At 44.2% G+C, this 144,179-nt stretch overlaps 4 protein-coding genes and 1 pseudogene across 8 annotated transcripts in view; 3 read left to right on the top strand and 2 right to left on the bottom strand.

The window, feature by feature from the left end:
• Positions 1-18,280, top strand: part of LOC130114569 (C-Jun-amino-terminal kinase-interacting protein 1-like) — a 33,357-nt gene extending 15,077 nt beyond the window's left edge. Inside the window, exons 6-12 of the mRNA XM_056282431.1 lie at positions 10,838-10,913; positions 11,187-11,353; positions 11,501-11,604; positions 12,739-12,849; positions 13,402-13,472; positions 17,511-17,609; positions 18,208-18,280. Of these exons, the coding sequence (XP_056138406.1) occupies positions 10,838-10,913; positions 11,187-11,353; positions 11,501-11,604; positions 12,739-12,849; positions 13,402-13,472; positions 17,511-17,609; positions 18,208-18,280 (701 nt within the window). The remainder of the gene's footprint in view (positions 1-10,837; positions 10,914-11,186; positions 11,354-11,500; positions 11,605-12,738; positions 12,850-13,401; positions 13,473-17,510; positions 17,610-18,207) is intronic.
• Positions 18,281-22,674: 4,394 nt separating this feature from the next.
• On the bottom strand, positions 22,675-31,723 carry cstpp1 (centriolar satellite-associated tubulin polyglutamylase complex regulator 1). Of its 2 annotated transcripts, none has more exons than XM_056282165.1 (9): positions 31,550-31,723; positions 31,083-31,185; positions 29,085-29,215; positions 28,658-28,742; positions 27,814-27,899; positions 25,861-26,065; positions 24,186-24,295; positions 23,924-23,987; positions 22,675-23,769 (listed from the first exon to the last, which is right to left on the bottom strand). In XM_056282165.1, exons 1-9 carry the CDS (start codon positions 31,602-31,604, stop codon positions 23,601-23,603), a joined length of 1,008 nt encoding a protein of 335 aa, XP_056138140.1. In that variant the 5' UTR covers positions 31,605-31,723; the 3' UTR covers positions 22,675-23,600. The 2 variants fall into 2 exon arrangements, with proteins under 2 accessions (XP_056138140.1, XP_056138141.1); XM_056282166.1 differs by having other exon boundaries at positions 31,083-31,182.
• Positions 31,724-33,348: 1,625 nt separating this feature from the next.
• On the top strand, positions 33,349-37,409 carry LOC130114568 (G2/M phase-specific E3 ubiquitin-protein ligase-like; annotated as a pseudogene).
• Positions 37,410-50,555: 13,146 nt separating this feature from the next.
• Positions 50,556-116,593, top strand: ckap5 (cytoskeleton associated protein 5). Of its 4 annotated transcripts, XM_056281729.1 has the most exons (44): positions 50,556-50,653; positions 60,773-60,870; positions 63,827-64,020; positions 65,176-65,382; positions 66,624-66,795; positions 66,903-67,035; positions 69,323-69,423; positions 69,601-69,714; positions 72,973-73,077; positions 73,707-73,796; positions 74,421-74,585; positions 74,794-74,922; positions 75,174-75,332; positions 77,267-77,368; positions 77,937-78,047; positions 79,100-79,192; positions 85,674-85,859; positions 86,063-86,157; positions 86,556-86,739; positions 87,095-87,237; positions 88,008-88,182; positions 88,541-88,654; positions 88,929-89,057; positions 89,232-89,426; positions 90,036-90,156; positions 90,772-90,860; positions 91,291-91,407; positions 92,896-93,018; positions 93,179-93,328; positions 93,440-93,643; positions 94,003-94,138; positions 94,444-94,637; positions 95,347-95,522; positions 101,957-102,130; positions 103,495-103,615; positions 105,142-105,321; positions 105,723-105,910; positions 106,466-106,541; positions 107,561-107,749; positions 107,917-108,054; positions 110,777-110,860; positions 111,471-111,630; positions 111,800-111,927; positions 113,716-116,593. In XM_056281729.1, exons 2-44 carry the CDS (start codon positions 60,814-60,816, stop codon positions 113,980-113,982), a joined length of 6,168 nt encoding a protein of 2,055 aa, XP_056137704.1. In that variant the 5' UTR covers positions 50,556-50,653; positions 60,773-60,813; the 3' UTR covers positions 113,983-116,593. The 4 variants fall into 4 exon arrangements, with proteins under 4 accessions (XP_056137704.1, XP_056137705.1, XP_056137707.1 ...); XM_056281730.1 differs by lacking the exon at positions 91,291-91,407; XM_056281732.1 differs by lacking the exon at positions 107,917-108,054.
• Positions 116,594-133,392: 16,799 nt separating this feature from the next.
• On the bottom strand, positions 133,393-138,488 carry LOC130114567 (uncharacterized). Its single transcript, XM_056282430.1, is given in 4 exon segments — positions 133,393-134,313; positions 134,491-134,789; positions 134,792-137,313; positions 137,779-138,488. Coding segments are annotated over 4 exon segments (4,452 nt in total).
• Between the last annotated feature and the right edge of the window lie 5,691 nt (positions 138,489-144,179).

Below are 144,179 nucleotides of genomic sequence, written 5' to 3'. Positions count from 1 at the left end.
GGAAGCGGTGGCTCAAGCTACCATTTGGAGTATCGGTGGCGCCCGAGGTATATCAGCGCAAGCAGCACGAGCTCCTCGCCGGTCTGAAGGGCGTTGAGCCCATTGCAGACGATATCCTGGTCGTCGGCTGCGGGGACACAGACAAGGAGGCTGGGGACGACCACGACGTCAAGCTTGCGGCGTTGATGGAACGCTGCCGCGAGGTCAAGCTTCGCCTCGGCCTGAAGAAGTTGCAGTTCAAGGTGGCTGAGGTGCAGTTTCATGGCCACATTCTCTCATCTGCTGGACTGAAGCCCGATCCAGAGAAGGTGAGAGCCATTATTGACATGCCGAACCCAACAGATGCCAAGGGCGTGCAGCGTCTCATTGGCTTCGCTAACTATTTAGCCAAGTTCATGCCTCATCTATCTACTGTCTGCGAGCCGTTGCGACGCCTGTTGGACAAGGACACACCCTGGCACTGGCTGCCTAAGCACGAGGCGGCGGTTCATGAGCTTAAGGCGCTGGCGACAGCCATGCCCGTCCTGCGCTACTATGATGTAACTAAGCCAATCGCAATCCAGAGCGACGCCAGCCAGAGCGGTCTCGGTTGTTGTCTCATGCAGGAAGGTCAGCCCATCGCATTTGCCTCGAGGGCTCTTACCCCCACCGAAAAAAACTATGCACAAATTGAGAAGGAGTGTCTCAGTATCGTCTTCGCCTGCCAGAGGTTTCACCATTACCTATATGGCCGCGACCCAATCACAGCAGAGACGGACCATAAGCCTCTGATCTCTATTTTCAGCAAGCCACTTCTCAATGCGCCCAAGAGACTCCAGAGCATGCTCATAACTCTGCAGAACTACGACCTGAGGGTAATCTACAAACCAGGCCCAGAGATGTTCGTAAGCGACACGCTCAGCAGAGCTACGGCTGGATGCTCCGGCAGAGGGACTGCATATCAGCGACACGCTATCTGCTCTCTGCAACAAGAGCAGGAAGACATACAGCACGTGAACCAGGCAGAGTACCTGAATGTGACTAACCAGCGGCTGGAACAGATCAGACGACACACCGACAGAGATGAATGCTTACAGGCACTGAAGAACACTGTTCTCGTGGGCTGGCCAGATGTAAAGGAGGAAGCGCCCCTCATCGCTAGGGAGTACTGGCCCTTCAGGGATGAAATCAGTGTGCAGAACGGAGTTCTGTTCCGGGGGCAAAAAGTCATCATCCCAAAGTCACTCCGCCCAGAAATGTTGACGCGCATACATTCAAGTCACATAGGGGGTGATGCATGCTACCGACACGCTCAAGAGACATTGTACTGGCCCAACATGCAGTCAGAGATAAAGGACTTTGTAAGCAGCTGCTCGACCTGCAATGTGTACGCCCACAATCAGCAAAAGGAGACCATGCTCTCTCACGAAGTACCAGCCAGGCCATGGCAGGTCTTGAGCATGGACCTATTCAGCTTCAGACAGAAAGACTATCTCCTAATAGTCGACCACTATTCCGATTTTTGGGAGATTGAGCTTCTACCCGACATGTCTGCAGAGACAGTCATCAAGCGATGTAAGGCACAGTTCGCCCGACATGGTCAGCCAGAGAAGGTTATTACAGACAACGGCCCTCAGTTCACAGCTCAGTTCACACGGTTCGCTTCTGAGTGGGAATTTGAGCACGTGACCTCCTCTCCCAGACACCCGAAAGCGAATGGCAAGGCCGAGTCGGCCGTGAAGATTGTAAAAAATCTTCTGCGTAAGGCCGCGCATGATGGTGAAGACCCCTGGAAAGCCGTGCTTCACTGGAGGAATACACCTACGGAAAACATGGGCAGCAGCCCAGCACAACGCCTCATGTCCCGCCGGTTGAAGACGTCCATCCCGGCGGCAAGCAAGCTCCTGGAACCAGCTGTTGTCGTGGGCGTCACTGAAAAGCTGCGCCACAGGAAGCAACTCGCCAAATCCTTCTATGACAGATCTGCCCGTGAATTGCCGGCACTTGAAATTGGGGAAGTCGTACGGATGAAGCCCCTGCCAGGTGATAACACTGGCCGCTGGAGAGTCGGAACTTGTCTCCGCAGGGTTGCGCCGAGGTCTTATCTTGTGGACATTGATGGCTCCCTGTACCGTCGTAACAGGATCGATCTCAGAGTGGCTGAGCCAGCTGCACGAGCCGCGCACGATCCTGTTGAACCCGCTGCGGCACACACACCGGACGGGGATCCAGCTACAGAAACTGTCATTGAGACCCCTCAGGCTGTGTTCGAGCCGAGCCCCATCAGGTCCATGCCCAAGGCGCCATCTACTCCTGTTGGCGCTCCGCGTTCGGATGGACACACTTACACAAGGGTTGGACGGCTGTCTAAACCTCCACTGAAACTCACTATGTAATCTGAATAATGTTGATGGTTGCTATGTGGGAGAGAGGGGGGAAAGAGGAGAAATGTTATCATACGCTACTGTGGTTATTACACTGGTATGGGATATGAAGAGATTTACTGCTGTTGCACTGTTATTGGTTGTTCGTATATGAAAGTAATTTTATTTTGCACTAACTTCATGTGTATGTGTTTATACTTGGAAAAGGAGGATGTTACGGGTCTAGATAGATCGATGCCATCGGCTATCCACTAGTTTACCTTAGATACACATGACCCGCGCTCAGGAACATGTTACATCACTTTGAAGATACTTGGCTGCACTGAGCAACTCGTGTGTGTGTCATTCTTTATAAGATAGCCTACTGAAACAGTTCGCGCTTTAAATCTCTACTTCGTACCCCAAATCAAATTAGCGTCTATGCCAGACAGGCGTTTCACAAGCTGTCCCAAAAGCCAGGTGAGACTGTACAATTGTCCACTCGTTTGCGGCAGGCAGACAGAGACTGGGGTTTTTTTTGGGGGGGGGGGTTCTGATAATCAGATAACAGACGCTGTCCTGTGTAGATGTACATAAACATATGTACGGAGGAAACTGCTAGAAGAAGGGCTAGGCCTAACGCTCACCCGCACGTTACAAATAGCCTCACTGAAAATGTCGAGGAGTAGATGTCAGCCATGTCATGCACGGAGAAGGCGGAGACAGATTCGTCGCATTACACAAAATGGAGGGAAATGGGTGAAAAGCGCGGCAAGGAAACCAAAGGGAAATGGAGATAACGAACAAAGGAAACGTTACAGATGTGGACACACAGACCACGCGGGCAAGGATCCGAAATGTCCAGCGCGAGGACAAACGTGTCATAAGTGCGGTGGGAAGGTTCATTTCTCAAAAGTGCCACACAAAGGGTGGGCCTATAAAGAAACACAGTATGAACAATGCAGAGGGAAAACAATGATTTTGCATTTGTGATTAATGGGAATTACATGACTGGGAGACTTACTTACATTTAGTGTAGGAGGAGTAAATCTGAAACCGCTGATTGACTCCTGCAACCAGTAATGTTATTGATGAAAACACATGGGAGTGGTTAAAGTTAAGTGTCATTCATATATCCCTAAGACAGCGAGAAAGTTATTTTCTTATTCGTCTGGCCAACCTCTGTCAGCCTTTACATGTAAGATTACAATAGGTAGCAAAACTGAGCAGACAAGAGTTCATTGTGTTTAAGGGCAATGGGGAGCCACTACTTGGAAGGGAGACAGCCATGAAACTTGGAGTTTTAAAAATAGGCGCAGATGTCTCAGCTGTGGTAGACACAAGACGATCTCTCGAAACAGCAGTATCCAAAGGTATTCCATGGAATAGGACGGCTGAACACAAAACAGATAAACCTGTACACGTGTGAAAACTGCAACACGTTCCAAAAAGACCAACCAGGTGAGCGACGAGGAGAAAAGGAACAGAAGGAATAGCACAGTCATCCCGTATGTTTCTGGGGTCTCTGAGAAACTCAGGAGAATTTTAAACAAACACCACATCCCGGTATACTTCAAACCCAGCAACACACTCCTACAAAGACTGGTTCATCACAAATACCGTGTACCACACACCCGAAAAAGCAATCTGATGTATGCTGTACACTGCAATGAGGATTGCACTGACCTATACATAGGAGAAACCAAACAACCACTACACAAACGGATGGCCCAACACAGAAGGCCAAACTCCTCAGGACAAGACTCAGCAGTCTATCTACACCTAAAGGAGAAGACACACTCCTTCGAGGACAGCAACATACACATTTTGGACAGAGAAGATAGATGGTTTGAAAGAGGGGTGAAGGAAGCCATCTATGCGAAGCTGGAAAAACCATCCCTCAACAGAGGAGGAGGTCTGCGACACCACCGATCTCCCACTTACAATGCCGTCCTTTCATCTTTACCCAGGAGACTCAAGAAGCCTAGCCTCCAAGAACAACAGTCGGTCACTAACAGCTCCAACGACTCTCATGACCACTGAATAATGAAGCCGAAACTAACACCCCCAACGACCGTCGCTGCTAAACAAATGCAAATCAATAGCTCTGATGGCGACGGGCGCGGCTGGACATCGGAGCACAGGAGAACCACGCATATCAATAGCTCCGATAACGACGGGCGCGGCCAAACATCGGTACACAAAAGAGCCACTCATATCTATGACTTTGTTAGCGACGGGCGTTGGTAAACATCGGATCACAAAGAGCCACGCATATCAATAGCTCTGACAACGACTCCTAGAGGATAAATTCTGAGTCTCATCAACAGCCAGTCAGACTAGCTTGGTCTAGTCAGAAAGGCACAAACTGAGGAAGCCTCTTGGATGAGAGGCGAAACGTCTTCACGGATGTATACCAAGTCCAGTTGCACTTGATTTAACTCCTTTGGATAACCATGACCTGGATGAATGAGAACATTCACAGACCTGTACATAGACCCGAAGGTAAAACCTGTGGCCCAGCCGCTGAGGCGTATGTCATTCAACCTAAGGGGGGCAGTAGAGGCCAGAATAAAACAATTATTGGACATGGACATTATTGAACCGGTAACTGGCCTCACCCCATGGGTAAACCCTGTGGTTATTGTACCAAAATCAGACCATGATGTAAGGTTATGTCTTTACATGAGACTTGCAAACCAGGCCGTAGTGAGAGAGCGATATCCAATCCCCACTGTGGACAAGATACTTCCAAGGGATGTATGGCTCGACAGTGTTTAGTAAGCTAGACCTGAAATGGGGCTATCACTAGCTTGAACTGACCCCTGAGTCAAGAGAATTCCCCACCTTTGCAGTGCATAACGGTGTGTACAGATACAAAAGACTAATATTTGGGGTATCTTCAGCTAGCGAACAGTACCAACACGTAATAGCTAATGCCTTGGCTGGAATTGAAGGTGTTGAAAACATCTCAGATGACATCATCGTGCACGCAGCCGACTGGGAAACACACAACAGATGCCTGCACACTGTCATGGCCAGACTGATGGAAAGGGGACTGACGCTGAACCCGCAAAAGTGTCAATTCAACATTGACAGGTTAATATTCATGGGAATTTTGTTGTCTGAAAAGGGCATCGGACCAACGGCAGAGAGGGTGTGAGTGCTGGCAGATGCTCAAGAACCAGAGAATGCCACACAGATGAGGAGTTTCTTAGGACTTGTGAGGTATAGTAGCAGATTTATCCCACAATTTGCAACATTATCAGAGCCACTGCGTCGCTTAACAAGAAAGGACACACCGTTCGTATTTGGATCACAACAAAGAAGGTCATTCAAGGCACTTAAGGAGGAGCTGGCTAGAGCTGGCACCTTAGCATATTTTGACACGGATGCACCAACCAAAATGATACCGGACGCCAGTCCGGCAGGTTTAGGTGCATTACTGGTTCAGAACCAACAGAGACAGGAAGTGCCAATATGCTATGTGAGTCGTAGTTTAACTGACTGTGAGAGGAAATACTCTCAGACAGAGAGAGAGGCCCTAGCTCTTGTATGGGCTTGCGAGAGACTACATCCCTATGTGTATGGCCGAAGGTTTGAGTTGGTAATTGACCATATGCCATTAGAAATAGTATACGGGCCCCAATCCAAACCCTGTGCCCGCATAGAGAGGTGGGTACTTAGGCTACAGCCATACAATTTAAAGTGGTACACATCCCGGGCAAACAAAACATTGCTGACCCATTGTCATGACTGCTGAGAGAGAGAGCAAAGCAAGAGAGACACGCCCATGGCTCAGATAGTTATGTGAGATTTGTAGCCATAAACACCACCCCCAACGCACTCACAACTAAAGAGGTGGAAGAGGCCTCTGTAACCGATCCAGAACTAATTGAAGTACAGAAGGCAATCACAACTGGACATTTTGGAAACTGTGAAACCTATGCAGCAATTTTTTTTTTTATGATATATTTTTGATTTTTCCCTTTTTTTCTCCCAATTTAGTGGCCAATCGATCCCTATTTTTTAGTTCAACCACCCACCCTTGTACTGGATGCGTTCGCCAATTGCATCTCTCTGGCCGGCAGTCTCAAAGGAGACGCCTCGCCACTTTGGTGACAAGGCGAATCTAGGCGGAACCACTGCTTTTTCTGACACACACACAGATGCATTCATGTGACGAACACAAGCTGACTCTGCCCCCCTCCCGAAGACAGCGTTGCCAATTACTGCTGCTTCATTGAGTCCGGCCATAGTCGGATCTGACGAGACCAAGGTGCGAACCCCGGTTCCCAGTGGGCAACTGCATCGACACAAAGCCGATGCTTAGACCGCTACACCACCGCGGACCCCCCTATGCAGTAATTGTGAATGAGCTGTGCGTAGTGGGGTGCCTAGTTCTTCATGGAACACGTATTGTGCTACCCACAACTTTGCATGCAAGAGCCCTGGTGTTGGCACATAAGGGACATCTGAGGATTGTTGGGACTAAGCAACATCTCAGCACCAAGTTGTGGTGGCCTGGCATGGATAGGGCAGGTGAAAAATACTGTAAAATTTGCCATGGCTGTCAGATAGTGGCCAGACCCAACCCACCTGAACCATTACAACAGACACCATTACTGGATGGCCCTTGGCAGGACCTGGCCATAGACTTACTTGGGCCCCTGCCATCCAATCACTACATTTTTTTAGTAGTTGATCATTACATTTGCTACTATGAGTATGACGTCATGACTTCCATGACAACAAAGAAGGTTATTGATAGCTCAGAGTCTGTCTTTAGCAGCCAAGGTCTGCCTATCTCCTGTAAAAGCAACAACGGCACCCAGTTCAAGTCAGAGTTATTCAGACTTCTGTTTGAACAACAACGGGAACAACAGCAAAATGGGCTCAGGCTAACAGAGAAGTGGAGCGACAAAACGCATCCTTGATGAAGAGGATCAGGATTGCTCAGTCAGAAGGACTCGATTGGAAATGTGAGCTTAGAACGTATGTGACCGGGTTCAGGAGCGTTGACCACGCCACAACAGGGAAGAGCCCAGCCGAGTTGCTCTTTAAACGCAAAATGAGAGGAAAGCTGCCAGAGATCACGAAGTCACACGCAGACATTGAAGTGCGTGACCGGGACGCGGAACAGAAGGGCAAGTCCAAACTGTACACAGATGAACGGCGAAGAGCACAGTATTCAGAAGTGGACATAGGCAATACAGTTCTAGTATGTCAGGGAAAGGTGGACAAATTCACTACCCCTTTCAATGCGACACCCCACAAAGTCATAAATAAGACAGGGAATTAAGTAGTTGTAGACTCTCCAGAGGGAGCACGCTACTCTAGAAACACTACATTTGTTAAAAGATACTGAACCAATGGACCAAAAGAGTCACTCTGTGAGCAGGAGGAGACAAAGGGAAGAGAGGACAGTACAGTGGACTGATACACTTACCACTGTGACACAGACAGCACCCACTGACACTAACACGCCAGACATGACCAAGACAACCAGACCTCAAAGGGTTAAAAGACCACCCGATAGAATGTCTGATTACGTCAAAACCTAATATGTGCATAGACTGTATGGGTGATGTTGATGGGTAGACAATAAATAGTTGATAAAACATGTTTAAGCACTAGTTAGTTGGAAAGACAGGTTTGTAAGATGTGTGAGCAGGAAAAAAGATCAATGCAAAATTGAGTGGCAAAATTGCAATGCCACTGTTGACAACTGTTTTGTAAATTGTAAGTTTGTTTCCAAGGAAGAGTGGGATGTCATGTATTGATTAGTTGTTTGAAACCTGTTAGTATCCGTAGTGAGGACGTCATGAGAAGACACATTGTATGCCTGGAGTTCTTCTGAGAAAGAGAGAAAAAGAGTTGAATACGTCTGTGTCACGAGTATGACTTAATTCGCTATGTCTATTGGTCTAATTGAATATATTAAGACAGACACAACACTATCCTCTTCCTATTTTGGTTGCGCAATGGTTGATGCACCATCTACCTCCTTTTTGCTGTGAATTGAGCCTTCATTCTCATACCCACATCATACCCAGTGGCAGACAGAATTTGGTTCCCAATAAGCCTGAAAGCGAGGCTTATAGGGATCCAATCTAAATGCTGATGGTGTCCTTATTCTATAGCCACTATGGAATTAACATTTACTTCATAATGATAAGTGAAAGCAAAATAGTTGTCTACTGCTGCTTTAACGCTGATAGTGGGTGAGAATCAGTGAGCTATTATCCATGAGAATCTACAAGTAGCATCTTTTTATAGGGAGTGTTTTTTCCCAGAGGCAATAATAATAATAATAATAATAAATCAATCTTATATAGCGCTTTTCTAACACTCAACGTCGCTTTACAATAAACGGGGTGAAACAAGACAACAGATAAACAGCACAAACATACAGGGGTGGATGGGAAGGGGTGGCTACGAGAGTGAGAAGCAGCAGCCACACACGACACCAACAGTACTCTCTGACTTAAACAGATACAAAAGGGCAAGAAAACCAAAAAACAACAGCACTGTAGACGTTGATTCTCTGTAGGGGATTCCTCCCGTAGCCTATTCATCTCCCGAGGTATCCACTAGGCAGTGGCACTATTTAACCCATAGCTGGGGGCTGGCTCGTGAGCGTCAGGGAATATCCACACACCGGTGGGCCTGCGTACCGCACGTCTAGGGGCCAGACCTCCTCCCAGTCCCTTGTAGTTCAGCCAGGGTCCAAGGTGTACCCAGTTACCGCGTGTCACCACGAGGAGGCACTACATTGGGCTTGGTGTTGGAGAGGCTGTGTACTGGCAGGGAGAGACGTACGTGCTCAGCTCTCCTGTTCGCATTTCTGCTGGGCAGCGGTGAAGGTTGAGAGTGAGACGTGACAGGCACAGTCACTACACTACACCAACACACTAGACGCTTCATAACAACCCCACTTCTTACAGAAGAATGTCAGACACACATTAGACACATTAAGACACATCAGACGCATTAAGTATAAGAACGACAGATATCTGTATTAAGAAAACAGAAACCCATGTTATTGCTCCAGCACTAATATCTGGTAACTGATTAAATGAATAAAAACACACCTCAGGCGCTGATGACAATTTAATAACAGGGAAAACGAGTTATTGGCACTGTACGGTCAGGTGGTGTTGCACGCTGTTGTAACAAAACAAAAGTTTAAAAAAAATCAATGTAGCCCCGGGTGTTCACCTGAGCAGAGGTGTTACTAAACTTTGTGGACCAATTTACTGCCTGACAGTGGAAAGTTTGTAACACACCAATATCCCCCTCTAGTGGCATAACGCGATAATACCAGTGATCAGCTGCACTGAGGGGTTGCAAACAAGGGTATTGAAAGTATTTTAAGGGGGGCGGAGACAATTCTAAAACTGATGACGTAGAGTCGTACTAAGGATTGACAATACGAAACATCCGATGACAATTCACTTACTTTTTATTTTCAACCCCCCAAAAGAAAGCAGTGATTTAGTGCCTGAAATTATGACATTCACTCATTTGTGGAGTTAATGCCTTTAATTATTGCCTTCTACCTCGAATGTCTCTCAGATATTAGCTAATACCTCAAAAGAATGTGTTTTAGTGTTTCTCACCCCTTTATAATGGAACATTATGACAGGACTAATAAACAGGAGGAGTGCAAACTGCAATTATGTTTTTCCAAAGGTGGACATAAAAGATAGAAATATGGTTAAACAAGAAAGCAAGCGGACAGAAGATAAGTAGTCAGAAGGTTGGGAGTGGGCTACAGACTCTGGTAAGAGGTGAAGGGCAGGGTTTTTTCAAACAAAGCAATGCAGTGGAACAATCATGTTAAGATAAACATATTGCAATGTTGGACATTGAGATAGGCCCTAAGAGGTGATTTAAAAGCAATGTGATTGTGCCAAACTGAGCTTCTCAGAAAGGTTGTTCCAAAGAGTAGGTTATATGACCACTGTTAGCCTTAAGTCTAAATTTAGGGATAATGACGGTAGATAAATTGACTGCTGACCTATGGATCTAAGGTTGGACTCATACTCAGTAGGGTGCAAAATGTCAGATACATAACAGGGTCAAATGTAGCCATGCTTTAAAAGTGATGAGCAATATCCAACACATTAATAGGGTTGATTTCCTTTGATAGCACAACTTCAAGAATGCAACATGCTGTATATGCCAGAGGTGTTGGAGAGTCTCCTGATTTTTGATTTAGGCCGGCATCAATACAGTTGTGCAGGTATATAGTACAAGGAGAAAAAAAACAAGGATGACTTGCCATCACTTGGCAAAAGCATTGTCTATAGTTTACTCAAAGAGAGGTTGTCACAAAACACTTGAGGCTAACTATTGCTAACAAATCTAAAGGACACAAGGTAAAATGCAAGATGAAAAAAAATGCTTTTAAAAAAGTGAAATAAAAAAAGCAACTGTTATAATTGTCAGCTAAGACTAACCATGAGTCCACATCCTCCTGTGATGTTCAGGTGCAGATTTATTTGGTCTGTTCTCCTGTGTTCTGGATGGAGTGGAGAGACAGCAGAGCCACAGAGCTGTGTACAGGTTAATATACACACACACACACACACACACACACACACACACACACACACACACACACACACACACACACACACACACACACACACACACACACACACACACACACACACACATTCATGCATGCACACAAACAAGCATGCACACATAAAAACGTGTGTGTGTGTGTGTGTGCGTGCGCACATTTCCATATGTGTGTGTGTGTGTGTGTGTGTATGTGTGTGTGTGTGTGTGTGTGTGTGTGTGTGTGTGTGTGTGTGTGTGTGTATGTGTCAGGTTTGTCCCTCGTCATGCTGATGAGCTGTACCTAGAGACAGATGACCCAGTGTTGATGCTCGCCCAGTCTGAAGACCTGTGGTGTCAAGGTTACAACATGAGGACGGGAGCTACCGGAATTTTCCCTGCTTTCTATGCCGTCAGAGTTACCAAGGAAACCAGCAAAGGTAACCTCTCAAAATGACTGGAATGGATGGCAAGGGCACCATTTCTAAATTTTTATTTTGGTATTGACTCTAACATGTCACTTTGATCGTCTCTCCTCTCATCTGTCCTGTGTTCCTTCCTAATGTCCTTCTCTGTTCTCCTCCCAGCTCAGAAAGATGGCTGGATAGATCGGTTCTTGGTGCGTTTCATGGGTTCGGTGCAGGTTCCGTCACATAAGGGAAATGATGTGCTTTGTGCTGCTATGCAAAAGGTACACCGCCATAGACAATGACTTACTAAACAAAAATAAGGAAACCAGGGACATTTATTGAGTAAAATGAATAATGATCTATTTTTTTTCTGTTCAGTTCTTCTGTAACAGCTAGGGTTAGGGTAACAACTCACCTTCAAATTATTGAGCATTTCACCGCGGTGCTGTTATATAGAGGGTACTGTTACATATTAACAATCAGCAATTCTTACATCTAGAGAAAGGGCAGTCACGTGATCAAATTCCCTCTCTGTGGTCCGTTCTGTTCTCCTGCTATCTTAGTGCAATGCACAAAGTTTATAGATATCATGGAGTCCATAGCACAATCTGACAAAACTGTCATAGGCTCAGCTTAAACCAAGGCATGATTATATCTTGAAACCTTATAAACCTAAACATTTTCCAACACTGATTGGATTTAGGTTCTTAGGACAGAAAGATAGAGTTAATACTTTTATACTGAACATGTAAATAGAATTGTAGTTCCTCTCAGGGTGAACAACTTCATTTTCAAACCCTTTTTTTTTCTCCATCTGCCACTATGATAGACAGCCACAATACTACAAGTCATGGCAGTTGAGCTGGCTCTTAACGGGAAATTTCACTGATTGTTTTGTGTATGTGCACAAAATCACCACAAAGCCAACCGCCAAAACATTTGCTCAATAAATTGATGGTAATCAAATCACTATCATAAGTATCAGAGTTCTCATGTTTTCTTGGTAATGAAAATCAGAAGCTGACAGTCTTCCAAGAAAGTTATATTGTTAATTAGTGAACCATTTTCTGCTGTATCATTGGCACTGACTCACATTATAGAAATATTTTTTGCCGAAGAACTTTTACTTCACTATGTAATTGTATCATCAGTACCTTCAGATGTACATGAAAATTAAGTTTCTCAACTACATTGTACGAACACCAAAAGTTTTTGATGACAATGTGATTGGTTCTTGAGGTTGAAAACTGAAGCAAGGCCAAACTTTAATATCCCAATTTTGCTGATGTGCTGTTTATTTGCTGAACTCACCTTCCATTCAATGTGGAGACTTCATTAATATTACTGGGACCACACTGGTCTTTTCTGCATCCTGATTGATTGATTGACTGATTGATTGATTGATGTGTTAATAGGTAGCGTGTAACAGACGATTAGCTATGCAGCCTCCCTCAGCCTGTGTCCTAGAGGTCAGTGTGAAAGGATTGAAGATCAGTGTCCATGACCAGTGCAATTCTGCTGCCAGGGTAGGTACCACCTCCCTTTTTACTCTCAACTCTCTTCTCTCACCTCATACCGCTTCTCCTAGTCAGTCATCTCCACTCCCTCCTCCTTCTTCCACCCCTTTCCTTGTCCTGAATATTACTCTCGAGAGAATGAAGATCAATTTTCAGGAAACCAGTCCTGGACAAGAAACAAGAACAGAAAATATGAAAAACATTCAGTGCGGCACCTGCTGATTTTACAAATTAGTCCTCCTTTAATAAGATGGGGGAGTATTAATTTGAGAAAGCAGCTGCTGTAGATTTGGTATGGGATGTAAACCTGTATACAGATGGCTGTCCGTGGTGCATAGCTGACCACCACTGGCTTAATCACTCCCAATTTGCAAACAAGTGTGTTAGGGTGTGATTTATGATGCAATCTTACCTTCACTCTCAATGCTCTGCCTCATTTTTCTCTATGATCCCTTTCTTATTTTTCCATCTCTCTCAATTGCTCTTTCTACTCCCTTTCTCCCCCTCTCTCTTTCGCTCTGTCTGTCTGTCTCTCCTTCCGCCTGTATTTCTCCTGCTCAGGGTGATCAGTGTTTTAATTTCTTCCAACTGAAGAACATCTCCTTCTGTGGCTGTCATCCTAAATATAACAAGTAAGTGAACCACCTTTAGTGTCAATTACTACTACTTTCAGCTGCTCCTGTTAGGGGTCGCCACAGTGGATCATCCATTTCCATCTCTTCCTGTCCTCTGTCATGCCAGCCACCTGCATGTCCTCCCTCACCATGCCCATAAACCTCCTCTTTGGACTTCCTCTTGCCTTCATCCCTGGCAGCTCCATCTTCATCTCAAAGTAAACATCGCATCTGTAGTGCTCTTTCGTGGCATGAAACCATACTGCTTCTCGCTAATCGTCACCTCTCCTCTTAACCTAGCTTCTATTGCTCTTTCCCATATCTTCATGCTGTGGCTGATCAACTTTATACCTCTGTAGTTGCTACAGTTCTGCACATCGCCCTTATTCTTGAAAATCAGCACCAGTATGCTTCTTCTCCACTCCTCAGGCATCCTCTCACTTTCCAAGATTGTCTTAAACAATCTAGTCAAAAACTCCACTGCCATCTCTCCTAAACACCTCCATGCCTCCACAGGTATGTCATCTGGACCAACTGCCTTTCTACATTTCATTCTCTTCATAGCTGCTCTTACTTCCTCCTTGCTAATCTACTACACTTCCTGATTCACTATACCCACATCATCCAACCTTCTCTCTCTCTCTTTCTCCCTCTCTCTCATTTTCTCATTTTCTTCATTCATCAGCCCCTCAAAGTACTCCTTCCACCTTCTTGACACACTCTCCTCTTTTGTCAGTACATTTCCATCTCTATCGTTCATCACCCTAACACACTGCACATCTTTCCCAGCTCGCTCCCTCTGTCTAGCCAATTGGTACAAGTCCCTTTCTCCTTCCTTAGTGTCCAACCTCTCATACAACTCACCATACCCCTTTTCCTTCACCTTCACCACTTCTCTCTTCACCTTACGCCGGATGTCCTTGACTCCTGTCTACTTTCTTCATCTTTCTATCCCACTTCTTCTCTGCCAACCTCTACCTCTGTTTACTTACCTGTGCTTACTCATTCCACCACAAATTCTCCTTGTCTTGTCCAGATGACACATCATCAAGTATTTTCCTAGCTGTCTCCTTCACTATTGCAGTGCTTGCCCAGCCATCCAGCAACTCTTCACTACCGCCCAGTGCTTGGCCTAACTCCTCCCTGAACTCCACACAACAGTCTTACTTCTTCAACTTCCACAATTTGATCCTTGGCTCTGCCTTCACTCTCTTCCTCTTCTTGATCTCCAAAGTCATCCTACAGACCACCATCCAATGCTACCTAGCTACGTTCTCCCCTGTCACCACCTTGCAGTCTCCAATCCCTTTCATATTGTGCCTCCCGCATAAGATATAGTCCACTTGTGTGCATCATCATCCTCCCTTACACCTCACCCCGTGTTACTCCATCTTCTTGAAATGTGTATTCACCACTGCCAATTCCATTCTTTTTGTAAAATCCACCACCATCTGTCCTTCCACATTCCTCTTCTTGACCCCATACCTACCCATCACTTCCTCATCACCTCTGTTCTCTTCACCAACATGCCCATTGAAGTCCGCTCCACTCACTACTCTCTCCTCCTTGGGCACACCCCACCACTTCATCCAACTCACTCCAGAATTCTTCTTTCTCTTCCATCTCACACCCAACTTTTGGGGCATATGTGCTGATAACATTCATTGTCACATCTTCGATTTCCAGCTTCATACTCAACACTCTGTCTGACACTCTCTTCACCTCTAACACACTCCTGATATACTCTTCCTTCAGGATTACCCCTACCCTATTTCTCCTCCCATCCATACCATGGTAGAAGAGTTTGAACCCACCTCCGATGCTCCTGGCCTTACTTCCTTTCCACCTGGTCTCTTGAACACACAGTATATCTACCATCCTTCTCTCCATCATATCAGCCAGCTCTCTCCCTCTACCAGTCATAGTGCCAACATTCAAAGTTCTGACTATCACCTTCACACTCCTACCCTTCCTCCTCTCCCGCTGCCTCTGGACATGCCTTCCCCCTCTCCTTCGCCCAACAGTAGCATAGTTTCTACCGGCACCCTGCTGGCCAACAGTACCAGTGGCAGTCGTTGGTAACCCGGGCCTCGACCGATCCAGTATGGAAATCCGATTTATGAGCTGCATATTTGATTTGGCATGGGTTTTACGCTGGATGCCCTTCCTGACACAACCCTCCCCATTTATTCGGGCTTGGGACCAGCACTAAGAATGCACTGGCTTATGCATCCTCAGTGGCTGGGTTAACATTAAGAAATAAACAATTTTAAAAAAAAGCAAAGCATTTTTTTAGAGCTGGTAGAGGACAGGAAAAGAGGGAAACAGACGATCCAATGTGGCGACCCCTAACGGGAGCAGCCAAAAGTAGTGGTAGTAATAGTAGTAGTAGTATAAAATACATAACTTATGAACTTATTTATTTTGAAATAAATGTCATGTTTTTTTTTTATAGGCTGTCAATTAATTTTCTGAATTAAAGTTTAGTAATATTCTATAATATTCACACATTAGTCAATTTATTTTATATATATATATATATATACTATATATATATATATATATATATATATATATATACACACACACACACACACACACACACACACACACACACACACACACACACACACACACACACAAACACACATAGTGACAGGCATGGCCGTCCATGAATACTGGGATGGCATCCAGAACTTTACCTGTGCCCCTGTCCATAGAGTTAGTGGTTGTGTCAGGAGGGGCATCCGACGTAAAAATTTGCCAAATCAGTATGCGGGTTGACAAGACCATACCGAATTGGTCAAGGCCCGGGTTAACAACGACCGCCATTGGTGCTGTGCCCTCACATGGTACCAATGGAAACTATAAAATCTGCTGTGGCGACCCCTGAGAAACAGGGAACAAGCTGAAAGAAGAAGAAAAAGAGATAGATAGATAGATGTGTGTGTGTGTGTGTGTGTGTGTGTGTGTGTGTGTGTGTGTGTCCACATTTTGCATCTACATGATCTTAATTTTTCCTAAGTGATAAGTGTTTCCCAATTTTAAATTGGGAAACACTGGGATACCTGGACTGGGAAACACTCTTTTTTTTATTTCAGTTTACTTTATTAAAAACATAATTAGCACCATCAATAAATGTGGGAGTGTGTGCACAAAAACAATAACTTGCCTAAATAGATACACCATGTTTCTCAAACAGTAGTTATGTTCAGTGAGAAAATCAGTGTGGAAAATGCAATGAAAGTTTACTTATAATAACAGTTGGTTTATCTACAACAAAAGGTTGAACAACCAATCACTCTTGATCAACAAATAAGGGTTTGATTCCAAAATGAAAAGAGCAACAACAGTTACATGATTTTCATGTTTGGATATTTAAGCAATATAGGTGATGGCGTCCTCTGAAATGTTACAATTTTTGCACATGCAGAGGTCTTGAAATATTTGATAACTAAATGATTATACTTGGATGCCAATTATTTTTGTAAAGGAATTTCATTTTTCGTACCATAGATGCACCATTTTGAAATAAAACTCATTAGTACTTTGCACTAAAAAGCTTATCAGTAAAAAAATCTCACGTCTAGTTTCCAAATCACAACAGTGCAGGACTGGTACTCTGTCAGGGGATGCATGCATTCAGATTTACATCCAAAACAAACAGAAAAAGAACTACAAAAATAGACCCTTCTGCAATTTACAGTGTCTCCTCTGAGTCATCTCCTGTATTCAAAGAAAAAAAAAGGGGAAACACTCTTAAAAAGCGACTTATCAAAGATATACTTACGTAAAGCAAAACTACCAGCAATATATTTGCATGGAACCATGTCAACATAAGGCAAAAATGGTTAAAGATTTTCAGTCAGTAAACTACAATAGGATTTAACTGTGTGAAGCTGACATGTGTCTGACGTTGTCCTGTGTGGCCCACATTGTGTGTTAAGGCATATTTGTATATCCTAAGCCTTGATATAGAGTTTTACAGTAAGTTGCCTGTGTAATGGTAGCTTCAGGTGCTGATGTTTTCCTGTGGCTTCTGTTATTTGTCTTCAGATATTTTGGTTTTATCACTAAGCACCCTGACCAGCAGCGCTTCGCTTGTCATGTGATGATGTCAGATGCTACATTATTGCCTTTGGCTGAGTCTGTAGGGTAAGACTTTTCTATTTCTACCCTCTCTTCCTCTCTGTTACTATCTTCTCTTGTTACCTTCCTACTCCTGTCCTACTCCTGCTCTTCTCTGTTCTCTCTCTCTTTTTCCCTGTCTCTCTTTAACACACACACACACACACACACACACACACACACACACACACACACACACACACACACACACACACACACACAACATACTGCTGATGTTCCCATCCAAAGTTATTTTCAGATCACGTGCAACCAGCCTCACTAGATGGTGAATAAGTTAGTTAGTTAAAAAAAACAAAAACAGGCGACAATGCTGTTCTTCACATAAAATTTCAAATTCCTGTGCTGTTCTGGCATTGTTTTAACCATCAGGATAAGAGTAACTCCACCTAATGGGACGTGGGTGAACACTCTGATCCAACTGATCAAGATAAATTGTTCCCTTTTTGTTTTTTTATATATATCGGATCTTTTCACTTGTGACTTACAGTCCCTAAGAAAAGCTGTTGTGGCCAATATGCTTTGGAGTGACTTTTAACGTGTTTATTGCAACCATGTCAGATAAATAAAAGCATCTGTTTTATTCTGCTGACCTTCTCTCCAATAGGAGGGCATTCCAGCAGTACTACAAGGAACATGTCGGCTACTCCTGCCCCACAGAAGACATCTTCATTGAATAGACCCCCTTTTTCCACACGGTGTCCTGAATAGTCACTATGTGCATGTAAGCCTGGCCTTACAACAACACAAACTGGATATTGGCTGTATCCTCTCTTCAAATGACTTGCATGGTGGACTCCTTTCTTTGCTGCATCAAATAGTACAGTGATGTTTTTCCTTTAGGCTCGATAACACATAAATACCTCTCTGGATGGACAGCATCACGGTGGCAACGTTCTGTGCAGTGAAAATTAATAAGTTGGAACAAGTTTCAATTCAGTCAAATAACTCAGAGCCCTTCCCGTGATAGGTGAAACCCGTTTGACTCTACCTTTAATTTAATTACACGCCGCAATATTCTCACATTTTCAGCAATCAAGTTTGTCGAGGCACTTCAGTTTCCCTATGCAGTTTTGCAAGTTTTGAGCACCTTAACTCATAGCAAGACCCCCTCACTCTGTGTGTTGTTTTACAGACCCCATAAATAAATGAACATTTTGTGGAGGAGTGCTTGCAACTCCTGTTTCCAATTCTGTCCTTTAATGATAGAGAGCGGATTTAATGTCCATCTCTGCTGCCCGCTACAACTCTGGCACTGGAACTTCTAAATCTTATTATAATTTTAAGCCGTGTCCAGTCTGTACAAGGACCCACATTTTCCAAAGGCTGTACTTCTGACAAATAGTTAAAGTCTTGTCTCAGCTCCAATAATATGAAAACAATAACACTCCTGTATGTCTGAGGACAAAGCAGTTGTGTCTGAAATGGTTAGGCCGTTCCAGCTCCAAGCCCGCTGATCCAGTCTTAAATCCACCTCTGATGCTTTCACCCTTGCCATTAACCAGAATTTGTCTGTGATTTTGGCTCATGATTAACCCTTTTGGCTGAGATTATGCTTTACTGACATTTTGGCTGAGATTATGCATAGAGTCTTGGGACCGCAAGATGGCCTGATTATTTTCCCACTTTAGTATTTCTGACTGAGGAAATTATCCCCTACCTTCTGTAGGGTCTCCACAGATCCTGAGATCCTGAGGCTAAAAGAGATTTCCTCACTTTGATGAATATCAAACTACATCAGAACCTTTCAGTCATGCTGACAACTTGACAATGATTTTAATGGGCTAATTTTCCACTTTTGGTCCAGTTGAAGATAAAGTGAAAACTAAACTTCTGCCTTGAGTCAATCACAGCACTGGCACTGAAATAGAGAATGTAGCTGAATTTAAGTGGAAAGCACACAGATTTGAAATCTTCCATGATTATTTTTTTAAACAAAGAATATTGAAATTTCAGAGGGTGTAGAAGATGTGTGAGTAGCTTTTTAATCACTAAACCTTGATATTAACCATTGGTCATAACTCCAGGCCCCTTTTGAAGGAGTTTACAGGGTTTCTGTGGGCCATATCACCCATAGACTCAATGAGCGAAAGGCCGGAACAACCTGGCGACTTCCTTGTCATGCACAAAGTCATGTTTCATTCCGCTGAGAACCATCTCCAAAGTCAGTGTCATTCAGTATCCTGGATTAAGTCATTCAAATCATTTATAGCTTCTTATCTGGAATGTTGAAACTCTCTTAAACCTGCCAACATCAAAAATCTCTTCAGTTTGCACAGAATGCTGTAGCGAGGATTTAAACTGATGAGAACAAACAAACAGCCAAACTCTGATATCACTTCACTTGGTGCGTCTTAGTTTTAGGGCTCAGTTCGGGATTTTGCTGATCATTCTCAAAGTCCCAGATTGTTTTCAACTTGGGTTGAATTGCTGACCTTTCAGCTGCTTAAGAGCCTGAGTATGACGTTGGATCACTGGACAGGCGCCCTTTATTCACTCCTAAACCTGCCCTTCACACGAAGTAATACTGGACATCTGTCATGTGGGCACTTAATCTTTGAAATAACCTTGCTAGGCTGGCAGAATTGGTGTCATCTTTCAAATCCTCATTAGACTTTTTCCCCACAAATATGATTTCATGTAAAAAAATCTCTCACTTCCTGCTGTTGTCCCAGTGCTGTTATGATGATGTGTCATGCTGCATAGCATGTTTGGTATGTATTTGCTGCTGGTCATCTTGTTTGTTAGTTTGCTGACATATTGGTTTGTGAACACAACCCCTTTCCCAAGTGTTTACCCTTTACCCTAACCAGCATCTGTTGCAACGCTGCACATCAGCAAACACTTGCCCGTGTTCATGTCTTGTACAAACTAAGTTTTTTTTGGGGAGGGGGTTTCCCCCCTTTTTCTCCACAATTGTACTTGGCCAATTACCCGACTCTTCCGAGCCTTCCCGGTCGCTGCTCCTCCCCCTCTGCTGATCCGGGGAGGGCTGCAGACTACCACACGCCTCCTCCAATACATGGGGAGTTGCCAGCCACTTCTTTTCACCTGACAGTGAGGAGTTTTGCCAGGGGGACGTAGCACGTGGGAGGATCACGCTATCCCCCCCCCCCCCAACAGGCGCCCCGACCGACCAGAGGAGGCGCTTGTGCATGCAGTGACAAGGACACTTACCCACACCTGGCTTCCTACCCGCAGACACGTCCAATTGTGTCTGCAAGAATGCCCAGCCAAGCCAGAGGCAACACGGGGATTCTAACCGGGATCCCCGTGTTGGTAGGCTCCACAAACTAAGTTTTGTTCTCCCACCCTCGCCCTCATGGCTGTGTCTTCATTCTGCCTGCTGTCCTTTCCACGTGTCTCAATGTCTTTTGGTCTCGATTGTGAAGCATTTTGAAAGTGTCTGTCATAGAAAAGTACTAGAGTCATTCATTTATGCTTTCATGGCATATGCCATCCAAACAATATTTGTATTTGGCAGTAGTCAAAAAAAGAATATGAAATATTGCTAATTTTCCAGGTTTAGTGATTACATGCCACTGCCACTGATAACATTTAGCACCACACTTTTAAGTAGTGAACTCACTCGACATGATTTGTAACTAAACACATAGATATTGGATGTAGTAGCTCATGCACATGCGGTATGTTGAAGCCCTACTAATACGAAACAGTTAAGAGGGGCTTCTTAAATAAGCTTATTATTCTAAGTCTTATTTTCCGGGAGCCTGACTCATTACTGTGCACACATTTCTATCTCCCTCTCCGTCCATGGCTTTCTCATTACGGACTCCTACAACGTCTGCTCAGATCTGGGACCATGGGTGATAAACAATGCTGAGGCGAAATGATTTAACATCCCCCTCCTTTCAAAATGGTAATGAAATCTTGTAACGACAAAGCTATCCTTTTTTTTTTCCTTTGATGTGTTGGATATTACAATCCTCTCATGCCAAAAAGTTTGACTTTGGAAGAAAATCTGCTACCTTGATTGCACTTTACGTGATCATGGATAACCTCTCAGTTCACATAATCACATCCACGTCACAACAAGCAAGAAACACGTCTGAGGGAAGTAGTGTGTTCAGGCCGGAGAGACAGACGGACCTGTACGACAGTGCAACTTGCTGAAAAATATCCATGTTTTTTGTTCCTCTGTATATAGCCAATGGGAAGACACGCGGCTTGTCTGGCAGAATAACCAGGTCAAATTCGAGGAGGCACTGTGAGTGGAATTGAATATTGCACAACTGTGTTCTGTATCATAAAACCAGTGCCTGTATTTCATTGTGTAGTGATAATGACTGTGTTTGGGATCAGCTGTTGACTTCAGAAGGCTTTGGTCACAAGAATTTCAAGAGACATAACAGCCATTCCCATTCACCTCATCATTCTTGCACTGACTATGTATGGCTGGTACACCTAAGATGGCTACTATAGAGTGTTTCATAGTGCTGATAAGACTCAGTAATCTGGTGTTAACATGGTTACCTATCATTATGTCATTGAATAATCCAGCGGCAGGTGTGCCGAGCATTTAAAACCCTCTGAGTCTTATGTGTTGTCCATACATGCTTATCGCCATCATGCACAAAAAAATCCTATACCAGCAATCTTAAGTGTATCAAAGGGGGTTGTTTTGATCCAGCTGAAAGTGTCCTTTCTTTCTATTGTACTTCTAGTTGTTTGATTCAATCTACATTGGTATGTATGTATATACATGATCAATACAAATCTCTATGTAAGATGTACGATATGTATGATGTTTGTATAGGAGTTATTATTGTATGCTGTTGACTTGGTCAAAATCTGGGTGTATCAGCGCATGATATCAATGTTTTCAAACTGTGTGGAGAAGACATGCAGGATTATGAGAATTGAGGACGATGGTGGCAGTCAAAGAGATTATTGTTAATAAATTCAATTTATATCACCTCTCTGACAGTCATACAATATGCAAATCAAATACAAGTTACATGGTTGAATTTTTATTATTTTCACCCAAAATACCTGACTTACAATGGGCTAATAAATGTTAAGTGTTTGATAGGTAAGATACAGTATGGGAAAATGGAAGAGCTGGAACTGTGGAGTGCTGCCAGCAGATTGTAGCTAGCTTTTCAGCACCAGCAACGTTTTCTGTGCAATTGAGCAGAAAATAGAAGAATCAAGCCTGATCCAGAGGAATTACCCTGATGTGTTGAAAGTAATGGTTTATTACAAATCACACTGCTGGGGTTGGTGCTGAAAAGAATGTGGTGTCTATCCTGGTTAGGGCCAATGCAACCAATCACATAATCAGTCAGATTATGCAATAATTAAATGAACCCCTCACACAATTAATAAATGTAGAAATATATGAATAAATATTTCCATACACATTGTCACAGTAACTTCTGGTTTATTCATATGGCCATCATACATACATACTGCAACGAATCAGGGGGGCAGTCCGGGAACCGCCACAGCCGTGTCTCCTGCACCGCGGGCGACAACGTTAACCAGTCGACTAAAGGGTCCAACCCGTTAGCCAAGGGCTAACGTGTCTACTTATTCGTGTACGTTACAATACATACGGTGTTAGATTGACATGTTGGGATTACTTCCAGCAAGAAATACATTAAAAATTAACTAGTCCACTTCCCCACATGGGTCAATAAAGCTCACCTAATATAGTTTGAGTAGATGCATGAATTGCAAGCTCTTCAAGTTTATAGTGCAATAGTGCACAGGCAGATTAAAAGTTTCTCTTAAATCCCCTGCTACTGTGGTCAGTGCCCTGTTGACAAACTCATCTTAAAATTAAGCTCACAAAAACTGTTTCAGAATATTCTGCCCTAGGCAAAAAGACTATCTGCTACAGCAATGGATTAAACTTGCCGAAAGTATTTTCACCTCTGCATAACTAATGGATGATGAGCTCGCTGTAGGTTTAAGTTAATGGGCTGTTGACAGATTACAGAAAGGTTATAGGTCCAGGGTTAAGTTTTAAAAAGGTCAATTTTCTGAGGAGTCCGTTTCCTCTGTAGAGCCGTCACTCTCCACCTCCATCTTCCTCCGGTGGTGGATGTTCCTCCTAGGGGAGGCCTTCCTTGGGACCTCCTTCAATGCCCCCACTGCACTGCCACTACTATTACTGCCTGGACTGACTGAGATCTGGGATATACTAAAAAAAGGGAAAAGGAGATGAAAAGAAAGGTTGGTTTAAGTATTGTGAGCACCATATTAAGAAGTTATTTTGAATAATATTAATATCTTTTGTGTGTGTGCAAGAGACCGAGAGTATGTGAGCCAGTGTGTGTGAATTCCTGAAATCTCACAGTTTATCCAGCTCCTGATCCATTTCTGGGTCAACCAGCAACTCTGATTTGTTGGGCAATGCTCCTAAGGTGAGAAAGAAAGTGGAACAGGGACAAGAATGGATTCATAAAACATCTTGTAACTTCAAAAATGCATATTCTAGGAGGGTCTGGATGAGTTCTTAATCCTAAGAAAATACAGAAGCACTAATTGCATGTGTGGACACAGCAGTCATCATTGTAATTCTTATTGTAGTAGTATTGCTTAAACCATTTACCATACCTATGCCACTGTTGATGGTATCGTGTTTAGCCAGGCTCATTAAGAAGCTGTAGTAAGAGACTTTGTCGCTCTGCTCCAGTACTTCTCTCAGACAGGACCTGGGGGGATGACTGAAGAAAGACAACCAGATAACCAATTAACACAAGAGCTGAAAATCATTACTACTGTTAAGTCCCTGTCCATTTCGGAATGACAAAGCTGTTATAGATCCCTGCCTCAAGGATGAAGCTGTACACTCTCTATCCAATTCCAAAGCTGCTGTCACTTTGTCTTTGATTAAAGCCCATTCTTTTCTTTTAGGAAGTTATCAGGTTCTTTGTTGACTTCCTAATGGGGAAAACCCATAGACAAACAATTAAAATTGCAGTACACTAATTCATTAGCCTTCACGGGCAGAAAATCACGGAATCAAATGTGTTTCACTTTTGCATGATGTGAGTATTTGCTTCATGTGGATGAAATACTTAACAAGAAAAATACTGTCTTAGGTAGTGTCTACTACTACTACTACTACTTTCGACTGCTCCTGTCAGGGGTCACCGCAGCGGCTCATCCGTTTCCATTTCTTCTTGTCCTCTGCATCTTCCTCTGTCACACCAGCCAAGGTACTGTATAACTACCAATCTCAGCCATGGCTTTAAGAGGAAGCAAGCACTAATTTTTAGCCTGTCTCCATCCTTTCATCCCAAACATGGGTGTAGATGAAGAGGACGGTGATGATGGTGGTGTGTGTGTGTGTGTGTGTGTGTGTGTGTGTGTGTGTGTGTGTGTGTGTGTGTGTGTGTGTGTGTGTGTGTGTTGTAGTATGACACCACACTCACAAGTCTACACAGAGAGTTTAGTTGGCTAATGCCGGTGTAATGTTATGAGATGGGGTTTCTTTTTTGTTGACTGTATCACTGGGCAATCACTTCTACCACCCTAGGGTCATACCAACATGTTTACAGCTCAATTTGTGTAAAAAAAAAAAAAAAAACTTTACTACTTCTTTAAACTTAAGGTAAATAAATTTAACTGACATGACAAGCCAAAGGTGGTGTGGATATAATGCTCTTGAATTTTTGGAGGAACATTTCTTGAAACTAAAAGGTCATGTATCTATTTCTAGCCTATTAGTTGTTTTCACATTCACAATATTGTTTGCCTTACTTCCCTATTAATCAACTGCACTGTGCCCAAAGGCAGACCAACTTTACCCTGCTTGTCTCAGATACTATATCCTTTGGTTAACAACACATGAGAATGACTTACATGATTTGAGACAGCTTTAACCTCTGAATAATTACAAACCAATTAATGGTTCAAAGGCAATATGACGAGAATTGTCAATTAGCCTATTGCATTACATGCATAGTTACTTGTTACGGCACACTGACTAAGCTTAACCAACTAATACAGCACAATGACACATTTTATATTTAAATACTCATTTAAGTATAACAATTTCCTAGAGCACCTTCTAATAACTGAGCAAGAACCAGTCTCCACACCAAAATACTAGTCCCACAAAATGATGTTCTTGTGCACTCAATTTCTTATGAATGTCTTTAAAATATGTTTTGCTGCTGGATGGTCCTTTGAATTAAGCTTTTGCAAGTTATGGTGTGTGGTCTGGTTACATATTTGAGGCTGTCAACAGATTACCATTAGTGAGCGACACAAGTGTTTGTTTTACCTATATTTAAACCTGTCACAGAGGCAGTCAATGTACTCTGCTAGTGTCGATGGGTCCACCCTCCCCTCCTGCTCCTGACTTTCGTTTTCCTCTGTGGTCACAGGAGGCAGTTGTTCAATAGAGGTGGAGGTAGGGACGATCACAGTATTAGGACTCTTCCCTGATAGCAGATCCTGGTATATGGCCTGAACACTGACCAAGAACTCTAAAGAGAGGCAAGGGTTGTTGGGAAGAATGGGTAGATAGTGAAATAGAGTGGGGAAAGAGAATAAAAAGAAACAGAGGGAAATTCGTGTTAAAGAGTTTTTGAATCTATCCCTATTTCATACCTACTGCTCATACAGTACATATGTAATTCTAATCTTAAAGTCATCCTTCCTTTTCTTCATGCTGGAGATGAATTTTTACTTTGCCATCTACAGTTCAATGCAATAAATGGGGCACAATTCCACAATCCTCTGCAAAAAAAGCACTCCACTGTTTAGCCAAAATCTTACATGATGCGACAGCATTCTATCATAGCAATTCATCTGGTCAGTTTAAGACTTTTGGCATTTTCTTATGGTGGATTACATTCATTTCCTACTGTGCTACTTCCTGCAACACAGCCTACAAACGATTACCAGCAGGAGCCACTCTGCTGCAGCACAGCAAACACTAAAGGAATTAAATAATAAAAACGACTGTACATTTTTAGAATGACCTCTTGAATTTGTTACGATAGACTGTTATAGCATCGTGCATTGGATGAGGATTGTGGATTTGTCCCCCATTAATTGCAATAAACTCTAGATGGCAAGCTGGAGCTGCATGTCTAGTTTGAAGAAAAGGATAGATGACTGTGAAAATGAAACCTACCTATGTACTGCATGAACAGTAAGTATGAAATAGGGATAGACTTCAAAAATTCTGAAATATTAATCTAAATTCATGGGGAACCACAGTCTCAGGCTGTTTCAATTTTCTGTTTAATCAACTGAGGAAGTCAGTGGGCCTAAGAAATTAAAAAAATGAATGTCTTTATGCATGCTTTATAATCCAGGGAAGAAAATCACAGAAGTTGAATCAGCTCATCTGGACACATTTATTGAGAGAGAAACGTTTCATCACTCATCTATGTGACCTCTTCAGTTTCAGTAAGTATTCCCACCTTTATAAACAATAGTGATATAACGACCGAAAACGGTCGGTTTCATATGCAAATTGCCGGGAGCATTAATAATAATTATTTTACTTATACAGCAGTTTTCTAAAACAATGTTACAAAGTGCTTCACATAAATAAATGAATAAATAAAACCAGACAAGGTTTAACTAGAATTTCAATGGTAATGCGTACTATTCACAGAGGATTTGGGGACGGTTGCAATCTCAGCATTGTAAAATGGCGACAGATGTACTCCCCCCCTCCCTCCAGGGAGGAACGATGGTTTGAACGGGGAGTCAAAGAGGCCATCTGTATGAAAAGGGAACGACCATCCCTGAACCAAGGGGGGGGCCTAAGAGTACATCTGTCGCCATCTTACAATGCTGTGATTGCAACCACTCCCAAATCCTCTATGAGTAGTACACATTGTCATTGTAACTCTAGTTAGTCCTCATGGCAATTTGCATATTAAACCGATTGTTTTCGGTTGTTATGCCACTGTATTGTTTATAAGGATGGGGATACCTGCAGTCAGTTGAGACTGAAGAGGTTACTTAGATGAGTGATGAAATGTTTATCTCTCAATAAACAATGTGTCCAGATGGACTGATTCAACTTTCTGTGATAAAAATAAATGTTCTATTATTTAGAAATGAATGGTGAATAATCAGTTTGTTAGGGTGAAGGTCACTATAACCTAATTTTCAAGGAAAGAATGGATGAGGAAACAGGTTTCTCATTAATTCCTACAGCATGTAGTGTTACTGCAGTTGTGGAGAAAAAGAAAAGAAAAGAGTTCCCATATACCTTGATAGTAAAACTGCAATTGGAAAGCATAGACGAAGTCAGAGAAAGACATCAGACAATCAATGGCGTCGTCCATCAGAATAATTCTACAGGGAGACAAAAAGTCCACAGTTCAGTCTTATAGTCCATTGTCAATAGTGATGCACCAATATCATATTTTTACTGCCGATACAGATTCCAAATACAAATCTTTAAGTATTGGGCGATACAGAGTATTGATCCGATCCATTACTTTCACTGAACAGCGCAGATTAATAATTGAGATAGAATCAGCCTTTTTCCACCATTAAAGAAATACAGGCTTCCATGTGCCAAAAATGTATTAAATCCAGCCGTTTCGCTTTTATTAATTACATGTTACTTGTGGTTTTAGTATCTGATTTTTGTGTTGGGTAAAATTTCTGATATCGACACTCCATTTTAGCCTGGTATTGGTCTGATATCAGTATCTGTGCATCCTTTATGTCATATTACCAATGGCTTTCCAACTTTGATGTCCCCACAGAGACAGGTGCAATCCTAATTAACTAAGCTTTGTTTTTTTTTAGGAAAGACATTCCCACAATCTAGGCAGTTAGGGTATAATCCATGATAGGAATAAATGTATCCATACCTTGTTTTAAAAAGGGCTAGCATGGTACAATAAAAGTGTAGCATAGTGATAATATGCAGTTTTGTAACGTGTGGAAAGGTAAAGTTATGATAAATAAACAAACTTGCGATCTATTGGGGACTCATCCATAGTTTTAGATATCCTCAATACAATTATTTTATAAAGCAAAATATAATGATATAAAAGAATAATTGGTGAATGTGGTGCTGGTTGAGCACTGAAATTACTGACCTGGCTGTGTTCTGCACCAGGTCTACTGGGAAGTCAGGGCACAGTAACTGGAGTAGAGAGGTGTATTCTAACATGGATAGTAAGTCTGAAATACAAGAAGAAATAACACTAATGTAAGGAGCATCATACATAACAACATCCAAGGCACAAAAAACGAACAACTTGCATTAGTTGTATATAGGCTCAAATGTAGGAGGTGGATACTAAATATTTTCTGAATTTCCTTTTGTTGTTACTTCAAAGTGGGCTACAAAATCAGATTAATAGGTTTTATTTTATTTTAGTTACCATGGCAATCCTATCCATTTTCAAAACAGTTTTACCTGTTTTTTTATTCAAGTTGAAAAAACCTTATTAGGCAATGTATATGTGTATATTTCTATATTTTTCTCTTTCATTAGATCTGTTTTATTACTTTCTTACTGACCTCCACTCTTCCCAATTTGTCTGTAACACCTCCAGAAGACTCTGATGAAGGAGGCTCTATTATGAGGTGTGGCCTTTATGTAGTTATACTCTCTGAAAAGAACATGGTTGCTGTTCTTTACACTGCTGAAGCTGGAAAAGCATACATAACACACACACATCCACACACACAAATGACAATAGAGGAGCTAGGGTAAGCAGAGCAAACAAGAATAAAAATACATACTGAAAATAATGCATCAGCTGTTAACGTAAACAAACAACTGAGGATAATACAACCAACATTCGTTTTGATTATAAAGATACAGGGTCTTCCTGATACAATGGAGAATTAATTTTGCCCTTGGAAAATCATCACTTTACCACATTTTAAGTTTACAGCTCTTTGAGTTCTAAAGTACACTACCGTTCAAAAGTTTGGGATCACCCAAACAATTTCGTGTTTTCCATGAAAAGTCACACTTATTCACCACCATATGTTGTGAAATGAATAGAAAATAGAGTCAAGACATTGACAAGGTTAGAAATAATGATTTTTATTTGAAATAAGATTTTTTTTTACATCAAACTTTGCTTTCGTCAAAGAATCCTCCATTTGCAGCAATTACAGCATGTAAAATTGGTGTGTACTACTCCCTTCAGAGGACAGCACAAACAGGCTCTAACAGGTACTATTTAATGAAGATGCCAGTTGGGGACCTGTGAGGCGTCTGTTTCTCAAACTAGAGACTCTAATGTACTTATCTTCTTGCTCAGTTGTGCAACGCGGCCTCCCACTTCTTTTTCTACTCTGGTTAGAGCCTGTTTGTGCTGTCCTCTGAAGGGAGTAGTACACACCGGTGTAGGAAATCTTCAATTTCTTAGCAATTTCTCGCATGGAATAGCCTTCATTTCTAAGAACAAGAATAGACTGTCGAGTTTCAGATGAAAGTTCTCTTTTTCTGGCCATTTTGAGCATTTAATTGACCCCACAAATGTGATGCTCCAGAAACTCAATCTGCTCAAAGAAGTGCCCATCCAACCAATCCAACTTGTGGGAGCTGCTTCTGGAAGCGTGGGGTGCAATTTCTCCAGATTACCTCAACAAATTAACAGCTAGAATGCCAAAGGTCTGCAATGCTGTAATTGCTGCAAATGGAGGATTCTTTGACGAAAGCAAAGTTTGATGTAAAAAAAATCTTATTTCAAATACAAATCATTATTTCTAACCTTGTCAATGTCTTGACTCTATTTTCTATTCATTTCACAACATATGGTGGTGAATAAGTGTGACTTTTCATGGAAAACACAAAATTGTTTGGGTGATCCCAAACTTTTGAACGGTAGTGTATATATGCAGTTACACAAATGTGAATCATTGGATCATAATTTATCAGCTACAGGGAGATATGCAAGTGTGCACTCTTAACTGAATAGATTTACAGATGGAATAAATACTTTACAGATAAGTTTCTAAATGTGCAAAATTTGTACTGCTGCTACTTACTAACTAATAGGCCTAAATGTTTAGATTCTTTCTTGAACTAAGGACATACCTGTGACTAAAATTGATACATTCAGATCACCAACCTGAAAATTACCTTTGGTACATTATTAAATTAAAAGGTCCCTTACTCATGCCAATGAGGTATACAGCCTACTCGTGGATTGAATCTTTTTTCTATCCTGCATCTGCCAGTATTACGGATGACTTACTACTTCACATGTATTTCTATAATTGGAGGTGGAGAGTAAACCTTTTAGTTGTATATTGTTTACATGAGCTCATTTGACAGCCAGTTTAGAGATTTACAATATAATGAAGGTGAAAGCTAATGGTGATGTAATTTACATTACACAATTGAATTTCCAATCTCATGGCTCTTTTTCCAATTTGCAATGATTTTACATTCTTTCAGAGCTGGAAACCGTCAAAACGTTTTTCAAGCCAACAAAGGAACTTCTAATGTCAACAGAGAGGTTACTGATTATTGATATAATTGCAGTGTTAAGAACATACTATTCAGCAAAGTAGCGGACCACTCCAAACTGGGTGTATTCTTCTTTATGTTCCAACAGCTGGGTCACTGCATCATTCAGGTAGAACAACACGCCAGTTTCTGCTGTCACACACACACACACACACACACACACACACACACACACACACACACACACACACACACACACACACACACACACACACACACACACACACACACACACACAAAGAGAGAGAGAGACAGAAGAGCAGGTTAAACAAACAGTTATGATAACATATAGGCCAATGCCTATTTATGCCAATACAGTTATTGGCAACCTTCAGCTGTAAATGGGACAGGTGTGGACAGATTAGATGATGAATGGATGGACGGACAGTGGTGTTCTAAATATCTAAATTATGGCCAATGCAAGTAAACTTCCTTTAAATATAAAGCAAACATTACGATCAGATTCGAAGACGTCAAGCACACTAAGGTTACTTACCGAGGTACTCGTCAACCGGAAGGGTCAAATTAAAACGATTTATTTTAGCAGTCATTATTAGAACTAACGTTACATATGAATAAACGCGTTCGGCATGCTATGTATCTAGTTACAGCAAAACGTCGTTAGTTTCATTTTTCAAGATATGTTCATGGGCTGCAAATTCTGTCTCAAGAGGATGGGACTCCATGGAAACAGTGCGTCTCATAAATGAATCCCCCACCAAACACTAGGTTCCTTTGTTCCTAAGTTCCTACCGTTTCAGATTCGCTTTAACGTCATGCACTGTGAAAAGACAGTGCTTTAAAACACATTTTAAATGCACATTAACGACAATACACTTATCAGACCTTTAAGGTTATATTGTGGCAGGAATGAGGAAAAACACAGGAGACCAAGGCGAGTTTGATGTTTATTCCTCAACTCCAAAAACCAACTGCAGCAGGAGCAACCTTGCACCGGCCAGCGCGGGAACGTAAACCACGCCCCCAGCTCACAGTCCTGCTGGGTGAGAGGCATAGCCCCTGGTGTCCGCCACACCGCCCCCCCCCCCCGAACACCCAGAAGGGACTCCTGGAAAGAAATTAGTGTCTCACTGGAGGCTTAAGCAGCCTGCCATAACGGCTGCGCCGTCACTCAGCCGAAACAGTAGGTGAAACACAGTCCAAAGCCGGCTGAGAAGCAGAACGCTGAACCCGTGAAGACACTGCCGGGGTCCTGGAAGGAGGACGACCCCGACGGGGAACCTGGGCCGGAAACACAACTTCGCCTGCCACCCTGTGCGCCGGTTTAAGCCTATCAAGTATGAGAAGCTATGAGAAGCCGTGTAGGACAGAAACATTGGAGTATTTGTACACACGCACTGGAATCTGCTTGCCCACACCACTGAAACTCTTACACACATACATTCTCCACTAGTGCTTTACCTCTGAAACAAGCAGTCACATACACTTACCATGTCTCACACAACTCAAAATATAATTTCCAGTGTTTTGTTCTGAATTTGTCGATTTTTGGGGGGTGAGTGAAAATGTTCAGTGTCTGAGACGAACCATTTTCAGTGATACCGGAAGCTTATTCATTGTCACCGGAAGTTAAATATCCCGCCCTTTTTCGTACAACTCAACATGTCATCGGTAGACCGCAGCAGTATGGAAGAGGCTGTGAATATATTAAGAACCCTCCTGGCATCTCCAGATATGGCATCGTGTATGTCAAATGCTAGCGCAGTGAATACGCCGGTGACTTCTATGAATGCCGAGGTCAGAAGTTTGTTCAGGACTTTCGGAACCCCACCGCAGCCGACGCCAGCAGGAGCTAGCGGCAGCACACCGCAGCCGATACCAGGACGAGCCAGCACCCCACAATTTCAGGCTAAACGCTTTGGCTCTTGGTCTAACAAAGGGAAAAAACGGTAAGTAAATCTGGGCCTACGTCAAACTGAATGAAACACTCTAGCTAGCTATTGACCTCATGTACATGGCTACATCTCTAGCCAGTTAAATTAGTATTAATCGATGTTCTTACAATATAAACGTTACGTTCCTTTTTGCTATGGACAAGGAGACATCGCTACCTTGTGTTAGATGTAACTAGACACGTTCTTGCAGCTTTTCACCACCATAGTCATTCTTATCCTTATAGGAAATGATGCATGGTAATGAATGATAACAGGCAGCATGGAGCACACCTATAAAAAAGTGCCATTTATGTATTTTATTTAATATGGATGTACACGTGTACGCGTACACGTTTTGGTGAACAGAGCAAGACCGACGCCATTTCAACAAAGGACGTTCATGAAGGAGGTCATCCTGCTCCCTTGCCCCAGAGAACATTCTGTAGTTCGCCAGAACAAGAAGAGGAAACTGCATGCGAGGGGGTTTATTCTGAACGCTTTTGAGTTTGATAAGACATGGACGCATTCGACCGTCTCGATGAAGCTCCGTGAAGCACTCCACCCAAAGATCCCAGACCACGTTAGGTAAGTTGCATTTACTAGACTGGATTCAGCTACATAACCGCCAATTCGTCCATTTGGATAAACGCATGTCGGGACACAAGCAAATGAATCATCCTTCAGCAAACCGGCTGAACCCTCGGACTCTCTGGCCCATGGATATCCAGCCCAGATGCCGCAGCGGGCTTCAGACCGCACGTCTATGGCGCTGCCACCGTGTTGGTGAGGGCGTCGCCGGGTAGGAGGAGTAGTGAACGGGGACACAGCAGGTGTCTCTGATGGCCGTGGTTAAAGTGGCAGCGGAGGCATGTCCACATCCTGTTTTAAATGACCAAACTGCCAAAAGCTAAGGCTCATTATGCCAAAGATAAAAACATATATAAGCAGACCATAACATGAATTTACATGTTTTATCAACTCTGAAGAAATATTGATTTTCTTCGACTTAACTAATGTTGAATAATTGCTTTTTACATGCACTTCATCTATCCTGAAATGTAAAACGGCACCCGTGTTCATTATTTGTGAAAAGTATTTTTAACGCTTTTTAGTACAAAATAACTGCAGCCCCGAATGTACCTCCAGTCATCGTTAATTAATAAATGTTGACCCACCCAATATCGCGGCCTCATTGACGCATATCACCCTATATAACTGTTAAGGGCGATGCGGCATCGTAAGTTTGATCTGTACGTGTTCTTTTAATATCAAGACGTGCTGTGCTGTTTGGTTTCGGAGTGCCCTCTAGTGGGCAAATGGGTATTGCTGCTCACTTTCACTCAATTCTAAGGACGAAGACCAATGACAAGTTGCCTACAGAACGTACTCCCAGGCGTTTATTTTAGATTATCATAAGGCTGCTCAGAATGCTACAGAAATGGACCGGTATGATATTTCTGCAGGCCTATAATGCATCGCTGCAAATATTGAATGCTATTGAAATTGAAAGTCAGCAAGTAATAAATTGACATACAACACGCTCTGAAACTTTCAGGTTCTATTTGTCAAGTCCCTTTGTGTGGCGAACTACATGTTTCACAGAATGCTTTGTCCGCCGGTCACTATCCGCTTAACGTCGGGCCCGGGGTGTAGTCATACACTGCAATTTCGGCTCTATAACATGGCGCTGTATCGTAATTCGTGTTTGAGGCAGGACGAATGCACCGGATTTACCTCTTTTAGCCTTGGTGGTAATAACTTATAAATGGGTTATAATGTTCTCAAACCTTTTTTCTCCCTTCTCAGCTTGCAAATGCTCATGCCATGTGGAAACAAGCTTGTGGCTCCATCATTATGCAGAGGACAGCAGCTGGATGCTGGCCTAATACATCAAATTTTCAAAAGAGCTTGCATATATGTCAGGCCATCAGAATTGCTTCAGGTGAGCGTAACGCATTGAAAAACCTACATGAGTAATTTCACGAAAAATAGAACTGTATATATGGCTATGCAACTATGCTAGTCTTACTTAAATGATGTTAATTACATGCCTCAGCTTCTTGCAGTAACAGTTGGTGTTTTCTTTCCAAGTCTGTCACAAGTGACACTTCTGACAGTGATGAAGACATGGAGACCATTCTTACCCCACCCCCTCACCACTCCAACGACGAGACTCCACCCCCTCACCACTCCAACGACGAGACTCCACCCCCTCAGCACTCCAAAGATGAGACTCCACCCCCTCATCAGTTGCCTTCAGAATATCCAGCACAGCCATCCACAAGTGGCCAAGTAAGAAGCAATTATGGAACGTACATTAGCCTGATTGAAGACTCATCCGAGGAGGAAGATGAGGATTTGTATACTGCCATTGTTGCCAGCATGGAAGACCAGGCGTAAGTGTGTTTTGTCTTTGCTTTCGTTACCTCAGTTAAACAAAACAGGATTATAATATAGTTGAACATAAAATGGCATGAGTGTACAATAGGAAAAATTCCTACCTATTTTTGTTTCGTCCCTGATGGTAATTAACAATTGGCAGAGATTGTAGGCCATTTGAACCATTTTTCATGACATAACTGGGCATGTATATATATGTGATGGCTATAATTATGTTTTTTGGAATTAATTTTGTAGACGCCCCAAAAACGATGTCACGATTGCCCAAATCTTGGAGGAGCTTGCTGAGAAAATTAACAGCAAGGACATCTGCAAATTTAATATCAACAGAGCAAATGTTCTGGATGGTGCCATCCGTGGGTTTCGGAGGCTGACTTACAACCCCTGCAGTACGATGACCATAAAGTTCTCTGACGATAAGGGCACGCGTGAAGAGGCTATAGATCTAGGGGGCCCAAAACGTAATTTTTGAGATTACTTGTGGAGGCAGTGTCACAGTGTGACATGTTTGAGGGGCAGGAGGGACACTTAAACCTTGCCCTGGATTCCACAGGTTTGTATACCCTTACGTGAGAGAAACTGGGTAACTAATTTGATTGGCTAGCCATAATTAATGACAATGATAATCTGGTTTCTGTCTAATCCAGCTCGACGTGAGGATCTCTATAACCATGCTGGCACAGCGGTGGCTGTATGTTTGGTCCACGGAGGCCCATCCCCTTCCTTCCTTTCAAAGACCCTATTTGATTGGATCGCACACGGGCTCCAGACCAGTTCTAGAGGACATTGGTGATTTCGAATTGCGCCAAAAACTGGAACAGGTGTGTTAGAAGTATTTTGAGGGATTGTTGTAACGGGTGTGAACTTTGAAATTGTTGGTCCAGCATAATCTAGCACATTGATCAGTGATTCCTAGTGGATTCCTTTGTAAACTGAATGTAAGTGCATTCACAGTAAGGGAACAATCTCTTTAACCTTTGCTGTACTGATTTAGAGTTTATTATAACTGATATTGGTGTGTGTGTGTGTGTAGAGGGAGAGAATTAACTTATTTATCAATGGCTCCCCACAGATTTCTGAAGCCAAAACTCTTGGTGAGCTCAAAGCAACAGTAGAACCACTTACTATCTTGCTACTGCTGGCTGCTTGAGGAACCTGAGCTCTCTTGCTGACAAGGATCAACTAGTACAAGACATTATGATGTTCCATGTTATTCATCGTGTGAGGGGACCCTTTGAAAGGTATGTTTGCTGTGTTTACAAATATGATGCAGTGCAATAGCATAGCATAATCAGTTTCACTGGCCACACCTGGATTGTTTCCTGTCTACACACCCCAATGACCATGGATGTGGAAATCCCTACAGCTACTGTTGCTGTTGTTACTACAATTACTTGTCTTGCTCTTCTCTTCTAGACTCCTCATGTTTTTTGTTTGTTTTTACCCAAACATTGTATGTAGATTCAGAGAGGGACTGAAAACACTCGGTATTCTTGAGAAAATCCAGCTTCACTCAGACGTGTTTCGCAAGGTCCTCTGTTATACCCCAGATGGTCTATCAGCTGATAACATGGATGACCTTTTCGAAATCAGATGGTCGGAAACTGGCAGCAATAGGAGAAGAGAGGAAAACAAAGTCGTGGCGTACTGGAGAGATTTCCTCCAAGACGCAGAAGGTAGATATAATAATTTGTGTTTTAGTAATTCCAAATAGACAGGATGTGGTGGAATGTGGGCACTTCTCTACTATCTCATACTATTTGTGATGGTCAGTCATTGGAGGTATATAAGTGTGCATGTCTGTCTGTCTTTCTCCAATCAGAGGAATCAGGGACCACAACCCTACAGGAGATACTGACGTTTGCCACGGGGTCCAATATGGTGCCACCAATTGGCTTTGCACCACAGCCCTCGGTGGAGTTTTTGCACAACGGTGGAAAATATCCAACAGCCAACACATGTATTAATTGTCTACATTTGCCAATCCATGCCAGCTATGATGATTTCAAAAACGCTATGCATTTTGCCATTCAGAACACCCAAGGATTTGGAATGGCCTAAGATCTTAAATGGTTGATTTAAAATAATGCACTTGCAGATGTTCTAGTTTCTAGTTGTGTATATTCTAGTTTCTCTAGTTTGTTTTCACAGAAGTTACACAGGTAAAGGTAAAACTAAAAGTGTACTACATCTGGAGTATACATGAATGAATGCATTGATGCACTGGTTTTGAACTTCTTCTTTTTTACAATTATTTTCATGTGCTAAGACAACATGTTTAGCAATCCAATGGAATGGCTTGTTTCCAATAAATGTACTAAAGCGACAAAATGATTAATCCCATAGTTTCCATCGTCATTTAAAGGATTGATTGTTTGACGGATCTCCATCATTGTAGAGTCATTCACATGAAATGTACTGCCGGGAACCACTATGCTATTTGGTTGGATATCAGTCGATGTTGCACTGTCAGCTGTAAGCCCACCCTGGGGGTCTATAGGGTCCAACACACCGTTGACACCTGTGACATCCTGTCCAATATGGCCAATGGCTCCTCTGAGCCACAACTGCAGTGGTGTCCTGTAGTTCTTAGTAGACAGCCCATGATGATTCCACTGATCACGGAATTCCCTAACCGATCCTTGGATGCGTGGTAAGTAGACGTAGTGCAGGGCAAATATGTGCAACTCTGACAGCGAATCGAGCAAGTTTTGGTTTTCCATGAACGTAAACAGGTCTGCGTAGAAATAAGAAACCACACGATTTAGCTCCGCCCATAGTCTCTCGATTCGTTGGTTGTGCACGCTGCGGCCAACGATTACACTTCTCCTATGTAGTCCTCTCCTGCCGAGCATGAAGCGAGCGACATCCACGTTCTCCGTCCCGCGATCACATCGAACTCTGTAAACTCGACGGCGCCAGGCCACTGGAACAACGGGGCGGGGACGGCCGGTGGAGACATCGCAGAGGAGGGCAGGACTGCCTTCCTGCATCACAGCGTCCTCTAGCTTGAGACCGGTACGCGTTGACCTAAGGGCAAGGACGTCCGGGTCGCTGGGCTGGTCGGCAGCCATAGCGGAGAAATCCACACCGAGGTGCACAGGACACACAAGCACACGCGACAGACAATCAGCAACAGGGTTGGACTTCCCGGCCACATGCTGAATGTCCGTTGTGAACTCGGAGATCGCCGCTAGGTGGCGCTGTTGACGAGCAGACCACGGCTCAGTCACCTTGGACATGGCAAAAGTCAGCGGCTTATGATCCACATAAGCCGTGAATGGGCGACCCTCCAGCAGGAAGCGGAAATGCTGGGTTGCAAGGTGCAGTGCCAGCAACTCCCGGTCAAAAACGCTGTACTTGCGCTCGCTATCCCGCAGTTTGCGGCTAAAAAATGCGAGTGGCTGCCACGCATTCGCCACACGCTGTTCAACCACAGCCCCCACGGCTATGTCAGACGCATCGGTTGTTAAAGCTATGGACGCCGTGGGTGTGGGATGGGCGAGGAGGGCAGCGTTAGCCAGGGCGCACTTAGCTCCGTCAAAGGCCTGGACCTGTTCGGAGTCCAGTCGACAGGATCGTTAGCCTTCTTAAGCCGCAGGGCTTCGTAAAGTGGCTGAAGGAGGTGGGCAGCGCGAGGGAGGAAACGGTTATAGAAATTCACCATTCCCAAGAATTCCTGCAATGCCTTAACAGAGACCGGGCGGGGAAATTCCGCCACCGCTTGCAACTTAGAAGGCAACGGGACCGCGCCTTGCGGCGAAATGCGGTGACCCAAGAAGTCAATCACCGGCAGTCCAAACTGACACTTGGCCGGGTTGACTATCAGGCCGTGTTCGTCCAGACGACGGAAAACCTGTTTCAGGTGCGCCAGGTGCTCTTCAGCTGACGGACTGGCCACTAATATGTCGTCGAGATAAACGAACACGAAATCAAGGTCACGCAACACCGAGTCCATCAGCCTCTGAAAGGTTTGCGCTGCCCCCTTCAAGCCAAAAGGCATGCGCATGAACTCAAAAAGCCCAAACGGGGTGATCACCGCGGTCTTGGGCACGTCCTCTGCGCGCACGGGAACCTGATGATAGCCGCGCACCAGGTCCACCTTAGAGAAAATAGTGGTACCTGCCAGGCGTGTGGAAAAGTCCTGTATGTGTGGGATGGGATAGCGGTCATTAGCGGTGACGTTGTTCATGTAATGAATGAAAGGTCACGTGTTTAACTTGACCTACTCACGGGTGTACGTGCAGTGCGTGTGACGTATACAGGAAGTGAGACGCGCATGTTATGAAGGTTGTATGTCGGATGAACGCTAGTAAAAGCTACACAGTTAAGAACCTACGAAGTCGGCTCGTTCTTGAATTATTCTTATGTCAGTAAGACAAGGCGTCTACGGACATTACATGGTGTCAGAATAGTCTGTGTATCTGAACACGAGCGGTCATGCCGAAGTTTAATCCGCCGAGTGAATTCAAGTTTGACTGCCCCGTTGAATGGCCGGAGTGGAGACAACGGTTTTCGCGCTTCAGGCTCGCGACAAAGCTGGATAAAGACGACGGGGAGATTCAAGTGAGTCCGCTGATTTATGCAATGGGCAGCGAGGCTGAAAAGATATTCAGCTCGTTTGACTTCGCGGCGGAGGGTGATAAAGTGGACTATGATATCGTACTGAAAAAGTTCGACGGCTACTTTATTCCCCGCCGTAACATCATACATGAGAGGGCGTGCTTCTATCAACGTAGCCAGCAGCCAGGAGAGACAGCGGAGATGTACATCCGGACATTGTATGAGCTGTCTGAACACTGTGAGTTTGGGGACAAGAGGGATGAACATATCAGAGATCGTCTGGTAGTGGGCACAAAAGACAAGGTGCTCTCCTGTCAGTTCCAGCTCACAGCGGACCTTACTCTGGTGAAAGTCATTGAACAAGTGCGCCAGGCGGAGGCAATAACAAAGTAGCTCAGCCTCCAAGCTAACCAACCAGAGGCCCTGCTGGCTAACGTCAATGTTGTCCGATGGCGGGACGAACGCCAAAACAAAAAGGGCGGACAGCGTCATGGTGGCGGCAGTCCGGCAACCAACAAAGTAGATGAATGCGGGAGGTGCGGCAAGACGCAGCACACCGATGAGCGGAAGTGTCCTGCAACGACCAGTAAGTGCAACAAGTGTCATAAAAAGGGACATTGGGAGCGTGTATGTCACTCTAAAGCGGTGAGAGAAGTCACTGAAGAGGTTAAACAGCTGTACTTTCTGGGAGAAGTTGGCAAAGAGAGCAGTCAGGAAGATTGGACTGTTAGTTTAAAAATAAGTGATGTACCAATAACCTTTAAAATTGACACGGGGGCTGAAGCTACTGTTATCAACCAAGGGACATTTAAAAAGCTGAAGCCAAACATAAAACTGGGACCTCCTGACACATGCTTCATAAGCCCAGGTGGAAACATCAGCTGCATAGGACAGTTTCAAGCCACAACCAACTACAAGGAGAAACAATACTCCTTTCCAGTGTATGTGATCAAGGGGAGAGGCAACTGTCTGCTGAGTCGTCCAGAGGCAGTGGAGATGGGTCTAGTGAAGCGGATGAATGAGGTCAGTGGAGTTTTCGGTTCAAGTGGACTGCTGAAAACAGACCCAGTGAAAATAGCTCTGGTGGAGGGTGCCCAGCCATACGCGGTGCATACAGCCAGACGGATACCACTGCCACTTGTACCACTGGTTAAGAAAGAACTGCAGCGCATGGAAAATGAGGGCATTATTGAAAAAGTGACTCAGCCCACAGAATGGTGCGCCGCTATGGTGCCGGTGCTGAAACCGAACAAGAAAGAGGTTCGCTGCTGCGCTGACCTCAGGAGGCTGAATCGAGCAGTGAAACGTGAGAAATACGTGCTGCCCACTATGGAGGAAATAATGCCAAGGCTCGCAGGGTCAAAGTTCTTCACAACGTTGGATGCAGCAAGTGGGTTTTACCAGATCCCCTTGCATGAAGACAGCAGGGGGCTCACCACTTTCATCACCCCATTTGGGAGGTATGCTTTCTGCCGCCTTCCATTTGGTATAACGAGTGCTCCAGAGATTTTCCAGAGAAAGATGGCGGAAACTCTGACCGGGCTAGAGGGCACAAAGGTGTACATGGATGACATCCTTATACATGGAGAGACTGAGGAAATCCATGACCGGCGCCTAGCAGAGGCCCTGGGGGTCATTGAAACAGCAGGTCTCAAACTGAACCAAGCGAAATGCAAGTTCAAACAGAAACAAGTCCGCTTCCTTGGTTATGTCATCGACGAGGCAGGCATCAGACCTGACCCGGACAAAGTGGCCGGAATAGAGAACTTTCCTCAGCCCCAGAACGTGACGGAACTCAAGAGGTTCCTCGGGATGGTGAACTATTTGGCAAAATACGTCCCAGAGCTGTCCACTGTAGGTCAGCCGCTTTATGGACTGCTTAAAGCAACGACAGAGTGGCTGTGGGGACCTGCACAGAACACAGCATTCCAAGACCTTAAAGCAGCACTCGCCACCGCCCCGGTACTCACCTTTTATGACGTCACTAAGGCTACGGTGGTGTCAGCAGATGCCAGCAGCTACGGGCTGGGGGGCGTTCTGCTCCAGCAGCACGGGGAACACTGGAAGCCCGTGGCCTACTGCTCCCGACGGCTGAGTGATGCAGAGACAAGGTACGCACAGATCGAGAAAGAGTGCTTAGCCAGCGTCTGGGCATGTGAACGGTTCGAGAAGTACTTGTTTGGGCTTGACAATTTCAGACTTGTCACCGATCATAAACCACTAGTGCCTCTCATGAACAGCAAAGACTTGGATAATGTGCCCATTAGGTGCCAGAGACTGTTAATGAGGCTGATGCGTTTCAATGCAGTGGCTGAATACGCACCAGGCAAAACTTTAGCTGTGGCTGATGCACTCTCCAGAGGCCCAGAGCAGCGCTACGGAGATGGTGCTTCTCATGATGATGTTGCAGCGCACATTGATGCCATTGTGTGCCAGGTGCCTGCCACACCTCAAAGGATGCAGGAGATAAAACAGAGCACGGATGGGGATCTGCAGCTCCAGACAGTGTTGGGCTTCATCAGACACGGCTGGCCTGAGTATGTCGATAAAGTGCCGGAGACAGTCAGAGACTTTTATCAGGTGAGAGGGGAGTTATCTGAGGTAGATGGTTTAGTCATCAGAGGCAGTCGTATCGTCATTCCCACAGAGATGAGGGAGGTGATCTTAGACAGAATACACGACGGGCACCAGGGGATAGTTAAGTGCAGAGAGAGAGCTAGCCAGTCAGTGTGGTGGCCCAAAATGACAGAGCACATTACAACAAAGATACAGCAATGTCAATTCTGCAGAGAACACAAGAACACACAGAGAAAAGAGCCTTTAATGTCAAGTGAGCTCCCATCCAGACCATGGCAGAAAGTTGGCATAGACCTGTGTGAGTACAAAAAGCAAAACTACTTGATAGTGTCTGACTATTATTCCAGGTTTTTGGAGATCCTAAATCTACCAACAACTACTAGCAGTCAGGTTGTAGCTAGGCTGAAGGCTACATTTGCACGTTTTGGTATCCCTGAAATTGTAGTTAGCGATAATGGGCCACAGCTAGTTTCAGAAGAGATGAGGAGGTTCAGTGAGGATTATGATTTCATCCATGTGACTTCAAGCCCACACTACCCCCAGAGTAATGGACAGGCAGAGAGGGCTGTTCAGATAGCCAAAAGCATATTAAGACAGGAAGACCCTCTCCTCGCCCTGTTGACATACAGAGCTACACCCTCTTCTTCCACTGGAGCCAGTCCAGCGGAATTGCTCATGGGTAGGAGACTCAGAACCACCTTACCCACATTGCAGCATAACCTGAAACCGGCCTGGCCTAAAGAGGAACTGATCAAAACCGCTGACGCCGCAGCCAAATCGAGGCAGGCTTTCTACTACAACCGCAGGAACGGCGTGCGGACACTGCGCCCACTGAACTCAGGTGACGCAGTACTCACCAAACTTGATGGACAGAAAACATGGACAATGCCAGCAGTTGTTCACAGTCAGAGCTCCACTCCCAGATCCTACATAGTGGAGACAGCTCAAGGTGAACATTACAGAAGGAACAGGCGCCACCTGTTGGCCACACCTAAAACACTCACCTTTGTCAGCAGGGATCCTGACCATGTCACTCCAGGGGAGAGTGGAAACACGGATGAGTCCCGAGCAGCAGAAATGCCAACTTCCACACCATATGTTACTCGCTCTGGCAGGGTGAGCAAGCCTGCAATCCGGCTGGATTTGTGAGGCGTATGGACTTGTGTACTGTGGGGGATTTGTTATTTTTTTTGTGAAAAGGGGGGTGATATACAGGTTAGAAAATCATCTTAGCGGGGGAGATGTAATGAATGAAAGGTCACGTGTTTAACTTGACCTACTCACGGGTGTACGTGCAGTGCGTGTGACGTATACAGGAAGTGAGACGCGCATGTTATGAAGGTTGTATGTCGGATGAACGCTAGTAAAAGCTACACAGTTAAGAACCTACGAAGTCGGCTCGTTCTTGAATTATTCTTATGTCAGTAAGACAAGGCGTCTACGGACATTACAGTTCAGGCGGCAAAAGTCGCCGCAAGGCCGCCACGACCCATCCGCCTTGGGCACCATGTGAAGCGGCGAGGCCCACGGGCTGTTGGAACGCCTCACTATACCCAGACGCTCCATGATGGCGAAGTCCTCCTTAGCTGTAGCCAATTTTACCGCGTCGAGGCGCCGCGCGCGCGCAAAAACTGGCGGTCCCAGAGTGGGAATGAAAAGTTCTACCCCGTGTTTAGTAACCGCGGTGGAAAAGGCAGGCGTAGTCACCGATGGAAAATCCGCCAGCAAACACTGAAAAACATCCCCTAATGCTAAAAAGTTAGCGTGTGTTAGCATCAATTAAACGGCGGTTTGCAACATCAACCAGCAGACCATTAGCACACAGAAAATCCGCGCCGATACTAGGCGCGGATAATAGGAACAGTAATGGCGGCCACTACAAAGTCCCACTCAAAATGGCGCCCGTGGAAGCAAACAGTCACCAACCTTGTGCCAAACGTCGCAATGGACGAACCGTTAGCTGCACTTAACTGTGGGCCGCCGCCTTCGGCCGACCTGTCTGTCTTAGCAGGAGGGAGTAGGCTGTTTTGCGAGCCTGAGTCCACCAGAAACCGTCTTCCTAACATCGTGTCCTTAATGAAGAGCAGCTCACTACGTCCGCCAGCGCCCACAGCTGCTACTGAGCGCTGGCCCTGGAGTTTCCCGCCGCCTCAAACGTGCACGGAGGGACGCAGCGCCTCGCCTTGCCTCCGAACCGCCGGTGGAAGAAACAGAGGCCTCTCCCGCGCCGTCTCCGGGCAGTCACTCAGCCACCACTGCCGGGTCCGCGTCCTCCGACGTCGGCTGCAGAGGCTCCGATGCCACACTCTGCACAGAGAACCGTCTGGTAGCCAGCAGGACCCGATCGGCCTCCTCAGCCAAACCTCGGCAGTCACCAGCGGCCAGACACGGAGAGTTAGCCAAAGCCGCGCGCACAGGAGACGGGAGCTGGCGCAGGAAAACGTGCGGGAAAAGGAACCCACCTTCGTCCGAGCCTAGCAGCGACAGCATATTGTCCATGAGATCCACAGCCGTCCCGTCGCCCAAACCGGATAGGGAAAGGATTCTATCTGCCCTCTCTGCGGCAGATAGACTGTACCTCCGGAGCAGAAGATGTTTGAGGGCGACTATCTATCGTGTTGCGGAGGGGCGCGCAACAGCTGCATGGCCCGGCGTGTGGACTGCTGGTCCAGCGCAGCGACGACCAAATAGTATCTGGAGTCGTCCGCGGAGATTCCACGCACGTGGAACAGCGCCTCGACATGCTGGAACTACGAGGCCGGGTCGCTCTGCCAGAACTCTGGGAGTTTCACAGCCGCGGCGAGAACGGCCGGCTGTGAGAGTTGGGGCGGCGTGGCCGAAGTGGATTCACACACATCTTCTGCTCCAAACATGTTCAATTCGGGGTCACCAATGTGGCAGGAATGATGAAAAACACAGGAGACCAAGGAGAGTTTGATGTTTATTCCTCAACTCCAAAAACCAACTGCAGCAGGAACAACCCTGCACCGGCCAGCCCGGGAACGTAAACCACGCCCCCAGCTCACAGTCCTGCTGGGTGAGAGGCATAGCCCCTGGTGTCCGCCACAATATCTTACTTGCAAGTTGCAGTCATACTATTATCCATCCATTATCTGAACCGCTTATCCTCCTCTCAGGGCTACTGGAGCCTATTCCAGCAGGCATTGGGCGGCAGACGGTGAAAAACCCTGGACAGGCCCTGCCAGGCCATCACACTCACACACACACACTCACTCACTCATACCTAGGGACAATTTAGTATGGCCGATTCACCTGACTTATTATTATTATTATTATTATACTGTAGAGAAGTTGGGGAACCGCCGCAGCCTGGACGCGAACCCGGGTCTCCGGCACCATGGGCGACTACGCTAACCAGTTGACTGAAGGGATCCGACCCGTTAGCCAAGGGCTAGCGAGTCTAGTTATCTGTGGTCGTTACACTACCCCGCTCCTTCGGGAAGCGCGCTTCAGCATACCAGCTCCCTCACGCCTCTGGCCTCACGGTCTGACTTCTGGCACCAATGTGGCGAATTCAGGGGGGCAGCCGGGAACCGACCCATTAGCCAAGGGCTAGCGAGTCTAGTTACCTGTGGTCGTTACAATACTGTAACGTGCATGGATAAGTAGACACGTTGTCGCTTGCGGAGCGGGAGACACGGGTTCACTGTGACGACGGTCTCCCAAACGGCCCCCCGAATTCACTACAATACTTTACTATTGTCGCTCCGACTGTCGGCGGCTCAGCGCTGGGGGAGCGCAGGGGCTCATGGGACTGTTAGTGTTACAGTTAAAATTATGTTTCAATCATGTTGTGTTCATGTTGTGGTTATTGTTGTGTTGTTTGTTGGGAGTTCAACTCGGACTGAGTAGAGGACCGTTTACTAACTGACTGACTGTGGGACCGTGACTCAGTCTGATGTGGCCAGTTCTGACATGGGGGGGGGGGCATAATTATGTTGTTTTCGGTTCTGGCCATTGTGTGAATAAAAGAGCACTTCCGGGTTTGATGTTCTCATGTCTAACACAAACAGTCTGACAACTTGTTAAACAAACGCGGAACTTTACTGGAGAAGCTCAGGTTCAATGCATACAGCCGTACTGTGAACTACTGTCTCACTCAATGGTACTCACTAATTTTCTTAGGACAGCCACTTATGAGCCACTGATGAGTAATACCATTCCTCAAAGAGGCACAGGGCTTGTCTGTGAATGTTCTCATTCATCCAGGTCATGGTTATCCAAAGGAATTGAATCGAGTGCAGCTGGACTTGGTATATATCCGTGAAGACGTTTCGCCTCTCATCCAAGAGGCTTCCTCAGTTCGTGCCTTTCTGACTAGACCAAGCTAGTCTGACTGGCTGGTGATGAAACTCAGATATTCATCCTCTTTGGAGTCGTTATCAGAGCTAACGATGTCCATGGCAATGACAAATAAGCCATTGTCATTATTATCCCCCCCCCCAACACACACACACACATCACAATGTGTATGTGTGTGTGTGTGTGTGTGTGTGTGTGTGTGTGTGTGTGTGTGTGTGTGTGTGTGTACTACATGTGATTGGATGTGGTAATTTTATGTTTTGCCTGTTTGCTCTTTCGGCTGTGCTCTGGACCCACTCCACTAGATGATGTACATAAAGTACCCCATTGGATATTATTTTATTTTGTTATATATTTTTTTGTTTTTGTTAACCCAGCCACTGAGGATGCACAAGCCAGTGCATTCTTAGTGCCAGTCCCAAGCCTAGATAAATGGGGAGGGTTGCGTCAGGAAGGGCATCCGGCGTAAAATATTTGCCAAATAAAATATGCAGATCATAAATGAGATTTACATACTGGATCAGTCGAGGCCCGGGTTACCAACGACTGCCACTGGTACTGTTAACCAGCATGGTGCCAGTGGAAACTATGCTACTGTTGGGCGAAGGAGAAGGAGAGGGGGAAGGCATGTCCAGAGGCAGCGAGAGAGGAGGAAGTGTAGGAGTGTGGAGGTGAGAGTCAGAACTTTGAATGTTGGCACTATGACTGGTAGAGGGAGAGAGCTGGCTGATATAATGAAAAGAAGAAAGGTAGACATACTGTGTGTGCAAGAAACCAGGTGGAAGGGGAGTAAGGCCAGGAGCATTGGAGGTGGGTTCAAACTCTTCTACCATTGTATGGATGGGAGGAGAAATAGGGTAGGGGGTAATCCTGAAGGAAGAGTATATCATGAGTGTGTTAGAGGTGAAGAAAGTGTCAGACAGAGTGATGAGTATGAAGCTGGAAATCGAAGGTGTATTGCTGAATGTTATCAGTGCATATGCCCCGCAAGCTGGGTGTGAGATGGAAGAGAAAGAAGAATTCTGGAGTGAGTTGGATGATGTGGTGGAGAGGGTACCCAAGGAGGAGAGAGTAGTGATTGGAGCGGACTTCAGTGGACATGTTGGTGAAGGAAACAGAGGTGATGAGGAAGTAATGGGTAGATATGGTGTCAAGGAGAGAAATGTGGAAGGACAGATGGTGGTGGATTTAGTGAAAAGGATGGAAATGGCTGTGGCGAATACATATTTCAAGAAGAGGGAGGAACAGGATGACTTTGGAGGATGACTTTGGAGACCAAGAAGAGGAAGTGAGTGAAGGCAGAACCGAAGATCAAATGGTAGAAGTTGAAGAAGGAGTTAAGACAGGCACTGGATGATAGTGGAGAGTTGCCGTATGTCTGGGCAGAAATTGTACTTGGTGTGTCATCAGCACAGAGGAAGGAAGACAAGAAGACTTGGTGGTGGAATGAGGAGGTACAGCAAATTATACAGAGGAAGAGGCTGGCAAAGAAGAAGTGGGATAGTCAGAGATGAAGAAAGTAGACAGGAGTACAAGGAGATGCAGCGTAAAGTGAAGAGAGAGGTGGCAAAGGCAAAGGAAAAGGTGTATGGTGAGTTGTATGACAGATTAGACACTAAAGAAGGAGAAAAGGACTTTTACAAATTTGCTTAACAGAGGGACTGAGCTGAGAAGGATGTGCAGCAAGTTAGGGCGATCAAGGATAGAAATGGAAATGTGCTGACAAGTGAGGAGTGTGTGTTGAGAAGGTGGAAGGAGTACTTTGAGGGGCTGATGAATGACGAAAATGAGAGAGAGAGAGGGTTGCATGATGTGAGGATAGTGAATTAGGAAGTGTGGTGGATTAGCAAGGAGGAAATGAGGGCAGCTATGAAGAGGATGAAGAGTGGAAAGGCAGTTGATCTATATGACATACCTGTGGAGGCATGGAGATGTTTAGGAGAGATGGCAGTGGAGTTTTAACTAGATTGTTTAACACAATCTTGAAAAGTGAGAGGATGCCTGAGGAGTGGAGACGAAGTATACCGGTGCCAATTTTCAAGAATAAGTGCGATGTGCAGAACTATAGCAACTACAGAGGTATAAAGTTGATCAGCCACAGCATGAAGGTATGGGAAAGAGTAATAGAAGCTAGGTTAAGAGGAGAGGCGATGATTAGCGAGCAGCAGTATGGTTTCATGCCATGAAAGGGTACTACAGATGAGATGTTTGCTTTGAGAATGTTGATTGAGAAATATAGAGAAGGCCAGAAGGAGTTACAGGGTGCCAAGAGAGGAAGTGTGGTATTGTATGACAAAGTCGGGAGTTGCAGAAAAGTATGTAGGAGTGGTGCAGGATATGTATGAGGGAAGTGTGACAGCGGTGAGGTGTGCAGTTGGAATGACAAATGGGTTCAAGGTGGAGGTGGGATTACATCAAGGATCAGCTCTGAGTCCTTTCTTGTTTGCAATGGTAATGGACAGGTTGACAGACTAGATCAAGCAGGAGTCTCTGTAGACTATGATGTTTGCAGATGACACTATGATCTGTAGTGAGAGTAGGGTGCAGGTTGAGGAGAGCCTGGAGAGGTGGAAGTATGCACTGGAGAGAAGAGGAATGAAAGTCAGTAGGAGCAAGATGGAATACATATGCATGAATGGGAGGGAGGACAGTGGAATGGTGAGGATGCAAGGAGTAAAGGTAACAATGCCATATTAGTTTAAATACTTGGGGTCAACTGTCCAAAGTAATGGGGAGTGCAGAAGAAAGGTGAAGAAGAGAGTGCAGGCTGGGTGAAATGGATGGAGAAGAGTATCAGGAGTGATTTGTGGCAAAGGGTACCAGCAAGAGTTAAAGGGAAGGTTTACATGATAGTTGTGAGATCAGCTATGTTATATGGTTTCGAAACAGTGGCACTGACGAAAAGACAGGAGGCAGAGCTGGAGTTAGCAGGATTGAAGATGTTAAGATTTTCATTGGGAGTGAAAAAGAAGGACCGGATTAGAAGCGAGAAAATTAGAGGGACAGCTCAGGTTGGACGGTTTGGAGACAAAGCAAGAGAGACAAGCTTGAGATGGCTTGGACATGTGTGGAGGAGAGATGCTGGGTATATTGGGAGAAGGATACTGAATATGGAGCTGCCAGGGTAGAGGAAAAGAGGAAGGCCAAAGAGGAGGTTTATGGATGTGATGAGAGAGGACATGCAGGTGGCTGGTGGGACAGGAAGATGCAGAAGACAGGAAGAAATGGAAATGGAGGATCTGCTGTGGTGACCCCTAACGGGTGCAGCCAAAAGTAGTAGTAGTAGTAGTAGTAGTAGTAGCTGTAGTTGTAGTAGTAGTTGTAGTAGTAGTAGGCTTTATGGTCTGTTAGAGGTGTTGGAATAATTTCAGCTTTACAATGTGAGTAGGATAAAGAATTAGAGATTAACCAAAGATCAATTATTCACTGTTAAGTGCCAGACTTGTTTTCCAGATAAATACTTGGGATTGCGGACGCTATATATCAATTAAGCCTTCTCATTCATAAAATCAATTATAAGAGAGTTTTCTTTTGTCTCCTTGGCCATCTATCGACTTCATCATTTACAGTAACATTGAAATCGCCACCCAAAATAATTTTCATATCAGAGAATTTCCCTAAAAGAGCATGTGTATTAGTACTTAAATCATCACCATGTCAACAAAAGCCCACTTTGACAATATGACGTAGTTTCAGGGTGGTGCCCCTCTCCGCTGCCCCTCCCTCCTTTTCTCCGCCCTTGGAGGCGTTTCAAAAGCTCGGTTGGACTGCTCTGGAATGATCAATTATCATCTCCATCTAACTAGCGAGTGGGCATCGCTTTAACCCCCAACTACACACAGGTAACTAAATATATTTACGATGGTATTACAGATCTCCATATTCAGTTCTAACTTGGCAAACGGGGCTCTGTGTTTCTGCTCCTGTTGTTGAGAGCTGCGTTGTCAGGCCTGTCTGTGTTGCAGATGGAAGATTAGCTTCTTTTTTTTAGCTAAGCAGTTACGGATCTGACGAAAATCAGCTGCCGTGCAGGGCAAATTACATTTCATTTGAACGTTTGCGCTTCATCCTCCTCTCTGCCCCAGTTTAACATGAAAAAATTAGTGTCATCTCTGTTGAGAAAAGGCAGTTGTGACAACAGTGCACGTAGCATGCTATCGTTGGGTAGGTTAAGTAACGCTAACGGGGGCTAGCGAAGTGCCGCCGTCGTTGCTAGTCAACCGCGTTAGCCTTGTTTAGGTAACGTCATCAAGCTAACCTGATAACGTTAGCCTGTAGGCTAAAGCAGGACAATGTGCCCCAGGCTACGTTATGATTTAGTTGTTAAAGGTGGACAGAGCGTTGTTGGCTAGCAGACACTCGGCTAGATAATTACGCCCTTTGTACAAGCTGACGGTATTTAGTTGGAATGGCAAAGATACAGGCCTATTTAGGCGGGCAACGATTGTGTACGATTTTACACAGCAGTTTTAATATTAGGAGTTGCCGTTTTGAGTAGTCCGTCCAAAATCCGGGGGTTGTCTTGTAACCGAATAAGTTAAGGTTATGTGATTTGCCCAAGGACAAATAAACCCCAGGTCATGTTTTGGTTGGGGCACGTATACGAAATTAACTGAATCCGCTTAACCAGTGGTTTGGACCATAGATATGGCTCACGATGTTGTTTCTAAGGCGATAAGGTCTACAAATGTGGGTCTCAGGCTGAAAAAGTTTGGGAGAATTTGCTCGGTCCACAGTAGTTGCTTGTGTTGTGGATGAGCTCATGCTGTTCACTGGACTACGATGGATCGATGTGAAAGCTGAAACTGTAACCTCTCCCCTGAAACTGCATTAGATGCAGCTGTATGCTTATGTTTTCCAATAGAGCTGTGTGTGTTTGTTGGGGGGGGGGGGGTGAAGAGAAACGAACTAATGGATGTGCAGGAGTTGGAAGACGCCCTCATTGAAAGAAAATGCCATACTTGTTTTGTCGGTTATAGTGATAAATAACTTTGTGGATTGGACAAGGATAACTTCACTGCTGCACTGGTATGTGCAGTTACATTGTGCTGATTTAATGTGTTGTCTTATGCAGTTACATGAACAATATTTCTTCAACCTGATTGAAATCATTCTGATGAGATTTCAACTTAATTGTTTACATGGAAATTGAGTTAAGTGATCCGATAAGATGTGCATTTACAATTTGCAATTTCATTTAGCAGACGCTTTTATCCAAAGCGACGTACATCTGAGAGTTAATACAACACAAGGAAGGATCTAGTCAGGAGGCAACAGCACAAGTAAGTGTAAAAAAAAAAAAAACTAAGTTCAAGTCCGATAGGACATAAGTGTCAACAGGCAATGCACAAAGGCAATGCATAGGGTGCATAGAAGCGAATTATTATTATTATTATTTTCCATAAATACCATCAGGTGTGGAGGTGTTCAAGAAATTGCTGGGTCTTTAGCTTCTTCGTAAAGATGGAGAGGGACTCAGCGGATCAAATGGAGTTTGGTAACTCATTCCACCACCGGGGAACTACAGAAGAGAAGAGTCTGGCTAGTGATTTAGGGCCCCATTGTGGCAGAAGTGCCAGGCGCCTTTTATTGCCCAGTGTAGTGCGCAGGACTGAGTGTAGACCTGAGTGAGGGAGTTAAGGTAGGCGGGAGCCGTTTTTGTAGCCGTTTCGTAAGTGAGTATTAAGGTTTTGAATTTAATCATTTAATTAGAATATACATTTTTTGACATGTGCAAAGTGGTTCCACCTGCTGCGAAGCATCTAATCTGCCAGAAATATAACAGAAGTGGTTCTGCTTGTTAATACAACTTTCAAGATGGACCCACATCGTGTCCTGGAAACGATATTTGCGTTTCTGCTGTTCTTTATTATTAAGCAGGGGTTTTTGATTTGGTCTGGTTCAATGGATTCCAGCTTCATTTAACACTTGTTTGAACAACTTGTTTCGAGCCTTTTGACCATCGATGTGTTCAACAATCCTTAAATCTTTTAAGGTCTCCAACGAAAAAGTTGTCAGCCATAGACCAGTTTTGTTTTGCTATCGCCATGTCTCTATCCCTCCTGGAAACTCGGTCACAATCACCTAACGTTACCCTCATGTGGGGCAAACATGCAGAAAGAATATATTTATTCCAGCCAGAAAGAAATGATTGGATTAAGCATTTACATGGTTATTAGGCCATAATATTTTCCTGTTGAATGGATTGTCAAAGGTTTACACCACCTCTCAACTTGACTGAAAATTCTTTATGATTGGGCGAGATCAGGCCAGTCTCTTCTGACTGAGGTGGTTACTTGAGGCATTCATATTCTGATTGGGCTATTATTCTGATAAGTGGAATGTTAGGGTTGTAAACGCGGCTACTGTACATTTGAAAATGTTTCACTGCTCATTTGATTGGCTTCTCCACTTTCAGATATTTTTTGGGGAAATCTTGCTTTTATTTCACAGAGAATCCATTCCCTTGGTGAATGTGAATGATATACTGATGACTGTATGAAGCTACACAGACATATTTTAGCAGCAATTGTTTGTTTGTTGTTTTATATTCTGCCAGATAGTCATCTTTTTGTCAGGCATTCCACTCTTGTTATACAGAGCGTTTTCAGTACAACAGGTCTAGGCACAGCAAGGCACAAAAAGATTACTTCAATGTTCCAAGAAATGTGTGGACTTAAATTAAAACATTTTATTCTTCTAAAATGTATGTCTTTTAACAGCCTTCCTCCCAGGACACATTCACTGGCTTTAATAGGGCAGTGGTGCTTCAAGCAGACACAGGGAGAATAAGTATTGAAATCAGCTGGTTTTAGTGTTGGGTTGTTGGGCAACATAACAAGTATTATATACACTTGGGGTTCTGTGGCACATGATGGATTACCACTGGGTTGGAGTATCAGCTTCACTATTTACCTACATATGAGTGCTGACATCACCTTTCAAAAGAAAAGAAAACTGAATTTATTGTTTTAGAAAAGCTAATACTGTCTTGCATAAATGTAAAAAGGTGTGAAAGGAGTCTTATGTTTTTTTAAATGGTACCTGACTGCATCGTAGTTAAAAAATAGAATAGAGGAATGCAGTCAGTAGTGTACAGATCTCCACCTGGCGTACGTATCTCCCTTCTCCGGTACTCTGATTTAATGACAAACCACCCCTTTTTTTGCCTACCAGTAGAAGGGAAAATGCATGGACAGGAAAACCAGCGGTTTTCCTGCCATTATAAGACCTTTGTACAGCATCAAATTTAATTGAATGGAAAATATGGAAAAAATAGTTAACATGCAGTGCTCAAGCTATAAAAAATCTACCTAATAAAAACGTTTTCCCTGTCAGTTTGTGGATGTGCAGCCCCCTTGGCGGACACTTGTACGAATGCGACTGAGTCTGACATGAAATGACAGCCATCAGCCTGTCATAATTTCAAAGCCCTTATTAAAAGACTACAAATGTTAAACCATTGTAGTTTTTATGATATAAAAGGAATGAAGGTGAATGGCTGCCCTGCTGATTTACTTTCATTCATTCTAAAGCATTAAAACAATGGTAAGGAAAGACTTCAGATGTGTTTTACCGTCTTTATGAAATGAATCAAGGTGAATGGCTGCTCTGCTGGTTGACTTTCATTCAGAAAACAACTGTAAGAAAACATAGGTCAGCCATGGGAAATGTTTTATTGTAGCTACTGAGATGATTTCCAGCTGTGACTGATTACTATAAAAATAATTTCAAGAGTAGGATTAGAGTTTTAACATGGGAGACTATGGCACGTCCACATTGTGGTGAGGTGAATAAGGTGAATTATTTTTGGTTCATCCAGTGTTCCTCTAGTTCTCTTTTGCTGAGATCAGAAGTGAATGGTTTGCTGGCTTGCGAAATAAGATTGACTTCTCGTTTACTTTCAAGACTCATACCCGAATACATAATGTTTTGGTTTTAACACTTTCACTGGCCGATTTGACTCAACCGTAGATTGAGTCATGCATGCGCACGATTGACTTAGATTGGGCAGTGATGGAGAGCAGCGTTGGTCGAGCGAGGTAGAGAGTGAATTAAGAGAGGTAGTGGCGATAGCGAGAACAAAAGTTTTTCGACGGTTTTGAATCATTGCAACCATCAGAGGTACTTCATCATAACATTCATAACTGCACAAAACATTTTAGGCTGACAGGTCCAATAGTTTGCAAGATTAGCTGCGGACACACACACCCACGACACAATACCCTCCAGGCTACCGCCTGGTGGAGATAAGTCACTGATTTTTCACAAGGATACTTATCTATTGTCTTTTATAATCCTAAATATGATATGTAATGTAATGTTCTTTATTTTTTGAATGACTTGGCTGTGCTTGTCAGTCAGTCATACAAGCCCAATGTCCATCCATCCATTTTCCAAGCTGCTTATCCTGCTGTCAGGGTTGCGGGGATGCTGGAGCCTATCCCAGCAGTCATTGGGCAGCAGGTGGGGAGACACCCTGGACAGGCCACCAGTCCATCAAGGGCCAACACACACATTCGCACATTCACACTTAGGGACAATTTAGTACGGCCGATTCACCTGACCTACATGTCTTTGGACTGTGGGAGGAAACCCTCGCAGACACAGGGAGAACATGCAAACTCTACACCGAGGATGACCTGGGATGACCCCCAAGGTTGGACTATACCACTATTGTCTCACAGCAAGAAGGTCCTGGTTTTGAACCCCAGGATTGTCCAAAATGTGATTCAGTGATTGAGAACGAGTTTAGAGTTTTTGCAAAAAGAGTGAATGAGATCTGCAAAATTGTATATAACTACGTGAACATTATTTAAGGTTTGCCAAAAGAGTGGTTGATTCGATAAATGGGTTTAGGCCACTGTGCAGGACCAATGGTTCCCCCCCCCCCCCTTTCATATGTAGGCTGCATATTGAATGATCTTGCTTGTTTTACTTGCCCTGTTTATTATATATTTGCACAAATAGCATACACTGAACTAATCATGTTATTGGATACCTTTTCAATTGATTTTAAGACATTTGATTATTACTTATAGGAAATGTTTGCAACTTGTACTATAATTTTCAGCATACTCAGTTAAGACTTATGATTTTTCATAAGCTAATGCTTATAAATGCCATTATTGTGAACATGACACTGGATGATGGTGTCGCACTAATAGAACAGTGCAAAAAAAAAGAAGAGTTAGCTTTATGTAGCACGAAACGATGTTTTACACCTTTCAGGATCGGCTTCCATTCAGTTGAGAAATATCAAGAATAACAAAGACAAATGTAATTAACGATATCTAAGAATAATGATCATAAATGACAACGAGTTTAAGGGAAAAAAAAGGAGAATAACAGGTATTTCTCTTGATCTGTGAACAAAATAAACACTCGCAAGAATGAATTATATAAAAACTAAAACTTTCAATCCTGAGTACTTTAATGTTAATACATCTATTTTGGTCTTGTCTTTCCCAGAGGATTGCGTATCTTGGTGGGTCAGCATTAATTCTCTCCCTTTCTACGTATTTGGTATCTGCAGTTGTCATCTTTCTACACTCAAAGAAGGTTGTATCAGTTCATCTGGATACAATGTTTATTGACTGATACATCTCATCACTCAACTAAGTGACATCTTCAGTTTAAACTGACTGCAGGTATCCCCACTCCTTATAAACAATACACTTGCATAATGCCCGAAACCAATGACCAGTTTCATATACAAATATGGGTGTGGCCATTAACTAGAGTTTCAGTGGCAATTTGTACTATTCACAGAGGATTTGAGAATGTTTGCAATCACGGCATTGTAAGATGGCAACGGATGTACTCTTACCCCCCCCCCCCCCCGGTTCAGAGATGGTTGTTCCCTCTTCACATAAATGGCCTCTGACTCCCCATTCAAACCAGTGATCCTCCCTATCACGGATGTGTACATCCTTTATTATTTTATTTTATTATTATTATCATCGTCATCCTAGAAAGAGTGGCCACTGGCAGTAGTACCAGCGGCCTGGTACTACATCTGCTGCCCACCACTCAAATCTATGATGTTGTTAACCTGTCACCAGGTTGGTTCTGCCACTGCTCATTCCGCTTTATCCAGATCCACCAGGATGCTGTCTCTACCTGTGATGTTGGCTACCATCTGCTTCCTGGCCAGACCTTCAATCCCAAGCAATCCAAGAGCTCTCCAGAGCGACTGCCTGCAAAGCTCCTGCAGCTGACTTTCACTGGCAGATTCCAGACTTTCCATCCATTCCGTTGGCTCTCGAAGATCAGGGCCCGATATTTCTTTAGCTTGCACTCATGTGCCTCCTCCATCTTCTCTTCCCAGGTTACTGTAAGCTCAATAAAAACCACCTGCTTGGTACCTTTTAGGCCAGAGGACAATGTCGGGTCTGAGGCTAGTGTGGGTTATCTCCTCTGGGAATTGGAGCTGCTTCTTAAGATCCACCTGCATCTCCCAGTCGCTTGCCATGGCCAGGACCCCTTTTCCTTCTTAGCTCTGCTGCTGCACTCTCCCCTGACCTAAGGAAGTGGATGAAATGAAGGCCATTAGAAAGTTGCTTTGGCTTCTTCCTTGCTTGCTCCACACTAGAATCTGGTTGTGTCCCCACCAGAATTTCCCATCCGCCAGACTTGACCAACACATGGAGAGGACATGCTCAAGGTTGGTTGGCCTTCCACAGAGCATGCAGCTGGGTTCTCTGCCAACCCCCATGTGTGGAGGTTTGATGAGTAGGCAGGACATCGTACAACAAAAACTTGATCCAGTGTCCTTCCATGCTCCAGATGTCATGCCAGGTCAGTGCCCTCTCTCGCACGGTCTCCCACCTCATCCAGCTGCCCTGCTTGTTTATGAGCATCACCTTGACATGTCGGCTTTCCTCCTCTGTCTTGCAGACCTCCCTCTGCACCATGACACACCACTCCTTCAGGTTAGCCTTGTTCCAGCTTGCCCTGGTGGAGCAGCCCAAACCCAGCCTGCCCTGGGCTGCTGACCTGACTATGTTAGCATGATGCAGGCAATCGTCTGTCTCTGTCAGTACTCTATTGGCTGACCATTTGGGGCCTGTTCTGACCTCAATGCCTGCCTGGCATACTCTTGCATCTTTGCTGTCTCACATCATCATGGCCTGGTGTGTTTTTGTTAACTTGTACTCCTTGACTATGGATGTTACTGGCACCTGCAGCTTGCTGCCTATGCTGTACAGGCCAATCGGGACGCCCAGCCATCTCCTCAGGTAGGTGTTCATCTTCCTCTCCAGCCCCTCAACAGAGGCGGCGGGTACCATGTAATTGAGCAGTTGCCAGAGCAGTCTGCGGCTCACCCCGTGTTGGTATCCCCATGTCTTATACTTACCAGTAGGCTGTTCTTCTCCAGAGATGTCATCCAGGTTTCCACTTGAATGAGCATCTTCTTCACACTCTGCTTGCCATTGAGGTCCTTTCCCAAGCTCTTCACCAGTTTCTCTTGGACTGTTGGGATGATTTCCTCTCCGATCTTAAAGTGAAACTGATCCTGGACACGCCCCTCTTTAGTACCAGGCTTCTGGATTTTGCAGGTTTGAACTCCATCCTTGCCCAATCGGTGAACTCGACCTCAGGACGGGTACATGTTTCATTCATTAGTTTTTACTACATGTCAATCATAGAGGAGGAAAAAAAAACCTGTCTTTTACAAATCATTGTCCCCAAAATGAAATAAACATGATAAAAGCCTTTATGTCTTAGCATATATTCTGTGTCTCCATCACTACACACTGTCATATTTCTATACAGCACAGGGCTCTACACTAACTTTTTGCATTGGTTGCACTGGTGCGCCTAACTTTTTTTTTTAGGTGCACCAGCACAAAATTTAGGTGCACCCACATTTTTCATTGCGTCGCCTTTAACACCAAAAGGTCTCCTTTTTATCGCTCTTCTGTCATATAATGTGAATGATTTTTTAAAACAATAAGGTGTAGAAAAAGCTTGTCTTTATTTTAAATACAATATATATATAAAGAATATATGAAGAAAAATAAAGTGTTTAGAGTGCTACACTGAGCTTAAATTGAACATTTAAAACATTTAAACATTTCCAAATAAAAGTGTTTGTGCTTAAAGTGCTTCAATGAACTGAAATTGAACATGTTAGATTTAAACATTTCAAGTAAAATAAAACATTTGAAAATAAAAAGTGCTCAAGTCCTCCAAAGTCTTATAGCAGGTCTCCGCTTGCTGCCACATGTCAGTGTGTCGGCTATTACACCAATAAATTGCGCGCATGCCTTGTCATTGCTGTAGGTTGGGTTGACATTTAAGCCGTTTTTCTTCATTAGAATGATCTCTGACTTAAATTTTGTGAACGGCATTTCCTCCTTGGCAATGTTGTATGCCACATTGAATTTTATGATCATTTCTGATTCCTCCGAGGACCTGATCAATACAGCCTGACGCTGAAATGCAGCTGGGCGAGGGGCCACTGTATTTACACACTTGTCACGGCACGTAGTATGCTTTTTGGACAAGTTATGCTTTTTTTAATGTCTCGATCCGAAACGTTGTCGACTCTCCGACGAATGCACTATTACCGGCCATACTCTGACCACACTCCCGACAGTAAGCGCAGTGCATTGCGTTCCGTTCTTTGTCGTACCTCAGCCAGGGAAATTGTTTTAACCAGTCATGCCTGAAAGAATATATTTTGGGCTTTCTGATTTGACTCTCGGGGCTGGGCTCTATCTCAGACTCTGTTGTCTCCTCTGGTTCCGAGTCTGATGTTATCACGGAAGGACCGGGGCTTGGCATTCTCCCAGGGACCATCACCGAGGCCGAGGGCTCCGTGTCTTGGCTGGATGTAGGCCTACTCTCGGTAGATGAGAAGGATGGAGTGATGGTAGCGCTGGTTGAAAGAGTAGGTTTCGTTTTTTTAATGAAAAAACTTTCAATGGCTCTACCTCTCTTCATTTTCACTCGTTTTGTCACATAGACCTGTAGGCTATTATTTTCCCGTTCAAGTTCTCTGGCGCTCATCCTGCTCAGGTCGCTCGCATTTTTTGAACTGACACTACTTAGAGCAGTGAAAAGGACCACACCCAATCAGAGGCAAGGACCCGCCCGAGCTCTGTCTCTTATTGGTTTAGACCACGATACCGTCAGGAGAACACAGAGATGCTGCGCTTGCGAAAGAGATTTCAGTGTTCACCGAGCAGTTTCGGGTGCACCAGTGCCACCTATAATTTTTTTCAGTCGCACTCTTAAAAATTTTGGTCGCACTCTCGAGCCCTGATAAGCATGAGTAGTTCATTTCTAACTGATTTGAAATCACATTTTATGTTTCCTCCTGATTGTAGAGCCTGTCTGCCTTTGCTCCTCCACACAGACTGCTGAATGTCTGTCTCCAAGGACACAACAACTACCATACAGTCAAATCTCTACATGGAAGAAATTTTGTCAAGCAACTAAGATGGCATCCACTATTTGATCTGCATATGCAGTCAGGATAAAAATATTCATTGGTTTGATACTTTAATGTTGAGAGGGTTCAGTTTTATATTTTACATCCACAGCATGCTGTTTATTTTTGTTTTGTCAGTCAGTTTTTTTCCCCCTCAAAGCTCTATTTTAGCCATTTTCTGAGTGCTGAAGTCAAGTTTCAGGGATCATACTAGACATAATAACACACTTTGTAACTGTATGTTTTTAAAAGTGCTATATAAATAAAATTTTGTTTTGCTTGCATACTTTGTGGATGTTTTCACTTATTTTCCAGTTTAATTATAAATTATTGAAAGCCACCTTGTTTTTTTCTCATCCTACAGTGTTTAAAATGCAGGGGTTGACTGTCTTTGAAGAAAAAGAACTGTTGAAATGTTCTGTTATGATCAGCATCACAGGGAATTGGTTTTTCACCTCCCTTGTAGAGTTCCTCGGATCTGACTTTTTTGGTTGCTGATTATGATGTTCTCCTTTTCCAGCTTGAGTACCTTTGGGGAAGTCCACCCCCTGAGTGGCCGTCATGGGGGACGATAGTGAGTGGATGAAACTTCCCATTGACCAGAAATGTGAACACAAGGTGAGTGACTCAGAGACTGGCAGGCAGTTCCTTTTGTACGAGGAATCCTTGGATTTCTGCCCACTTAACCGTAAATCCAAGAGTGGACACAACTTTATATTTTTGGGTGGGAAGATCAGAAAGAAGGGTCAAGTTGTTGTTTTCTTCCAAAGGGCCGCTGAGAAACGAGTGTGTCTTAATGCAGTTCTCCCAGTCGAAACATCTGGCCTTAAGCTTACAAATAATCCTTAGAGGAAAACCCAACAATAATCTTCAGGGGAAAAAAAAAATCTATCCTACTTTTCGATCAGAGAGGGGGTTAGAGGTTCCTTGGTTGGCCATTAGTAATGTAGGTCACTATCTCCAGTCCCTGGATGCTCACCATCTAAATCGCAAAAAAGGCAGACTTTTTAAAATATAGATAGTTAGATACTTTATTGATTCCCAAGGAAAACTGAAGCATCATTACTGCTTGCATAATCCAAAAGCCTCCAATATCAAAAATACACACAATAGCAGGAATATAAAGCAAAAAAACCAAAACAAAAACTAGCGATATACAAATGTAAAGAACTAAACTAAATTGAAGTACTCGTGGCCTATATAATAAAGAGATGTATGTTTATATACATCTCTTTTATTATATATTATATACGTGTGTGTGTGTGTGTGTGTGTGTGTGTGTGTGTGTGTGTGTGTGTGTGTATATATACACACACACATATGGAAACCATCAATGGTGTAGATAAAACTGCTCGACAAATGAGGAGCAGAATTTTAAGTGGACTTGATTGACAGCTGATTGCTTATGGCATGAAACAGGCTTGCACTGTTCAATAAAGAATTTTCTTGAATTACTGGATTATTTATGTGTGTATATATATATATATATCAACACATACAGGAAAAAAAGTTTTAATACATTGCAGTACAGGCCTGTTTCGTGCGTCGCGCACTCATCAGCTGCTAATGTGATTAAACAAAGAATCATACAGTTTATGTTGCCCAGCGTCATGCAGCAACCAATCAGATGAGGAAACATTTAAACTATAACAACCAATGGGGTAGGTACTTATGATGCACAGCAACCAATGAAGGGGTAGAAAACATTACAACCAATGGGTTAAGGGACGGGTTTGTTTTGAAAAGCATTTAGGGGCCAGGGCACTGTTGAAATGGCGTACATTAAAGATATAACAAGGTAATTTATGTGAATTATGTAGTGGGAGTGTTGTTGGGGCACAGTTGGAAGGACAGGCAGTTAAAATATATATAAAAAAACAAACAATGTCATATGTGCATCATCTAATGGGGGGGTAATAAAGACGTTTTACTTATAGTTACAAAGGAGATATTTTTTTCGGTGTCTACACCTGGTGGCCAATTCGTTTCTATTATACAAGGTAGACATATCAGGTCTGCAAATAATAAAATACTTGTCTGCCAAGCACAGGTTACATCTTTTACCTCTAACTGAATATGCATTGCTCTTTGCAAGGATTTTCCATGAGACAGAATAACTGATATTCTTGTCTACCAATGACCAAATGTGGCGGCTTAAGGCTGCTGCATTTTTTGCATGCTCATTTCTGAAGCTACTCATATGGGCGTTAAACCTAATTTTAAAAGGGCCCTCTGTTAATCCCACGCAAGTGTCCACATTGCAGTTGTCTTCTCTTGTCACCAATGCCTAGTAGATGACTCCCTCTATCTGGCATTTTCCTTCAAGATGACACGATGCCTTAACACGGCATTTGCAGTTGGAGGTGTTTGGTTGCGGTGAGGGGGGTCTGTGCCTTGGCCATGATGCTTGTGTTGTGGGATGAAATAACCTGCTGGACATTTGGCATGCAGCTGTAGCTCATTTTGACCGTGTTTCTGTTGAATATTTTTCTCAGTAGATGGTCTGGGGTAAAGCACTCATCCAAAAGCTTGAAAAATTGTTTTCCAATATTAGAGGCCATGGTGTTGCTGTAGGGAAGAGTATACCAGGTGATGTTCCACCTTCTGCTGCGTTTTTTGTTGTTGCTGTTGCTGGCTGTCGCTAATTGGTGGTGGTTTGTACTTAAGTCTGAAATCATATCCACATGTTTGTAAGGCTTCCTGGTATGGGGGGGGGCTGCTTCATTAAAGATTACCTCACTGGATGATAAACATGAGAGTCTCTTGTTTATGCTCACTGGGATATTTTTCAAAATGGAGGGCGGATGATTGCTTTCCCTGTGGACGTATTGCAGTATGTTGTTGGGCTTCGTGTATGGCCTGTATGTGCCAAATTTTAAGGTCTAATGAGATGTCGAGGAAGTCGGTCTGTATTTTGTTGGCCTCAATTGAAATTTTTAGTCCATTGTTTGCAAATACACTACAGATTTTCTTTTTCATTCTCTCGACTTCTCTTGCAAGTTTGTTGCAGACTGCCAGCCCGTCGTCTCTATATAGCCCGATGTTGATGTCTAGGACCTGTAGTTGAGACAAGTACAAGCCCACTAGCTCACAGGTCTCTGCCCCGTCGAAGCTGCGTATGGTCACATCCAATTTGCTGTTACCTTGCTTTTGCCATGGGATTCCCTTGTGATTGTATGACTGTGTGATTCTTTGTTTAATCACATTAGCAGCTGATGAGTGCGCGTCACACAAAACAGGCCTGTACTGCAATGTATTAAAACTTTTTTCCCCTGTATCTATGTTGATATTCCGCTCCTCACTAGTTGAGCACTTATAACACCATTGATGGTTTCATAAAAAAACGCTATATATATGGATGAACAGCATTGGTAGAAAAATAGGAAATAAAAATATAGAAAATGTATGGTAGGCAGTATATTTGAGGTGCGTTTGTGTACGTGTTGTGTGTTTCTCTGTCTCAATCTGTTTTTCTGTCCATTCGACTTTATAAAACTCATGTTTCAGTGAATTAACTGTTTTGTTTTCCGCCTTTTTCCAATCAATAACTTTCAATTACTACCTCCCTATACAGTTGTGGAAAGCCCGCTTAAATGGCTATGAAGATGCTCTCAAGTTGTTTCAGAGGATTGAGGATGAGAAAAGCCCAGAATGGGGGAAGTACCTGGGGCTGATAAAGAAGTTTGTCACCGACTCGAATGCTGTGGCTCAGCTGAAAGGCCTGGAAACTGCTCTGGCTTTCATTGAGAATGCACACATAGCTGGCAAGTGAGTGATCACAATAATAATTAATCATAATAACGGGACCCCTTTTCACGGTCACATGTCATTGGTCAGTATCTGTCAGTATAAAGACTTGCTTTGTACTCACCTAAACTTGCATCACAACATTTTTTTTTCTTTGCTTCTCTCTGTTTTTGTATGTTTTAGGTGGTGTCATTTTTGGAAATTTTGGATGTGTTTTTATCTTTTGCGTTGCACTGCTGTGGGCTGGGTGAAACGAAATTTCGTTTCTTTTGTGTACCCAAGTACATGATAGAAATCACAATAAATTGTTCCTGATTCCTGATAAAAGAAAGTTTGGTTAAGATTTCACTTTTCTTTGGTTGGTTTCTTCTTTTGGTAAATTGCTCTGAGCAAAGATTTGATTACAAAAAAATATATGAAGAACTCACCTCTTTCTTCCTGTGGAGAAACTTGCTGCACCCAATAATGTGGGCATTTTTGCTTGCATTTGCTCCTAAACATAGTTGTGTGGTGGAATGAGAAAAATCAAACAAGAGCACATGTGCGAGTAGAGATTTTGTCTTCTCCTTGCTGATGCGTACATTTTATGTTTCTATTCCTAAACGGTGCCATTATGATCTCTCTTTAGTCATTGTTTGATAAGAACCACAGCTACCAATTCATTTGTAAGTGAGCAACAATCAGAGCGGCTGATGGCAGGCCTTACTTTCAAAAAGGAATTATAACAATCCAAACAAGCCATTTACAGGAGAGATGAAAAACATGTTGAGACTTTGTCCCCCCTTCCTTTGTCCAAATTGTCGTGGGCAGAGTATTTTATTAAGCAGTGTACACAAAGTATTATTATTTTTCCTTTTCTTTTGGTGGACAGCTGGTGAGATAGTGTCGGTGGCTTTTTTTAACTTCAATAGATAATATTCGTCCTCGGGGATTTATTAAAAGCTACAGACACTGATAATTCGATTCTGCTTGTCATACTGTACCAAAGTACACAGGACAGTGAAAAGTAGACTTGAGAACTCCCACACAGTGCAAATGGCAAGGACAAATAAAGGCATAACATCTGCTTTTCATGTCAATGTAAGCAGATCCCAATTCCCAAAAAAATATGGTCCATAATATGGCTTTCTAGTGAGTTTTGAGAACCTTCTCTTTAGATTTTCTCATTTCTTGCAGGACGACGGGTGAAGTTGTGTCGGGCGTGGTGACAAAGGTGTTTAACCAGCCCAAGGCACGAGCTAAGGAGCTGGGCACAGACATCTGTCTGATGTACATAGAAATAGAGAAGGCTGAGGTGGTTCAGGATGAGCTGCTCAAAGGACTGGACAACAAGAATCCCAAGATAGTGGTGGCCTGCATCGAGACCCTCAGGAAGGCTCTCAGGTTTGCATTATCACAGAGAGTAATACATCCTCTATGGCCACCACACCAGTGGCTGGCATCAAGACACTCAGGAAGGTGTACATGTTACTAATACTTCAACTACTTACACCAATTCTACCGTCATTGCTAGTACTACTGTAATGGTGACTGGTATCGAGATGTCGACAAGAGAGCTCAGTGGCGTTTTTCCTTTGTCAGATAATTCACCTTTTGTATTTGCTTCTTTTTTAGATTTACAGTAGGCTTGGCTGATTAGATGAATGTATCAGCAATAAGCTGCATGATTTTTGTATGCCTCTTCAAGAATTCAACTTGGTAAATAATTAACCTGTAAAGCACAATTCAAAGCATGCACAAATAGGGACTGGTAGGTGGAGTTGAGCCATGTGCACGTTCTTGTTGGAAATCTTTCACAAAATAAGGCAGTAACTAAATGACAGTTAAGCTGTCTTTAGTGGTTGCTGTCTGATTGATTGGTGCTGAAAAGCAGTGTCAATTCATTAATCATATTTGAGAACTAGGCCAAAAACTGTATGTGCAGTTAGAATCTTTTGCCGCTAGTACTCCTGTACAAAGATGGCAAATTACTTCATTTAGGTCCTTCAGCTTGCCGGTTGCATCCAGTTTAAAACCAAAATAATCCCAAATAGGGGATTTTGTATTCCTTTTCACAATGAGCTCTTCCTTGACTGCATTTGCTGAAAATGGCCACCGTGTGTGTGTGTGTGTGTGTGTGTGTGTGTGTGTGTGTGTGTGTGTGTGTGGGGGGGGGTATAATAATAATCCTAATATTACATTTATATAGCACTTTTCTAGACACCCAAAGCGCTTCACATTGAAGGGGGTAACTCCCTTCAACCACCACCAATGTAGTGGTTGAAGGGAGCTGCCCCTTTTTATTGATTGATATATATGATATATCGGCAATTGCCGGTAGCTGGTAGGAAAATTTTGACATATTGACATAACCTATTTTACAGCTTTTCTTCAGTTCTCAAAGTGTACAGCTGAGATTTTTTTTAAACCCATTTGGAGTTTAAATGAAAAAGTAGTAGAAAAAACCTTGTAGAAAGAGCCTCCTGCAGTTTGGATTGGAGTAAAATTAAAAGTAGTCAGTACAGCAGTCATTTCAGATTACACACTGATATCTATATGGTCTACAACATCCAGTGTCAGTGCATTTTCATTTTCTGGTCATCCAACCTTCTGTCTGCCCTCTCTCTATTTGTTTGTGCCTCCAGTGAGTTTGGATCGAAGATAGTGACGTTGAAGCCGGTGGTAAAGGTTTTGCCCAAGCAGTTTGAGTCCAGAGAAAAGGCCGTGAGAGAGGAAGCCAAGTTGTTGGCTATAGAGATCTACAAATGGATCAGAGATGCACTGAGAGCCCCACTACAGAGCATTAACTCTGTACAGGTAGGAGTCTCTCTCATGCGGAAAGTTGCTGTTTTTTTAGCTTAATGGCATATATGTTTTCCGTCTCTCTAGTTACTAAATGTACTTTGTTTTTTCTCGTCCTCTAGTTAAAGGAGTTGGAGGAGGAGTGGGTGAAGTTGCCTTCTTCGCCTCCCAAACAGACCAGGTTCCTCCGTTCCCAGCAGGATCTGAAGGCCAAGTTTGAACAGCAACAGGCCCAAGGAGGGGACCAGGATGATGGTAGGTTTGACTAACATCACTAACTTTCTTTCCCCACCCCTCTTTTTTCTCCCAATTGTATATGGCCAATTACCCCACTCTTCCGAGCCGACCCGGTCTCTGCTCCACCCCCTCTGCTGATCTGGGAAGGGCTGCAGACTACCACATGCCTCCTCTGACACATGTGGAGTCACTGGCCGCTTCTTTTCACCTGGCAGTGAGGAGTTTCGCTAGGGGGACGTAGCGCCTGGGAGGATCATGCTACCCCCCCCCCCCCCGCCACGAACAGGCGCCCCGACCGACCAAAGGAGGCTCTAGTGCAGTGACCAGGACACATACCCACATCCGGCTTCCTACTCTCAGACATGGCCAATTGTGTCTGTAGGGATGCCCGACCAAGGCGGAGGTAATGCAGGAATTCGAACCGCCAATCCCCGTGTTGGTATGCAACGGAATAGACCGCTACGCTACCCGGACGCCCCTAACATCACTAACTTACAATTTAGCACTGTATGAAAATGTGAAGCAAATAGAATACATCCATCCATTATCCAAGCGGCTTATCCCAACTGGGGTTGCGGGATGCTGGAGCCTATCCCAGCAGTCACTGGGCAGCAGGCGGGGAGACACCCTGTACAGGCCGCCAGTCCATCACACACACACATTCACACCTAGGGACAATTTAGTATTGCCGATTCACCTGACCGACATGTCTTTGGACTGTGGGAGGCAACCGGAGGAAACCCACACAGACACAGGGAGAACATGCAAACTCCACACAGAAGACGACCCCAAGGTTGGACTACCCCGGGGCTTGAACCCAGGACCTTCTTGCTGTGAGGCGACCATGCTAACCACTGCGCCACCTTGCCACCAAATAGAATGCATTATTTTATTAAAATTTCATGTTTTTTAGCATATGTGTTACATAATAGGCATATAAAATAAATTTGGCTTGACTTTTTAAAAGGCAAGACTGGCCCCAAAGTGAGCAGTGCAATCACTGCTTTGGATTTTGAGCTGTCATAGCAGAATAATAATAAATGGAGGCAGGGGAGATTGGTTGAGTCAATACTGAAGCCATATCCTCTATTACATCCCAGCTGGAGGTCATACAATCATTAAAAGGTCAATAAATAACTGGACTGAAGGTTTGTCTGAGGAGATATTTTTGCTCATCTCCCAACTAGGGTTACCACCATTGTAATCCTCAATATTTTTGTTTCCTATTGTACGTCAAAGGACACATACTACATGTTTTAATTTCTTTCTTTTGTTTTTGCGCTGTGTAATAAGATATTTATTTTCTAATCCCTTAACTTCCTCTCTCAATAATCTTAAAAATGCAGATACTCTTAGATTCTGAGACACTCTCAATCATCATACTTTTAAAGAGTTACATAATGTGCTTTGTGTGAACATCCCACCAGGTCCATTTTGTTGTTGTATGTACAAGCTTAAAACTTGAGCTGATATGAGTCATGCAGGTATGGCTATTACTAGACCTGCTGTGAGTTTTTAAACTTGTATCATTTTGGTTGCACTTTGCTTTATATAAAGATAATATTACCTAATCTTCATCAAGTTCTCTTCTGGTATTGTCTAATTTATTTGGAATTGAAAAACAGACTTGGACACAGCTTGTTTTATTTAAGAAACTCCCAAGAGTTTATACCAAGCCCTTGCTATGACAAAATGTATTAAAACATACTTTGCTAGGGAAACAAGTCTTATTAAAATTGAATGTAAGGTTGACATTGCAGTACATTATTCAATTATGATAAAATAGAAAAAGCTATGGTATAGTTCAAGTCAACTACAATTACATTTTAGACTGAGCTTACTTTGTGTTCTGATTTTCTCTGCATCCTTAAATTCCCCATGTACATTGCATGGATTCACACATGCAGCCGAGGTTCAACCTGATCATGTAAACCTGATCCCGAACATGTTGCCTTCTGTCCTAAGAATTGTATGTCCTACAAAGACGTACAGTATATCTTCAGATATATACAGGATATCAATTCCATTATGGTAAAGACGATAGCATTTTCTATATTTGATTTGTGAGGATGTCTAATACAGAAGCATGCCCACAGTAAAACAAGTATGGGTTCTCCTCTTGTATCGGACTTGGTGTGAGGCATTAAATGGATATTGAGAAAAATGTCATTTTACTTTGACATAAATTATGGACAGAAATGATGAGTTAAAAGGTGTGGAGTCAAACAGTGTGATATCACATCCTCTTCTCCATTTGCATTCTCACCATTGCTGCCTTTCCTGTCCTTTCCTTTTTTCCTTCCAGGTGAGGAGGATGAGGAACCTGCTGCAGCAGTGGATCCCTATGAACTGTTAGAGGCAGTGGAGGTCCTCTCCAAGATGCCAAAAGACTTCTATGAGAAAATAGTGAGTTTATGCATGTCACTTTGTATAAACTACTCAGTGGCTCTTGGGGAAAAAAATGACAAGTTTATTAGTTGGTCTATTCATGAGAAAGTTTATATGCTCACCATTGAGTTTGCAATCCTAATGGACCTGCATCTCACCATATCTGCCTGTGTTTGTCTATGCCTGCGTCTACAGGAAGCTAAAAAATGGCAGGAGAGGAAAGAAGCTCTGGAGGCAATCGAGACTTTGACCAAAAACCCCAAACTAGAGAATGGAGATTATGGAGATCTGGTTAGAGCACTGAAGAAGGTACAAGCTAATTGGGAATTATCTTACACTGCCTAATAACAGTAGGCTTGACATCACCTAACCAATTGGTCTGGAACCTCTCAGTTTATATTCGATTTCCAAGGGGCGTTATCGATTGGCACAGACCAAAATGCCTCTGGACTCAATTGGATACACCTACAACCAATCAGAGCAACAAAATGTGTGACATAGCACTAAGCAAACACATCTTTCTTATCATATAAACAAAAGCTTTTAAGTGCAGTTGTTTGGTCTTCTTTTAGAGAAAATATACGGTCCAGTTTGTTTAATACTGTCACGATAGCAGATTCAACAGACTGTTCCACGTCAGTGGCAGCCATCTTGGTTGTTTACAAAAATGCCTCAGTGGCATTCCTCTGTACAGTCATTGTATCAAACACGCCCCATATTAGATAAATGGTTGTGATTGGTCTGACCCAGACCAGGTCGGCTGGAAATCGTGTCAGAATGGGAGGGGGACCAGACGCATGTATGAATGCAAATAAAACATGAGCTTGCAGATTCATCTGGATCCCAGGCTATAATAACAGTGTTTTTCAAGCATATCTTTATTTTTTTAGTTGGCCAATTAATACTAGTAGAATCAAGTAGTTGTAAAGCCATCTGAATGCTTAAAAATTCAACTGGCTCCAGTTGAGTGCAAGAAAAAGCCAAAATAAATGGGCATTTTGTGGGCACCAGGTGCAATAGTGCATATGTCACGATGAGTCAGTTGCTGGAGCATAGGTTACCAGTAACTGCAAGTCTATCCACCACATCAGTGATGCAGAGAAACAATTACCCAGGCCACAAAACCAAGCAGTGAATTCTGCTGTTAAAACTAGCACAACTTGCCCAAGACTTATGAATCTGAAGTGCTTCCATCTGCACTACCTCCACTTGTTCGGGGTCTTTTGAGGTCCATCTGGACTGCCTTTGATATTATATCTTGTCCAGGTCTACACTGATATAAGAGGAGACAAGATGGACAAAAGAAATTACTTCTTATATATATAAAGCGAGAATGTATGTTTGTATGTTCGCTTAAAACTCCAGAAATACTCATTGTAAAACAAAAAGAAAGGTATCTTTAGAATTGGCACTTTCCAAGGATTGCACAGTTCCAAAAGTATTTCAAAAACCAAGTAAAAATTTTGATTTATTTGTGAAATTTAATTTATTTTGTGGCGATTTGCGGTGGTGGCAGATTTGCGGCGATTGCGAAACATGGAGCCTCCAAAGACCAGCAATGGCACTCGCTGCATCGTAACTCGCTTACATGCCAATGTTATTGAAGCCACCATCTCATGTGAGCCGTACAAAGGAGAAGTCATCCTCTTACCAAGGACACCCTTTATTCCCTCCGCCTTCGAGCTGCCCTTCCGGTTTCGCAGACTTCAGTTTCCCTGCAAGCCATGTTTTGCAATGACCATCAACAAAGCCCAAGGACAGACTTTTAAAACGATTGGAGTAAATCTTTCTGTTCGATGTTTCTCAAACTGCCAGTTGTATGTAGCAACCTCCAGAACTGATAGTGCAGAAAAGCTTTCTATCCTAGCGCCAAATAGTAAGACATGCAATGTGGTTTACCCTGAGGCGCTTGAGTACTGAGCGATTAGTACACACATTGGCAAAGAAGCTTGATGAATGGATTGAAAATTATGACATTTGATAATTTTTGTTAATAAGATTTGTTTATCACATGTATCATATCATAAATTATCCTATATTTCATCATCGATTATATCGTAAAGATCAGATGTGTTGGTTGTTTTGGCGAGAACATTTTCCCCGGGCAATGCCGGGTACCTCTGCTAGTTTCTAGATAATATGAATTACAGGGCTCCCACGGGTCATGGAATCTCTGGAATATCATGGAATTTTAAAAAGTCTATTCCACATATGGAAAGTCAGGGGATAGATCATTTTTTGGGCCAAGTCATGAAATATCAGGGAATTTTTTTTGTAGCGTGTTTAAATTTTAGTTGCCATTTATCAAAATGTAATATTTTCCATGAAGTATTTTTCTTTATCGGGTTATTCCAAGCATTTCCTGTATTGCGTGAGCAGTTGTTTTGGTTACTTGATTTTTCAGCGCCCATTATAAGGGTAGGTAGGCCTAGTCGCCCTAAATTTTGTACTGAAAATGTCTGTGAACTAGTAAATAAAGTTAACAAATAAGTGGGTTTAAAATACTGTGGCTAATTTTTGTCCACTCAGCACAAAGGCGGCCTGTTTTTCGGTTCATTATATATAGGTCATGGAAATTCAACTTTTTTAGTTTGTGAAAGTCAGGATTCGATCCATACCGGATTGGTCAAGGCTTGGGTTAACAAAGGCTGCCACTGGTGCCGTGCCCTCACCGGGTACCGATGGAAACTGTAAAATCGGTTGTGGCAACCCCTGAGAAACAGAACAAGCCAAAGGAAGAAGTCATCAGTGAAAGTCAGGGAAAAGTCAGGGAATTTGACTGATCTTAATGGATCAGTGGTGCATCTGAAAAAAATGCATCTGAATCAGATGCAACACAGAGAGGTCACTTGGTCCAAGATTTCAGTTATGCACCTTGGCACCAAAAGAAGGGTTTAGTGCAAATTAATCTACAAGCTATAAACCTTGCTCTTGCTTGTAACTAGCATTCCAACTTTAACCAAGAGGCCAAAGCTAGAGAAGCCGATGGATCTCAGATGTATTACTATTTACATATATCTGTTTTCTACTACGGTGGAAGAAGACAGATATTTGTATTACAGGAAAATAGTTCAAAACTGCAATCTAATTTTTGATGATTTTGCATGTTATTGCAAAAACATAAGTTATGAAAAGTTGTTAACACTAGGATAACAAATAAACAGTATTTACAATCTCCTTCACAGAAGATGTATTTCCCTTCTTTTGAGAGTTATTCATTATCCTGTTAGACATCCAGCACTTTGCGCTAAGCTAGGCTAAACTTGCCATTCAACATAACATCTTGATGCATGCTCAGTAATGCAGGTAAGGCTATCCCTGGCTCAGTTCATCTGAACACAATGTTGTATCCAGATGAACTAATTCAACTTTCTGGGACATCAACATAACCCTCAAACGACACATACAAACATGAAAAAGGTATCCATGGGTTTTTCTGAACATGCATGTAGGACACGTAGTAAAAACTGTGGAAGCTAAACTATCCCTTCAAGTTTGACAGGGGAATTGGCTCACATTTATGTGACTGTGACATTGAAGACCTAACTGACTCATTTTGTGTCTCAGGTGGTGGGGAAAGATGCCAACGTGATGCTGGTGACCTTGGCTGCCAAATGCCTGGCTGGACTCGCTAGCGGCCTAAGGAAGAAATTTGGAACATACGCAGGGCATGTAAGTAAAAGAGAATGTAGTTTATCTTAACTTGCTCTTCATTCAGAAGCATTTGTGCAAGGTCACAGGAGCCCTTTCCAACTACTGCCCTGTCCTATAGTGACAAACTAAACCCACAGGTTCAGAAAGTGTTACCATTACATGTAGAACAATTCTAGAATAGGTCAGGGAACTAGCATTTAATGTCACTTAGGGGGAAATTTAGAATCCATTGAGTGGAGCTAGCAATGCTGAACATCACTGATTGGTTGAACACTACACCCATGAAACGCATAACCGATCAATCAGCAAATTTAAATAGCTCATAATTAATGTCAACTAATTTCAATGTACAGTGTCAAATGCATAATGTACAGTGTCAAGTGCAGGTTGCCTGTCATGTTTTTTAATCATCACTTGCCATTTTTTTCTTTATTAGCACAGTTTTACTAGCATAGAAACAAACAGAAATGTGCTTTGGTCACCATGGAGTCCCTAAATGGGATAAAGTTATGACAATGGGGGCATGGAATAGATTATATATTTAAACTCTTACCTGTGTGCTCTGCACATGATAATAGTCTGGTTGTTGATTTTTGACAAGAAAGAATAAAATCTGTTTCTTTTGACTGTGCACTTTGTGTTTGTAGGTGGTGCCGACCATTCTTGAGAAGTTCAAAGAGAAGAAACCCCAGGTTGTACAGGCCCTTCAAGAAGCCATAGATGCAGTCTTCCTCACTGTGAGTATAGAAATGCTTCTGATTTAGACACCTTGTCCCATATATCTGTGTAATATTTTTATATGGAAAATCTGCTGAGACATTTGCGATCTGTCCTATAGGGGGCCATTAGGGCTTACTTTCCATAGATAGCTTTACATATATGTTCCATTCCCATTCCATCACCGCTTATCCTGCTCTCAGGGTCGCAGGGATGCTGGAGCCTATGGGATGACAGTACTCATAATGGACACCAGATGATTGGCGTTCTACATGATGACCCTTGCTTTCTTATTATGAGAAAATATATAATTGAGAAGAATATGACCTAAGTGCCCTTTATACTAGCAATTGTATAGTTTAGGCCCAAGTGCTTTAAAGACTTTATGACACCATCAGCTCTTACATTCCGTCTGTGTGGACTGTTTGACTGCCCTGAACACCCTGTATGTGACAGAGACACGTGTTAACAAAGATACATTTTGATGGTTTAATCAATTGCCTTTTTCACAAACCGTCATACCAAAATACTTTTTCTCCTGGTTCAATTTTCCTCATTTCAGAAAACCTCCTAAATAGTTTAGATTGGTAGATTCACTTATGAACAGCTATTGATGTTTTAATGTATTTTTCTTAATCTTCTAGACCACTATTCAGAACCTGGCGGAGGATATCTTGGCTGTGATGGACAATAAGAATCCATCCATCAAACAGCAGGCCTCTCTGTTCTTGGCAAGGGCCTTCAGACACTGTACCCAGTCTACTTTGCCCAAAAGCGTCCTCAAACCCTTCTGTGCTGCCTTCCTTAAGGTACATCATACTCTTTACTTCCAATGGGGTTCTCAAACCACTGCTCAGGGTGCCAAAAAGTGGTATTTGATTATTTTATAAATATATATATTTTTTAAATACATGGTAGTTTTCAAATGTTGTCTTGTAATTCTTTGATAAATTATTTTCTCTTCTTATTTTGTTACTACACTCTTTCTTTCTGTCCCTTGTACTTGAAACCTGTTAGCAAGTGAATGACTCTGCACCCGAAGTGCGAGATGCTGCCTTTGAAGCTTTAGGGACAGCCATGAAGGTGGTGGGGGAGAAAGCAGTTAACCTGTTCCTATCAGACCTGGATAAAATCAAACTAGATAAGGTAAGTATGGATGGACAAACATAACATGGAAGGAAGGGGAAAGAAAGGAAGCGAAAACTCACTTCCTCCCTTATCAATTAGCAAATTTAAACTAGAAAATGTGAAGCTTTAGAAAGATATGGGTTGGCTGGGGGTGACGTAATCCTCTCCTGACAAAGTGAAGAAGGTATTGAGTGACGATGGAATGTGTGTTTGGGTGCGACAGCTTGTGATTGGTATCTTGCCACATCTTTTTGTTTCCTCGGTAACAGATTAAGGAGTGTGCTGAAAAAGTAGAGCTCCCTGGAGGGAAGAGAGGAGGTGGAGGGGGAGGAGAGAAGAAAGCAGCAGTGAAAGCCCCTCCCCCTGCTGAAGCTCCATCCAGGTCCTCTGGACCCCCCAAGAAGACTACTTCTGCTGCTGCCTCTAAGGTGTGCCCAAAACTTTATTTGTATTGCGCTCAAGTGAACAAACAGGATTAACATGTGCTAAATGCTTGCCCTCTGGATTATGACACAAACACATTGCTGTATATGGGTTTTGGCTGGACCGGCCAGTGGGGCCCAGCCTACAACCGGTCTGTGACTGACCATGTTAGAGTGACTGTGTGATCATGCTAGACACGATTGGGCCGCTTGATTAGGTGACCAACGATGTCACTGAAGTTGCACGATTGGTCGGCCGACTAGTGACATCACTGGTAAATGGTAGTGGGAATTTCCGTATTGGCTGTTGCCCTTTCAAAATGAATCGGCATATCGTTCCCAGCTCATTCCACATTTATCGCATGAATGAACGGAATATATTGCTGCTCGTGGGTACTACCATTTACTGATACTCAGTGTCATTTGTTTCATTATAAGTTCTTTTTCAAATCAAACATCTGGTTACGCACTGTAACAGTCCACCATAGAGCAGAGTAGGAGAGAAAATGGCTCTCCATGCACTGAGAGGCACGAGGGAGCGCACAGTTAAAAAACATCCCAAATAACAAACACTATGACAAAACACTTAATACAGAGTGAGTCTTCAAAAAACGAGACATCAGCAGATAGAAACAGATGGGGGGGGACAGATAATTAGAATAGTTTTAATTACAGTGAAATTAAGTTCTCTCTCTATCTCTCTCTCTCTCTCTCAAATCAAACATCCCAAGATGCGAGTGGAAAGTATTGTTCTTGCAACTGCATTTATAACCTTTTTTTTTTCTTTTAACTCGAACATAGCTTAACCATGTCATGTGATATGCTATTTCAGTACACTTTAGGGCTGTCAATGAATATTCCAAATTCGAATATATAACCGAATCGTAAAAAAGAAAACAAAAACACATTTGCGTGTGAAAATTAATATTTGCTTGTGGGGGGAAAAAAGCAGCACTACCGCAGCTGTCTGCCACGTGAATTCTCGTGAGGGCCTTGGCCACTGCACTGAATATGCTGAATGACGGACAGGAGTCACACAACGTAACTTTCATTGGTTGAAAATGAAAATTAGGTCAAGCTGAAATGAGCGAATAATTCATCAACAACCATGTGGTAGAGACGGCAGATTGTTCACAACCCAACTCGGCCGCAGAGAGAGTGGTTTTTTTACTCCGAACAATCTAAAAAGCCCCGTTTGGAAATACTTCCTTTTGCACAAAACTCTTGCTCAGCAAAGATGCAAAATACCATAAGTTTATTTAAACCAGTATGAATATTACCTAATCTGCATAAAAATTATGCTGTTGAATAACACATCAATTATGAATCATTCATTTCGCTCTGAGAGACGGCATGTTCTCATTTCTCACGCTAGCACCAACCATGGTGCAGAGAGAGAGAGAGGTCTATGGTTGTTAAATGAAGTTTTAACTTCATTAATAAGTTTTAATAATAGGACATTATTTGTTTATTTGGAATGTGTAGGTATGTAAATCTTTTAAAAGACATGTTTACGTTGAAATAAATATACCTGTACAAATAGTTATGTCTCTTGTTGTATTGGTTTGCCCTCTTATGGACATAATGCGCAAAAAATATATTCGAATGGGTTCAAACCCATGTGTGTGTGTTTTTAAAAAAAAATAATTTTTTTTTTAATTTTTAGAAGGAATATTCGAATGTCATTTTGCAGATGAACATTTAATGACTATTCCTGTAACAAATTGGCCACAGTTTTGAACATTGACCATACACGTTCCAGCCATATATTAGGTTTTGACCTTGTTTTGTTTTTGTGATTTGCTGGGTGCCTAGGCATGTCTTCAATTCCTTGGTTTATCAACTTCCCAATGCATGGCCTAAAAGCTACTTATTGATGCTTAAGGTATTCCAAAGTTGTGCTTTAAGTTGAGTTGTTTGTCTGCCTCTCTTGTCTGCAGCCATCAGCAGGTCCACCTAAGAAAGGCAAATCAGCTGCTGCCCCTGCAGGTAAAGGCAAGAAGACACCTGATGGTAAAGAAATCTTAGAGGCTGAACTGGCGGTAAGTTTTTATTTGTGTGTGTGTGTGTGTGTGTGTGTGTGCGTGTGTGCGTGCGTGCGCACATAAAGTATACTTTATATGGATAATACACTGTTAGTTCCCATTTCAGTACAAAAGGAGCTCATGCATGAATCAGTGATGGATCTAGAGATTTTTTCCTGGGGTGGCAAAAGGGTGGCAAGACTATGTCCCAGAGGTGGCAGCTGCCACCCCTTGCCATCCCGTAGATCCGCGCCTGTGAGGGGGAGGTGGATTCTAAATCGGCGACTTCTGTTTGAGATGAGTTTGGTGCGGGTCTCATTTCCCTTCACCATGAATGTACATAAAATATACTTTAAAAACATATTATCTGATTTATAAATGGGGTGGCAACAGGGGTGGCAAGACTGTGTCCCAGAGGTGGCAGCTGCCACCCCTTGCCACCCCGTAGATCTGCGCCTGGCATGAATTATTTTAGCAGTAGTTGGTAACCTTAACATTACAGAGTGGGTTGTCTCTATACTGCTGTGTGACAGGCTGTGATAGGTTACTTCCACTAGCTCTTATTTTGTCCCTCTTCATGTATCAGGCTGAAGTTTGTGAAGAGAGGGCTGCAGTGGTCCTTCCTGCTTCCTGTCTACAGCAACTGGGCTCCGCCAACTGGAAAGAGAGACTGGCTAGCATGGAAGAGTTCCAGAGGGTAACCTGTTTTCTGTTAAATTATGTTAGATTATAACATAATACCTCATGATATGTTTTCAGAGGAGCTTGTTTTACAGCTCAAGCTTCAGTAACTGCGTGTGTATAGCTATTACTGTAGCTATTAGTATCTCTATGAGAGGCTGGTTAATTTAGAGGAGCAGTTGATGGCAAACTTTTTTTAATACTACTAGTGCCAGAACCAACCGACTACATGTGGTAACCATTAAAGAATGGGTATTTCAGATTATTGAAGTTAAGATCTTGGAGCAGTTTTTTGTGGCTAGTTTTAAAATAGGAAGGATAGATGTTTGCTACGTCTTAGAAAGTCGTTTTGTATGTATGTTTTCATTTTTACCCAGATTCCAAATTATACTTTTGAATCAATTTTATTCTATCTTTGTTGTCTTCATCAACATTTACAATATACTAGATAATAGGCATAAAAGACTTCTCTTTCTAAACTTGTATTTCAGTATCATGTATTACTTAAACAAATATCCATGATCACTGTGAGCACTCGCATTATTTGGAAGAAAACACTTGAAATCAATACCATCTATCAGAAGACCGCATTAGTCTGCCTAGAAACACAACTAATGAAGATGAATGTATTCACACACACACACACACACACACACACACCCATCCACCCACACAATGCAGAAAGGTTCTGACACAAACATACACTGCTTGGAATTGGTTGCAGGAATATTGAGTGCAGGCACTTAAAGCATATATGCTTTAGTGCAGTGTAGCACAGACTTGTATCACCATTCTAAAGCTGAATGTGCCTCGTCGTATAGTCATAATGTGCATAGTCACATGTTGTTGCTATCTAATAACAGTAATACTAAATACAATACCACACATAAACAATACTGTAGTATTGTTAATGGATAAGGATGCAACCTGCTCAATGAAAATATGTTGTAAAATTGGTGTAATTTTATACTGCTGTATTTTTTTAGTGGTTGTTGAGACAATGGAAAAGCTGTTGGAGTAATATATAGAGCCTGAGTTGTTGATTTATTGTTTAATTTTGCAATCTAGGCTGTCGAGACCATGGATAAGTCAGAAATGCCCTGTCAGGCCCTCGTCAAAATGCTGGCCAAGAAACCAGGCTGGAAGGAGACCAATTTCCAGGTATCTGTGACCATGACAAAAGCTCTTTTGGTAGCAGTCCTGCTGATCAAATCTACATGAGGCAATTTTGCAACAGCAGATTCCATCAAGGGTTTGAAGCTGCCAACATACCCTCGATTAATGCTCATAAATTATGTCTGTGGTTAAGTTTGTCTGTTTGATAGTTTGGTAATTATGAAAGTTCAGTTGACTGGTAAAGATGCAAAGTAGCTGGTGAAATTTGGAAAACATCAACTAATAGTGAACCCATACAGATCCCCCACCACGGTTTGGCACATGTTAACCGCGAATTAGTTGGAAAATTTAACCATCTCATCTCATCATCACTCGCTTCTCCGGGGTTGGGTTGCAGTGGCAGCAAGCTAAGTAGGGCACTCCAGACGTCCTTCTCCCCAGCAACGCCCTCCAGCTCCTCCTGGGGGATCCCAAGATGTTCCCAGGCCAGACTGTACATGTAGTCCCTCCAGAAAGTTCTGGGTTTACCCCGGGGTCTCTTCTCAGTTGGATGTGCCCGGAAAACCTCCAAAGGGAAGGCACCCAGGAGGCATCCTAATCAGATGTCCAAACCACCTCAACTGGCTCCTTTTGACGCGAAGGAGCAGCGGCTCTACTCTGAGGTCCCTCCAGATGTCCAAGCTCCTCATCCTATGTCTAAGGCTGAGCCCAGACACCCTATGGAGGAAACTAGTTTCAGCCACTTGTATCCACGATCTCACCCTTTTGGTCACAACCCAAAGCTCATGACCATAGGTGAGGGTTGGACCAAACATTGACTGGTAAATTGAGAGCTTTGCCTTATGACTCAGCTCCCTCTTCACCACAACGGTCCGGTATAATGTCTGCATTACTGCTGATGCTGCACCAATCCGCCTGTCAATCTCCCGCTCCATCCTACACTCACTCTTGAACAAGACCCCGAGATACTTGAACTCCTTCACTTGAGGCAACAACTCATCCCCAACCCGGAGGGAGCAATCCATCGTATTCTGGTAGAGAACCACGGCCTCAGACTTGGAGGTGCTGACTCTCATCCTGGCCATTTCACACTCAGCTGCTAACCAAAATTTAAGACGAAATGTAAAATTAAAACTATTATTAAACATTTTGAATTTAAAGCAAAATTAACCATCATAGTGAAATAGTTTTAGTACCGCTGTTATGTTTTAAAGTAATAATTCCCTAAATCTTGATACAGAGTTGCAGTGAAAAGATAGACAAGACAGATGTGATTGGTTGATTATGCAAAATAAGTCTATGTGCATTCACATGAAGAGGGCATGTTGAATCCCAATGAATCAATCAGGGATGCTCACATTGCAAAAAGCACAGTAATGGCCAAAATACACCAGGCACGAACAGCGCAACATGTTTGCTGCTGCAGGGTGACAATCATGGCTAGAGGAGGAGCAGGAGAAATTGAAAAGCCTCCCACATCATTTAACTTTCATGTATGGGAGCACTTGGTCTTCCCTGTAAAATATATTGATGGAAGAAGGGTGGTGGACAAAACTGTTAAGGTGCGTAGGCATTGTGCCACGAGAAAGCCATATGAGAATGTCAATACATTAAGCATGGCCACCCATTTGATGCATTTTTTTTCTCATAATCCAGTTTATTTTAAGAACCTCTTCGACAATTTGAAATGGTACAGACAAAACAGATGGCAGAAAAGTCTATTGAATGAAAATAGTAAAGGATATATTTTAAATGAACATGCAAACTGTTGCATAACACAGTTCAACAGTGAGGAACCAAAATTACAGGCCTCAACACACAAAACAGCTCAATGATGTCATTGAGCAACACAGCAAATTAAAGCATTAACATGTTTACTATAAAATAGAACAGCGGTGATCCACTCACTGGATGCACCATAATAGTTCATTATTAGAGAACTTATATAAACGGCAGTCATTGTTTTTCCACATTTTCTTTATGGCAAACTCAGCTTGAAAACCTTTGGTCCTTTAAAAAAGCAAGAATCAACATTATGTTTGCAATGCCAGCTCTAGTCTATACAATTCTTTTTTGTTTTAATAAATATCCATCTAATATTATTCCTCATGCTCAAACTAACAGATTCTGGTCAGATATACATTTCTAATGGGCTCAAGGTGTCATCCAGTCATTTGGTATTTAATGGCACTACAGGTCTTGACAATCACTTTGCTTCATCACAAGCTATATAGCTGAGTGGTGTTGCTTCAGATGGTGGTCAGCACAGTGGCTATGTCCTCTCCTTTACTAATCTCCCTCCGGGTGTGGATGCCCATTCCAGGGTGGGCAAATTTACAAACATTTTTACCAAATTGTCTTGGAAGAAAATATGGGGCATCTGTCTCCAACACAGTGCGATTGAGAGGGATCTTGCAGACAGCATCTCGGGCCTCTTTAGCACCAAAGTAGGTGATCAGGGCTGTGAAGCCCACAAAGAAATTGGGGAACTCCGTCAAGAATGGTTCAATCACTGAATAGCTGTTTGTGCAACAGCGCACATGAATTTCATAGTCTCAAGGAACACACTTCTTCATGATCTCCAACAGGTCATCATCTGCATCCCTGCAGTGGATCACAAGTGGTGTCTGCATGGCCATACCCAGACGCAGCTGACGCTCAAATACCTCTTTCTGCTTAGAAGAGTTGGTGGAGTTTTTGTTGGAGTAGTCCAAGCCAATCTCTCCAAATGCCACAGCTTTCGGATGTTGCATGGCTCTAAGAATGCTGCGCTCATGGACGTCTGAGTACTGTTTAGCAAAGTGAGGGTGGCACCCAAAGGCCCCCCACACAGTCTTCAGCTAGCAAACCTTCCCACATGGGTTGCAGAAGTCTGCAATACAACCATGAAACGCTGGAGAGAAGCTGCTCTGGTATATATTTCGGAAGTTGCTGAAGGTCCCGTGCTTATCTTCGCTTTGCATATAGCATGCCCAGGTGGCAGTGCGTATCAATGAAGCTAATCTGATTTGCAAGGGAATGGTCACTGATCCATGTAGGCTCCGATCCCAGAGACTTCCATCTAGCAGGACTGCAAGAGTGACTGATGGGGGTGGAGAGGTAGGGAATGACACAGCCGGCATATGAGTCTCTGCGGGGAGTTGTGAAGTCCAGGCAGGGGTAGTGAGTAGAGAAAAGATTGTCTACACGAGGGATCTTTGGTGCTGATAATACTGCTTGAGTTGACTGTCTTGGCAAAGCAAATGGATCCGGTGAGGAGACAGTAACGCTTGTGTGGCAATGGTTCTCTATGCCTGTTCTGGGTTCCTCATTGGCACCCATGCTAGGAGTCCTACTCCTTGGCATGTAAGAGACAGGTGGATCTGATGTAAGAAAAACCATCCTAAGGTAATTGTGGCAAAGCCATGAACGTGTCCTCACTATGTTCTTGGACGGCTGCAGTGTGTTCATTGAAGGGCACCAAGGCAAATGAGGCAGAGATGATTCCCAGGGAATTCCTAGAATGATTGTGTGTTTGGCTGTTTGAGTAGTTGTTCTGGAGTTCTATCTAACTTGACAAATGATTGGGCACATGTTACAGTGCCCAATCATTCCTCTGGAGAGGAATTGTTTTGGGAGAGTGACTCTGCCAAAACAGAATCCTCGGCATCAGTCCAATCAGATGAATCCTCTCCTTTCATCACTGTGCTCCTCTTATCCCTTTTCAGATGTAAATTGTTATGTGGTGTTTCTGAACACAGAAACACCACATAACAATTTACACCACATAACGATTTCAGAAAGACCAGTGGTGGAAAAGGGTGATTCCTTTCATGGTTAGAAACTGAATCCATACATTTAGTCTCTGGTTGTGGTGAGCAGCAGCCCATGGTCAGGACCTTGCCATCGTCTGGCCCAAAACTAGGAATCCTAGTCATCACTGGTGTTGGCTTTTTGGGTGGAAAGGGGCTTTGGATCTTGGTCGGGAATTTTGTCCCTTCACCTTGGCCCATGGCGTCAGTCAAAGCCTTCAAGTAAATGGCCTTTGATTCTTCCTCTGGTGTCCTGTCTTTCTTCTTTAAGTTGAAAGAATTAGATGAATGAGTTGATACCTTGAAACTCTGAGATGACTGAATGTTCTGTCCATTAAATCTGCCTTGGAGGGATGTAGATCTTTTAATTTTTTTCTTGAGAGCTTCCGGCTTTCACACAGAACATCTGCTTTTCTCTTGGGTGTGTCTTACTAAGTTGATGGCTCCAATACCAACAGATCCTGAAAACATATTGTGTACAGGGGAAGGTGTCCTTAAGTCTTCACTTGGTGACATACTCAAACCAGTAGGTATGACCTGACCAGCACTTCTTCCGAAAAATTGTTAGGGGAGAATGCAGTTTGTAACCTCTCAACCAACTTCTTGCTTTCCATGTCACAGAAACCATTAATTTTGGGCTACGACATGGTGAGGTTTTCACGGTGAATGGAGACATTTGTTTCAGGTCATTTTTTCCCACTGTTGATCTGGTGGCACTCGGGGGAAATTTAAGCAACAATTAAAGCACTTAAATTGCAACGTCACCCTGGTGTGTCAGTGACGGTAGCCAATTGAGCATTGAATATTTTATATATTTTAAGATTTTATTTAAATATTGAACATCTTGAATCTTATTTTCATTGAAGACCACGGACAAATGTTCTTTGCTTTAAGTGTTTTTCAGAACAAATTGAAAAGTTGTATTTGTCTCACTTTTTTTTTTCTGATCGGAAAAATTATCTGATCCATGACTTAAAACTGTGATTAGGTCAAGTCAATTTTATTTGTATAGCCCAATATCACAAATTACAAATTTGCCTCAAGGGGCTTTACAGCAACACAACATCCTGTCCTTAGACCCTCACATCAGATAAGAAACAACTCCCCAAAAAGCACCCTTTAACAGGGAGAAAAAATAGGAAGAAACCTCAGGGAGAGCAACAGAGGAGGGATCTCTCTCCCAAGACAGACGACATGCAAGGGATGTTGTATTTACACAATTTACAGAATACAACATTGAAAGAGGATAACAGAATTATGATGGAATTATAAAATATATGAAGAATATGATGAGGAGGATGCCAAGCAGTGTCCAGATGCCACCAGAACAGCCCAGGACCCTTTCTCCCCAATTGTATCCGGCCAATTACCTCAATCTTCCAAGCTGTCCCGGTTGCTGCTCCACCCCCTCTGCCGACCTGGGGAGGGCTGCAGATGCTACCTGGACGCCCCCCAGCTGACTTCTTTTTAACTTTGAGTTTGAGATGGAATTTACGATTTAAGGAGATGACAGGTGAGATGGTACAAGCCCATTTAGGATTTTATAAGTCAGCAGAAGCACCTTGAAGTCTGATCTAATATGGATGGGAAGCCTTAATGTGGTTATCAAAGGAAAGGCTGGGATCAGACGTAACACCAAGAATTTTGCTGCCACATGTTGTGAAATCAGAGTTGTCGATTGTTATCATTACTTGATCAAATTGGTGTCTCTGTCTAGCAGGGCCAATGACCAGCATCTTGGTTTTATCCAAATTTAAAAGCAAAAGGTTCAGTGATATCCAATTTTTCACAGCAGCCAAGCAGTCCTCTAAATTAGTATTTTTTTTTGGGGGGGGGTAGTTTTTCTCCCCAACTATACCCCGGCCAATTACCCCACTCTTCGGAGCTGTCTCGATCGCTGCTCCACCCCCTCTGCCGATCCGAGGAGGACTGCAGACTACTACGTCTCCTCTGTTACATGTGGAGTCGCCAGCCATTTCTTTTCACCTGACTGTGAGGAGTTTCATCAGAGGGGCATAGCACATGGGAGGATCATGGTGGCCCCCCCCCCAGTTCCCCCTCCCCCCCGAACAGGCGCCCCAACTGACCAGAGGAGGCGCTAGTGCAGCGACCAGGACACACCCACATCCGGCTTCCCATACGCAGACACGGCCAGTTGTGTCTGTAGGGACGCCCGACTAAGCTGGAGGCAACACAAAGGTTCGAACCGGCGATCCCCATGTTGATAGGCAATGGAATAGACCACTATGCTACCTGGACGCCCCCTAAATTAGTCATTTGAGTATGATCATCAGCCCTTATAGGCACGTAATTGAGTTGTATTTTTCCTTCTTTGCAAAATATATTGTTGCACATTGATGTAAAATTTCCTTTTTGTACTTGCTAGTACTAGTGGCTGGTGTGACAGAGTAAGATGCAGCGGACAGGAAGAGATGGAAACCGATGATCCGCTGTGGCGACCCCTAATGGGAGAAGCCGAAAGTAGTAGTAGTAGCACTTGGTAGTACTTTGCTGAACTCTTCAAAGTTTAGCAGTTCTATAGTGAGTATTAGTAGTTGTAGACAGTAGGTTTGGGTCATACTCAACTTTTGAGCTGAAATAAAATCTCAACTTATATACAGGAGAAAAGACATGCTGCTAACAAAGCTGCTTTGAAGTTATAACACCAAGAGTGGCTTGTATATGACTGTGTTGGAGAATTCATGCTCATATTCTAGCCCTGTCTCCTGGTGTAGGTGATGCAGCTGAAACTTCATATCGTAGCTCTGATAGCCGAGAGAGGAAAGTTTTCGAAGACCTCAGCCTTGGTGGTATTGGACGGACTGGTGGATAAGGTGGGAGACGTGAAATGTGGAGGAAATGCTAAAGAGGGTCTCACTGCTATAGGAGAGGTGTGCTCACTGCCATGGACTGCTGAACAGGTATCACCCTTTAAAAAAATATCATTAAAACATTTTTTTTGTTCAGTTGCCTTACCTAGTCATCAACAAAGTTGGTTATGACCCCCCCATTCAAATATTTTAGATTTAATTGGAAAGCGCAAAAACGGTCCGAGGACTATTTTACTTGATCGTTTAACATCAGGAAATTATGCCTAACTAATAATGTGTGTTTTTATTTTCAGGTGGTTTCGATGGCCTTTGCCCAGAAGAACCCTAAGAACCAGGCAGAAGCTCTCAACTGGCTGGCCAATGCCATGAAAGAGTTTGGTTTTGCAGGGTAAAATCTTACTTACAGCTCTGATTTTAATAACCAAACCCATATGAAATTTGGGAGGACAATACCAGTGTTATTAATGGGTATTTTCCACTCCTTTCTGTAACTTTTCTGCTATTTGAGATCATGTCTACTTTACATTCAAATTCAATATGTGTAATTCAGGAAATTGACTTTTTCACAATTTGAAATTTGGTGCTTTTTTTGGCAGTCTTATTTTTACATTTGGAATTTGTTAAGTATGAAATAATCCAGACTTGGTTTCCGTACTTTCTTTTCTGGTCATATATATATTCCCAGTTTGAATCGTCTCATCACCATTTTAATTAAATTCTGTTTTCCTGTAGTCTGAGGACTCCGTTAATGTTCCTGTGTCTTCTCCTCTGCTCTACTCTTCTCAGTATCAACGTTAAAGGTTTCATTAATAATGTGAAGACTGCTCTGGGAGCCACTAATCCCGCTGTGCGGACAGCTGCCATTACCCTCCTGGGAGTCATGTATCTCTATATGGGAGCTCCATTACGAATGTTCTTTGAAGATGGGAAACCTGCCCTCCTTGCACAGATCGATGCAGAGTTTGAAAAGGTTGGTGCAGCCTGGTGGAAATAAAGCCAGTCTGTTTTTTGTCAGTGATGGAGGCAATATACTTATTCATTCTGTAAGTAAATAGTTAAATGAAAATGTTAAGGAGCTCAACGGGCCTTTACAAGTAGAACTCCATTTTTGCCTCATGACACCCGATTTAGTAGAGCAAAATAATATTTGAAACAAAACGGGAATAATATGACCAGCAAGCTTTACTACCGCAAGCTACATGCAACATTTCCAATATTGTTCAAATTCCTCACCAGCTATCAGCAGGTGGTTGAAATGGAGTGTATTTCAGTAGAATCTGTGTATTTGTAAATATATTAAAGGTATCCTCTGCGCTGCTTTACAGATGCAGGGGCAGTCTCCTCCTGCCCCAATTCGAGGCAACAAAAAGGCAACGGGTGATGAGGAGGAAGATTATGGGGAGGAGCCGGATGAGGATGGGGGAGGAGGACATGACGTTATGGATCTCCTACCTAGAACAGACATCAGGTGAGCCAGTGTTGTGAAAAGGAAAGAGCCATATCATTTTAAGCATGTGAATGTGCCATTTCTTTAAATACAAAACTGAAATTATTCTGACTGGTATGTTTACAAAGAAAATGGGAAGTGATTCGGCGCAGTTTATTTTTTGTTTAAAAAGCTTTCCCAGTAGAATTTATAGATTTTGTAGGACTATTGGTTATGAAAATAATATTGAAGACATTTTGTAATACTAGACATTGTCAAAATTATGAAAAATGTGTAAAGTGAATGTTATACAGCCTGATAATTTTGTTTTGGGCAACACCACAATGACAACAACAAAATGTAGATGTAATTTTATTACCTCGGCTTTTTCCATTGTGTTGGTGCTGTTAAACGTTCTCTGTCTGTTTTACTTTTCCATTTTAATTCTAATCTGATATTCATCTAAGATTTGGGTTTGTTCCAGTAGATGGAAATCAAGATTCTTAAAACCTTTGTGCAATGGCCTAAAATGCCAGTCTGTATTTCTCCAATGCTTTCAAACCTTAAAGCAACAAAACGATGTCCTTGTTTATAAAATAAAGTCAAAAAATTATTAATATAATCTTCAACTGTTAATCATTTAAAACAGTGACAGCACTTAGTGAGGTGGTGCATCTCCCCATTAGGTCATGACAACGCTTTTACACTCTTAATCTTACACACCATTACTCCGTCTTAACCCACTGAGTATTTGTCCTATCTCTTTCATCCCCTCCTCCCTGTCTTTATATTCCTTTGTCTGTTCTACTTAGTGATAAGATCACATCTGACCTGGTGTCTAAAATTGAGGATAAGAACTGGAAGATCCGCAAGGAGGGTTTGGATGAAGTTGCAGCCATAATCTCAGATGCCAAATTCATCACAACTAACCTAGGAGAACTGCCTCTAGCACTGAAAGGAAGACTGAACGACTCCAATAAGATACTGGTCAGTGAGGTGGCTTGGCTTGGCTCCTAACTTGTTTTTATAAATTAAAGTCTGAAGACAGGAGAGCCTGCACTGCACATACAGTAAAAGAACATTAATTCCATCATAACAGGCTTTGAACTAAGCTAAATTTGTTTCACTGAAATGAACCATTTTCTTAAAGGTGGAACTGTCTTTATTTCATCATATTTTGACACACGTTGTATTGTTTTGAAACGGGTCAAATTGTGTTGACAGTCAAGAGGCCAACTTTTGAACTAAAAATTAAATCTAAGATGGCAGGGATTAATGTGCAGTTTAAGGCCTTGGTAGAAATTCAATTTTGAAATAACTCATCAATGTATGTGTCCCATTTTAGGTGCAGCAGACCCTAACCATTCTCCAGCAGCTAGCAACTTCCATGGGACCTGGGCTGAAACAGCATGTTAAACCCCTAGGAATTCCTATTATCACTGTACTGGGAGACAGCAAGGTGCTTACACTCACTAAAAATCTCACACAATAATAATATGAACACATACCAGTATTTTCATGATGGGTACTCACCTGTGATTGAGCAGTGCTGACTGCATGTTCCATGTCTTTTAAAATACCATGTTGTTCCAGTAGATCTCAATAAAGAATTGAGATAAGATACATTCATTTATCCATGTGGGAAAATATGTTTGCAGAATACTGGACAATAATATGTGACAGTACCATTATAAATGTTGCCATTATAACTGTCTCCTCTTCCTCCATTGTAGCCCAATGTGAGGGCAGCTGCCCTGTCAACATTACAGGCATGGACGGAGCAGACTGGGATGAAAGAGTGGCTAGAGGGAGAAGACTTGTCAGAGGAACTGAAGAGAGAGAATCCTTTCCTACGACAAGAGGTATGCACACACACACACAGAGACACACACACACACACACACACACCTCAACATCTTCAATTAAAAAAGAAAAAAGGAATCCAGCATTCACCTCTGTCAAAATCGAATCAGTCCAGGAATTGAGAACAAATTTTTCCTCCTTTCTTTACCCATCCTCTCTCCCTTCCATCCCAGTTGCTAAGCTGGTTAGCAGAGAAGCTTCCCACACTGAGGACAGTACCAGGAGACTTGATGTTGTGTATCCCCAACCTCTATGCTTGTCTGGAGGATAGAAATGGAGATGTCAGGAAGAAAGCCCAAGATGCCCTGCCCACTTTTATGATGCACTTGGGCTTCGACAAGATGAACAAGGCCACTGGAAAGCTCAAGGTACTACACTCTTAAAATTATATGCTGAATGAGGGGGGGGAAAAACCCCCAGAAATTTACATTTTGACATTATATTCTCAGAGAAAGAGATTTCAAGTGATAGCATGTTTCATGAATGAGTTTCTGAATAGACTTTACAATTGATATAAACATAGAATTAAAATGTAATTAAAACCAGTTGTAGTGACATTGGTCTTCCACTTTTAAAATGGGCCTCAGAATGTGTTTGTGCTGTGAGGGTCCTACTAACATTACATATCTGTTGATGCCATATCAAACATTCCCAACTCGCCTTTGCTTCTAAGATTTGTCTTTTTCATTACTTGTAATAATAGCCCAATTTTAGTAGAAAATACCACCTTTCTTGAGTTTCTCATTTTTTCACTTTTGGCAGAGTAGCCTTTGTTAACTGCCAAAGGTTTCCTTGATATTCTCTAATTCCCTAAATTTCCCTGATTTCCAATGAATATTATTGCCTTCCTCTCAGTAACCAATGATGTCTCTCATTCTTTCAAGCTTTCTCTTACGTTGTGTCTTTCTTGGTCTCTCTCACACTGTCTGATCTGATCTGTCTTGTCTGATTATGCTTCTTTCACAATCTACCTCCAGTCTTCCTCTAAGGACCAGGTGATAGCCTTGTTGGAAAAAGCCCGGGCAGTGATGCCAGCTAAACCTGCGGCACCTGTTAAGGCAGTGAAAGGAAAGGGAACTGGAGGGAAGGCTGCTCCAGGTTAGTTGGACTGCCAGCCATATACAGCGAATGAAGTTGGCAATGTTAATTTGATAAAGCTTGCCAAAGTCAAAAATAAGGTTCTTACTTATTTCATAACACTGCAGTAACTGTTTAGGAATTCAATGACTTGTGCATTATTTGGCTTATTAAGTGTTTGAATGGAGAGGACAGCTGTGACAGGTGATATATGCTCAAATATACAGCCATGCACCACTGGATGAGGGAGTGCTTAGCAAAGGCCATTTTCTCCTGTTTTTTTACACAGAAAAGTCATGACCTTTGGGATTTGGGGGTGGTGCGACTGGTTAACTGCATGCCTAGTGGTGCATTTCATAGTATTGACCTCTTAAAACCATGCTTGCATATTTTGAAAAAAAAAATCCATTGTATCTATAACTATTACTATAGGTCAGCCATTGTTATTATTTTCAAAGGACAAATTCCCATATAGATTATTCATGTCAATTTTATGGGAAATATAAACAATACATAAGCCAACAAGTGTGTAGGATACATCCTTTAAATGACCATGTTTTTTTTTCCAGCCAATACTCCAGCTATAACTGTTTGTCCAGCAAAGTAAACTTTTACCTATAACTTGGTCCTCTCTAGGGTCTAAGTCTCAGCCAAACAGCGAAGACTACAGTGCCGGAGAAACCAAACCTGAAGTCAAGAAAAAAGGAGGAGTGGCTGTTAAGAGGGTAGGTCTATCTGCATCAATACCTTTCAAATTTACTCATGGTGATAGACGTGCACATGCCAAGCCAAATCATTTACATGTTTACATGTGCATTATTTGGCTTAGCTTGTGCAGTGTTTATATGGGAACAGAGAAATTGTGAATTTTTTTAAGGGTACATTAAACCCCAAAATTCAGGTTCAAGGTTGGTTTTATTTGCTAAGATGGACAGCAGTAGATCTGTACTCGTGTAAATATCCATACATAAGCCATTGCTGTATTGATATCAGTCCTAGCTTTTCATTAATTGCTCATATCAGATATACATGTGAAGTATTGTCTCGATTCCTTTTTTTTTATTTCTCTGAACACCTTTACCAGTCATTCATTCCTATTCTTTTGTTTATCATTACTAATGTGATGTGGTTGGTCGGTTGTCTCTACTCGTCCAGCCCCCCTCCCCTCCCGAGGACCCCGCTCCACCTCCCCCCTCCATGGAGAAGGACAGAGACAGTAATGCTAGCAAAAAGGCCTCTGCCAAAGGGAAGGCTGCTGCTGGCAGTCAACAGGTAGACACTGGGCCTGTTGCATTAGGGTAACAAATATCCTCCTTTTGAAGTTTAGCTTGGTTTTGTTCTCAGTCATCAGCTGTGAACAATCAATCTAGATGTTGCAGGAGCGGAGATGTTTCCTCTTCTTTAACAGTTCTTTGCAGTTAACCATGTTTCATAGATGTAGTTGGTAAAAACCATCATATTGTCTAGAAATATGATGCTCCCTCCGTCAGCTATTCCCATGAGGGCACAATGACACAATTGATTGTGTTATCAGTCAAAAAAGCAAGATGGCCTCTGTTGCTAAAACAAAACTACATGAATCATGCTATTGAAATGTTAAGCCAAAAGCCAGTGATGAAAATTCTTAACCGTCCCTTCTGTGCCTGAAGCCGGGAGACAGTTTTTTTCCCCCACCCTTAGATTTCAAGTTTCAACCAGAGTCCCGTTTTGCATCTCTTTTTTTTTCCACCATCCATATACCATCCTTTCTTTAGTCTTGTCAAAATTGTTACCCTAGGTGTATGTGTTGCTAAGTCAACACTACATGGCTTAGAGCGATGTCATGGATGTATTTTCTCAAACGTCTATTCGAAGCCATGTAGCTATAACTTTCTTTTCTAAAATACTGCAAAACACATTTCCAAAATTAATTTAAATCATTCCTTTTCTTTTAAGCCAATGCAAAGAACTGCCAAATGTTGACAGGAAAAGCTCCACACCTGAACAGAATTTCATTGAGGACAGTTGTTATCCTAATTCTGCCCCTACCTGGCTTCTTGTCCAGTTTGTCTTGACCTCTTCTTGGCCAAGCACTGAGCTCTTCTAACCATTTCTCTGTCAAGCACTCATTCTGACACTGGGACCAATACAGCCGTAGAATAATTTATTTCCACAATGACAGTTTTGGGGTTAAACTAATGAAAAGTCAATGATATTTGTCTTAATCTTGTAACGTGGCATAACAATGTGGCTATGGTTGTTGAAGAACACATTATAAGACAATAATTTAGAAATGTAGGAGATCACCATTCATACTGCACATATACAGCAAGCAGAGGGAGATAGAGGCCAAATACCACCTGGTTAAAAGTCAACTTGCTGCATGAACCTCTTTCTTAACATATGTTTTGCATGTTGGAGTGATTTAATTAATTAATTAATTTATTTATTTATTTTGCACATTCTTTTCTAAATGTTAACTTGCAAAAAGACTGCTTGTCATAACTACTTCCTGTCTGCTGTCAGTATCTGTTACCCGTGTAGACTTGTGTATTACGTTACTAACACGTATTCATTCTTAAAACACAATATGAACTCACACATATTCAAAACAATAAAAGCTCATCTCAAAAGACATGTTTGCATTAATTGCAAATAAGAACATGTTAGTCTATGCGTGCGTGCACACACACACACACACACACACACACACACACACACACACACACACACACACAAACCCCTTCTGTACAAAAATCATAATATTGCCTCCTCTCCCAGGGCCCAGCAGGTAAGAAGCCTCCAACCAAAGGTGTCAAGGACGATGAGGATAGGTCTGGACCCATCTTTATTTCAATCCCCAATGCCAAGGAACAGAGGATCAAAGAAGAGAAACAGTTGAAGGTACTGGGTCGGCTGGCTGGTTTGCCAGTTTACTTCCTCTTTCTTTAATGGTGATGGTTCATTTTGTTTTGCTGCTAAGAGACATGGACTAGATCCCAAACTTATTGTTTTCTCAAAATGATGTCTCCCCCTCTTTCTTTACAAAATTTGTTGTTTGTAGAGTTTGAAATGGAATTTCATGACTCCTCGGGATGAATATGTGGAGCAGCTTAAGTCCCAGATGTCGGGCTGCTTTGTCAGGTGGCTTCTGGATGAGCTTTTCCACTTTGACTTCCAGAGACATGTCAAGGCTATAGGAGTCATGATAGAGGTAAAGACGTGTGTGTGTGTGTGTGTGTGTGTGTGTGTGTGTGTGTGTGTGTGTGTGTGTGTGTGTGTGTGTGAGAGTTAGTTAGTTAACCTGTTGATGTGTATTTGACAGAGATTGGAGGATGAGAGTGAGGCTACCATAAGTTGTTTGGACCTCATTCTGAAGTGGTTCACCCTGAGGTTTTTTGACACCAACACCACCGTACTTATGAAAGTCCTGGAGTACCTGAAGCTGCTGTTTTCCATGCTTAGTAGAGAGAATTACCATCTGAATGAGTTCGAGGCCAACTCCTTCATCCCATACCTTATACTCAAGGTGAGCAACCAGGTTTCAAACAGAGGCAATATATGAACCAAGACATTTTAATGTTTTTGTACAACGTGTGCTCAATTCAGGCTCTCCAGCTTTGTATGCCAGCATAGTATACCATACCAAAGGGAGTTGTTTTGATTCAGATGAACATGTTCTTTCTCTCTGTTGTATTTATTTGATTCTATTGATAATGGTATATATGGATATACTTGATCAATACAAATCTCTGTATAAGATGTATGATATATTATGTTTGTTTAAGGAGTTAATGTTTGCTGTTAAATTGGTCAAGTCTGGGTATTATCAACGCATGACAACAATGTTTTGAAGCGGCCTCCCCTGGTCTCTTCTCTCCCCTCCAGGTAGGGGAGTCTAAGGATGTGGTTCGGAAAGATGTTCGGACCATACTAAACATGCTGTGTAAAGTCTACCCAGCATCCAAGGTCTTCCCTTTCCTCATGGATGGAACCAAGTCCAAGAACTCTAAACAAAGAGCTGGTAAGAGTGGGAGTTGAATATCGAGAACCAGTTCCAAATTTGGTTCTTCTTCCAGTGTCTTCTTTATTGTATATATCTGGAATACATTTTGGCAATTTAATTTTCTAATGGACATTTGCTGTTTCTAGTGTTGCCCAGTCCCTATTACAGAGCTGCTGATTCTGTTTTCTATATTTCTACTCTTATAGCCGAGTGATTTTAGGAGCATTACAGACAACAGTGTTAAATTGGTATTCCTTTTAATTGTCTTTCTTTGTCTGATGGTCTTTTTTTATTTCTGTGTCTTTTTTTTTCTTTCTTCCCAGAATGTCTAGAGGAGTTAGGCTGTTTGATTGAGGGCTATGGAATGAATGTGTGTCAGCCGACTCCTGCCAAGGCTCTGAAGGAGATTGCCATACATATTGGAGACAGAGACACATCTGTACGCAACGCAGCCCTCAACACCGTGGTGGCTGTTTACAACGTTTGTGGTGACCAAGTCTACAAACTCATAGGAAATGTAAGATAGATACAATTGTGATATATTACTGTATTCTGAAAGCAGACCTACAACCATATAAAAACATCCAAATATCTTTATCCTGTAGCATGATCGTCATATATTAGCCTTGTGTGTGAAATATCAAGAAAACCCCAAAGTTCATCTTTATCACCACCGTCAGGGTTTTCTGCTAATTGCATTTTTTTTGGCAATTCTTTGCTTTCACTACTGTAGAAAAAAACTGAGAATTTAAATGGGGTGGGGTTATATGATTTGGGGTGCTTTCACACCTAGCTCATATGGAGCAATTAAAACAAACCCGGGAGATGGAGCGTTCCCCCCTAGATCTATTTGTTTGGGCATATGAGCACATAGCAATCGCACTCGGAAGCAGTTCCGGCCCAGACCCCAAATTTATTGGTAGGTTTTCTTAATAGCTGGGTTTTGTTTTGCTTTGTGTTTTTGTTTTTTTTTCACACCACTGATCTGCTTGGTCAGTGGTACTTTATTCAGCCTACCATAGGATAGCTTACCATGCAAGGATGTAACAGCACTCAGGATTAGTCAGACTGGCATTATGTCTGTTCATAATGAATCTTCTTTTCCTTTGCCCAACAATTTCTCTCTTCTGTCCCCTTCATCTTTCTCTTTCTTGACCTTCATTTCCCTCTACACTCACATTCTATCTTTGCCTCCATCTCTCTCCTTCACTTGTCCCATGCTCAAGTTATCTGAGAAAGACATGAGCATGCTGGAGGAGAGGATTAAGCGTTCAGCTAAAAAGACCCCTGCTGCCCCGGCTAAGCAGAGTGTAACAGAGAGATCCCAGAGAGAACATCCAACTAACCCCAACGCCACCTTCCTCCGCAAGCCTCCTGCCCAGGAGGACCCCAATAAACTCAAGTAGGTCACCTTTGGCTCAGGAGTAGGAGATGTTTTATGGGCTGCAATTTGTGCCACTACACAAATTAATTGAAATCAATAGCATTGAGTTTAACTCCAAAAGTTAACATGGAACAATCAGAATGAATACAGCAATCTAATTGTACCATACTTCGGGATCTTTAGAGTGGACCGTTTGCAAAATTTCTCCAAATCATACCTCTCTTAGTTGCTATTGATATGTCCAAAAATTCCAGATGAGTTCTGCCACTCTTTACTGGGTCAAACTTCGGTGTCAACAAGGTAAATAGACCAAGCTAACTGTAGTTAAGTTACCATGAACCAGATGAAAGTGTGCCTATTGGTGATTTCTGTAAGATAAATGAGAGATCTTCCACAAAGTATGATCCATAGAAGGAACTTCTGAAGGTCAAATTTAGGTTTGGGGAAAAGAACAAAAATATATTGCCTCGTCTGGCACTCATGATGACGTGAATATGTTTTACAGTTTCCCAAAAAACACCTTTACACGATTTCCCCTTCCTTTGGCTATGTCTTTTAACTATCTGTTGCTCTGTTGTGCTATCAGAGCAGTGTCAGTTGTCAAAACAAGTCAAGGTAATTTTTAACAGGTGATTTGTGGATAAACTGTTATCAGTCATTGTTTAGCAGACACTCAGTTGTTTGTGAGACCAGAAAAAAAACGGTAAAGGTTCCTTATTATTACTCCCATTATTTCCTGGCCACTTAATTGTTTTGTTTTGTTTTTTTGTCCTCCCATTGCAGGCCCTGATTTAAGATTTTGTTTTCCATTTTGCTGAGTTTTTTGTTTTTTTCCCCCCTGGTAGTGTGATTTATAACTTTGCCGTTTATGTATTTGAAAACATACCATAACCACAAAACATAACCAGAGCATGGGGGGGAGGGTTATCACAGATTTCGCAGCCTAGGGAGGGATAAATAACCACAGCGCCTTTCAAACACGCGAGAAAGGGCACCAACCCCTGCTCCAAACAGCTCAAAAGACACTTGCACATCTTTACTCTTTGGACTTGAAGGGGAAAGTTCTGGTCATACCAAATTCTCTTTTTTAAGACATATGTGAAACACCGCATACTTGCAATGTCAGCATTCCTAACTACGTTCCATAATTATGTTTGTCATTCTGTCAATGCTTCACCGGCTGTTGATTAACTGGTTTGAGTTCATAGACGTGAGAGTCACGCCACAAACCTATTACTGTCTCTGTTTAACTCAGAACTAACCTCATCTTCTCTCCTACTCTGTTTCACTGATTGTTAGGTTGGTTCCACAGACTTCAGATGTTCAGAAATACTAAGTGATCCTGCCAATTTCAAAAGAAATCAATTGAAAATGCATTTTTTTTTAGACACTGGTGATCTATGTCTGTGAGACCAACCTCTGTCTGGTCATGACTTTCTGGTTGGCTGGCTGGCCAGCTGTCCTTTTGTATTGTTGCCTGTCTGTCTCTTAACCCTTTACCTCTCTTTTGTGTGATTCCTCCTTTATCTTTTCTGCCTGCCTTCCTTTCTGGATCAGAATAATGTATCGAACATATAGGATGTGAGTACCTGTCCCTCCTCCTCTCCCTCCCCTCTGTGTTGTTTTGGGAAGCACAATGTCCTGAATGCAAATAAACACCCAGCACTCATAATCTGTTGAGTTTACCACTATAAAGGCCTGACACTTAAAACCTGTTTTACAGCCAGGCTTTATTTGGCACCAAACTATTAAAGACTGATTTCTGCAGCTTCAACCTTATCAATTAATTTCAGTAAGAGACCTCATGCCGCAAACATTCATCATGGAGTCTTGGTGTCACTAAACAAAGAAACAACACAAAACAGTGTCAGCATGTTATGCGTTTGTATGCCCATTTTTTTGTGCAATGATCACATGCACATGGCTAAAGGGGCAAAATTTGGCCAAAGAGATGCAAAGCAGTTAAATGATATAGCACTGAAAAAAGTATTTCTTTGTGTGTTTGCTCCATTATAAAGAATTGTTATAATGCACTTTTATACTCACACATGCTAGTTTATCCTCAGCTTTTGTTTATCCACCAGTCGGCATATGGTCCACACACACATGTTGTTTAAGCAAGTCCCACACAAACATCAGCTACACCCTTCACAGTTGTCCTTAGCTTTAATCGTGTTGCACCTGACCGCTTAACACTGTGTCTGATTGATTTTGGCATGGCGACTTCTACTCAGTCAACTCAATGTCAGCTTGTGAATGTGTTGACAACTTTTTTCTCAAGTGAGTTATAGAGGTTGACCTCTCCATAACTATACCTAGAATTATTTATTTGGCTACTAAAATCATCATCTTCCTCATCAAAGTGTTGCTCCAAAGGTACATAAGTAAATTATATGTTTGAAGTTATATGTGTTGCCCACTTGAGCAATGGAACTGAGTAATGTAATGCAGCAGCCATTTGAATTTTAAAAAGCTTTCTAGAAACAACCTAGTGCCAATTGGCAAGGCCTTTGACTTTGCTCGTTTTAAGTAGCTCTGTGACATTTGAGTTTTAGTGTTTCTTCACAAGGTGGGAATGAGGTACTGATGTCATTTTGATTGCAGTACCATGTTATTGTCTCCCCTAATTCCTATATCTTTGTGTTTTGATTACATATAATAGGCAGACAATATCATATGCTTAGTCTTCCATAATCCTATTCCATCAGCTACTAGAATGCTTGGGCCAGCAACTTTGGCCCAAGAATCCATGTGATTGAACTCTGATAGTTCAGTCCTGGCCATTTTGCCATCTCAAAAAAAAAAAGTTTTCCATGTTAGACAGAAATGACCTCACACATCTGCAAGTTGACAGATTGGCTGTCAGGGCTATTTTAGAGGTTTTTCATTATGTGTGCCTTTCAAGGTCTCTATTGGAGCCAAGGGCTTTACAGTCATAGAAAAAGTTGTGCCTTGTGCTAACCAAAGGCCTTAAAGGCTCTACATGTGAACTTTGATATTAAATGGTCTTCCTGGAGAGTGCCCATACTTGTGGGGCATTGTGCATAATGAACATGTGTGCGCTTGACTTCAACAAGTGTCCCCACCCAAGACTACAAAATCAATGTTGCTTTATCCCCATATTGTGGCAGTTTGCATTTCTCATGACCTCATTGGCAAAAGGCATCCAGTGTTAAGAAGAATGAGTAATGAGTGTCAGTGTTTTATTATTTTGCATCAAATGTCTTGAAAGCTCCCCATCATCAACCTAGCCCTAACCACCCATTATGCATATAACAACTGATTGCTGACTTTTGAGCTTCTGAGTCCTTTCACTACACTTCACTCTATCAAAGCTCATTAAAGCTGTCGTCTGTATTTCATTAAGGAGACTTGTCATCAAAGTCACTCCTCTTTTCAGCCGAACAGTTTTGAGCTTCCAGTTTAATTTATCGATCTAAATGTCTACAGGCTCAATATTCAGACATACACTGTTTTATAAATTAGATTAAAAAGTGATTTATTCACTAGTGGTATGATGAGAACAGAAATTATTCTTTTAAGAAAGCATTGATATCGTATTTGTTTATGGTTCCTGGCAAAAATGATCAGTCTTTCAAGAGCTAAAATAAATAAATAAATAACTACATCGTAATTTGAGATCATATAACTAAATAAGTTAACCTATAAGTGCCCCTGTTTCTACATTATCCATCCATCCATTATCCAAACCACTTATCCTGCTCTCAGGGTCGCGGGATGCTGGAGCCTATCCCGGCACTTATTGGGCGGCAGGCAGGGAGATACCCTGGACAGGCCGCCAGGCCATCACAGGGCTGCCACACACACACGCACACTCATTCACACCTAGGGACAATTTAGTACGGCCGATTCACCTGACCTACATGTCTTTGGACTGTGGGGGGAACCAAACGGAAGCACCCGGAGGAAACCCATGCAGACTTTGGGAGAACATGCGAACTCCACACAGAGGATGACCCAGGACGACCTCCAAGGTTGGACAACCCCGCGGCTCACACCCAGGACCTTCTTGCCGTGAGGCGACTGCACTAACCACTGCGCCACCGTGCTGCCTGTTTCTACATTATTCTAAAAGAAATAAATGCTGAAAGTAACGGAGAAAAATGTGAAGGAGAAGGAGAGTTCCTCATTTCACAAATGATACAGGATTTAAATAAGGGCCAAGCAGTGAAAAGCATCTCCAAAAAAGGTTAGATTATGAATACGAAGCAGATTGCTATTCATATTTATGGAAAACATAGTATCGTCATCTTCGGTTGTATGCATAAAGTCTTGACCCAACGCAGCCTCCACTTGCTATAAAAATGACATTTACAGTTCTCTAGGAATTTTTTTTTATTGTTAGTGCATCCCATGCATGAGAGAGGCAAAACAGAGAGGCCATTCAGGTCATACAAGTAGAACCGCTTTTCAGCAGCTTCCATTTATTCCTCTTAAGTAGATTCATGCCTTCTCCCAGATCAACTTCATCTATCGCCATCTGAGTTCGAAAGAGGGCATTTAGGAACTTATTGATATCCTCTCCAACGGAATCGATCGTTATCTCCAACCTGTCTGGACTGGATCCTGGAAAAGCCATTGCTCCCAAGGAGAGCTTTGCGACTATATTTTAGCATTGGATCGATTCATCATACTGCTCTTTCGTGGTCTCTTTTTCTTTAATTGTTTCTTCGTATGAGACATACAGAGAGGCCTGTGGGGGGTTGCCTTCAAGTTAATCTCTCCTAACAGAAGAATATCTGCTAGGGGCCACTGAAGTCAATCAATTTCTCAGAACCCTACGACCCAGCCTAATCGTCAACACATGCTAGGTCATATGTGTCTTTCTTTTTTTTTTTTTTTTTCTAAATTTATTTCTGATTTTTCCCTTTTTCTCCCAATTTAGTGGCCAATCGATCCCTATTTTAGTTCAAACACCCACCCTCATACTACATGCGTTCGCCAACTGCAACTATCCTGCCGGCAGTCTCAAAGGAGACGCCTCGCAAGGCGAATCCAGGCCGAACCACTGCTTTATCCAATACACACAGAGACGCATTCATGTGACGAACACAAGCCGACTCCGCCCCCCTCCCGAAGACAGCGTTGCCAATTTCTGCTGCTTCATCGAGTCCGACCATAGTCGGATCTGACGAGACCGGGTCGCGAACCCCGGTCCCCAGTGGGCAACTGCATCGACACAAAGCCGATGCTTAGACCGCTACACCACCGCAAACGCAATATGTGTCTTTGTTAATATAAACACTGAACCCATCTGTGTTTGTGAGATAAAATATGAGTGTTGGGTGCTTACCCCAGCAGTCATCAGCTCAGTGAATTACATTTACATCTGCAATTTCCAATTTTTGTTTTCATCCCATCGTATTTACCCGTTAACTCAGCTGAGTACCTGCTACCATTTCAGGCAGTTTGTCAGTATTTTCACATTTGCTTTTGCTTACCTTGTGGCACCTAAGTATCTGCTTCCTGCCAAACTTATTGCTTAGTATCTAGACTTTAAAACCCACTCTGTCAGTTGTTCTGTGGTTAGATTGTATTGTCGATGTATATATTTTGTTAGTGATAAGAGAGGTACCTTAATATTTTGCATTGTGATGTGTTGTTTTTTTGTCATCGGCACTGGTCACATTATGGGGTGAAGGTCACCTCACTTCTTCATTGGATCCAATGACTGCTGTTTCTTACAGTAACTATACGCTGTTAGTTTCAGTGAGAAGTGGCAGCAGTGCTAAGAAGCCTTTTTTTGTGTAGCAGACAGACAAATCTAGTGACCTTTTTTCCCCATAATGTACAAAGTGTCTATTGACAAAAGTAACCAGCCAAAACATCCAACTGTCAAGGAAGTTCTTTGGGGTCTTGACGATTGGGACAAGACACATTATCAAGTGCTGATCAGCTCCAGTCCTTGGACTCCAATGGGAATATAAACAAGCCTTCATAGACCCAGTCATCATGAACTTAATTTGAAAAGTGTTGTGACCCCCAAATAAATACACATTAAACTAGGAACCCTCTAAACTCAGCATTAATCCATGGGCAAACAAACTGAGAATATTTTAGCTGCTTGATTCAGTTAAGTGTCTGTATGTAAAGTCCTTGTCTGCCAGGACTGGAGCTAAAAGGCACTTATCCATAACTCACAAGGCCTAAATGTACACCCCTCCTCTCTTTTCATTTCTTTCCCTTTCCTATTCATCCTCCCATATCTGTCCCCCTCTCTGAACCTCCAACGTCTCCTTCCGCCTCCACTCCTCTACCCCATCCTTCTTTTTTTCTCATACCATGCCCTTCCCCCTGTTCCCCTTCCCTTTGCTCTTGTCTCATCTCTGTTGCTCACCATCTACTCTTCCATCCTCTTGGCCCTCCGTCGCCACTCCTCTCTCCACCCATTTCCTCTGTATTCTCTCGATTCCCCCCCCCCCTCTCTCCAGTCAAGCTCGTCAGAATGCCCAGCACAGTGAGTCATCCCATCCGAGCATCCCCAAGGAGTTTCAGTTGGACCTTGACATGATCGAGACAGATCAGAGCAGAGTTGGTGAGCTGCCTGACTTGGTCCAACACAAACTGGATGAACTGCTTGAGCCCATCATGATCCCAGAGCCCAAGTTAGTAGACACATGCATGCACGCAAACACACACACATGCATTCACACACACATTGTAGGTTTTGGTAGTATTTAAAGGTCATACAGTGCATCCGGAAAGTATTCACACCCCTTCACTTTCCCCACATTTTGTTATGTTACAACCTTATTCCAAAATGGATTAAATTCTTTTTTTTCTCATCAATCTACACACAGTACCCCATAATGACAAAGTGAAAAAGGTTTTGTAGAAATTTTTGCAAATTTATTAAAAACAAAAAACTGAAATATTGCATGTACATAAGTATTCACACTCTTTACTCAGTACTTGGTTGAGGCACCCTTGGCAGCGATTACAGCATCAAGTCTTCTTGGGTACGAAGCTACAAGCTTGGCACACCTATATTTGGGGTATTTCTCCCATTCTTCTCTGCAGATCCTCTCGAGTTCTGTAAGGTTAGATGGGGAGTGTCGCTGCACAGCTATTTTCAGGTCTTTCCCGAGATGTTCAATGGGGTTCAAGTCTGGGCTCTGGCTGGGCCACTCAAGGACATTCACAGACTTGTCCTGAAGCCACTCCTTCATTGTCTTGGCTGTGTGCTTAGGGTCGTTGTCGTGTTGAGAGGTAAACCTTCGCCCCAGTCTGAGGTCCTGAGCGCTCTGGAACACGTTTTCATCAAGGATCTCTCTGTACTCTGCTCCATTCATCCTTCCCTCGATCCTGACTAGTCTCCCAGTTCCTGCCGCTGAAGAACATCCCCACAGCATGATGCTGCCACCACCATGCTTCACTGTAGGGATGGTATTAGCAAGGTGATGAAAGGTGCCTGGTTCCCTTCAGACGTGACGTTTGGCATTCAGGCCAAAGAGTTCAATCTTGGTTTCATCAGACCAGAGAATCTTGTTTCTCATGGTCTGAGAGTCCTTTAGGTGCTTTCTGGCAAACTCCAAGCGGGCTGTCATGTGCCTTATATAGACAGGTGTGTGCCTTTCCAAATCATGTCCGATCAATTAAATTTAGTACAGGTGGACTCCAATCAAGATGTAGAAACATCTCAAGGATGATCAGTGGAAACAGGATGATCCTGAGCTCAATTTTGAGTGTCATAGCAAAGGGTGTGAATACTTATGTACATGCAATATTTCAGTTTTTTATTTTTAATAAATTTGCAAAAATTTCTACAAAACCTTTTTCACTTTGTCATTATGGGGTATTGTGTGTAGATTGATGAGAAAAAAAATGAATTTAATCCATTTTGGAATAAGGCTGTAACATAACAAAATGTGGGGAAAGTGAAGGGGTGTGAATACTTTCCGGATGCACTGTATGTATGTGCTTATAACATTTCTTTGGTTAATTGTGTTTGTGTTTTCATGTTCCCTAGGATGCGTTCTGTGTCTCCACACTTTGATGAGCTCCACAACAGCACAGCATCCACCATCAACTTTGTCATCTCCCAGGTGGCCAGCAGTGACATTAACACCAGCATACAAGCTCTGGCACAGGTATTGGAACCACAAACATGCTAAGCATTTGTACATTTTATTTAAATAAAAAATGTGGCAGAACTAGCAAACGCCTGTTGCATCTACTTGCGCATTTTTCTTTATTAAAGGGCGGCGCCATCTGCATTCTTTTCCGAGTTGCTCTAATAGAAACACCCACTCAGCCCTTAGCAAAAAGCAGTGAACCAGGTTAACGCTGATGCCCCCACCCCCACACTCACGCGCAGTTCGCTGACTGTGGAGAGTGATGAAAGTGTTAAAAAGTGCAGAAACCTACATCAAGTCACATGGGGAAACGTTTTTAGAGGGGCTTGGGAAAATAGCATTTTGATGCTAAAACATACGTACTACGACCAAAATTTGAATTTTCGGATTTGAATGCAGGTGACATGGTGGCACAGTGGTTAGCGTGATCGCCTCACAGCAAGAAGGTCCGGGGTTCAAACCCCGGGGTTGTCCAACCTTGGGGGTCACCCCAGGTCATCCTCTGTGTGGAGTTTACATGTTCTCCGCGTGTCTGTTTGAGTTTCCTATGGGTGCTCCAGTTTCCTCCCACAGTCCAACGACATGTAGGTCAGATGAATTGGCCGTACTAAATTGTCCCTAGGTGTGAGAGTGTCGGCCCTGTGATGGACTGGCGGCCTGTCCAGGGTGTCTCCCCACCTGCCGTCCAATGACTGCTGGGATGGGCTCCAGCATCCCGCTGCCCTAAGCAGGATGAGTGGCTTGGATAACAGATGGATGGATGCCTAGTTGGATCGCTCATGACTCTCTTCCTTCTAACGAACGCTTAATCCACACCCTCCTTTTACCAAACATCCTCCAACCACTTGCGCTCCGTGATGTGAAAAACATGGTTGGAATCATATAGAGGAGACAAAGAAATGTATTTGGGGTTCATGTTGTGAAAATTTTAGGAATTTAAAATATTTTGGCTTTAGATCATCTGTCACTCCCCCTCGCAGGATCCCTGTTTTGCTTCTATTGTGTATATGTGAGCGTATGCATCACAGCGTGCACACGTCAGTAAACACACGGTTTGTCCGTTGAAGTGATGAGTGCAACACAAGAAAAACGGTGTCAAAGAATTAAGAAATGTAGCCATTTAGTTTTTGTTTTTATTGTTGTAGTTAATTATGTCCACAAACTTTCTTAAAGTGAAATTTGGTAAAAAGACCAAAATTGGATTAAAAAACAAATAAAAGCAAGAAAAATGAAAATGGAAAAAAAAAAAAAGAGAGTTACAGATGTAACTGCAATTCTGGACTACTGTAGCAGTCAGTAAGAATGAAATAGATTGCAATTTCGGGAAAAAATAGCGGCTTTCATTGAGCTCTAAACCACCCAATTTAGCACATCTAGAGGAAGACATACAGCAAAGGTCCCGTGGACAGATTCAAACCAGTGATGCTGCGATTAGGTCTTAGTCTGTATGTTATGCGATTGACTGGTGGAGCCACCAGGACACCTGGAACTATAAACTGGTTATGTAGTTCTCAAAGCCAGCTCTTTCTCTGTGCCTACAGATAGATGAGGTGCTACGGCAGGAGGACAAAGCAGAGGTCATGTCAGGTCACATAGACCAATTCCTCATCGCTACCTTCATGCAGCTAAGACTCATCTATAACACTCACATGGCTGACGACAGACTGGACAAGAGGGACATCTTCAAACTCTACAGCTGTATTATAGGAAATATGCTGTCTGTAAGTTGCTTGCTAAAGTCTCTTTCCGACTGCTCACCTATAGCTTGGTTAACATTACCCAAGAGGGGCGTCCAGCAGGCTTGCCATTGAAATTGATTGCCACGATTAAAACAGATTAAACCTTTGGTGACTTACTAGTTTAAATAGCCTACTCTTGTACCCCTATTCTGTTTGAGTAGTTGGCTTGTGTAATTTGTCATGCTGCTTAACTATGAGTTGTGTTGGTGCTGTCTAACCTAATGGAACCAACTTGTTAACTCTGTTCATGTGGCAGTTATGAATTTGGGGTTGATGTTGGAGCATTGAAAGGTTTGGGATCAGGGATGTGTATTTAAAGGCCTGATACCACTCTTTCACTCACCTCTCTCTTTATGGGCATCTCCATCCCTTTCTTTTACCAGCTGTTCTCAATGGAGTCCCTTGCCAGAGAGGCATCTATGGGGGTGTTGAAAGACCTGATGCATGGCCTAATAACTCTCATGTTGGATGGAAGAGTGGAGGACATAGAAGACGGGCAACAGCTCATCAGATCAGTCAACCTGCTGGTAGTCAGAGTGCTGGGGAAATCTGACCAAACCAACATACTCAGGTAAAGGGTTTGTGTGTGGGGGTGGGGGGGTGGGGGGTTTACTGAAGATGAGCAGGGGAGTGACTGAAGTAGGGGTCCATATCAAAACCCAGCTTCAGATAAATTGGTGGCAACATTTTCATTCAGAGAATACTACATGCACTGCAGTTGAAATACACTGAGATGTTTCCTATTGAAATCAGTACTGTGCACATAAAGCCTGACATTGTCATACTCAGTGCTTACATTTTGTAGCACTGAACTATAGTTATTTCACTTGGTATACTCAATGCCTACATTATGTAGTACTGGACTATCGACTGAGACACCTTGATGGATCTCTTTTTAGTGGTAATATTTTTTCTCTTTTTACATATTTCCTATTGAGACATATTTTGTAATTTTTCCCAAGCTCTCACTCTTGTTCTCTCTCTCTCTGTCTCTCTGTCTATCTGTCTCTGTCTCTCTCTCACTCACTCACTCACTTACTCACTCACTCACTCACTCACTCACTCTCACACACACACACACACACACACTTAAATTCTTTCTGCCTCCCTTTCTTCAATTCTCTAGTGCCCTGCTGGTGTTACTTCAAGACAGTTTAATTACGACAGCCGGTTCTCCCATGTTCTCTGAACTTGTCATGAAGGTAGAATTGAAAGAGTTCTATGTGTCTACAAATATTAGTTTAAAGGAATAGTTCAGAATTTTTGAACTCTGTCCCCATTTTATATCCACCACTCATGTAGTACAAAGGTAGGTGTCATTTTCATTGTCATCAATCCTTTTCTTTGTACTGGACACAGCTCCAGCTTGCCATCGAGAATTCAATACAATTAATGGGGGACAAATCCACTTGTTCAGCTCTAAAAAGCACTCCACAGTTGAGCCAAAGCTATCTTGATTCTACAGCCGTTTATAATAGCGAATTCATGTGATTGTTTTAAAATTAAAAAAAAATTTTTTGAAGTCAGTTGTGGTAGTTTCCTACCGTGCTACAGCCTGCAATAGAGCCTACGGGCAACCTGGAGGAGTCACTCTTTGGTAGCACAGTAAAGCAGATACCAAGAGAGAATTTGTCATTAAAAACGAGTGAAAATTTTAAACTGCTACTCGAATTTGTTATTTTAGTCTTCTGTAGCATCATGGCAGCTTTGGCTGAACCATGGAGTGCTATTTGGCACTGATCGAGGATTCTCCATTTTTCCCTCATTAATTGCATTGAACTGTATGGCAACCTGAAGTTGCATGTCAAGTATGAAGAAAACGACGGATGACTATAAAAATAAAATCTACCTATGTATTGCATGACTGGTGAGCATGATATAACGATGGACTTCAAAATTTCCCAACCATTCCTTTAAGGCATTCTCTGTCCTGTCTATTCAAATTGCTTAATTTGAACCCCAATCCACATATCTTAAGTACTCCATGGCCTTTTATTTTAACGTGGTCCCTCTACAACTGCAAATTAAAGCTTAGGAAAGCAGCACAGCTACTTCTGCCTCCAGTCTTTCAACGGATAAAGTAATGTTTGCTAGCCTCAACAGAGCATGCACTTAATGTGCACTTCTGTGATAGATTTTTTTGTAATTAAGTTATTTGCTGGAAAAGACAATTTCCCCACACATGTATTAACACCTCATCACTTTCCTTGTTTAATGGCAGTGTCTGTGGAGGATGATCCGGTTTCTTCCAGAAACCATTAACAGTATCAATCTGGATCGGATCTTGTTGGATGTCCATAATTTCATGAAGGTTTTTCCCAAAGAGAAACTCAAACAACTCAAAAGTGATGTACCACATCGGACGCTTAAAACTCTGGTGCACACACTCTGCAAGCTCACTGGAGCAAAGGTATAACACACTCAATTACACACACACACACAGCAGTTTTTTTTTTTCAGGGACACGCATCTACTTAACAAGTTCAACCTCACTTGCCCTTGAAAACCTGTATTATGGACGATATGTTTATGATGGGAAATGTCATCACTGATTCAAGTTCTTTTAATATTGTTTAGATCCTGGACCATTTATCAATGATAGAGAATCGTAATGAGTCTGAGTTGGAAGCCCATCTCAGGCGGGTGGTCAAACATTCTGGAAATCTGTCTGGACTCAAGATTGACAGAGGAAATGAGAAGACTGGCCTGCGCACAGTGAGCAACCCACTCATCACTCACAGAGCACACAACACAGCCACACACATACTATGCACACTCTTGTCACACACCAAACAAAACACCCAGAGGCAATTGCCTCAACCACTTCAAAATACTGAATGGCCAATAGGTAGGCAGGTGGACATGCGCACACAGGTACAAGTTTGGCTGTAATGTGTGTATGTAAGAAGATTCTGGGGGTTTTTTTTGTTGTTGTTTTTTCTTTTGTGTGTGTGCTCGTTTTGGTGTATTTTGCATGACTGATTAACAGGAAACCTAGGTAAGACACTGGTATGAGCTCTGCCAGAGAAAAGCATGCATCTGTTCAAACTGTAGCATGCAGAAACAGATGTTTGCTACCTAATACAATAAGAACTTAGGAGTGATGAGGGTAGTATTGATTTGGAGCCAGGATAAAGGATCCAACCCTTTGGCAAATACAGTGGTGCTTGAAAGTTTGTGAACCCTTAAGAATGTTCTATATTTCTGCATAAATATGACCCTAAAACCTCATCAGATTTCACACAAGTCCTAAAAGTAGATAAAGAGAACCCATTTAAACAAATGAGACAAAAATATTATACTTGTACTGAGGAAAATGATCCAATATTGCTTATCTGTGAGTGGCAAAAGTATGTGAACCTCTAGGATTAGCAGTTAATTTGAAGGTGAAATTAGAGTCAGGTGTTTTCAGTCAATGGGATTACAATCAGGTGTGAGTGGGTGCCCTGTTTTATTTAAAGAACAGGGATCTATCAAAGTCTGAGCTTCACAACACATGTTTGTGGAAGTGTATCATGGCTAGAACAAAGGAGATTTCCGAGGACCTCAGAAAAAGCCTTGTTGATGCTCATCAGGCTGGAAAAGGTTACAAAACCATCTCTAAAGAGTTTGGACTCCACCAATCCACAGTCAGACAGATTGTGTACAAATGGAGGAAATTCAAGACTATTGTTACCCTCCCCAGGAGTGGTCGACCATCAAAGATCACTCCAAGAGCAAGGCGTGTAATAGTTAGCCAGGTCACAAAGGAACCCAGGGTAACTTCTAAGCAACTAAAGGCCTCTCTCACATTGGCTAATGTTCATGAGTCCACCATCAGGAGAACACTGAACAACAATGATGTGCACGGCAGGGTTGCAAGGACAAAGCCACTGCTCTCCAAAAAGAACATTGCTGCCCATCTACAGTTTGCTAAAGATCACGTGGACAAGACAGAAGGCTATTGGAAAGATGTTTTGTGGACGGATGAGACCAGAATAGAACTTTTTGGTTTAAATGAGAAGCATTATGTTTGGAGAAAGGAAAACACTGCATTCCAGCATAAGAACCTTATCCCATCTTTGAAACGTGGTGGTAGTATCATGGTTTGGGCCTGTTTTGCTGCATCTGGGCCAGGACAGCTTGCCATCATTGATGGAACAATGAAGTCTGAATTATACCAGCGAGTTCTTAAGGAAAATGTCAGGACATCTATCCGTAAACTGAAGCTCAAGAGAACGTGGGTCATGCAGCAAGACAATGACCCTAAACACACAAGTCATTCTACCAAAGAATGGTTAAAGAAGAATAAAGTTAATGTTTTGGAATGGCCAAGTCAAAGTCCTGACCTTAATCCAATCAGAATGTTGTGGAAGGACCTGAAGCGAGCAGTTCATGTGAGGAAACCCACCAACATCCCACAGTTGAAGCTGTTCTGTGCGGAGGAATGGGCTAAAATTCCTCCGAGCTGATGTGCAGGACTGATCAACAGTTACCAGAAACATTTAGTTGCAATTATTGTTGCACGAGGGGGGGTCACACCAAATACTGAAAGCAAAGGTTCACATACTTTTGCTGCTCACAGATATGTAATATTGGATCATTTTCCTCAATAAATCAATGACCATGTATAATGTTTTTGTCTCGTTTGTTTAATTGGGTTCTCTTTATCTACTTTTAGGACGTGTGAAAATCTGATGATGTTTTAGGTCATATTTATACAGAAATATAGAAAATTGTAAAGGGTTCACAAACTTTCAAGCGCCACTGTACAATGTAACCTATGGGCCCTGTAGTGTGTAGTCTTGGGACACATTAAGACATTTCCTTAGTTAATGATACAATAATCCGTGTGGACGTGGGATGGACTTTTGGGCTCCAAGGACAACAACTTCAATTTGGTATATGTAAGATGTGTGAGCCTAGATAATCTATTTTTTGAAATTGTGTTCGTGGATTTGGAATTTAATTTACTCTTCGTTAGTGCCCTTGCAAACAGAGGTCTTTTCCAGTGGAGACCTCTTCAGACAGCAGGAGCACGTTACTTTCAGACAGACTTGGAGATAGAGAAACAAATGAAATTACTTAAGATTTATTAACAGATTATCATAAGAAAAAGCATGTTAGATGTTAGAAAAGAAACATTGATGCACTCCTGAATCTGTCAGTTTCAGAAGTATCCTCTAGGTAGTGCACCTTCCTTAAGAGTTCATTATCATAAGCTTTCAGAAATGTTGCAAGAGGATAATACTGGAAACAAATGAGCTGTAGGGGAATAAATAACTCAAGGTAATGCAGTGTTATTTGAATGAGTCCAATGTATATTTGAATTTTACTCTCTTTTAATTCCATGGTCAGCCAGGATTTTTCTGATTATTTTTTTTTAGATTAAGATCATGTACACTTGTTTAATCTTTTACATATGTGAACTGTACTGTATTTTTCTTTTTGTGCCCAGGAGGATCGGATGTCAAAGGCCAAAGTAAGTGACATCCTTTCAGAGATATTCAAGAAGATTGGATCCAAGGAGAACACGAAAGAGGTTAGCTTATTTTTGTGTGTGGATAAATGCAAAATGCATACATGTGTACCAAATGTCCTATTGGTACAGCTGAGGGTCAAATAAAGATATATAGCATGGTGAAGTCATCTATTCTCAACTCAGTATGACACTCCACACATTTCAAGTGATGATCATTTTCAAGTGTGTATGTGAGAGGATGCTATAACATAGTTTGGATATGTTGCTTTTCGAACACACATCTGCACCATCAATGTTCAAGAGAATGATGCTGGCATGCACACACACAAGCTGACCTTTTTTTTAATTACGATATGAACATTGATGGTACAGATTTGTTTTTGACCACTAATGATACTGTTTTGTCTCAAGGCCTATACAACGCAAGGTAAAAAATAGAACTCCAAGTAAATCAAATTTGATTCTGAAAAAAGTAAAACATACCGAAACAAAGTCATAAGCTAAAAATAGATACATGCAAGCATGAGCCAATAGATGTAGAATATAGGAGTTTCAGAGGTGTTTTCTTAGTTAGAAGGAGATGTCTGTTGATGCAGACTCAGGAGTCCTTCAGCAACCACTCTGTTCTTCATGTAGAGTCCTGACTGATGGGCTGTGTCTGTTTCTCCAGGGACTGACAGAGCTATATGAGTATAAACAGAAGTACTCTGACGCTGACTTGGAGCCCTTCCTGAGAAACACGTCACAGTTCTTCCAAAGCTACGTGGAGCGAGGGCTTCGCATGATCGAGTCTGAGAGAGAGGGCAAAGGACGCATCCAAACCTCAGCAGGTACACCTGCAAACCAGCTGGGCTTAATACTGCCATACTATTACTGCTATCTTTCTCCATTTCTTATCATCAACATGCAGGGGGGGAACCTGTGTCCTTAACAAGGATGGGAAACCTCTCATTTAACTTTTTTTTTTTTTTGCGCCTCACTCTGTCTCTGCCTTCACAGTCATCCCCCAGCATGGTGTGGACTTGGGTCATCTTAACAGCAGTAATGGAGAGGAGCTGAAACCAGCCGTGTACTATGAGAGACTCAAAATCCTCCGACAGAGACAGGGTCTGGAAAATAATTCCAGGGTTGGTATTCTGACAGTCAAACATAACAATTGCCAGTTTAGTTAGTCCTCACAATGAGACCAAATATCACCAGGGTTGCCATTAAATGCCAAGCAGTACACCTAACTGAGTGGTAACCACAACCATACTCACTCCACTAATGATGAATGCATCAGACAGAGCAGTTACTTATTGATCATAGTTGATATTGATTAATATTATATCAATTCATAATCTGGGGTCTGTAATTACTGGCCGGTTCTCAATCATTTTTGTATTCAGTCATTAACATCTATGAATTGTGATAAGTGGCTAGCATCTCTCAATCGGCGGTGATCTCCCAATAAGTACGTTGCTCAGTATTTATGATTTCACTAGTTCTAAAGATAAAATATTTCTGCCATTGTTTGTCTAGTTTGAGAACTATACTTGTATTGTCCCAGAAAAGTTGAATCAGTTCATCTGGACACCAAACGTTTAGTCACTCATCTACCTGCAGTCAGTTGGCTAAGAACTGATGAAGTCACTTAGATGAGTGACGAAACGTTTCCCACTAAACTTGGATGTCCAGATAATAATAACAATAATAATACATTTTATTTGTGGGCGCCTTTCAGAGCACTCAAGGACACCTTACAGAACACAGTAAAAAAAAAAAAAAAGCAGCACTGTGTCAGACAGCATGAGATCAAAACAAAGCAGGATAGACAATAAAAAGTTAATACAACAGATAAGTATAAAATTATCCTCTGCACAAAACTCAGTGAAGCGTGGATCAGACTGAATATGCCAGTTTGAAAAGGTACGTTTTGAGATGGGATTTGAAGGTTGAAAGAATGTCTGCGAATGTCTTGTGGGAGAGAGTTCCATAGGTGGGGGGCAGAATGACTGAAGGCTCTAGACCCCATGGTAGTCAAGCGGACCAGTGGTGTAGTGAGTTGGAGAGCAGAAGAGGATCTGAGAGTGCGGGAGGGTGTGTGGATATGAAGGAGTTCAGAAAGATATGAAGGAGCTAGGTTATTAAGGGCCTTGAAGGTGAGAAGCAGGACCTTTAAGTCAATATGGTATTTAACAGGGAGCCAATGGAGTTGCTGAAGAAAAGGAGTGATATGATCTATGAAAGGAGTTCTGGTAATGATACAGGCAGCTGAATTCTGGACCAATTGAAGTTTATGAAGACACTTGAGGGCAAAGAGGATAGAATTACAGTAGTCAATACGGGATGTAACCAGGGTGTGAATGAGTATGGCAGTGCTGTTAGGTGTAAGTGATGGGCGAAGACAATATTGCATAGGTGGAAGTATGCAGACCAAGTAACATTGTTGATGTGAGCTTCAAAAGATAATGTGCTGTCCAGGATGACACCCAGTCTCTTAACCTGAGGCGATGGGGCAGCTGTAGAATTGTCAATGGTTAGAGAAAAACTATCAGGTTTAGCCAAAGTAGATTTAGTACCTACTAGGAGGACCTCAGTTTTATCACTGTTAAGTTTGAGGAAGTGGTATGAAAACCAGGATTTAATTTCTAGTAAGCAGTCAGAAAGGGAAGTGGGTGGAAGAGTGGAGGCAGGCTTGGTGGATAGATAAAGCTGGGTGTCATCTGCATAGCAGTGAAATTGAATGCCAAATTTCCTGAAAATGTGGCCAAGAGGTAAAAACCGATTCTACATTCAACATTTCTGGGATTTCTACACTTGGATTATGGAGCATGCATCAAGACATATACTTGTGTTGCTAAAATTTAATCTCTCCATCATCTCTCTCTCCCCCTTCTCTCTTTTATCGATGTCTCTGTGGGGTGTCTCCCCAGCTACAGCAGGGTGGAGGAGGTGATGAGGAGCTGCAACAGCGAGCTCCCATCTCCTCCCTGCTTTCGTCCAAGCCAGCAGTGGCATCTTCCACAGACATGCTCCACAGTAAGCTGTCACAGCTTAAAGAGTCCAGGGAGCTGTACCAACAGGAGCTCAACACTCACAGCCACTCCCCGACACACGCACACACGCGCTCAGCCTCGCCCTCGGCCAACCTGGACGACCTGAAGAAACGTTTGGAGAGGATAAAGAGCAACAGGCAGTAGAAATGGGAGGAGTCCTGACAACACGTTGAATCCCACTACCCCCAAGCCTCCCCTGCAACTCAGTTTCCAACTCAGCTAGAGGTTGAACCACCAGGCTTGCTTCTAGCCTGTATTCAAATTTATGGTCAGGTAGCAGTAAACGGTTAACCCCGTATTTCACATTTCCACAGTAGTATCTTCTAGAAACAAAACCCAAATCGAAACCCAACTCCCTAATGCCACGCACTGTGCCTGTGTTTATGTAAAGCAGTCATCAGAAAATAAAAAGTATCCCAAGCTGACCTGTTCACAGTTTAACATAATCAGAGTGAACTGTAAGTCATTGTGTTTGAATGGGTCTGGACGCAACCCCCATTGTATAAACACGGGCCTGGGATCAAAGGCTTCATATACAAAATGTCAAACCTAGTAAGTGTTTTTAGCTTTTATTCAGACTGAAGATAGCAGATTGAAAGTTAATTTGTTTTGACACAAGTGAAAGTATCCTAACTCTAAGGCATAGACTTCACTTGCTTTTTTTTTTTTAATCTTAAACGCTTTTCTTAAAATTGGTACGTAAACTTAATGTTGAAATGTTTTCAAATCTAACTCATCCTGTTATCAGATCACAATTGGATTGCATCGCATTGTCCTTCGCTTAACAAACAAGACTAGTAAGAATTGAATTCTGAATCCAAATGTAAAATCTGCACAAATTGGCATCGTCATTGTGTCAGACGGAGATGTTTAAACTACAGAAGTTTGTGGTCTGCCAGCTCTAGAGAGTTTTCCAGTTATCTTGGTGGCGACAGTGAAACAAACCAATCTACATTACATTCCAAGCACTGGAATAGTCATCGTGCCTATCATATCTTCCACTACCCCCCCCCCTCCCTGGCCTGCTCCATCAGGGAGAATCCTCCCATGCGTCTCCAACACTCCTGTGTGAACTTTCAGTCAAAAGAAAACAAGAACATTTGTCTCACTGTATTATAGGGAGAAAATAAGTGGACTATCTTTTTCGGCTGTTTAGTATTGTGGCACAAAATGTTTGTATATACTTAAAGGTTGCTAACCACTGAATAACAGAAAAATACTTTTGAAAGGCTGCAGGATAAAAAAAAAAAGAAAAAGAATTTTAACTCTTCGGCACAGGTCTTATTTTCTTGCGGGTAACTTAACTAAGGATGGAACTGCATATGATCTGATATGCCCCATTTTAGGCAACCATACGAAGGTCAGACATGTTTTGTGAAGAGTTAAAATCACGTGTTGTGTACCTGTGTAGTATGCAGCCATTGTAGTGTCCCTGCCATTGTAGGGCTTAGATTAAAACATGACTCCACCTTGTGGCTGAACACTGTACAAACACGTCTCCGGCCATCGTTCTCTGCTTGTCATTCACTTTTAGATCCAGTTTTCACAGCTCACCTTTTTCTAGAGCATTTAAATCACCTGGTGTTGCCAGCTTAGTGATCTAGTTTCTTGGAACATCTGTAGTTCTCAGTGATTTACCGAATTATGGCTTTTCCTCTCTTAATCATAAAGCTGTCTGAAGCAAGCCGGTCATCTTTCCTACATGTTGAAATTGCGTTTAGCAGTACTTAGGTTTATGTTGTTGCCATCGGGGAAAGACAGGTTAAACATGGTTGCATTTACACAGTAAGAGCACGCCTTTATTATTATTTCCCTGTTGTTTAGAACTGATCTTCTGGCTATCTAAATAGGTGTTAATTCAGATTGCATGTTATTATCTCCCCGTTTAGACAGAAGATTAGATCGGGCAGACGCGTATCGTGATCAGGCTCACCTACAGAGTTCTCTGGTTGAAAGATTACCCCCCCCCCAACAACAATAACAACAAACTAATCAGCATCAGATCTAGAAATGTACAGTTCAAGGATTTTGTCAGTTTTTGTTCTCTACTTTCCTCCTTTTGGCGTCCTAAATGCCCCCACCCCACCCCTGAATGGCCATAGTCACAGCACCTCATCTCCCCCTTTCAGAGAGCAAAAAAATCCATTTCTCCTCATTCCCCTTCTCCTTGGAGAACTGAGCAAGCCATTTCTTGAAGGTGTTGGCTCCCAAGAGGAGTAGGTCATTTGGTGAGGTGGTGGTATGAAGTGTAGAAGCAGGATGTCTTGGCTGTATATGCGTAACGATGCCCTCCATTACGTCGCCGCATCACATGTGACATGTCCGTCGTTGCACAGCGCAGCCGGGATGGAGTCACCGGTTTAACTCGGGTACCGGCCGCAGGCCGGGACGGTGGCGCTACCATGGCTGTCACTGCCATCTCCAAACTTTATGTATGGCTCTTTATCTGACTGAAGGAATTTTACTACTTTATGTTTTTAAGGTCGAAGAGCATGGCATGATGTGATTGTTTGTTTTTATGTAAATAAAGTTTGCGTTACTAAAAAAAAGCTGCTTAATTATTAAAGTAATTGTTTTTCTGATGAAGGTGATGATGGCTATGTCAGCCATCTGTTCTGTAGCCGATTGTTGATGGGGGGGAGGGCATTGTTTTGTATTTAATTCAAATGCCAGTAGTCTTACATTGTTGCTCTCTAGTTTTTCGTGTATAATCCATAGTTGGAAATGGCAATAAAGTGTTTTGTTTTTTTAACAATCTGTATTTGTTTGTTATCGTGAATTTGTTGGAAGCTAAACAGCTAAAAGTAAGATCATTTTTCTTTGTCGGTTTTACTATTTAGCTTTGGTGTTTTCCAATGCGGATGGCATTGTGATCTGTAGTGAGAGTAGGGTGCAGGGTGAGGAGAGCCTGGAGAGGTGGAGGTATGCACTGGAGAGAAGAGGAATGAAAGTCAGTAGGAGCAAGACGGGATACATATGCGTGAATGAGAGAGTGGATAGTGGAATGGTGAGGATGCAAGGAGTAGAGATGATGAAGGTGTATGAGTTTAAATACTTAGGGTCAACTGTCCAAAGTAACAGGGAATGCAGAAGAGAGGTGAAGAAGAGAGTGCAGGCAGGGTGGAGTGGGTGGAGAAGAGTATCAGGAGTGATTTGTGGCAAAGGGTACCAGCAAGAGTTAAAGGGAAGGTTTACAAGATGGTGGTGAGACCAGCTATGTTATATGGTTTGGAGACCGTGGCACTGACGAAAAGACAGGAGGTGGAGGTGGCAGAGTTGAAGATGCTAAGATTTTCACTGGGAGTGATGAAGAAGGACAGCATTATGAACGAGTATATTAGAGGGACAGAACAGGTTGGACATCTTTATGCATTCTCAACAGTCCAGGTAAGAAAATCAAAGAAGGTTGAATTGGTTCATCCGGATACAACGTTTATTGACAGATATGTTTCACCCCTCATCTAAGTGACCTCTTCGGTCTCAACTGACTGCAGGTATCCCCACCCTTATAAACAATACAGTTGCATAATGACCTAGACCCAATGATCGGTTTCATACGCAAATATGGCCGTGAGCATTAACTAGAGTTTCAATGGCCATGTGTACTATTCGCAGAGGATTTGGGAATTTTTGCAATCGCAGCGTGGACAATCACATCAAGTTCACCAGGGAGGATGTGAAAAATTACAGGTTAGGCTTCTTAGACTGAAATTGAAATTGGTGATGGGGGACATTTGATTGTTGATGTTTACCGTAAACCAACACATACTGATCGGTACTTAAGGTTTGACTCTCATCCACTGGAGCACATACTAGGAGTCATCAGGATGCTGTACCACCGAGCTGACAACGTCCCCTCCGACACAGTGGCCGGGGAAGGGGAGAAATCCCACATTAAACAGGCCCTGGTTAAGTGTGGTTATCCTAACTGGGCATTTGTCAAAGCCAGGAAGATGCCCAAACAGTGCACCAGCCAATCGAAGAGAAAAGGACAACAGCTGTCTAAGTGTAAACCAGTGGTGATTCAGTATGTGGCGGGACTGTCGAAAAAGTTTAGGCTCATATTTTCCAAACACCGTGTCTCAGTTGCTTTCAAACCCCAAAACCTGCTGTGCCAGAAACCGGCCCACCCCAAGGATCAGGTCACCCCCGGCAAAACAGCAATATAGTGTAAGTGGTTAAGTGCCAGGAGGATTGCCATGACCCATCCATCCATCCATCCATCCATCCATCCATCCATTATCTAAACCGCTTATCCTGCTGTCAGGGTCGTGGGGATGCTGGAGCCTATCCCAGCAGTCATTGGGTGGCAGGTAGGGAGACACCCCTAGCCAGGCTGCCAGGCTGTCACAGGACGGCTTGCCATGACCTTTTTGCCTAATTGTACATCGGGGAAACCAAACACGCTGGCCAAAAGAATAGCACAACACAGGAGAGCTAACGCATCAGCCCAGGACTCCACAGTCTACACCCATCTACATGTGGCCACTCTTTCAATGGCGAGGATGTGCACATCCTTGATAGGGAGGAACGCTGGTTTGAACGGAGAGTCAAAGAGGCCATCTATGTGAAGAGAGAACGACCATCCCTGAACCGAGGGGGGGGGGGGGCAAGAGTACATCTGTCGCCATCTTACAATCCTATGATTGCAAACTTTCCCCAGTCCTCTGTGAATAGTACACATGGCCATTGAAACTAGCTAACGTCCATATTTGCACATGAAACTGGTTGTTGTTTTCAGTCACTATGCAACTGTATTTGTAAGGGTGGGGATACCTGCAGTCAGTTTAAACTGAAGAGGTCACTTGGATCTGAGTGATCAAACATATCTGTTGGATCCAGATGAACTGATTCACCTTTCTTTGACTCTGGTCGCATGGTTTGGAGACAAAGCAAGAGAGGCAAGATTGAGATGGTTTGGACATGTGCGGAGAAGGATGCTGAATATGGAGCTGCCAGACAAGAGGAAAAAAGGGCGGCCAAAGAAGAGGTTTATGGATGTGGTGACTGGTGAGGGAGGACTTGCATGTGGCTGGCGTGACAGGAAGATGCAGAGGACAGAAAAAGATGGAAACGGGTGATCTACTTTGGCGACCCCTAACGGGAGCAGCCAAAAATAGCAGTAGTAGTAGTAGTAGTAGCAGCGGTAGTAGTAGTAGTTGTTGTTGTTGTATCTTCCTTAGAGTATTGCCCAACTTATACTGCTAGGTTTACAACATTAATCAGCCGGGAGACGGATTCGAAATTAGCCGTCATGACAGCCGGTAGTTTATTCACAACAACTGGCACATGACACGCCAAGTCACCCTAGTCTGCCTATAGGTGGCAGCAACGGACCAGGTATAATCACAATATCTAACTTCTCCCCACTTAATGAATATGTGGCATCACTAATATCAGAACACCTGTAACCAAATAAGCTACTATCATGACATGTAAACACTATGTTGTCCATGGTAACTAAAATGTCTCAAATCCCTGGAATCAAACTGTTCAATTACAAAATAACAATAAGAATTAACAGTCCCCCTTACTCCCAGTGACAAGCAATAATATTCTCTTTTCTTTTTTTTTTACTAATGAAATGAGGTGGACTACTCAGACCCTGCCATAACCCTGGGGATTATTCTGCCCCATTCTTCTGGGTGTGGCTACTATAAATCTAGGCGTTTAGGAGACCGCCATTCTCTTTGGGGATACCGGCGGTTAGCACCGGCCTCTCGCGGATTTACAAGGGGTGCAACAGGGACAGACGTCGGTGTGGAGCATGACGACAGTTCTGTCTCTGAAACTGTTGAAGAGGTGGGCCCAGAAGAAACAGGTTCTGTGTGACCTGGTGCATTCTGGGTGAGTGTGTGTTGGGCTGGGTTGTCCTGCTCGTATGGCTCAGCACAGACCACTGGTTGTGGTGGTGTAGTGTTCCCAGACGCTGTTGCTGCAGCAAGCAATTGGTCTGTGTGTCTCTTCCAGATGATGTCCTCAGTAGTCCGGGCTGTATAGGTCACAGGCCTTGTCTGTGCCAGGACAGTGGCTGGCACCCATTTTGGTCCGGTGTTATAGTTGCGTGCCAGTACACTGTCACCTGGGAAGAAAATCCTTTCTTTTGCTTTATGTTGGCGTTGTTGAACCTGAGTTTGTTGTTTCAGGTGAACAGTCTCTTTGGTCATTGGTGATTTTAGGAGGTCGAGGTTGGTGCAGAGCTGTCTCTTCATGAGCAGTACCGCAGGAGCAGCTCTTGTGGTTGCGTGGGGCATATTTCTGTAAGACAGCAGGAAGCTGTTCAGCCTCTGGTGGAGAGAGCCTTGGCCCTGAGAAGCCTTCAAAGTGTGTTTCATGCTCTGACCAAATCTCTCTGCTAATCCATCAGTAGATGGGTGATAGGGAGCAGAGCGGATGTGTTGCACTCCATTTACCTCGAGGAATCGCTCGAACTCTTATGAAACAAATTGGGGCCCGTTATTACTCACCAGCTGTTCCGGGAAGCCAAACCAACGGAACATTTCCCCAAGTTTCTCGATGGTTTTCTCAGCTGTTGTCAATCTCATTATGGCCACTTCTGGCCACTTGCTGTGGGCATCAACTGCCACCAGAAACATCCTCTCCTCAAACGGGCCAGCAAAATCAATGTAGATGCGATGCCAGGGTCCCTCTGGCAATTCCCATGGGTGGAGGGGGGCTGGTTGTGGCATGCCGCGCACCCGCTGACAAGACGGACATGTTCTGGCAGTCTCGTCTATTTGCCCATCCAGTCCAGGCCACCAGAAGTAGCTCCTGACAAGTTCTTTCATGTGGACCATTCTGCTGTGGCCTGCATGTAGCTGCTGTAGTAGCCTTTTTCACAGCGTGGGTGGACTAGTCACTCTGCGCCCCCATAGGAGATATCCTGCCTGCACAGAGAGCTCATTCCTTCTTGGTAGTGTAACGGGGGCAGTCCTATGCTGTTCTATGCTGGTCAGCCTGCTGCACGCCCGTCACTCTCATCAGTAGCTCTGCGTTGTGTTCTATTTTCGGTGGGGCCCCAGGTGTTGTGGGGGGCCCTCAGTCTCTCATCATCATCATCATCATGATCAAGGAAGGAGCGGGGACACACAGGACTCTATTTGGCCCACCTTGCCATTTATTTTGGTTTCAAACCCTTCGACAACCGTCCAGTCCTCCAGCGGGAGCGGTGTTTCTTACGGACGTGGGGGTCGAAGTTCAACCACTGCCCGGACTCCACTCGTGTGCGTTAGAAGTAGAAACCGTCCACGGGACTCCGATGTAAGAAAGGATAAACAAGTATTTTATCCCACAGCTTGCAGTATCTTCTTACAGGGATACTCAAGGTTACGTTCTCCTCAACCAGCAAAACTGTCCCACGGTAAGAAACACGTGTGGCTCGGCTCGATTGCTGCTTGAGACTCCTCCCACAAAACAAAAATGGCCTCTCCCGCGTTCCCTCTTCCGTGTACCCACAAGACCTCTCTTAAAGCGACAGTACACGTATATGACGGTCGTTGGAAAACATACATAAAAGTAAATAATGACATAAAATAAAATGTAGTAAACACAAATAACAGCACACAGACAGGATTTGGTGATATTTCATACTCAAACAAAATAAAATAAAAACGTTAATTTTAACCTGGTTACAGTAGGTATGGTTTTAGCTCTGGAAGGTTCCCACTCCTTCCGCTGATCACAACATCCATCAGTTTGGAGAGCACAGGGTCGTTTCAGGTGTGTTGTTTCACTTGAGTAGAAGTGATTAGAGATTCCTCCACTTGCCTGAAGTAGAAAATGCCAGCTTGCTGTGGCTCACCATGATCAACCAGCAGAGGCAGCCTAGAGAGGCTGTCGGCATTTGCACGGAGCTCCGACTTGCAGTATTTGATGTCGTAGTCATGGGCGGACAACAACAAGGCCCATCTTTGCATCCTACTGGCTGCCAAGGAAGGAATACCAGTATGGGGCCCCGAAAATTGTTGTCGGGGGGCGGTGGTCTGCCAGAAGGACAAATTTCCTCCCAAAGAGATATCGGTTAAATTTCCTGACCCCAAACACAATTCCCAGCGCTTCTCGTTCAATTTGCGCATTGTTGCGTTCAGCTTGGTTGAGTTGTGCGTGAAGCGAACGCGACCGGCCACTCTCCACCACTGGGCATGATGTGAGAAATGACTGCCCCCACTCCGTAAGGGCACGCATCACATGTGAGTTGTAAGGGCAATGTGGGGTCAAAGTGTGTCAGCGTGTCAGACTCAAGCAGCGCCTTTTTTGTTTGCGCAAAGGCAGCCTCACACTGTTCAGTCCATTGCCATGCCTTGCCATGGCACAGCAGCTGGTGAAGCGGTCGCAGCAGAGAAGAGAGGCTCGGTATAAATTTCCCATAGTAGTTTAGGAGCCTGAGATAAGAGCGTAGTTGACTCACATTTTGAGGCGTCAGTGCTTCCACGATCACTTTGATTTTGGATGGAGCTTTGTGTAAGCCCTCTGAGTCTAATATGTGGCCCAAATACTCCACTGCAGACTGGAAAAACTCACACTTTGATCTGTGGACCCTGATTCCATATTCTTCCAGCCGCTGCAGTGTGGCGTCCAGATTTTCCAGGTGCTCTTGCTCTGTCCTCCCGCCCGGTGACCAGTACGTCATCAAAGTAGCAGTGGACGCCAGCCAAGGAGTTCAGTATCTGGTCCATCGCACGCTGGAAGAGAGCCGGGGCCGATGTTATTCCAAAGGGTAGCCTGCAGTATTGGTAGGGGCCCTTGTGAGTGACTATTGTGAGCAGCTCTCTCGACTTCTCATCGACTTGCATCTGTAGGTTGGCTTGTGTGAGGTCAATTTTGCTGAATTTTTGTCCTCCAGCCAATCCAGTGAAAAGCTCCTCAGTGTGGGGGAGTGGATATTGTTCAGCCTCAAGCATTGGGTTTATGGTGACTTTGAAGTCGCCGCAGATTCTCACCGAATTATCTTTTTTTTTATAACTGGTACGACTGGAGTGGCCCAGTCACTCCGGCTGACAGGCTCCAGCACCCCCCTCACGACCAAGGATTCCAGCTCTGCTTCCACTTTTGGCTTTATTGCATAGGGAACTGGTCTGGCTTTCATGAACCTTGGTTTGCTATGCGGCTGAATGTTCAGTTTAACTATTATGTCTTTTATCATTCCCAGTTCCTCCTTCAACACATCTGCATGTTTGTTCAGAATCGTTGTCAGACGTTTTTCACCTTTGCCATATGAATTGCAGGCCAGTCCAGTGTGAGCTCCTCCAGTCACGACCGACCCAGCGGAGAAGGAAAGTTCCCTTTGACTACATACAGTGGTAGTTTAGCTGTCCGGCCATTCACTAGGACTGTGACATTGACGACGCCTTTCGTTCGCACGGACTTGCCGGTGTATGTTTTCAGTTCGAGGCTGGTTGGTTGTAAAGAAAGGTGTTGCAAGGTTTCCTTGCAAACAGCATACAACACAATGGGGACGGCTGCACCGGTGTCAGGAGGTTTCCTCTCCAGCTGTGGAGTTTCCCAATATCCATCTGGACCTCCTTGCACTGACAGTACACACACTGATGCCTCATCTGATGAGCTGTTGGGCTCAGCGGTGGTGTGGCTTGGTTCCACACTGTGTACAGACTGTCTCTTTTTAATTTGGGCACTGGCTTTTTATTAACTTGCCTTGGTTTTCTGTCAGCTCCCTTACTTTTGCAAGCACGTTCCAGGTGCCCCTTTTTTCTTTTCTTTTTTAGTAGTAGGCAATGACGTGCGGTCAGGGTAGGCAGTGCCTAACATGTACACCATAAAATAACCATACAACAAATTCATAACATAAAATCTCACTCTACTTACAAGTATGTTGTGTTATAATGTATTTTTAATGATATTTGTATGTCTTTGCCCTTTTTAAGTCCTTAAACTTCTAAGAGTTAAACGCCGTATAGTGCACAAGCTCGCCTACTTGTTCAATGGGAAGGGTAGGCTCTGCTTTTTCTCAGGATTGCCTTTCATGTTGCGTTGCGTTGCTTAAGGTGAAATCAACGGACGAGGAAACGGACTTGCTTATGGCGAGAGTGGGTGCCAATCAGAGCCATCAAGGTTGTAACTGTGACCATTGTATTACATGTAATTGTGATTTGTATTGAGCCTTTTATTTTGACAGCCCATTTTGACGTTGCGGGGCAAATCCTGTTGGGTTTCTTTCGCGTAAGATGAGGGGAAGAGCTCCGCAAGCCAGCCGCTAACGAGACCTTGCCATGTGTAATTAAAGTTTACGTCGTATATAACGAACTTTTGAGAAGTTAACATTTACAAGCAAGATTTGACTCCTAGCATGCAGCCAACGAGGTATTTTACTTGTCTGTATTTTACATTGATATATGTTACTCCACATGGCGCGTATGCTATTTTTTCATGTGAAGCTAATATGGTCTTTATGTGTCATTTATTTAATACTGTGTTAGTTTTCACGGTGGATTTGGAGGTGAAGACAACTTTCAATTAAACCAGTAGCGAGAAAGCCGCTTGTGTCTGCCTGTGCTTCGAGGGAATTACGGTGAGAACTCGGACTGCTCATCGACGCGAGTGGGCGATGAAGCGAGTTCAGAGGACCAGCGAGCTTATCACGAGGTGTCTACGTGCACGGAGTGGTCATCAAAGGACTGTCAGATGAGTCGAAAGCACATTAACGTTACACACACACACACACACACGCACGTACACACAGAAGACGCACAAAGTTTTAAAGCGCAACGATTTCTAAAGCCATAAGAAGGAACTTGGACACTGAGTCAAGAGTGGTCTGAGAGGGCTTTTGTAAAGGTTTGCTAAAGACTTTGGCTGAATGATAGCTAAGTTACTGTGTTGTGTAGTGCAAGTTTGACCTTTTGCTCATGTAATTTATTTGAATCTCGCTATTTTGTCGGGGTATCGTTCGCTATACCCTCATCCGAGTCCGTTAATGTGAAGAAAAGACAGTCGAGACGTTTCTGGAGATAATTCCGCAGTTTATTATTTTGACAGATATCTGGAGACAAAAACAGCCAATCCTCCCTATGTGTCTGTCTTTCTTTGTGTGTGAGATTCTTTATATGCTAAACCTCCCTTGTTCATTCGTCACACATGGCCTTGAGCTTTCTTACCGACTTGTTTTACTTCTCTACACTATCCCTTCTGTCTGCATAACCCCCCCCCTCCCCTCTGTTAGCTATCCCCCTTTTGGGTAGGGAGAGTTCATCCTGTGTTGACATGTGTCTACCTCGAGGGTCTCTCTGTTCCAGACTTCTTACCTCCTCTCGCTGGCCTTGGCTACACAAGCATTCCTATCTACATGTAGCAAGTAATATAATTCACATAATGACATTTAGTTAACCCATCGTTTGATATATATGGTTTATGGTTCCAATAATATTTTAAGTATTACATTTCCCCCTTTTGAACTCCTACCGGAGATCACCAACTACGTTTAATATCTTCATCTAGGTCCCTTTCCACAGGTGTCGGTACCAGAAGGGGCATCATGGGAGGTGGAAAATCCCCCTCTCGACGTTCAGTTGCTGTAACTATTAGTCGGTTAATGAGAGATCTAAAGCATGGTATGAAACAATAGCCACAGGTAACCAAAATTCCCATAAAAACGGCTAGGTGTTATGCTCGCGCACCAGAACCTGACCCGTGTGGCGAAACCCAAGACAGACAGACACGAGATGACTTCTAAGTCTACAAAGGGGGGTTTTATTGTGGGAGGGAAATGTATGGTGAAAAAAGGTGTTCCGTTAGTGGGATGTGTGAATAAACTATGTGTGGTGTCCCGTGGTTTGCGTGTATAACTATGTGTGAGTGTTTTTAGCCAATGTGTGGTGCGGTATGTAAATGACCAGGAGGTGTTGAAGAAATGTGCGTGCACCTGGCGAGAAAGTCCAGTCCGTGATCCAAGAGGGGTTGTCCGAGAAAGTCCAGGTCCGAGATCCGGGAAGTCGAGTCCGAAAGGAGGGGTCCAGGTAGAGGGACAAGGGGGGAGATCGCAGGAGAGGTCCGGGGAGAAACGTGAAGGTCGCTGGGGACGAGGGAGACGCGGGGAGCCGTGGAGATCGCGGAGGGAGAGTCTTGGGAGGAAACAGAGACACGAAGATAAGACACTGGGGAATAAACAGAATGCAAGGAACGCTGGAGGGCTTGTCAGAACTTTACCGCAGGGTTCAGTACTGAGAGACGTTCTGGGAGGCTCTTTGTAGAAGGCTGCCTGATTGCCGCAGGTGTGCCTGATGGATGATGGCAAACACCTGGTGCAGTGCAGCGCTCGTCTCAGAGCGCGAGCCGAGCGCTCGGATGTTTCCGGCACGTCCGAGCTGGGGGAGTGGCTTGAACGTGCCGGGGAGGCAGCTCGGGGCGGTGTAACCACAACAGGACCCCCCCTCCTACGGGAGACACCGGGCGACCGTCCGATGGCGTTGGGGTGGGCCCGATAGAACTCCTCCAGGAGTGCGGGGTCGGCCAGGTAGGACCGGGGAACCCAGCTGCGGTCCTCGGGCCCATAGCCAACCCAGTCCACCAGGTATTGGTACCCACGCCCCCGGCGGCGTACGGCGAGCAGCTGGTCGACATCCCAGACCATGTCACCACCGTCGAGGACCCTGGGGGGTGGAGGAGCTTGGACAGGGGGAGACAGGGGGCTGGTGGCTACCGGTTTGAGGCGCGAGACATGGAAGACGGGATGGATCTTGAGTGAGGTAGGGAGATGGAGACGCACCGCCGAAGGGTTGACGATGCGGTCGATGGTGTAGGGACCGACGTAGCGGGGAGCCAGCTTCCGGTTGAGGGTAGGGAGGGAGAGGTCCCGGGCCAGGAGCCATACCCTCTGGCCAGGTCGATAAGCTTAGGCCGGCACTCTCCGCCGGTTGGCGCTGCGCCGGGCCCGCTCTGTAGCTTGCAACCCAGCGGCCCGGGCGGTCTTCCAAACGCGCCCGCATCGGCGGAGATGGGCCCTCGTGGACGGGACCGCTACCTCCAACTCCTGATGGGGGAACAGAGGGGGTTGATAGCCCAGGGAACACTCGAAGGGGGACAAACCGGTAGCCGAACTCTCCATGGAGTTGAGCGAGTACTCCACCCAGGGCAGGTACTTGCTCCAGGAGGCGGGGTTGCTGGTGGTAACGCAACGCAAAGTCGCCTCCAGGGCTTGATTGGCCCGCTCTGCCTGCCCATTGGTCTGGGGGTGATACCCGGAGGAGAGGCTGACCGTGGCCCCAATCCCCTTACAGAAGGCCTGCCATACCTTCGAAGTGAACTGGGGACCACGGTCAGAGACAATGTCCAGGGGAATCCCATGAGGTCGGACGACGTGGGAGACGAGAAGGTCCGCCGTCTCGGCTGCAGAGGGGAGTTTGGTGAGGGCAACAAAATGGACGGCCTTGGAAAACCGGTCGACAATGGTCAGGATGGTGTCATTGCCTTGGGACACGGGGAGGCCAGTTACAAAGTCCAAGGCAATGTGGGACCAAGGTCGGCCGGGGACAGGAAGGGGGCGCAGGAGACCTGCTGGAGGGCGATGGAGAGCCTTGCTGCGGGCGCAGGTGGTGCAGGCTGCCACGAACTCTCTGGTGTCTGCCTCCATGGTGGGCCACCAGAAACCCCTGCGGATGAAGGCCGCCGTTCGGTAGACACCGGGGTGGCAGGCAAGATGGCTGGAGTGGCCCCACTCCAGCACCTGGGGCCGGACAGAGGGAGGCACAAATAGCCGGTTCCGGGGTCCATTGCCTGGGTCGTGATGGGCCCTTCTCACCACTGATTCGATGGCCCAGGTGACGGCGCCCACCACCCGGGCCGGGGGAAGGATGGTGTCTGGGGCGTCAGGGGACCCCTCGGGAAACAGACGGGAGAGGGCGTCTGCCCTGACGTTCTTGGTGCCCGGGCGGTAGGTGAGGGTGAAGTCGAACCGGCTGAAGAAGAGAGCCCAGCGCGCCTGCCTGGGGTTGAGCCTCTTAGCCGTCCGTACGTAGGTCAGGTTTTTGTGATCGGACCATACGATGAACGGCTGCCCTGCTCCCTCCAGCCAGTGTCTCCACTCCTCTAGGGCGGCGTGGACGGCCAGCAACTCCCTGTTGCCGATGTCATAATTCTTCTCCGCAGGACTGAAACGCCGGGAGAAGGCGGCGCACGGGTGGATCTTCTGGTCCTCCTCCGACCGCTGGGAGAGGACGGCTCCGATGCGTCCACCTCCACGATGAACTGTCTGCACGGGTCCGGGTGGGCGAGCACCGGAGCCGTTGTGAACAGCCTCTTCAGGGCCAAGAAGGCGGCTTCCGCCTCCGAGTTCCAGGAGAAGGGGCGGAGGTTGGAGGTGAGTGCAGTGAGGGGGGCGGCCACACGGCTGAACCCCCTGATGAAGCGCCGGTAGAAGTTTGCAAACCCCAGGAAGCGCTGGAGTTGCGTCCTGTTGGTGGGCCGTGCCCACTCCTCCACCGCTCGGGTCTTCCTGGGGTCAGTGCGGACGAGCCCCTTCTCCACGATGTGGCCAAGGAACTCCACGGAGGCGGAGTGGAACACGCACTTCTCGGCTTTCACGAAGAGCCTGTTCTCCAGCAGCCGTTGGAGGACCAGGCGGACATGCTGGTGGTGTTCCTCAGTCCTGGAGAACACGAGTATGTCATCCAGGTACACCACCGCGAACGTGTTCAGCATGTCCCGGAGCACGTCGTTGACCAATGCCTGGAAGACGGCCGGGGCGTTGGTGAGGCCGAAGGGCATAACGAGGTACTCGAAATGCCCTAGGTGGGTGTTGAAGGCCGTCTTCCATTCATCCCCTTCCCGGATGCGCACCAGGTGGTACGCGCTGCGCAAGTCCAGCTTCGTGAACACCGTGGCGTGAGTGAGTGGCTCGAACGTGGAACTCATAAGGGGGAGTGGGTATTTATTTTTCACCGTGATATTATTTAACATTCGATAATCTATGCAAGGCCTCAGGCTGCCCTCCTTCTTTGCCACAAAAAAGAAGCCCGCCGCCACCGGGGAAGACGAGGGCCTTATGATTCCTGAGGCCAGGGACTCTGTGATATAATTGCGCATAGCCTCCTTCTCTGGGACGGAGAGGTTATACAACCGACCGGTGGGAAGGGCGGCCCCGGGAAAGAGATCTATGGCACAATCATAGGGACGGTGAGGGGGGAGGGAAAGTGCACTTCCTTTACTAAATACAGGGGCTAAATCGTGATAAATGGAAGGAACACCAGTGAGATCCGTGGGAGGAGGCACGGGTCTGAGGCCGCTGGACGGGGAGTGGGCGGAGCGAAGGCAGTTGGCATGACACGCAACGCTCCAACCCAAAATCCGCCCAGTAGACCAAGAGATGTAGGGATCGTGCCGTTCCAACCACGGTCTTCCTAACACCAGGGGCGCGCAAAACCAAGAAACGGATAGCTTCCACGTGATTACCCGAAAGAGTGAGGGTGAGGGAAGCAGTGCTGTGTGTGATTTTACCTAGTGAACGTCCATCTAGGGCTTGGGCTGTGAGGGGTGTGTCTAGGGGGACGAGTGGAATGCCGGCCTGCCGGGCCAGCGAGGTGTCCATCAAACACTCGTCCGCCCCCGAATCCAGGAGTGCACCAACAGACAGTGAGCGGTTACCCCAGGCGAGAGTGACCGGAAAGAGGTGGTTGTGCTCCTTCTTGGGCTGAGGAAGGGTCGTCAGACTCACTAGGACACCCCTCACTAGTGAGCCGGGTCTTTTTGGGCGAGTCGGGCAGGCCTTGATATAGTGGCCCGACCTCCCGCAGTAGAGGCAGAGATGGCCATGCATCCTCTGCTCCCTAACTTCCAGCGGGAGCCGTGACCGACCCAACTGCATGGGCTCCTCCTCCGGCCTGGATCCAGAAGCCACCCAGGGTTGCGAGGTGGAGTGTGAGGGTGGAGAGAGCCCACGGGACGCTGACCCAGGGAAGGCACCGGTAGGACGGACGGGGGTTGGTCTATGGGAGGGGCCAGCGCGCGGGGCGCGTTCCTGGCGCCGCTCCCGCAGCCGTTCGTCCATCTGGAGGGCGAGGGTGACGAGCTCGTTGAAGGAGGCAGGGCGGTCCCGAACGATAAGATCTTTGATGGGCTCGCTCAGCCCCCTCCTGTACGCGCTCTTGAGCGCAGTGTCATCCCACCCACTGTCTGCCGCGAGTATCCTTACCTCCAGGGAATACTCTGCCACCGACCTGGCTCCCTGTTGGATGGAATGGAGGCGGCCGGCAGCGTGCTGCCCGTCAGCTGGGTGGTCGAACACCAGATTGAACTCGCGGCGGAAGGCACCATAGTCCGAGGCGAGCTGCTCGGTATGGCCTACCGCCGCTATGGCCCAGCTGAGGGCTTTGCCGGTGAGGAGGGACATGACAAGGGCTACCTTGGTCTCTCCTGTCCTATACCTAGCTGGCTGGTGTTTGAACAGGAGCTCACACTGACCAAGGAAACCCCTGCACAGCTCGAACTCCCCACCGAAGGCCTTGGGGCAGGGGAGGTTAGGCTCGCACCGGGGGTCCAGTGGGGGTTGACTCGGAGGGGGAACGTCGGGACCAGGAACGGGGAAACCGGAGGCCGAGCTGGGGGCAGAGACCGAGGCCAGGGCAGGGTGGTCGCTCATCCTGGAGACCGCTGTGGAGAGTGCAGCGATCTGCGCGGTGAGGGCATCTAACGTGCTCGTGGCGGCCTGGGAGCCGGACTGAAGATCGCTGATCTCTCCGGTGACACGGGTGAAGGCAGTAGTAAGCTCTGAGCAGAGAGAGGCAAGTTGGCAACTGTGACTTCTTACTACTGCCTCTAGGGGGACGGGGCTCAGGGGCGTCACAGGGACCGTCCGCTCCTTGGGTTTGCCTGGGTCCATAATGGCTTCGACGTTCTGTTATGCTCGCGCACCAGAACCTGACCCGTGTGGCGAAACCCAAGACAGACAGACACGAGATGACTTCTAAGTCTACAAAGGGGGGGTTTTATTGTGGGAGGGAAATGTATGGTGAAAAAAGGTGTTCTGTTAGTGGGATGTGTGAATAAACTATGTGTGGTGTCCCGTGGTTTGCGTGTATAACTATGTGTGAGTGTTTTTAGCCAATGTGTGGTGCGGTATGTAAATGACCAGGAGGTGTTGAAGAAATGTGCGTGCACCTGGCGAGAAAGTCCAGTCCGTGATCCAAGAGGGGTTGTCCGAGAAAGTCCAGGTCCGAGATCCGGGAAGTCGAGTCCGAAAGGAGGGGTCCAGGTAGAGGGACAAGGGGGGAGATCGCAGGAGAGGTCCGGGGAGAAACGTGAAGGTCGCTGGGGACGAGGGAGCCGTGGAGATCGCGGAGGGAGAGTCTTGGGAGGAAACAGAGACACGAAGATAAGACACTGGGGAATAAACAGAAAGCAAGGAACGCTGGAGGGCTTGTCAGAACTTTACCGCAGGGTTCAGTACGTCGAAGCACTGAGAAACGTTCTGGGAGGCTCTTTGTGGAAGGCTGCCTGATTGCCACAGGTGTGCCTGATGGATGATGGCAAACACCTGGTGCAGTGCAGCGCTCGTCTCAGAGCGCGAGCCGAGCGCTCGGATGTTTCCGTCACGTCCGAGCTGGGGGAGTGGCTTGAACGTGCCGGGGAGGCAGCTCGGGGCGGTGTAACCACAACACTAGGGATACAAATAATGACATGATCAGTCCCTTCCATTTTCCAAAGAAGTGAGTCATCCATTTTTCGAAAGGATTGCTAATACATGAATGATCGTGCATAGTTTTTGAAAGGGTACGTAGACCCTCTAAGGCCCTGGTCACTGAACCGTCGGGGGCTGTGTTATTGGGGATAAAGGTGCAACACTGATCTCCGAACATTGAGCATATGCCCCCGGTTTCAGCCAGCAACATATCTAAAGCCATTCTATTTTGTATAGTCATCAAAGAAGTGGCCGCCAATTGTTCCGACAACCCGGCCACAGCATCTCGCGTCAAGTTGGCCAGGCGGAGTATATTGTAATGTATGTAATTGATCCGGTCAACGTTTTTATTAGGAGAGACGGGAAAGAGGGCACTGATGATGGGCATACTCTCAAATCCGGCAGCGCCTAGGTCGGCTAGCTTATATTTATCCGGCACTCCTCGGGGGATGCCTATTGCGTCAACATACGTGAGGCCCCCTTTTGATAAGTCAAAACTATGGGCCGTTGCCTGCCTCCGTCGCTTCCCCCACCGTCCCCTCTGCTGCCTCGGCCCAATCAGGGTCACAGGTAGAGAGAGACGGGCAAGGGCGCATCGTCCAACCCAATCGGCTGGGAGTCGAGGCCAAAGCACGGTGCCTCCACAATACCAAAACAAATCGGCCCGGTGATATTGCATGTTGGTGACGTTGGTCCATCCCGTCATATTAATGAGGTGTTTACACCAGTCTATCGGGATCTCGCCGACATTAGTGCCGGAGTCATTGTGATTTAGAAAACAGGTGAAGTTATTTTTTACCGGAACAAAGGCGGGTGGTATGACATCCTGATTGCCTTTCGCCTGGACCAACGGGTACACACGGTTCAGGCTAGAACAATAGTCAGGGGCTGCATTCATCATTATGGCAATCAGACAATAGAAACCCATGGCATCATGGATATAAGTTGGCGCGGGAACCGTAATCAGCACAGGACGGGCCGAAGAGCAGGCCATGCAACCCTCCATCCCTCTCTCTGCCGCTGTTGCGGCCAGCCATTCCAACCACATATTTTTACCCGCGTACCCTGTGACGTAGTAGACTATGTCGGACGGGTCTATCTTTTCGGGGTCGACCCTTTTTACTACATCATATTGGTCTGGCCCCGCCCCTTCACCTGTGATGTTGGCGTGTTGGCTGTCCTGGGGAGCGACCCATGTGACACGGAAAAAACTGTGTGTCCACCCCTGCTTGGTCTAGGCCTATGGTATACAGGGTGTCATTGACTCCTTTACGCGGACACATTTCTAATAGGCCAGGCCCTTCGTCATACCCTGTACTGGCAGTGTGTCCCGCCAATCCGAACTCGATCCCTTTCTGTCGGTCAACTGTTTTTTCTATCGAGATCATAATGGTCTTACCATCTCCTCCTAATTGAACTTTCATATATTTGCCGTAATCTTCTTTGCGATGACTCCCTATGTCCCCTGTGTACGCATCTACGTAAGACCATTTATAACAGCTGGGCCACAACACCTTCTGGCATATGTAGACTGGCTGTTTTTTCCAATAATCTTCCTGACCTTCTGGACACGGGAACAGGTCACAAAGCCTTACCTGATATGTGGCAGTGGTGCCTACTGGATGGGTCCAATTAACCCACGAGTTGTACCACCCCCTTTTCCCGCCTGGTCCCTGACTGCACCTGAACTCTTTCCCCCTTTTCACTTCATCTCTTTTAGCTCTTAGAAGGGACTGATCCAGGGCCCACAACCCTAAACAAAGGCATACCATCATAGTCATTATCCCCATTATAACCCTTGTTCCCCTTGTCTTCATGACTGTCATTCGTAGTTTTATCTGTTAATACGTTGGTCTGTCTAGTCGTCCGACCCTCGGTTCTCAGTCTCCATCTACTTCTGGCCGGGAATTGTGATCGTCCGGCTAGTTAATCTATGACCTAGGGGAGAGGTTACCAGCACTTTCACCCTGACTTCTGCTAACAGTGTCGGCTTCGGGGAGGGTCAGTGAACCTTCGAGTCCACCCGAAGAGGTGGACGCTTCTTGTAGATCGTCCTGTATGTCTTGCAGGGTTCTACCTGGTTCCTCGGCTGCTGCACACTGGCTCCAGTGGTACCAGGTGGTCCCCTTCCCTTTCAGCCTCACCGCGTGTGAGGTCCTTTCCGTTACCTCGTATGGTCCTGTCCACCTGGGTTCCGACCACTTCCTCTTAATGACTCGCAGGAGGACCCACTTTGCCGTTGGCAAGGTCATCCCTGTTGGCTGTGTCTGCTTCTTGCCCACCTGTTGGGAAAAGTCTGAAACAAGAGCTTGTAATTCCTTAAAGCATTTTCCGGCATTCATTCCCCGGTTCCCCATCTTATCTTGGGGGGCCGCTCCCGGCCCCGGAAACTGTCTGCCTGTCATTAATTCATACGGTGTGAATCCCGTTCCTTGGTTTATGGAGGACCTTATTGTCATAAGTGCCAAAGGTAAGGCACCCACCCAATTCATTTTTGTCTGCGCGCAGATCTTAGCTAGTTTTTGTTTGAGGTTTTGGTTCATCCTTTCTACCTTACCTTGTGACTGTGGGTGGTACACGGTTCCGAAGGCGTGCTTCAATCCTAACATGGCTTCCACTTTCTGCAGGTCTGAATTTTTAAAGTGGGTGCCGTTATCTGTCCTTATTTTAGCTGGAAACCCATGTCTTGGGATATAATAGTTAATTAGGCATTTGATGACCGTCGCACTGTCTTCCTTTTTTGCCGGCCATGCCTCGGGCCATCCAGTCAACTGGTCTACACATACCAATAGATATTGATATCCCTTCACTTTTCCGGATTCACCCATATCGGTGTAGTCTAAGACAATCTCCTGACCAGGGCACAGGACTAGCGGAAAACTTCCCATTTCTGGTTTTATCGTATTTTTTGGGTTATAGTGTGTGCATATCGGACAACTTTTAACGTGATACTTGGTCATGTAAGACAAAAACGGGTGCTACCAGTAGCAGAGGTTTCTATTCAACTGAGAAGTTCCTACATGACCTACCCCATGGGCCTCTTGTAGCGCCCTTTTTCTTATTCCCGGGGGTAGGACCACTCTCCTGTCTGGGCCCTGCCACAGGCCCTCTACTTCTGTGGCTCCCCGTTGAACCCATACTGCTTTCTCGTGGAGGCCTGCTTCCCCCTGAAAATATTTGATCGTTTCATGATCCCATTTGGCCCTCAACACCTCGTCTTCATACACTATTAGTTGATAGGATACCCTGTACCCTGTCACTTGTTTGGCTACCCGGTCCGCCTCCTGATTTCCCTTCGCAACCGGGGTGTTGGTGGGATCGTGACCCATTTTACTATGGCCACCTTTTGGGGCAACTGTATTGCCTCCAGTAGTTCTTTCATTTCTTGTTCGTGTCTGATCGGTTTCCCCCCTGCCGTAAGAAACCCTACTCTTTTCCATTGGGGAATTTTAATATGCACTGCCCCCACAGCATAGGCAGAATCTGAATAAATGGTTACCTCCTTTCCCCTGCTCCATTCCAGGGCTGCTATAAGTGCCTTGATCTCTGCCCGCTGGGCTGACAACTGGCCCTCCATTCTTTTGGCTATTACTGTCTCAAATCCCTCCTCTGTTTGTCTCACCACTGCGTATCCTGCCTGGAGGCCTGTCTCTTCATTTCTATAGCAGCACCCGTCTGTATACAATGTTTTTGTCCCTGGTATGGCCTGTGCCTCTAGATCAGGCCTAACCTTCTCTTCCTGCTCTATTCTACGCACACACTCATGTGGTTCTCCTGTTCCCATTCTGTCTGCCATGTTGATCCCTTTATGTATAAATGTGACATTCGGGGCTTCTAACGCCTTGGTTATTCGTTGCTGCCGCAGTGGGGTCATGGTAAATCTTTGTGAATTCACATATGCCACCACGCTGTGTGTTGTTAATACTGTAAGGGGGTGTCCCATGACTATGTGTGCTGTTTTTAGCAAAATGTTTGCTATTCCTGCTGTGTGTGGTGTACGTGGGGGGTGTCGTTTTTCCATTGCGTCTAGCATAATGCTAGCGTATGTCAACACCTTCCGTTCACCCCCTTTTTTCTGGAACAGAATGCCATTTACCACACCTTCTGTTTCAGAAACATCTAAAAAGAATGGCAGGGTGTGATCTGGAATAGCTAGTTCGGCACTTTGGGCGAGCAATTGCTTTAACTCAGTGAAGCAGTGCTCGGCTTCCATGGACCAAGGGAGGTGCGCATTGAGATTGCGCATGCCACATGTTCTGACCATGTGGCGGAGAGGTGTCGTTAGCCCAATATAATTGGGGATTTAATGTCTGCTGTACCCAGTTAAACCCAAGAAAGATAGCATGTCCTTGACTTTCAACGGTTTGGGGTGGCAGAGGATGTTAGTTCTGTGGGCCGCCGATATTGCCGCCCCTTTTTGAGAAATGACCCTGCCAAGAAAAGAGACTTGCGTCCTAATAGCCTGAAGTTTGGTTTTGCTGACTTTAAACCCAGCGGTAGACAAATGGCGGAGAACCTGGTCGGTGGCCAATGTGCAAGAGCTGGGGCTAGGCGCTGCAAGCAACAGGTCGTCAACGTACTGTACCAAAGTGCAGTCCGGGGGAAAGGGGCAGTCAGACAGGTTGTCTTTGAGAACCTGATTGAAAAGGCCGGGCGAGTTGGCAAACCCTTGCGGCACACGTGTGTACCAGAACTGACGGCCACGAAATGTAAAAGAGAAAACATCACGTAGGTGGTCGGCCAAGGGAAGGCAGAAAAAAGCGTTAGCTAAATCTATACAGGTGAACCACTTCTGTCGGGGGTCCAGGGCATTCAGAGCCATATATGGATTGGGGACAGGAATGGTAGGGGTCAGTAGGACATTGTTTATGGATCGTAAATCATGAGCCATGCGGTATGTACCTGTACCGGGTTTTTCTACCGGCAGGATGGGCGTATTCCAGGCCGAAGTGGAGGGCTCGAGGACCCCAGATGCCAACAGGCCCTGAATGGTCTCAGCAATGCCTTCCTCCGCTTCAGCCTTTCGTGAGTACTGAGGTATCCAAATGGGACAGTCAGTGTTCAGAGTGAAGGAGATAGGGGTACAATCGACCAACCCCACATCCGTTGGTCCAGATGACCATAATGAGTCTGGTAGGTTGTCGATAAGGGCTTGTGCTATGGGGTGATTCGTTTTCTCCCTGCCATGGCTCCTACCAATTTGTTCGTGACACAGCGTCACTGTGTCTAGGGAAGAATGGGAAATCTTCCATATGTTAGTAGTGGGGGAGAAGAAGACGCCCGGAAGTTGAGAGCGTTGCCAGTCACTCGCTGACGTGGCTGTTTTAGTCATGGGACCCAAGTCCTTGGCCTGATGGTCAGGATGGAGGGCCAGCGACACGTGTGGTACCGCCTCGTCCCCCATCCTATACCACACAAATTTTGACTCCGTAAGGGATGCAGCAGCCGCCACCCCCTCCGGAGCCACATAAAGGTCAGTCAACCGGACCTCCCATTGATTGCCCTGTATGTCGTCAAATTCTTGTTGGTAGCAATCGTCACCATCCCTATCGTAAAACAGAATGAGATGCGGCGGGTCGGGGGGAGGAGCATAGGGCGCAAGGTGGGTGATCCAAGGTTTCCAGGCGTTATAGGTGTCCAGAAGACTGCCGTCACCTGGAGGGCCGTCGGGCAACAGTCCCCAGTAAATGTCAGCATACTCTGGTTCGGTTGATTTCAAAAGCCATTGACCCTGTCCAGCCGTGTGTGACAGGCAGGGCAGGGTACGTCCATTGGGCAAAGTCACAGTGAGGCCATCGGCGCTACACAGGATGGAGGCATGTAGTTTCATAAGCAAATCTCGTCCTAATAGGCTGATAGGTACACAGGGGGAACATACAGACGGATGTGCGAAAGTCTGCCCCCCCACGGCTGTGACCAGGGGCTTAGTAACTGGCAGTTTTTGTGTTTCCCCGGAAAACTCTACCACGCTCACCATGGCGTCGGACAGCTTATCCTTTGGAGGCATTTTATTCATAGTAGAGTATGTCGCTCCTGTATCAACCAACACCAGCAAATCATCATTGTCTACTGTCACTTTCAATATGGGGTCTGCCGATGCCCCCATGCAAGGGTTTGTCCGTGGGGTGTATCATTGTTCCGGGCCTTCCCACTGTCCTTGGGGATATTGTCTGCCAGACCCCGGTGGGGCCAGCTGAGGATGTGGAGCCCTAACTCCTCCTCCGTGGAATCCTCCCCGGCCCCACCCTGGTGACTGGTTCTGAGGACATTCTCTTGCCCAATGCCCCGGTGTTCCACAGATGCGACAAGCCCCATACCGAGCTTGGTAGGAGGCCTGTCCCCGACCCCTCCCGCGGCCCCAGCCACCTCTCAAACCGCTCCCACCACGGAACCCTCTGTTTGAATAGCCCCCACCGTACTTCATAAGTCTTCCCGGCGGGGGTCCCTGCTCCCAAGGAGGGAGTGGGTATAAGTCAGGGCTGTGTGGGAAGTCCGGTGGAGGAGCGGGTCCACCACTGACCATCATTTGTTTTTTATTCTGTTTTACATCCGTCGCTTCCTTGCGGGCTCTTCCCAACTCCAGCTTCAATAATTGCTGTTGAAGCTCTTTAATTTGCTCCTCTTTGTCCTTTTCCTCATCCCTGGCCCTCTGCAGGTGATGTATAAGGTGTTTTTCCCAAATGCCGGGGTCGCTCCCCGGCAGGTCAAGGTTGTCTAGCATTGGTTTTTTAACTTTTTCCGGGACTCCTTCTAATATGGCTCGCCTAAACCACTCCTGTTGTACTCCCTTTCTATCTGGGTGTTGGCCCGTTTGCCGGGTCCAATCTTCCTTTGATTTGTTAAGACATTCTCTAGGGGTGTGATCTTTGCTCCATTCTAGCTTTGGAACATGTCCCCTATTGGGCAGGGGGAATTTGTCTCTGACTGCGGTATTTATCTCAGCCACATCCCTCATCAGAGGTACATCATCCCGCTCATAATCTATGTCAGCCTCCTTCTCTATATCCCTCAACTCGGGACCTGACATGCTGCGGGCAGCCACCGCCCTCCAATCGCCAAGAGCTAACGTTTTTCCTTGTGTTAATTTATCCAATTCATTCAACCACGCTCCCCCTCCCTCCGAAATGGGTGGGAGCTTATCTACTAATGCCTGCACGTCCCCCAGGTTCCATGGTTTGTATCTATGCCCGCGCCCCCCCACGGTTTGGATGATCGGGCACTGGAGGCGAGCCTTTTTCCCCCTGGTTAGTGCCGGGGGGGCGGTGCCTTCCGCGGTCTGTCTTTGTCTACTCAATCTTTCCTCTGCTTGTATCATCTGCTTTGCTGGCGACGTCAGCAGTCTTTCCACTTCGGTCCCTTCTTTATCTGTATCACTTTCTGTATCTTTTTCTGACGTCTCCCATTCGCCTTGGTCGCCGCTCATCGCCTCTAACCTGCAACACACCCCACTTTCGTCATCATTTTGATATAGCCCGGACAATGTTCTGGTTATTTGTACCGGTCGTGTCCTGACGCTCTGCCTTCTCCTCCTTCTACTAGTTTCCCCTTCTCTCGCTATTCTCCCTCTAAATGGCACTGCTTCCTCGGAGTCCTCTTTCCCCGAGGAGCTCTTTTTTTCTACTTCCCTTATCTGTCTTAGCTCTGGCTCCTGTCTCTGGTCTAGGGTCGGATGTGCTTGGTATGGGTGCGGTTTCTATCTGGAATTGGCCGTCCGTAACGTTCAGTACGGGGTATAGCCCTGCTCTTGGCGGTCCCTGAGGTGCAGTAGGTTGGACTTTGGCGTCGTAAGGTGGGTGATCAGTTTTTTTAGGTAGACAATCTTCCTTCTGTTTTTTCTCCTCTGATTCTTTCAGGCAATGGCTTATCCCCTGCCACATGATGGCATAGTTGTACCATCTTAATCTATCTTCCTCAGCCTTTCTCATGGCTTTGTTCCATTTACGTTGCGGCATTAGACCGCACGTTTGTCTTTGTTTACCGGCTTCTTCCCCACTCTCCTTACACTTCTTTTCCTGTTTCCACGGCATTTTACCCAATGGTACCGAGTCTTCTAATTTTCCTTCCCCCTGTTTTATGACTTCTTCTATCTTTGTCTGAACCCCGGCTTTCACTCTCGCTTTTTCTTTTCCACTATCGTTTTTTCTTGCATTTACTATTATCTTCGTCAATACTTCTATTTGTTCCTGAAGTGATTTCCACTTCGGTTTTTCCGCCTCCTTTTCTTTCCTATCTTCCATTTTTCTCATTATGACTTATCACTGAGGACTCTAACCCCTTTTTTAGCCCTTCTAGGCTTCCTAGTTTTTCTTTGGGGGTCCTCAATTCCCCGGGAGCGTTATCCCAGCCTTATCCTCACTCCCTCGTCAGGGGGTGAGTGGGTTTGCCACAACCTAGGAACAAACGAGGGACTCTAACCCCCTTTTTCTTTATCACTTTTCACGGGGACTATAACCCCTCTCTTTTTTTTGTCCTTTTCTTTTCTTTTCTTTTTTATTCCCTCGGGGACTCTAACCCCTCTTTTTTTTCTTTTTCTTGGTCTGCCCACTTCCCCTCCTTATGAGCTCATATCATTTTGGCATTTTGGTCAATATGCAGAGTTCGATAAAACAGGTTCTGCTTACCTTTTTATTGTAGGTCGACCTTGAGCTCTCGGAAAGTCAGCGGGCGGCCGTAATGTCCAATTCTAGATTTTTCTTCACATCCCGGACGAGCCCCCGTAAATTGTCGGGGTATCATTCGCTATCCCCTCATCCGAGTCCGTTAATGTGAAGAAAAGACAGTCGAGACGTTTCTGGAGATAATTCCGCAGTTTATTATTTTGACAGATATCTGGAGACGCAAACAGCCAATCCTCCCTATGTGTCTGTCTTTCTTTGTGTGTGAGATTCTTTATATGCCCCCCCTCTCTGTTAGCTATCCCCCTTTTGGGTAGGGAGAGTTCATCCTGTGTTGACATGTCGTGTCTACCTCGAGGGTCTCTCTGTTCCAGACTTCTTACCTCCTCTCGCTGGCCTTGGCTACACAAGCATTCCTATCTACATGTAGCAAGTAATATAATTCACATAATGACATTTAGTTAACCCACCATCGTTTGATATATATGGTTTATGGTTCCAATAATATTTTAAGTATTATAATTTATAGACATTTAAAGTGCAAAAGTTAAAGTGTGAATACATTTATCATAGAACTTATTTCAATTTAAGTGTGTTTTGGAAATAATAACTGAAGGCTATTTGCCATATGATATTGAAGTTTTCAAAGTCTTCTGATATATTCTATATTGAAATATTTTGAGTTAGCTAAGCCTTTGTTTGCACATTTTTAGTTTTCTAAGTGCGTTTTGAACTTAATTGAAATGCTGTTTTAGAAAATAGTTATATTTGAACTGTTTAAGGTTTAAAGTATTTGCATTTAAGAGACATTTACATTCGAATAAGCGTTAAACATTGATGTAGAGATTTATTTACATTTCATTTATGCGTTGGGTCAATTTAAAGCTGTTTAAAATGTCAAGAGCAAGGTGAGCCTACAATTCAGGTAAGGGACAGTGTTAGAGATAGTGTTGACTCTCAAGGCCAATCTGAAGAATGTCAAGTGGGTAGTGCTGAAGTCCTGCAAGAGGAAACACAGCAGCCAAGATGCAGTCAGAGAACCAGAACCCTTACTGAGAAGAGTAAAAAAATGCAAGCTGACAAAATCAATTTGCTTCAAAGAAGATTAAACTATATTTACAACAAATGGAGGTCACAAGTGAAATTTTCTAAGCTGCCATTATCACAATCAACAGAGCCTTTATCAGATGATCTGTTTAATGATATCATTGGTGATGTCCAGGGTCTCTCTGCAGATGTCCAGCATGTTTATGATGAACTGCACAAAGTCTCAACTCCAGACCAGGATATGCATCGAAGAGTGGGTCGGTGTGTAGAGATTTCTAATTTCATTGTATCCAGAGCCGCACGTGGACTGAATGGAAGGATTCTAGAAGAAGAGCAAGACTGGCCAGAAGTAGGCTCTCTCTTCAATTCAGGCACCTCTGAAACTGTCACTTCCATTTTGAAAGGTGCCTCAGAGCATTCAAGCAGGTCTTCTGTAAAGCGGCAAGAAGCTGCTGCTGCTGCAAGCCAAGCTGGTCTGAAGATGTTAGAAGAACAAGAAAGAGAACAATTGGAAATACAGCACCTAGAAGCAGATGCCAAAAGGAAAATCGTTGCTCAAGAGGCAGCAGCTGTAAAGCGTCGTTTAGAATGAGAGGCAGAAGAGGTGAAACTAAAAATAGAGAGAGAGGAAGAGGAAGCCAAAATTAAAGCTCAAATGGAAGAAGAGCACATAGCTCTGTAAAGGACACTTGACGAGAAGAAGAGGAAGATACAGCATTTTGAGGCACTGGAAGATCTTAATGCAGCATGAGCGAGAATGCAGGTGTATGATCAAGGATGGCCATAGAAGAAGAGAAAGTATGAGATGGTCGCGAATAACCAAATGTCAGCTCCCACAAGTCATCCAACCTAGTATTATATATGTCTTACTTACCACAAGCTATGACCACCTCAAATGAAAGCACAGCAGAGCTCATTAAGGTGCAAGCAGGTGCTTTAAGTGCCAACAGAATCCCAGTTCCTGAACCTTCAGTATTCAGTGGGGATCCATTGAAGTACAACGACTGGAAACTCATTTCAGACTGGTTGATCAGAAGAATATTCAAGACAAGGAGAAGCTATACTACCTCCGTAGATATGTAAGTGGACAAGCTAAGAATGCACTCGTTGGTTATTTCCTGCTCGGGACTGAGTCTGCCTATGCTGCTGCATGGGCGATTTTGGAGGAGAGATATGGAAACCCATTTATGATTGCAAAAGCGTACAGAGACAAGCTTCAAACATGGCCCAAGATGGGATCTAAGGACAGCTTTGAGCTTAGGGAGTTTGTCGATTTTCTACGTAGTTGCGAGGCTGCCATGGTCCGCATCAAGGCATTGGAGATCTTGAACAACTGTAATGAAAACAGGAAAATTCTTTCAAAGTTAACTGTGAGATGGAACCGGAAGGTTATCGAGATGGAAGAAGAGAGTAACCAATTCCCCTCCTTCAGTCAATTTGTCAAATGTCTGATGAGAGAAGCAAAAATTGCCTGCAACCCTGTTACGTCATTGCAGTCACTGAAGCAAGGTGAGGCTGAAAAACCAAAACGCCAGAGACATGAAAGTGTTGGAGTAAAGTTCCAGCGAAGAGACTGTAATAACATGCATATTCTGTAAGAAGACTGGGCATGCTTTGCACAAATGCAGGAAGTTCATGGAGAAAGCAGTCTTAGACAGAATCAAATTTGTTCAAGCCAAAAAGCTCTTCTTTGGTTGTCTCCAAACTGGTCACTACTCAAAGAGCTGCAACAGTAGGAGTGTTTGCGACATGTGCCATAAGCGGCATCCTACCTGTCTGAATGAAGAGCGAGCCAAAAAGGAACAAAACCACTGCAAGGCAAGCAAAATCAAAGACAAGAAAAGACAAATACAAGTCAAGAAAAGTACAAGGAAAGACCCCAGTCGAAACGACACAAAGAAACAGCAGCTGCTACTTCAAATAGAGTAATGCTTGATGAAGCTAACAAGCAAACAGCTGCAGTAATTCCTGTCTGGCTTTCATCCGCAATTCTGCCAGCACAAGAAGTCCTTGTATATGCTCTGTTGGATTCTCAAAGCGATACAACCTTTGTTCTAAGAGAAGTAGCTGAAGCATTGGAAGCTAATAAAGAACAAGTCAAGCTAAAGCTCTCTACTATGACATCAAGAGCCACAGTAGTAAGCTCTCAGAGAGTAAGTGGTGTACAAGTCAGAGGCTTTTACTCCAGTAAGAAGATCTTCTTACCACCAGTCTACACGCGTGGGTTTATTCCAGCCAACAAGACTCACATACCAACTGTTGAAACTGCAAAGGCCTGGTCCCATCAAGAGCACCTCCATGAGCTGGTAGCACCTCTGCAGGACTGTGAAGTAAGTTTGCTTATTGGATACAACTGCTGTCAAGCCCTTTTACCAAGGGAGGTTATATCTGGCAAAGAAAATCAGCCTTATCCGCAGCATGCAGACCTTGGCTGGAGTATTGTTGGCCATAGCAATCCCTGTGTAGACTATGGCAATGCAATCGGAATCAGCCATCGCATAGTAGTACAGCAAGTGACACCAAGTGTGGAGCCTTCTGTTGATCTCAAAACTGAAGTATGCTATGTGAACTGAACCAAGGTAAAAGAAATTACTCCCTCAGACATCATAATAGTACTCAAATCAGACTTCCCAGAAAGAGCTGGAGAAGATGATCCTCTGTCTCAAGAAGATCTCAAGTTCCTGTTGAATTTGAGAGAAAACGTCACATGAAGGGACAATGGTCACTACCAAATGCCATTATCGTTCAAAGAGGAAAGATCGAAACTACCTAGCAGAGAACGTAAGGTGGGAGAAATCAAGGTAGATGATCCTGAACTTCGCAAGGCTCTTGTGTGTAACACTAAGGCAAAGGAAGACAGATCATTACTGGATCACCTACAGAAATTCTCTGATTGGTCAACGGGAGTAAGAGCAGTTGCCAGATTGAAACGACAGGTAAAGGTATACAAAGGTGTGAAGCAGAGAACAACTGAAAGTACAAGCCTAGAAGAAAGGAAAGAAACAGAACTTGCTATCATCAAACTAGTTCAAGAAGAAGCATTCTCAGATGAGATA

This window comes from Lampris incognitus, chromosome 6 (genome assembly GCF_029633865.1).
Source record: "Lampris incognitus isolate fLamInc1 chromosome 6, fLamInc1.hap2, whole genome shotgun sequence".
Taxonomy (NCBI): Eukaryota; Metazoa; Chordata; class Actinopteri; order Lampriformes; family Lampridae; genus Lampris; species Lampris incognitus.
Note: the sequence above shows the minus strand (reverse complement) of the source record. Positions and strands in the feature narration are given on the sequence as shown.

Bases quoted from the DNA above. Each gene is read 5' to 3' on its own strand.
- cstpp1 (XM_056282165.1), bottom strand. From the start codon at position 31,604: ATGACTGCTAAAATAAATCGTTTTAATTTGACCCTTCCGGTTGACGAG. The intron at 31,186-31,549 runs GTAAGTAACCTT...TGTGTGTGACAG, and splicing joins TCCGGTTGACGAGTACCTCG to CAGAAACTGGCGTGTTGTTC. The intron at 26,066-27,813 runs GTATATGGGAAC...GCCTCTCTTTAG, and splicing joins ATTGCAGTTTTACTATCAAG to AGTTCTTGGTCAGTGTTCAG.
- ckap5 (XM_056281729.1), top strand. From the start codon at position 60,814: ATGGGGGACGATAGTGAGTGGATGAAACTTCCCATTGACCAGAAATGT. The intron at 88,183-88,540 runs GTCAGTGAGGTG...GTCCCATTTTAG, and splicing joins ACGACTCCAATAAGATACTG to GTGCAGCAGACCCTAACCAT. The intron at 90,157-90,771 runs GTTAGTTGGACT...GGTCCTCTCTAG, and splicing joins TGGAGGGAAGGCTGCTCCAG to GGTCTAAGTCTCAGCCAAAC.